This window comes from Rhinatrema bivittatum, chromosome 6 (assembly GCF_901001135.1).
Source record: "Rhinatrema bivittatum chromosome 6, aRhiBiv1.1, whole genome shotgun sequence".
In the NCBI taxonomy this organism is placed as follows: Eukaryota; Metazoa; Chordata; class Amphibia; order Gymnophiona; family Rhinatrematidae; genus Rhinatrema; species Rhinatrema bivittatum.
The window spans coordinates 359,630,187-359,774,365 of record NC_042620.1 but is presented as its reverse complement, the minus strand read 5'-3'; the positions used below and the strand labels follow the sequence as shown (position 1 = coordinate 359,774,365).

At 46.6% G+C, this 144,179-nt stretch overlaps 1 protein-coding gene across 1 annotated transcript; it reads left to right on the top strand.

The window, feature by feature from the left end:
* Positions 1-32,901: 32,901 nt before the first annotated feature.
* Positions 32,902-111,825, top strand: LOC115094623 (teneurin-1-like). The gene is made up of 6 exons (XM_029607877.1): positions 32,902-33,131; positions 72,307-72,603; positions 90,694-91,081; positions 96,654-97,874; positions 104,041-104,183; positions 110,823-111,825. Exons 1-6 carry the CDS (start codon positions 32,961-32,963, stop codon positions 111,579-111,581), a joined length of 2,979 nt encoding a protein of 992 aa, XP_029463737.1. The 5' UTR covers positions 32,902-32,960; the 3' UTR covers positions 111,582-111,825.
* The last annotated feature ends 32,354 nt before the right edge of the window (positions 111,826-144,179 follow it).

The window sequence follows — 144,179 nt, the reverse complement described above, 5'->3', positions numbered from 1 at the left end:
AGCGGGGAAAAAACAGTTGAGCATAAGAGGTCATAACCGTCTGTGACCGACAGGCGTAACACAATGAGTTCAATTTTCAGAAAATGCTCAGTGCTTCACTTAGGTCCTAAATATGAGTTCCTAAGTTTTTTCAGCAAAAAATACTTAAATATACAATGTACTCTCGCCCTAGCTTGATGCACTCTCTACCTGGGTGCTGTCAAGCTAGGGCAAGAGTACATTGTAGAAAGCTCATCTTTGTGGTCCTTTCCTCATTCCAAATCACATCAAATCTTCACTGTTCGTACATCTGACTGTGCATGTAAAACTACCCCCAAACCCTAAACCACCACAAAACCTCACCTCGAGTTACTAGTTCACCCTCCTACAGTGGTATAAATAGATGACAAATATGAATACCTTATAAAGAGTCTTTCTCTCTCTCTCTCTCTCTCTCTCTCTCTCTTTCTCTCTCTCTCTCTCTCTGATGAATGACCCTGTAAGTTAGGTGCCATGCTAAAAATCAGTATTCTGCCTACCTTTTATTCCCTGCTCTAACTCTGACCTCCCCTATTGCCGCTCACTTTCGCACCCTCGTTTGCCGCGCACGCAATTTGGTTCACATACCGCCCGATACAGTATTCAAATGAGACACAAATGCAAGCGGCGTCCAAAGCGCGTCCATGAAGCGGTAGGCATGTGCAATCCATTTTACTATATAGGGCGGTATACAGCACCTATACAGTATCCTGGGTGCGCTGGTACCTGTCATTTGAAATGTCATTTGAAATGTCATTCCACCAGGAAAGTGGATGATTCTCCTACAGACCCCGCTGCCTTGAGCGCCTGGCTGGACGTCTAAGCCAGAAATCCGAGGTCGCAGCTTGGACGTCCAGCCAGGAAGGCGCATGAACGCATGCCGTGACCTGGGACGTCCAGCCAGGCGCTCAGGTCGCGGCGTGCATTCATGCACCTTCCCGCTGCCTTGAGCGCCCGCCTGGATGTCCAAGTTGGGCGCTCAAGGCAGCGGGAAGGCGCATGAACGCACGCCGTGACCTCGGACATCCAGTGGGGCGCTCAGGTAGCGGTGAGGGGTGTGTAGGGATAGAGCCTAATACAGGAGCTCGTGCCCACTGCAAGTCAGTGGCGACAAGGAGCCCAGACCCACGAGAAGGCCAGAGGAGCCCCCGGAAACGGTGTCCGTTGTTCCCTACGGAACCGAAGTACTCTGACGTTAAGCGCAGTGGTGCAAGGTTGGGTTTCTTTTTTCCCCCCTTGTGCGAGAAGCATTTTTTTCTGTGGATTGGAGTAGGGGCCGTCTTGAGTCAGAACGACCCTACGGGAACATCTCACCCCTGCTCTTATTACTCCAGGAAATTCTCGTCGGCCGAACGGAATTACGCTATCGGTGATAAAGAACTTCTCGCCATCAAACTTGCCTTTGAAGAATGGCGACAGTGGCTGGAGGGAGCTCAGCACCGTATCACAGTTTACACGGACCATAAAAATCTGGTATACCTTCAACAGGCCCAACGTCTGAATCTTCGTCAGGCTCGATGGGCATTGTTCTTCACACGTTTTAATTTTCAACTCCAGTACCGCCCTGCTAACAAGAACATTAATGCAGACGCCTTGTCTCGATCCTTCTCGGCAGAAGATATGGAGGAACCCATCTAACACATTATTGACCCGGCCTGCATCAGCTTGGCTGCGACCTTCACAGTACCACCTGGAAAAACAGTGGTTCCCAAGAGACCACGAAACAAAGTGTTGGCCTGGGGACATGACTCATTGCTGGCAGGACACCCCAGACGAGCTCGGACTCAGGCACTACTACAGCAGCACTATTGGTGGCCGGGTATGTGCAAAGACATACAAGCTTATGTGGCCTCCTGTCCAACTTGTGCACAACATAAGATTCCTACAGGGAAAACACAAGGACTGTTGCAACCATTACCAGCCCCTTCGAAACCTTGGACACACATCTCCACAGATTTCATTGTGGAGTTGCCACCCTCGGAGGGCAACACCGTTATATGGGTAGTAGTGGATCGGTTATCTAAGATGGCCCACTTCATCCCACTACCCTCCCTCCCGTCTACTCCTTGTTTGGCCCAGCTGTTTATGCGCCATATCTTCAGATTTCACAGTCTTCCGCTACACATTGTTTCTGATCGGGGCCCTCAGTTTACAGCTCATTACTGGCGTAATCTCTGTAAAACATTTTGCATTGCTCTGGACTTTACCACCGCTTTTCACCCGCAAGCCAATGGACAGGCTGAACGCACAAACCATGGATTGAAACAGTTTTTACGATTATACGTCAATTCTTGTCAAGATGATTGGGCGACTCTTCTGTCTTGGGCTGAGTTTTCCAACAATTCTCACGCCTGTGTTTCTACGGGGGCTTCTTTTCAGATCGTCTTTGGCAGACAACCCAGACCCCCATTGCCATTGCCGTTAATGGTTCCTTCTCCGGCAGCTCAACTCACGGCAGCTCAAATAAAACAGCTATGGGTCCATACCCAACGATGCTTCGTAAAGCGGCCCTCTCGGCTAAGACCACTGCCGATAAGCGGCGTCAGCCCAGACCCCAATTCCGTCCGGGTGAGAAAGTGTGGTTGAGCACCCGACACATCCGCCTTCGAGTCCCCTCCATGAGATTGGCTCCTCGCTACATTGGGCCCTTTCCGGTGCTTCAACAATTGGGGCCGGTGACCTATCAGCTTCGACTACCAGTGACATTGCGAATACATAATTCCTTCCATGTGTCCCTCTTGAAACCAGTAGTCCTCATTTGGCCTTCTCGGAAACTTCCTGATGTGCCACAGCTTCGGGCTGAAGATGAGACCATTTACAGGGTACACGAAGTGCTGGACATTCAGAAAAAAGGCAAAATATGGGAGTATCTTTTATCATGGGAAGGATTTGGACCAGAGGAGAATTCTTGGGAACCTGCTAAGAATATATTGGATAAACAGTTGCTCACAGACTTTCATTCAAAACACCCTGGTAAACCCAAACCTTCTAGGGGGAGGCCTAAAGGAGGGGTACTGTTAGCGGCGTTGGCCGCGGCAGGCAGCAACCGGGACCTGGTGTCATGGCCGCCGGCCGCGGTCGGCCGCAATTGAAGCGAGGCCGATGTCCGCAGTAAATACTCACCCGGATTGTCGGCATGCTGAGGCTGCCTGCAGATGCAGGCAGCCTTCTTCCTCTTCTGTCCCCCGGACCGCTGCTAGGGCTGTCGGCAGCATGGCTCCGCGGCACTCTGGCTCCTCCTCCTCTGCCCCATAGGGCTGCGCGCGTGGCTGAAGAGAATTCTTAAAGGAGCCATGACAGGAAGTTTCATGGCTCCCCCTGAAGCTCCTCCCCTGGTTTCCTGTACTTAAGGCAAGGGCTGAGCATTCAGTCCTTGCCTTGGTATTGAGGTCTTGCTTGGTTCCTGTGTTCCTGGTATCCTGGTTCTTCGTCCCGCTTCTGCTCTGCCCTCCTTGCTGGTTTGATTCTTCTGGACTCCGACCCCTGGACTGGCTTTGGACCGCTCTCTGGACACCGACCCTTGGACTGGCTTTGGACCGCGCTCTGGACTTCGACCCCTGGACTGGCTGCGGACTGTGCTTTGGTCTCTGACTCCTGGACCGGCTTTTGGATTTTCTTCAAACTCCCTACAGAGACTACTTACGACCTGCTGGAGGCGCCAGCCGTCTGGAACCCACGACCTGCAGGAGGCGCCTGCATCCAGACCATCTTCTGTCTTCAGGGAGTCGCCTAAGTCCCGGCTGCCATGTCCCTACGGGCTCCTCCTGGGGGGCTCATGTGCTTCCAGGGTGAAATCCTATCTAGATCTGCAACAGGCTTCGCCATCTGATGGGAGGGGCCGACGAGGAGTTCTATCCTTGACGACAGTGCAGACTCTACCTCAGAACAAGGATCCACGCTCCAGGTCCTAACACTTTCAGTCTTCAGGTACCAAAGATGATTTTAATAATAGTGAGCAAATTACTAATAGCAGGTCTTCAATTCTATTTTTCTGTTCTTTCAGCACTCTGGAATGTATACCATCTGGTCCAGGTGATTTACTACTCTTTAGTTTGTCAATTTGCTTTATTACATCTTCTAGGTTCACTGAGATTTGTTTTAATTCTGCTGAATCATCATCTTTGAATATCATTTCTGGCATGGATATTTCTCTTATATCTTCATCAGTGAAAACCAAAGCAAAGAATTAATTTAGTCTCTCTGCAATGGCTTTGTATTCCCTAAGTACTCCTTTTACCCCTTGATCATCTAATAGTCCAACTGAATCCCTCGCAGGCTTTCTACTTTGAATGTACCTGAAAAAGGGTTTTATTTGTTTTTGCTTCCATGGTTCTACTCTGCTCTGTCTGCTCCAGTCTCAGCCTCGCCCCCTCCCCTCCTGTTTCCAGCACAATGCTTGGGAGGGGAGGGACTGGATTAGGAAGTATACCAGATCTCTCTTGCTTTGTGCTGTCTGCTGCAGCCTCATTCCCCTACTTCCTGTTTTTTGCAGGTTACTTGGGAGCAGCTGGAGAAGGAAGCAGAGGGCTTTTCTTTGCTGGGCAAAATTAGGTGTGTGGGCCAATTGAGTCGAAAGGAGGGAAGAGCACTGGGCTCATGGAGGGGGAAGTAGAGAGTGCTGGAGTTGGGCATGGGAATAGAATAGAGAGTGCTGGGAAAGATACATACATAGTTACAGAAAAAGTGTATGTATGTGTGTGTGTGTGTGTGTGTGTGTGTAAAAGAGAGTGTGTAGGACAGTGTTTTGAGCAGGCATGGAAAAGAGAAAGCTGATGCCCCTTCCTCACCCCCATTAATCCACACTGAATCTCAGAGTTCCCCTCCCTCACCCCCATTAATCCATACTGAATCTCAGGGTGACCACAACTCAGAAGTTCCCAGGTATGGTCACTCCCCCCATCCCTGCCCTTGTTGTACAGGTGCTATAAAGAATCAACAGAAATTTGATACACAAATTTCTGGATCATTTTCTATTCTGTTCATACGGTACTTGCATGCCATGGAAATGACACTTTCTGGGTATTCCCATAGTATTGGGCTTCTCGGCAGATCTGAGTATGTTCAGTCTAGCCTTCTCCAGCATTTTAGAGAAACTCTCGGCAAGGAAGGTTGGTCAGAGCAGAGTTTGCTATAACCAGTCCAGAGTGACTAGGGTTGCCAGCTGCCTGAGTTTGGACCAGATATCCCAGTTTTTAATGATGATGGGCAGTAGTATTGACCAGACACAGATTCTGGTTAGTGCAGGTGGGTCCTCTCCTCAGCAGCTGCCTGGCTAGAGATCAGAGCCAGCGCCTCTCAGCAGAGTGCTGTGCCCCTTCCCTATCTCCTTTCCTGTGCTGTCATTGGACACCATGAGGAGAGAAGGTGGAGCACAGCACAGCCCTCTGGTACAGCTCCCAGTGGCTTCGCCACCCTCTGGGTCCTACCCCACTCCCTCACTTTATGCTAGGCTGAGACCTGAGAGAGCTGCTGAAGCAAAAAGAGGGAAGGGAGAGATACCCATATGGGGGCATGGGAGGGGAGAGCCACAGAGAGGGCCTTGGAGGAAAAGACAAGCCCATGTGAGAGAAGAGACACAGAAGGGGCATGGAGAGAAGGAGGAGAGAAGGGGGGAACAGGGAAGGGAGGAAAGAGTCAGAAGAAGCAAAGAAAGAGGGAATAGAGAGATTGGAGATATGGGAGGGAGAGGGGATAGAGAAAGAGCAGGGCACTGGGGTGGAAATGGAAAGGGAGACAGGAGGGCACAGGGAGGGAGAAAAAGATGAGGGCATTGGAAGGAAAGGAGCTAGAGACAGGAGGGCAGCACAGGAGAGAGAGAGGAGAGAGAAAGAGGGAGCATACTAAGAGAAAGGTTGCACAAAGGAAACAGAGATAAAATGCTAGGAAGAGTTAAATGAAAGGGGGAGAAAGCCGGGCAAGTGAGGTGAGGGAGGAAATGGAAAGATGGCTGTCTTCAATCCCTGTGTAGCCTGGTCCTACACAGGAAAATAGGGGAACACTAGGGGCACTGCCTCACACTGGCCCAATGCAGAATCAAGTATAAGGTTGCTATGCTGATCCATAAATTTCTAGGTAATAACTCATCTCTTCTCAAGCATTAAAATCAGTCCGTTATGGAGATCACGTGACGCCGTGAAGGCAAGCGGATTTAGCTGGCCTTCGGGAGCTTCCCAGTAACCTGCTTCCAACCCCATCCGCAGCCTTAACCCGACCCCATCAACGGCTTTTGTCCGGGACCGAAGAGTGCTTACCTCGGCGGTTCCAAATTGCTAAAGATGTCGACGCGTACCACTAGAAAAGAAAAGGAAACAGTGAAAGACCGTTTGCGGCCTACTGACGGCGCGATGGAGGAGACGGGGGGACGACGGAATCACAGGTGCCGGCAAACTGGGCAGAGGTGCAAGCGGCCGTAGTGTCAGCGTTACAGCCAGAATTTCTTAAGCTCTCCGCTCAGCTGGCAGACCTTTCTTCCTCCGTGGCGGGATACGAGCTCCGTTTTAAAGAAGTCGAGCAACGGGTGTCTGATGTAGAAGATGGCCTCGGTGCCACGCGGTCTGCTGTGGAACAGATGAAGGAGGAGCTGGCACAGCACATGGAACGGCTGGAAGACCTTGAAAATACGTCTCACCGCTCGAACCTGCGGTTCATTGGCCTGCCAGAGTCGATAGAAGATAAAGACATGCCGCGATTTTTGGAGCGCTGGCTCACGAAAGAACTTTCCTTGAGTCAGGTAGGGGGGCCCTTACGCATCGAGAGGGCTCACCGCTTAGGGCAGAAACGGGCGCCATCAGAAAAACCGCGCGTTGTCATCGCAAAAATTTTAAATTTTATGCATAAGGCAGAAATTTTACAAGAGTTGCGACGCGGGACGGCATTGCGCTTTGAAGATGAGAAAATATTAGTCTTTCAAGACTTTTCATTGGCACTGTCAACGCGTCGCCGAGTTTTGGCGCCCCTCTGCACACAGCTCCATAATTTAGGCCAAAGGGCTGTTATAGTTTACCCGGCAAAGGTCCGAGTGGCTGCTCCGGCTGGCCCGAAGTGGTTCACCGACGTGGGGGAACTGCGAGACTACATTTCTAAACTACAGCCGCTGCCTGGAGGCTCCCCTGTCTCTACCAAGTGAAGGACATTGCTATCTTGAGGCTCGCATTACCTTTCCGGTCCCGGAGCTGACGGTAGCAGTGCAGCTATGGCAGAGCAGGGTTTGTTTCTTGCCGTTCAGGTGCTTGATGAGCCCACTTTTAGGGCAAACATCATGTTCTGTATACCAGTCACCGGCTGGGTTGTTAGAGGGCGACTGGTTTTGTTTTTTTTCCCTTCCAGTTCACGGTTTTGCATTTTTAGACGGGAGCCCCAGTTGAGGGGTCTGATTGTTCAGGCTCTGTTCAGTTTTCATCGTGGATTCAGCCCATCTTCGGCGCCCCGCGCTTCTATGGGGTTATCTGATTGCAATACTTTCGTGGGTTTTTTAAAAAAAATTTCTGTTCTCATAGGGTGATTTACCCTAATCTCACGGATGCAGTTTCTGATTTTGGCCTGATGACCCTTCAATATATGTGGTTCTGTGTATTTATCTACTACGTGAACTATTTTTTTTCTATGCAGGGTGATGAATCCCCATACCTTCACTCTGGAGGTTGTAATTTTGGTTTCAAGATATAACCCTCTATGTGGTTCTATACCCCCCGCAGTTGGGGTTTATTTGACTTCTTTTATTTCTCTCCTTAGGGCGAACCACGTCAACAATTTCAATATTGCAATCTGTTGTTTGGGGTCTGTACTCTTCCTAATAAGTGGCTGTATGCATAAATCATACTTGTTTTTTTTGGTCTCTCTTTCTCTTTTTCCAGGGGGACTTACCTCAATGATTCTACCTTGCAGTATATTTTTTGGGATTGATGTATAATTATATGTGGTTGAATGCATCTGCCTATGAAGTGACGTGTTTTGTTTTTTTTTTCTTTTCCTTCTTTGTTTCTCAAAGGGGGGGAGGGTTACGTTGAATAATAGATCATTGGTTGGCGGGGGGGGGTTGGGGGGAGTGCTGGGAGGTCTGGCGTTAAACGTGATCCGCTGGGAGGGGTTTTCTGTATGCTTCGTTCTCAGGGGGGGAGGGGAAGATGGGAACAAGGGGGGATGGGGGGACAGGGTGGGGGGTGGGGTCAGGGGGACGGGGGAATAGTGGGTTTAGTGATACTTGGATTCTGGTTGTGGGTAGGCGTGGGGGGGAGGGGATTTGAATTTCTATATCCACGAGTGGGTGGCCATTTTTGGTGGTGGAGCTGGTTTAAGCTGGGACGGCCGGCTCCACAGTCTCTAATGCTCGATACAGTGTTTCATCTGTTCTCACAGGACAAGCAGGATGGTTGTCCTCACAAATGGGTGACATCGAGGATGGAGCCCACCACGGAAAACTTCTGTCAAAGTTTAAACAGAACTTTGACTGGCCCCTACTGGGCATGCCCAGCAAGGCACTGACCCTGCAGCCAGCAGGGGTCTCCCTTCAGTCTTCTTTTTTCCGCGCAGCAGTTGCCACGCGGTGAAAGGAGCTCTCTAACCACGTTCCTGACAGGAATTTGGAAATTAATTTCCTAAGAAAATTTGCCCCTCAGGGGTCTCCCTTCGACAAATTTTTAGTCATCTTACGGAACCCGGTAAGTTTTTTGCCTTTTTCCATCAACTACCGTCGATTTTGGCCCTTGAGGCCTGTTGGCACTTACCGATCCCCAGCCTCAATTTTGGCTTCAGGCCATGGCAACGGGGTTCCGCCGTTGTCCGGATTGTACCCGGACTATGTCCATCACAGACCCCCACAGGGTTTGTGTAATGTGTTTGGGTAGTGAGCATGATGTCCTGACTTGCACCAAATGTGCCTTAATGACACCCAAGGGTCGCAAAGCCAGGATGGAGAAGATGGGGCTCCTCTTCCTTGCACCCACCCCAACGCCATCGATAGCATCGACGTCATCGGAACCGGCACCGTCGAAGTTGTACCATCATCGTCAACCCTCCGGTGACCGTCCGCCATCGATCGCTTCTCGGCCGTCGACTCCCGTCCCTTCCCCGGATGGGCGAGGGGATCGGAAGGAAAAGCACCGCCATCGACGGCACAAGTCTCGGCCTGTCGAGGATCCACAGCCATCGACCTCTGCTCAAGCCGAGCCACCGACAAAGAAGCCGCGAACAGACCGGACACCCTCCACGTCTCGTTCGCCGGCATCGAGGAAACCCTCACCCTCCCGGGTTGCGGGGGCCGTGATCCCACCGGTTACGGTGGTTCCTCCGGCCCTGCCTCAGCCTCCCTCTCCCGTCGAGCCGGGTATGGTTACCCCTGGTCTCCGGGCAGAACTGGACCGGCTGGTCCAGGAGGCCATCGAGAAAGCGATGAAGAATTTGCAACCTCCATCGGCACCGTCTCCGGCACCGGTACCAGTGCCGCCCCCGACACCGACACCGGCACCGGCTTCGCCACCGAGGAGGGAACCGACCACCGAGCCGTTGATACAAGCGCTAGCACCGCTACTGAGCCGCATGGAGGCGCTCATGACGGCCCTTCCATCGGTGATTCCAGTACCATCGACAACACCACCGTCTCCGACTGGATTTTCATCGGCAGGAGAAACACCGTTCCGGATTCCCCCTTCCGGGGTGGTTCCATCGGTGCCTTCTGGTATATCTCCACCGATATATCCTTCGGTTCCATCCATTCCACGTCAGGCACCGATTCCATCGGCAGCACCGAAGCCATCGATGCCATTTCTGGTTCCACCTACGGCACTGATTCCATCGATGCCTTCAGAGCCTCAGCCAGGTCCATCAGGGCTACAAGCCCCACTTGATCCCTACGATACCTGGGGTGATGATGATGATACATCTTCTGACACAGATTTGCCTTCGCCACCATCTCCTACAGAGAGTAGAAAAAGATCTCCTCCTGAGGATCTATCTTTCATTAATTTTGTGAAAGAGATGTCAGAAGTTGTACCCTTTCAACTACAATCTGAAGCTGATGACAGACACCAGATGATGGAACTCCTTCAATTTCTGGATGCTCCAAAAATCATCGCTTCCATCCCTATACACCAGGTGTTTTTGGATCTGCTCAAGAAAAACTGGGAATCTCCTTCATCAGTGTCCCCAGTTAACAAAAAAGCTGACTCCACCTACCTTGTCCAGTCAGCACCAGGTTTCCAAAAACCTCAACTGGATCATCGCTCTGTTGTGGTTGAGTCCGCGCAGAAGAAGGCCAAGCGTCTTAAGCCACACTCTTCTACCCCACCTACCAGGGACAACAAGTTCCTAGATAGTGTTGGACGGAAAGTCTATCATGGAGCTATGTTGATTTCACGCATAGCTTCATATCAACTTTACATGACTCAGTACAACAGAGCCATCCTTAAGCAGATGCAAGACTATGCTGACACGTTGCCAGACCAATACCAACCGCAGCTTCAAGCCCTTCTTCACAAGGGATTTGAGGCAGGGAAGCACGAGATTAGGACTGCCTACGACATATTCGATGCTTCCACAAAAGTTTCAGCCACAGCCATCTCAGCCAGACGTTGGGCTTGGTTAAAATCATCCAACCTTCGCCCAGAGGTTCAGGATCGTCTTGCTGATTTACCCTGCTTAGGCGATAATTTGTTTGGAGAGCAAATTCAGCAGATTGTGGCGGAGTTAAAAGACCACCATGAGACGTTGAAACAACTCTCATCTGTCCCACCTGAGCTGACCTCCAAGCAACCGCAAAAGAAAGACTCTAAGAAGTCATTCTTTCAACCACGCCGTTATTACCCTCCATCAGCCAGGCCTCGTCCAGCTCGATCCTCTACTAGGCCTCAGCCGCGTCAGCCTAGGAAACAAAGGCCTACTGTAGCCCCTCCTCCTGGGCCTGCGGCTGGCCTTTGACTCCCCTGTAGGGAACACATGCCAAACCCCTCTTCCGGACATCCCTGTAGGAGGTCGACTGTACCATTTTCTACAACCTTGGTTGCAGATCACCTCAGATCAGTGGGTGCTAACAATTATCGCACAGGGTTACCACCTCAACTTCATAACTCTTCCGGCAGACTCCCCGCCTCTTCAAGCGTGGAGTCTATCCACCCATTTGGCTCAATTACAACAGGAAGTATCCCTTCTTCTGCAATCAAATGCTATAGAACCCGTTCCTCCCTCTCAACGAGGCAAGGGATTCTATTCCAGATACTTCCTAATACCAAAGAAATCAGGGGGACTACGTCCCATTTTGGACCTTCGAGCCCTCAACAAATACCTTCAAAAAGAGAAGTTCAAAATGGTAACCCTAGGTGCGCTGCTCCCTCTGCTACAAAGAGGGGATTGGCTGTGCTCTCTCGACCTCAAGGACGCTTATACCCACATTGCGATCACACAATCCCATCGCAAATATCTGCGGTTTCTAGTAGGCCACGACCATTATCAATACCGTGTCCTACCTTTCGGTCTGGCTTCTGCCCCACGAGTCTTTACCAAATGTCTCGTAGTGGTAGCAGCATTCCTAAGGAAGGAAGGTGTCCACGTCTACCCCTACCTGGACGATTGGCTAATCAGGGCCTCCACCCAACAGACAGCTCAATCCTCCCTAAAATTGACAATTCAAACACTCCTTTCCTTAGGGTTTCTTGTCAATTACGAGAAATCTTGCTTAGTCCCGTCTCAAACCTTATCCTTCATTGGGGCAGACTTGGACACCTTACAGGCAAAGGCTTACCTTCCTCTTCAGAGGGTCCACACCCTAATGTCCCTGGCTCGCCAGCTCCAGTCTCAGAACACTGCCACGGCTCGCCAGTTCCTCATTCTCCTAGGGCACATGGCATCCTCGGTTCAAGTCACTCCCATGACCCGACTAGCCATGAGAGTAACACAATGGACTCTACGACACCAATGGATTCAAGCTTTTCAGCCTCTGTCCTCCATAGTCACAGTCACACAAGCGCTGCGCCTATCCTTAACCTGGTGGACGACTCAGGTCAACCTCCTTCAGGGCTTACCCTTTCTTCCACCGGATCCGCAAGTAATCCTAACTACCGACGCTTCTCACATCGGTTGGGGAGCCCATGTGAACGACTTTCAAACCCAAGGGTTATGGTCCAAAGAGGAAGCCGAACACCAGATCAATTTCCTGGAACTTCGAGCAATCCGCTATGCGCTCCGCACTTTCAAAGATCATCTCTTTCATCAGATAATCTTAATCCAGACGGACAACCAAGTGGCCATGTGGTACATAAACAAGCAGGGAGGCACAGGCTCCTTCCTTCTGTGTCAGGAAGCTGCGCATATCTGGGCGGAAGCCCTCTCCCACTCCATGTACCTCAGGGCCACTTACCTGCCGGGAGTAGACAATGTATTGGCAGACCAGCTGAGCCGAGTCTTCCAACCACACGAGTGGTCACTCGATCCTCTGGTAGCGACCTCTCTGTTTCTCAAGTGGGGTTCTCCCCGCATAGACCTCTTTGCGTCCCCTCAGAACCACAAAGTGGACGATTACTGCTCTCTCATTCGGAGCCAGCACTCTCGGCCGAGGGATGCATTCTCCCTCAAGTGGACAACCGGTCTGCTCTATGCATTCCCTCCACTCCCTCTTGTGTCAAAGACTCTCGTGAAGCTACGCCAGGACGGAGGAACCATGATCCTGATAGCACCTTACTGGCCACGCCAAGTATGGTTTCCAATACTCCAGGATCTCTCCATCCGCAGGCACATTCCTCTGGGAAAGGACCCGCATCTGCTCACTCAAAACGACGGATGCCTCCTCCATCCCAACCTCCAAGTCTTGTCCCTGACGGCATGGATGTTGAAAGGTTAGTCCTTCAGCCTTTCAACCTTTCAGATTCCGTTTCTCGGGTCCTGATAGCTTCACGAAAGCCTTCCACAAGAAAGTCTTACTCATACAAATGGAAAAGGTACACATCATGGTGCACTTCTCAGTCCCTTGATCCCCTTTCCTGTCCAATCTCCAAATTCTTGGACTATTTATGGCATCTCTCTGAATCAGGTCTTAAAACCTCTTCTATCAGAATGCATGTCAGTGCGGTAGCCGCCTTCCATAAGGGTATTGGGGGTAATCCTATTTCAGTACAACCCCTAGTAACACGCTTTCTTAAAGGCTTGCTCCATCTAAAGCCGCCCTTGCGTCCTCCGGCCCCATCCTGGGACCTTAACCTGGTTCTTGGTCGTCTTATGAAACCTCCTTTCGAACCTCTGCACTCCTGTGACTTGAAATATCTCACTTGGAAAGTGTTATTCCTTTTGGCTATTACTTCAGCTCGCAGGGTTAGTGAATTACAGGCCCTAGTTACCTATCCGCCTTACACTAAGCTCATGCAGGACCGCGCGGTACTCCGCACTCACCCTAAATTTTTACCTAAGGTAGTTTCTGAGTTTCATATCAATCAATCCATCATACTACCTATCTTTTTTCCCAGGCCCCACTCCAACTCTGGAGAGCAGGCCCTGCATACCCTGGACTGTAAACGAGCTCTAGCTTTTTACCTAGACCGTACAGTTTCCCATAGGAAGAGCACTCAATTATTCGTCTCTTTCCATCCTAATAAGTTGGGACAACCTGTGGGTAAGCAGGCTCTTTTTTCCTGGTTGGCGGACTGCATTTCTTTTTGCTATGAGCAAGCTGGCATTCCTTTTCAAGACCGTGTTAAAGCACACTCTGTGAGGGCCATGGCGACGTCAGTGGCACACCTTCGGTCGGTGCCGCTTCCTGACATCTGCAAAGCTGCAACCTGGAGTTCTCTCCATACCTTTGCAGCCCATTATTGTTTGGACAAGGCTGGAAGACAGGACTCCATCTTCGGCCAGTCTGTCTTGCGTAACCTTTTTCCAACCTGATGTACCAACACCCTTCCACCTACCCGGTTGGGTGCGGATGCCCATTCCCAAATTTCTCCTCACTTATTGTGCCTGCTGCACACCGTTGGGTACATTTGGTGCAAGTCGGGACATCCTCAGCTCGGTACTCACCCATTTGTGAGGACAACCATCCTGCTTGTCCTGTGAGAAAGCAAATGTTGCTTACCTGATGTAACAGGTGTTCTCACAGGACAGCAGGATGTTAGTCCTCACGAAACCCGCCCGCCTCCCCGCGGTGTTGGGTTCGTTTTATTCTTACTTTCTAGGCACTGCCTGTAGCTTTGAAAATCAGACTGAAGGGAGACCCCTGCTGGCTGCAGGGTCAGTGCCTTGCTGGGCATGCCCAGTAGGGGCCAGTCAAAGTTCTGTTTAAACTTTGACAGAAGTTTTCCGTGGTGGGCTCCATCCTCGATGTCACCCATTTGTGAGGACTAACATCCTGCTGTCCTGTGAGAACACCTGTTACATCAGGTAAGCAACATTTGCTTTCTTTATCCCGGAGAATGGGTAATCAGGGGCCCAAAATAATTTCCTGGAATATCTGTGGTATACACTCCCCAATCAAGAGGTCCAAAATTTTACAGGCGTTAAGACGTTAAGGCGTAAATCTGCTGATCTTGCGTTTCTCCAGGAAACACATTTAACAGATGGGGAACATGCCAAACTACGGCAAGGTTGGGTGGGAGAGGTGCACTTTGCCTCTGCTAGTTCCCGATCAGCGGGGGTGGCCATTTTGATCTGGAAAAACATCCCCATGCAGGTATCTAATGTGATTAAAGACCCTAATGGGAGGTATCTTATTCTAGAGGCGACTTTCTACCAAACTCCTACAGTGTTTTGCTGTGTTTATGCCCCTAATTCGCAGCAAACGGCCTTTTACCATACATTGCGCACAGTGGGGTAGATTTTCAAATAGCGCGAATTGGCCTACTTTTGCTGGCGCATCAGGCGCAAGCAAAAGTAAGCTGGATTTTAGTAGATACGCGCGGAGCCGCGCGTATCTGCTAAAAACCTGGATCGGCGCGCGCAAGGCTATTGATTTTGTATAGCCGGCGCGCGCCGAGCCGCGCAGCCTACCCCCGTTCCCTCCAAGGCCGCTCCGAAATCGGAGCGGCCTCGGAGGGAACTTCCTTTTGCCCTCCCCTCACCTTCCCCTCCCTTCCCCTACCTAACCCACCCACCCGGCCCTGTCTAAGCCCCCCCCTTACCTTTGTCGGGAGATTTACGCCTCCCTCCGGGAGGCGTAAATCCCCGCGCACCAGCGGGCCTCTTGCGAGCCGGGACGCAACCTGGGGGCGGGTACAGAGGGCGTGGCCACGCCCCCGGACCGCCCCGGGCCATAGCCACGCCCCCGTACCCGCCCCCAAAACTCTGCCGACACGCCCCCTAAACGCCGCGACGACCGGGCTCGCCCCCCGACACGCCCCCCTCGGAGAACCCCGGGACTTACGCGAGTCCCGGGGCTCTGCGCGCGCCGGTAGGCCTATGTAAAATAGGCTCACCGGCGAGCAGGGCTCTGAAAATCCGCCCCAGTGCTTCTTCCATTTTTTGATAGGAATTTAGTGGTGGGGGGGATTTTAATGCCTTGGGAGATCCGGCTTGGGATCGGATCTCATCGGGACCGCAATCCGGAACACCCAGCAAAGATCTCAAGATGTTGGAAAGCTCCTTACACTTGGTTGACTCGTGGAGGACACTACACCCTTTTGAAAAGGAGTTTTCTCACATTGCACGTGCCCATACGACGCAATCACATATTGATTACTTTTTTGTCAGTGTCTCATATTTTTCTCAGATTGCAGCGGCAGAGATTGGCGATGTTTTGATCTCTGATCATGCTCCGATTTGGTTAGAGCTGAGGGCTAACCCACTTACTCCACAGGTGAGACACTGGAGGTACCCATATTTTTTAGCAGAGGACACTGCCTTCCAAACATACCTTCGGGGCAGGTGGGAGGATTATGCAACTCTTAATGCGCAACATGTTGGCGACCCAGTATTATTCTGGAATGCCGCCAAAACGGTCCTCAGAGGGGATGTCATCTCTTATGTGGCGCACTGGAGGAAGTCCCTGGATAGCCGACTAGTCACGCTTACGGCCCAGCTTCAAAAGGTTAAACGAGTTTGGATAGCTAACCCCACAGCGCAACAGCGAGACCTGTTTGTTTCTCTACAGGCCACCATTAATTCGTTGTTGCACCAGAGGGCCACTAAGAGTGTTCTCTACTACCGCTTTAAACTTTATCAATACGGGAACAAGTCAGGCAGATTACTTGTGAATCTGGTAAAGTCGGTGGGGAAGTCGCGACATATCCCGGCCCTAAGGAAAGCTGGAGGTCCGATAGTTAACAACACTCCAGACATTCTCACCATATTTCAAGAATATTTTGCCACCCTCAATAAGGCAGGAGGCTGGAATAGAGACAAATGGGTTGACTTCTTATCCGAAATAGAGCTTCCCTCAATTACTTTAGCCCAACAGAGATGGCTAAATGAGCCGATTCAGCACAGTGAGGTCCGGGCTGCCATTCAGACTGCCAAAAAACTAAAAGCACCAGGACCCGATGGCTTCACTTCAGAGTTTTATGTCTGTTTGGTCGATCCACTTACGAAGTTACTTCCAGGGGTGTTTACTAAATTGATTGAGGACGGTTCGTTTCCCCTTCATGGTAACTTGGCTCATGTGACCTTAATTCCCAAACCGGGGAAGGATGTATTGGAGCCGGCGAGCTATAGACCTATTTCCCTCTTAAATGTCGATAGTAAACTGCTCGCAAAAATATTGGCGGATCGCCTGGGAACTTTACTGCCCATGTTGATTAAGCCCAGTCAGGTGGGCTTTGTTAAACGGCGTCATGCCCTGAGCAATATTAGATGGGTGACAGCGGCTATGGCGTTATGCAGGCGGACAGACATCCCCTTTTTAGTGGTGAGCCTAGACGCCGAAAAAGCCTTTGATAGGGTTGAGTGGGGGTTTTTGTTTCAGGTGTTGGCGGATATGGGCTTTCAAGGTTTTTTTCTCCAGGCTATCCAACTGCTTTATAATAACCCCCAAGTGCAGATCATTGTGAATGGGATGTTTTCGACCCCCTTCCCAATTGGGCGGGGCACGAGGCAGGGATGTCCACTGTCCCCTCTTTTATTCTTGCTTACTCTGGAAACTCTTCTGTTAGCATTGCAAGCCACTCCTACCATCCGAGGTGTGCAGTTCTACTCTCATCAGAAGAAGGAGATCTACAAATACGCAGCCTTCGCGGATGATGTTTTAGTTTTTCTTACCTCTCCCAGTTTTATTGGACCTATTTCACGGTTTCGGGGAATTCTCCGGGTTGAGTATAAATTGGGATAAGTCGGAGGCCCTGGGATTTCCCGCCACGCTGATTGAGAATTGGGAAGGGGCGTTCCCCCTACATTCGGCCAGGGATTCGTTCCGCTATTTAGGGGTTCTTCTCTCTACCGATTTATCCACTCTTTACTCCCTGAATATTACTCATTTACTTAATGTGACACGGGAAAAATTGACTATGTGGCGTGACCTTCCCCTTTCTTTGGGAGGGCGCATTAATTTATTTAAATTAATCATTCTGCCTAAGTGGCTTTATGTCCTTCAAAACTTTCCTTTTTTGCTCACCCGCAAAGATTTGGGGACATTTGATACGTTGCTCCGCGCATTTTTGTGGAAGGGAAAGAAATCCCGCATCCCGTTGAGTTGGCTGAAGCTGAAGTGGGGGTTGGGGGGATGGGTGTCCCTGACTTACTTCGGTACTCAGTAGCAGATAATCTTCGAGTTGTTCGGGATTGGATTTTGGGGACCTCCACCTCCATAGTTTTGTTAGCGGACCAAACCTTGGTAGCGCCCCTAGATCTCCATTTTGTGCTCATGTGCCCTAAACGACAATTGGCGCATACAGTTAGGCAAGACCCGCTTATAGCTCCCTTGATTTATGCCTGGCACGTAGTAACCAAGCAGCTGGGAATTCCTGCTTACTGTGCCTATTTAGCACCTATCATGGGCAATCCTGATTTTCTACCGGGGTCGCAAAGCCTAGGGTTTCGACATTGGGAAGTAGCTGGCATTACGTTAATGGGACATGTGCTGGAGGATACGGGGGAGCCCTTTTCTTTTGTGGACTTTCAGGAACGGTATGGGCTTTCGGGCACCCACTTGTTTGGGTTCCTGCAGGTTCGTCATTATTGGCGGGCGATCCCGACCATATACAAGTCCTTGCCACATTTTCACACTATTGAACAGTTTTTTTAAGTTGAGTAACACTCATGGACCCTCTTTGTCACAATTTTATCAGGGCCTTCTCAAAGGCTTAGCGGGGGAGGCTCAATCGGTTGCGGTGGGACGGTGGAATCGAGAAGGTATTTTGCAGGTTCCTCTGGGGGTTTTTAAGTCTAGTATGCGCACCCTAACTCGAGTTACGAGTACCATGTACTATCGAGAAATGCAACTGAAGTTGCTGTATAGGGCGTATATTACCCCGCAGGTGGCTCATCATGCCGGTTTAGTTCCCATGGCAGCCTGCCCCAGATGTCACTGTGCACAAGGTACGCTAACCCACGCTTTTTGGGAATGCCCGGTGATTCAGCGATTTTGGGGGAAAATAGTGGGCTACTTACAACAACTGCTGGGAGTTACTTTGTCTCTTTCACCCTACATGATACTGTTTGACTGTATCCCTTGCCCACCTATTAGAAGTCCAGGTCATCGATGGTTTCTGCGGAAGGCTTTCGCTGTGGGGAAAAAGCTGATCTTAATCGCCTGGAAGGACAGGGAGGGACCCTCCTTTTGGTCATGGAGGTCTCACCTCCACCGTATGATGCAGATGGAATCTATGGTATCTAAGGTCGCTCCTCCGAAGCAGCAGAAGTTTCTTCAGATTTGGCATGACTACATCCAAGCCTTACCTCATCGAGCACGCAGCCTGATTCTTAATTGCTGACCTAACTCTGAAGCTTCTAGACTACCTACTCGTGGATTTTTCAGACTCTATTTCGAAGTGTTGGACATTTTGATAGGATCACAGGGGGGGAGGGGGGGATGATTATTGGCATTGCTGTTTCTTGCATAACTTGGGGGGACATTGCAGAGTAATGTGTCCCTCCATTTAAGTTTTCAAAGCCTGTTTATTGCACCATCAAATTTTGCAATGAGAGGGGGGGGAGGGGGAGGGGGGTGGCGGGGGGGATATAACCGATAAGTGTAATTGAGTATCCAATATTATTTCATATGTTGGTTCAGGGGGCGCATTTGTTGGTGTACCCCTGTACATTTCATTGTTTGCTTGCTCTAGCTCAATAAAAATTGTTTATCACAAAAATCAGTCCATTATGGCCTGTTAGAAGTGCCCTTTCCTCGGTTTGCTCACTTACAGGTCAATTTTAAAAACGTTGCTCGCGCAAAAATGGCCACATACACGCAAGCAACGCAGATTTTCAAAAGCCACAAAGTACTCGCATATATATGATCGTATGATCATATGATCGTATAGATCTGTATTGACGTTTTACTCTGTTAACCGTCTTGATTTCTTTTTGAGGAAAGTCGGTATATAAAGATTTGTAAATAAATAAATAAATATATACCAGTGCACCTGTTAGAAGTAAAAAGGTAGAAAAGGGGCAGGGAATGAGCTGGATATGGGTGTTCTGGGGCGGAGTCAAGACTTACACGCATTAATCCAAATTTTATTTTTATTTATTTATTTATTTAAATATTTTATATGCCAACGGTCATTGGGAACATCTTATCGGTTTACATGAAACAAAAAACAGCGAACAAGCTTCACAGAAAACAAGGAACTGAAGTAACAAAATAAGGGCTAACATGGCACTGAGAAGGTGAAGAACTAAGTAATTTTATACATATAATAAACTAAGTAATTATATACAAAACTAAGTAATTATATACAAAACTAAGTAAATGTATACATATATTGATCTAAATCAGTGGTTCTCAACCTTTTTTTGGCCGGGACACACCTGACAGATGGTTCTCACATGCGTGACACACTGAACATGTGACCGTCTCAGGCCAAAATGTAAATATACATTCTGCATCCTCAGGAACCCCCTCGACCCCCAAAAATGGGTGCAGAGCAGAACTAGGGCATTACCCGTACAGCTCACCATACAAAAAAAGAAATTCTGGATCTGATGACATCTTAGTAAAAGCAAAACAAACTCTCTTTACTGGCAAGCACAATACCTCTCCTTATGTAAAGACAATAATTTACCACTACAAATATTTAACCAGGCCCTAAACACTAATACACCTCCTATTAGGAAAACATAGCAAGCCAAGCTGCTATAGATACCCACTTAGAAATAATTGTAAAACTATACTAATAAATGTTACAAAACAGCTGATGAACAGAATAACATCCAACAATTAAAAAACTCATAAAAATTATTAAAAATTGCCCAAATATCAATAAAATATTTCAAAACAGCAGACACATCACATAATACCCAATAATTAAAATGGCAGTCAATCAAGAAAAATGTAAAAAGCTGCCTTTACTTACCCTCTCCAGCAACTCCTACTCCTTTCCCTTGTAGGCCAATAGTGCTCACCAGAAGCAGCAGTGGCTGCTGAAGCTCTGTCCTCACAGTCCTCTTCCATAGGGCCCACTACCAGTCTCTGTCTCACACAGACCAGTCATCTCCCTGACCAGTCTTTGTCTCTCCCACACACCAGTCACCTCCCCGACCAATAGCTGTCTCTCCCACTCACACACACACACTCAACAGTCACCTCCCTGACCAGTCTCTGTCTCTCCCACACACACACACCAGTCACCTCCCTGACCAGGCTCTGTCTCTCACTCACACACACACACACACACACACACCAGTCACCTCCCTGACCAGTCTCTGTCTCTCTCACACACACTCACACATCAGTCACCTCCCTGACCAGTCTCGGTCTCTCTCTCACACACACTCACACATCAGTCACCTCCCTGACCAGTCTCTGTCTCTCTCACACACACACACACACATGCACCAGTCACCTCTCTGACAGTCTGTCTCACACACACACACACCAGTCACCTCCCTGACCAGTCTGTCTCTCTCTCTCTCACACACACACACACACTCACCAGTAACCTGCCTGACTAGTCTCTGTCTCTCTCACACACACTCACACACCAGTCACCTCTGTGACCAGTCTGTCTCTCTCTCACACACATTCACACACCAGTCACCTCTCTGACCAGTCTCTGTCTCACACACACACACACACCAGTCACCTCCCTGACCAGTCTCTGTCTCTCTCACACACACCAGTCACCTCCCTGACCAGTCTCTGTCACACACACACACACACCAGTCACCTCCCTGACCAATCTGTCTCTCTCACACACACACTCACACCAGTCACCTCCCTGACCAGTCTTTTGTCTCTCACACACAGACACCAGTCACCTCGCTGACCAGTCTCTGTCTCTCTCACATACACATACACACACACACGTCACCTCCCTGACCTGTCTCTGTCTCTCACAATCACACACACCAGTCACCTCCCTGACCAGTCTTTGTCTCTCTCACACAGACACCAGTCACTTCGGTGACCATTCTCTGTCTCACACACACACACACACAACCCCCAATCACCTCCCTGACCAGTTTCTGTCTCTCACACATATGCTCTGTCACTTACATACAAGCTCACACACACACACACACACACTGCCACTGATGCACCCACTGTACCACACACACAAAGCTGCCACTCATGCACCCAGGCATCCATTCTACCACACACACAAGCTCTCACTCATGCACCCAGGCACCTTTTCTACCACACACATACACACACACACACACACACACACAAGCTCTCACTCATGCACCCAGGCACCCTATCTACCACACACACACACACACACAAGCTCTCACTCATGCACCCAGGCAACCTTTCTACCACACACACACAAACACACACATAAGTTCTCACTCATGCACCCAGGCACTCATTCTACCACACACACACAAGCTGACATGGAGCCTCATCTCATTGTTTGGCCCAATAAGCCTGACCTCTGCTTCTCAGCCGCCTCTGGCCTGACCTCCGGCAGTGTGCAACGTCTCTCCAGCCACCTCCCGCGGTGCGCAGGTCTCCCCACTCTTCAGCCGCCAGCGGCAGCACACTGCGTCTCTTCATTCTTCGGCCCCACCGGTGGCGGCGCACAGGTCTCTCCACTCTTCAGCCGTCAATGACAGCGTGCAGCGTCTCTTCATTCTTCAGCCCCGCCGGCAGCAGCGGCAGGCATGTCTCTACTCTTCGGCCCCACCGGCAGCAGTGGCGTGCATGTCTCTCTACTCTTCGGCCCCGCCGGCGGTGACGCATAGGTCTATTTACTCTTCGGCCCTGCTGGCCTGGCCTCCAGCGGTGGCACACAGCGTCTCTCTGCTCTTTGGCCCCGCCCCTAGGGAGAAGGGAAGCACAAGCGGGGCAGTGGAACACCGGGAACTGAGACACACCTGCCGGTGCTTGGCGACACACCGATTGAGAACCGCTGATCTAAATCATTGAAAACAGATGGATCGAGTCATTGAGGGTAGCAACAAGGAGAAGATAGGTAGAGGGGTTGTTTAAAGGATGGATAAGGGGGAAATAGAATTGTAGGGCCAAGGAGGAAGTGTCAACTAAGCATACTTGAGGATATGTTTGGAGTTAAAATCAAGAAAATTCCGTGACAGGAAGATTATAGGTAATAGTATTTGGGGAAGGCCTAATTACAGAAATAGCGACTAAGGAGGGAGAGAGGTGATCGGGCAGATGGGAGACTGTAAGAAAAGGTTGTTCATGTGTAAGCCTGCTTAAAAAGCCAGGTCTTGAGATTCTGTTTGAATTTTTTTGGGCATGGTTCCTGGCGAAGAGTGGAGGGCATATTGGTCCATAGGAAAGGACCAGCTGTGGAGAGCGCACGGTCTTTGGTGGACATGAGTTTGGTAAGTTTAGGTGAAGGTGTGTGTAATGTAGCCAGATATTGTTTTCTGGTGGGTCTAGCAGGGGTGTGAAAAGTGAGGTACTCTTTGAACCAGTTCATATTTTGTTTGTGAAGAGATTTATGGATGAGCGTGAGAGTCTTGTATAGGATCCATGATGTGATTGGTAGCCAATGTAGATGTTTGAGAACAGGCGTAATATGGTCATTTCTGTGGGCATTAGTGAGGATCCGGGCGGCAGCATTTGGAGGGGTTGGGTAGCATTTTTGGGAAGGCCTAGGAGAATGGCGTTGCAGTAGTCAATTTTTGACAGTATGAAGGATTGGAGTATTGTCTGAAAATCATTGAGATGTAAAAGGGGTTTCAGTTTTTTTAACGTGTGGAGCTTGAGAACTAGTCTTTTAAGGTGGCGTTGATGAACTTTTTTAGGGTGAGATGGTTATCAAGGGTGACGCCGAGGCTACGTACATGTTGTGACACAGTGATGTCAGTAGGTAGATTATTAGGCAGGGGGAGGTTTAGGTTAACATTGTGGGGTGAGATATGTAAGAGCTCAGTTTTAGTAGTGTTGAGTGCCAGGAAGATGTTTGCGAGGAGGGTGCTGATTGCAGCGAGGGCAGTATCCCAGGTCTTAAAGGCTTCGCACAAAGGAGTGCATTTTAAAACATAGCGCGCGCGCGTACTTTTGTTTGCGCACCGCGCATATCTTATAAAATCCACGGTCAGCACGCGCAAGAGGGTGCACATTTGTGCAACTTGCGCGCGCCGAGCCTGGCATGCGCTCCCGTTCCCTCTGAGGCCGCTCCAAAATTGGAGCGGCCTCAGAGGGAACTTTCCTTCCACCTCCTCCCACCTTCCCCTCCCTTCCCCTACCTAACCCCCCCCCCCCCCCCCCGGCCCTATCTAATCCCCCCCCTACCTTTGTCGCAGAAGTCACGCCTGCTCGAAGCAGGTGTAACTTTGCTCACGCCGGGTCGGCTGCCGCGCGCCATGGACTAGATTTTAAAAGCGTTACACGCATAAGGTATGTGCGTAACCCTTTTAAAACCCCCCTGCACACGCCGAGCCTATTTTGCATAGGCTCGGCAGCGCGTGCAAGCCCCGGGACGCGCGTAAGTCCCAGGGCTTGCAAAAAGGGGTGGTCGGGGGCATGGCCAGGGGGCATGGTTTCCGATCAGGGGCGTGTTCGGAGGTGTGTGAGCAGTCCGGGGGCGTGGCCGAGTGCCCCGACACAGCGGCCTGTGTCGGGGCCTGCCGCGCCAGCGCGCGTAAGTTACTACTGCCCGGAGGCAGTAGTAACTTTTCTGATAAAGGTAGGGGGGGTCTAGATAGGACCAGGAGGGTGGGTTAGGTAGGGGAAGGGAGGGGAAGGTGCGGAGGGGTGGAAGGAAAGTTCTCTCCGAGGCCGCTCCAATTTTGGAGCGGCCTCGGAGGGAATGGGCAGCGCACGCAGGGCTCGGCGCGTGCAAGTTGCACAAAGTTGTGCGCGGCAACCCTGGATTTTATAAGATACGCGCGTAGCCGCGCGTATCTTATAAAATCCAGCATACTTTTGTTCGCGCCTGATGTGCGAACAAAAGTACGCGCGCGCGCTGTCTTTTAAAATGTAGCCCCATGTTCCGGTCCAGGGGCTGGTCCAGAGACCGCGGCATGCCCCCAGAACGCCCCGGGCCGAAACCATGCCTACGGCACCGCCCCCGTATGACGCGCCGACCACGTCACGCCCCTGACATGCCCACCCCAAGAAAGCCCCTGGACTTGCATGCGTCCCGGGGCTTTGCGCGCGCCGGAAGCCTATGCAATATAGGCTCGGCACACGCAGGGCCATTTTAGAAGGGTTACGCGCGTACCTTATGCGCGTAACCCTTTTAAAATCCGGCCCATAGTGTCCTTAACTGGAATAAGGATCTGTACGTCGTCCGCATATATGAAATGCGGAAGACCAAGATCAGAAAGGAGATGGCAGAGGGGAAGGAGATATATATTGAATAGGGTGGAAGATAATGAGGAGCCTTGTGGGACGCCTTGTGTTAGGTTAGTTGGTTTAGATTCACAGTTTCCAATTTTTACTCTGTATTGCCTGTCGTTAAGGTATGATTGGAACCAGCGAAGTGCGATGCCGGAGATGATGATTTCTTTAAGGCGTTCTATTAGAATGGTGTGGTTGACAGTGTCAAATGCAGCAGATATGTCAAGGAGGGCCAGGATGAATGATTGGCCTTTGTCTAGTCCTTTTACAATGTGGTCAGTGAAAGAAATGAGGAGGGTCTCATTGCTGTGGTGTTTTCAGAAACCATATTGTGAGAGGAAGAGTGTGTGATGTTCGTCTAAGTAGTCTGTGAGTTGGCGATTAATGTTTTTTTCTAGGATTTTAGTTAAAAAGGGAAGGTTGGATATGGGGCGAAAGTTGGCTGGATCGGCAGGGTCAAGGGTAGGTTTTTTTAGGATAGCTTGTTTACTATGGCTTGTTTAAGTTGGTTAAGGACTGTGCCCAGTGTGATGGATCTATTGATGATGTTGGAAATAGGTTTGGAGATGATGTTAGGGATGGTGAGGAGGGCTTTTGTGGGGATGGTGTCAGAGGGGTGCAATGAGGGTTTTTTGTTTTTTTTTAAGAATGAAACCCGCAACGTGCATATGCTAGATATCTGCGTAACTTTATTGCTGCTTGTTACAGCGGTTGCTACTCCTAATTGAGCTGGATGTCACTTGGATGCAGATACAGAGCTGCTCTCTAAATTGGGTGGAGGGGAATTAGGGCTGGACGGTACTGGAAGCCAATAGTAACAGGTGGGAGAGAGAAAAAGGGAAAAAAATGGATAAAGTGCGTAGCTTGCTGGGCAGACTTGATGGGCCGTTTGGTCTTCTTCTGCCGTCATTTCTATGTTTTTATGTTTCTATGTTTCATGATGAGGAGCAAGCCCGTAGATCTCAAGTTTTAGGGCTTATAGAACAGGATGAGGGGTCCTGGTCAACTGGGCAGCATGCAGGATGAAGAATCAGAGGGGTCTGAAAGACCTCATTATTAACTGGACAAACTGGTGGACTAATTGGAAAATTGGGAATGTCCCTCACGCGAGCATATTTTAAAATTTGCTGACACGTGCACGTAAAATGGTCCTGTTGGAGACATGCATGCACTAGCTGTGCTCAAGTAACCTCTTAAAATTAGGAGCATACGTACGCGCGGTTGGTGCATTTTAAAACATGCACTGGAGTTTACACACGATTAAAAATTCCAGTGTATCCTCACTCGCACACCAATATGTGCATGTATAGGCGTATAAGCGCTCTTTTTAAAATTGACCTCTTAGCTGAGATGCATGATAGAGCTTTTCTGTCACAGTATTTTGGTATACGCTTTCCAAACTATCGAGGGCTATGACTTGAACATGGTTTTCCAAGAAGATGTTTAAGAACTTTTTATTCACGCAGTCTTTTGATTCAAGCAATGAATATGCTCTTTTTTTTTTTTTTTATTTGCTGAAACAGTACACAGTGTTTTCATATCCCTGGGCTTGTAATGTAAGTATTTTGTATAGTAGTTGCATGTTCTTCATTAGAGTGATGCAGTTGCATCGTCGCAGTGCAGGTAGAACTTGGCTATGTTTATATTTTTGTTTTAGTGGTGCTGCATATTGATCACGGTATTCTATGGCGGCTTAGGATTTTTTATCACCTGGCATAGCAGATGCTGCTTGTATTTGTAACATTTAACTGAGGAATTATATGTGTTACGTTATGCCCCGCTTCAAATCAGGGATGAGTAGGGGAAATACATTTTTTAAATAAATAGTGGAGAAGGAGGGCTGGGAGGAAGATGGAAGAACAAGATAAGAGCTACAGGGGTGAAAGGTAATAAATAATAGATGAGCTGCAATAGAATATGAGAGTGAAGTTATAGATGGAAGAGAGAAAAGAGAGATGGGGAGAAGAAGCATGGAGTGGAATCACTGTCAACTGTAGGGGGCAGAGCTAGAAAAAGGAGGGGAGTTGATTCGCAATGGTCCTTTTTTTTTAACTTTATGTGCTGTCATTTGAGTGAGGGGAGTTATGCATAATGTAACTGTTGCTTCTCCACTCTTCTCTTCTCTTCCCTTCCTGTCCCCACCCCCTCCTCCCCAATTGCCACCAAACCTGTCTTCCTGAAATCTGGGCTGCCTGTGGAGGAGAGATTTGGAAGGTAGAGGGCTGGTGTGAAAGAGAGACAAACATGATGGATGTGCATGTGTACTTCAGAGAGGAGAGTGTGTGTTTGGGAGTGTGTATGGGTGCGTGAGAAGGAGACTGTGAGTTGCTAGGTGTGTGCTTGTATATGTATTAGAGAGACTTTAGCTGTTATAGAGAGAAAAACTGTGTGTGTGAGAGAGAGACTGTAGTTGACAGGGATGTGCTTTTGTTTAAAAACAAATGGTAATCCAAACTAAAAATGGTCATTTTTGTTTTGTTTAATTAAATCTGAAATGAAATGTCCCTGAACCCCCCCCCCCCCCCCCCCAAAACAAAAAAACAAACATTGATTTTTATATTTTGGAAAATAGTGTGTACTGTTTTGTGAAACACATTAAAATGAAAGTAAATGAAAACACCCCACATCCCCCCAAAAATGAAATTTGGGCCAAAAATGGCCTGAAAAACAATGAAACAAACCAAAAGGAACAGTTGAAATGTTTATGAGGATGGTTGAAATAGCAACATTTTATAAAACAGACGGTTTTATAAAATGAGAGGACTGTAGATTGACAACTGACAGCAGCCCCTCCATCCCGGTCTGCAGACACACACACACACACATACACACAGACAGGTTTGATGGGGTATGCAGTTACAGTCCATGGAGAATGTTGACCACCTTGAGAGCCAACTACTAACTGCAGAATTTTTTTTTCTTTGTTTGAAAATTGGATCCTTTTTGTTTTGTTTAGGGATGAGAGAACTTGCCAGCAAGTTTCTCCTCTCTGAAATTTATTGAGCATTCATGGGAATCAAAGATACACAAACAAGCAGAACTATGAATCCTTTCTACAGTCAACCATCTGGGATTCTTTTTGTCATAAGCACAGAATGGGAGAAAATACAATTGGTTTGAATATCATTGTAAACAAAGTGCTAATTAACATGCAATATGAACATAACATTTCAGAGGTGTACCCAATCATATACTCAGTATGCATACAAGTGGAAAATTGTCATTTGTTGATTTACCGAGCACGTATGTAATAAATATTGTTCTGTGTACGTAAGCATGTGACTAACTTTTTTTTTCATCAAAAATTCATGAGTTGTGAACTGCCCTTTCAAAAAATAATTCATTCCATAAAAATTAACATTTTGTTGAAAAGTGGTATTTTAACTTTTTAAGGGGGTCATTTATCAAGCTGCGATAGACATAACTTGCAGCAGTGACAGCACATGGTATTTTAAATACCACATGTTATTTCGCCCCTAATAATGCCAAAATGTTAATGAGTTGCTTTGCATGCAAACGCTTTGCAAATACATGCAAAGCAGCTCTTTACTAGGCAATTTCATGGATATAAAATGTTTGCTTGAAAAATCGCAAGCCGCGTTATTTTCATGAAAGTTCACAAACTTTCCCCAGGAGCAACGGGACACTAACGCACATGAGATAGGGGGCGCTAAAGACAACATACAAGTGGACTTTCTAAGTCACAGGTGCGGGGGGGGGGGGGGGGGGGGGCAGGTGTGACTGGGAATCATTCCTGCTTCCTAAACCAGCAGACAGATTAAGTGGTTGGGGGGTGGGATCCAGGGGAGGTTTGTTTGTTTCATTTTAAATAGATGAAACAAACCCACAAATGAAACAAGAAAAAAAGAAAATAATGAAAAGCAAAATGAAACAATAAAATGTTCAGTGCACACCCCTAATAGAAACCATACAACAAAGTTAACCTAAGCTTTTAAAAGTACCTTTTTAAAACAGTATATACGCAATTAAATACATTGGGAAAAGTAAATTCTAATACATCATGCAATCAGAAAAACAAAATAACATTGATAAACATGAGCAATAAAACAAACAAGTAAATCCTGTAAAAGTCAAATAGAGCTGTCAGCAACTGGCATTATTGAATATAAATCAAAGTCCTACCAAAGCAATAAGCGTAAATTAAAATTATAGTACCTTATAATTATAGTAGCCCAATAGTCAAACACCTGGCAGAACAACCAGGTTTTGGTATCTTGCATAAACTGTAGATAACATTTTTCTGTAAGCAAGAAGTACCACACTCTGGTGCAATCGCAGTAAATGCTCCATCTCACATCTTTTTCAGATGAATTTCAGTCTTTGCTGGAATACATAAGAAATCCTCCTAGTGGGAACATAACATGGGGCCAGGGATATAAGTAATGGATTGAATCTAAGGATACTGGGGAATCCTAAAACCATTTCTAATGTTGAAGGTTAGCATCAGGATTTTAAATTTGTCTTGAAATTCTATTGGGAGCCAATGTGGGGACGTGATCCCACGGGTTTAGTTCACCCTTTTATTTATTTCATTAGCAAGCTCCATAAACTTTGTGTTTGTGAGAAGTGTTTATCAAAATGCAGTCCTTCCATAAGGGTGAGGGCTCTTTTTCAGTCAGATAGTATAGTGATCCTGCAAGTGAACTTCTATTCAAAGTGCGGGTGACCAGTCCTCTGCGTAAAGCAGGTTATCTTGTGCTAGGATCAAGGAATAAGTCCATTCAATTTACAATGCTGTGATTCCAAAACAGGTCTGCTTTATTTACAAAGGAAGGTTTTTATAAATTGCTTTACACAGAGGCAATGAGTGGCACGGTTTTCAGTTCATATGTAGAGCAAATCAGATATTTAAAGTTTTAAATATCCAATAGAGATCATAAATTTCATATTTCCCTACAAACTTAAGGATTATTCAGCATGCTGCTGTTCCTAGCCTTCCAGAGGTGACAGATATCCATCATTGCTTTCCATGAAAGACTCATTTTTCATATAACTGTACCTTGGGATTCAGGTTTCACAATTCAATAGGCCAGTCATTGTTTATCTTACTCCAATGTCAGATAAGCTACTTAGAGTAAAGCTCTGCAGTATTAAAGCAAGCCACTTCTCCCCAGCTTTTCCAAGCAATAGAGCTCCAAATTACCACACACTCACACGCACGCACACATGCACATACACACGATGCTTTGTGTTCTAAGATTACCATATGGAAGAGTGTCACAATTCTTACCAACAGTCCCAGTTTTAGAGAAGTAGTGAAAATACTGATTTTAGTCTCCTGCAGAACCGAAGGAGCTCTGCAGTTGTACTTCATTCCTTCCAGGAGCTAAAGCTAGCTTCCTGGTCACTCATGCTGCTCTATGAGCTCAGAAGCTGCCACGCCAAGCTCGCCACTGCCCTTCACACAGTCCACACTCACTAAACACACTGGGGCAGATTTTCAAAGCCTACGCACGTAAATCCAGGTGGATTTACGCTCGTAGGGGGGGTTACGCGCGCCAAGCCTATTTTGCATAGGCCCGGTGACACGCGCAAGCCTCGGGACTCGTGTAAGTCCCGGGGCTTGAAAAAGTGGGCGGGGTGGGGTGGTCCAGGGGCGGGGCATGGGCGTGACCAGAGGCCCTCTCCACTGCCGCTGGGTCCAGGGATCACATGTTGGCACTCGGCCGGCAGGGGCAACTAACAAAATAAAGGTTGGGGGGGTTTAGGTAGGGCTGGGGAGCGAGTTAGGTAGGGGAAGGGAGGGGAAGGCGGGGGGGGGGGGGGGGGGGGCGAAGGAAAGTTCCCTCCGAGGCTGCTCCAATTTTTTTTTTTGCAAACGCATGCTGATTATACCATTAACAAACTCCACGTACTGTCTGATTGTGTTTTATCATTTTTCAGATTATCATTTTTCCCATTTCCAAAATTAACCTTACATTTCAGTCTGTGCTTCCACGCATCTTTTTAGATTGCTACAAATGTAACATCACCTTTGTGCCGGTCCCTGGGTACTTTTCCAATTTCCAATGAGCTTTTAAAACATGCCCTTTCCTCTAGTGAATATAAACAGTTATACTGCACAGAGGAATGTGAGTGTGCAGATATACAATCCATCTGCTTTTTGTGGAGACTCGCTCAACACATGGTTACAGAGGCCCTTATAAATCATAGAAACAGAGAAATGTGATGGCAGAAAAGGACCATGCAGCTTATCAAGTCTGCCCAGCCACACAGCTGATCAATTTTACCACCTCCACCACACCCTGTCTTAAAGGTTTTCCTAATTGTTCACTCTCTGTCTCCTCATTTAGAATTCCTGGTGCCTTATCAATTTATTGTTGTAATTCTCTTACAAAGGGGATTGAAAACAAGTTGTACAAATCAATTGCAAAATGTAAGCATGTCAATGGCAGACATAAGTTTTCAACTTATCAATTGTTTGAGAATTTTCTCTGCTAATATTTGGAATCAAGTCTGTTTACTACAAAGGTGAACTATCCTACTGATTCCTCAGAAGTAAACAAAAATTAGTTTATTTAAGTGAAATAATGCTTTTTAAAGCCTTATTTTATTAATAAACACAGAGTTTCATAATGACATCAAGGTTCAAGTATTTCCTGTTGCTAATGCCCTCACCAACTGCATTAGCTCCTCCCACAACTGCATTATCCTCCTGGCAGCTCCATCTCTTTCAGCCATTGTTCACTTTACTGGAATTCTCGCTTGCCAGGGTAAGTAACCTGCTGTTTTAGAAAACAATGTTAACTCATTTATTCATGTTGACAACACACTATGATGTGAGGCAGTTTTCTCTCTCCTTATTGATGCATATTTTATCAGTAGCCATGGCTCCCACAGATTAGTACCTCAAGATATTTAAGCCTCTGGCTCTAACTTTTTATCTTACCCCTTGCAGCTCTGAGTTCAAACACATGATAAGACTGCCTGAAAATACTGATTCTCTGTCCAGCATGATTCTTTACTTCTAATGAAAAATAAAGTTTGCTATTAAAATAGGCATGGGTGGATACGCACTGGGGGCACAGATATAGTCAACATATTTTCCTCATGTTCTGTATTCTTCTCTTCTTTTCTGTTGATATATCTATGAAACTACCAGTTAAGATTAGCTAACCTTTACACGAATCGCATTTGAGTTCCAATAATAGCAAGTCCTTTATCAGCAAAAAGCAGAAGGGCCTTCAAAGGCAATCCAAACATGGTGCAAGATATACAAGCAAAGGACAAAATAAAGTAAATGCTTTAAGGTAAATTTCAAAAGCCCGGTGCGCACATCAATCGGGGGATACGCAAATAATCGGGCTCATGCGCTCTGAGCAGATTTTAAGAACCGCCTGGATACGAGCATAAATGCCGCAGTGCCCACATCTCGGAAGCTTTCAAAAAGGGGCGGGACGTGAGCATTGTGAGGCGTGAATCCGAGATGTGAGCGTAAATAGTTATGCAATCCGTCGTGCGCCCCCTGCTGCACAACTTTACTTCTGCTTCGGATGACGTGAAGGTTAAAAATAAAGACAGGCAGATCTGCAGGATTTTTAGGGTCACGGATAACCGGAGACAGTGAAGGCTAGTAAAAGGGGTTTGAGGACCTGTCTCTTAAATGGGTGAACAGGGGATGAACTGGTAAAACTGAGAATAGTGTTGACGTGCGTCCCTTTTAAAATCCCCGAGTTACTCAGTAGAAGCGGCATTTACAAGCACATACACGAGCCCGCTCAAAGTTTGGCGCACCGATTTGAAAGTTACCATCCCTGTGAACATCAGGAAAATGGAAGACCTTCAAGAGCAACAAAGGGTCTTTGTACTAAGAAAACATCAAGAGCTAAACATAATGAAAGCTTGCACCTTTCTTTATACGTGAGAAGGCCTTCAGATTCTGAATAGCAAAAGTATAAATAAAATCAACTGTTTTCTCTACTCCTGTCTATGTGTGTGCTATGTGCAAGATAACCCTTTCACATAATATTTATTTTTCCTAAGGCTAGTGAGTTAAACTTTTCTGTTCTTTTGTCTGTTTGTTTGTTTGTTGGCAGAAAACACTCAGAGTATCTATCGTGTCAATCCGGATGGTTCTCTTCGGGTCACCTTTGCCAGCGGAATGGAGATCACGCTGAATACAGAGCCCCACATGCTGGCAGATGTCGCCAACCCCACCCTAGGAAAGTGCAACATCTCATTGCCTGGAGAACACAGCCCAAATCTGATTGAGTGGCGGCAGAGGAAAGAGCAGAGCAAAGGCAGTCTCTCGGCATTTGAAAGGCGTTTGAGGGTAGGGCTTTCTCTTGGCAAAGTACAGAACTGTCTGAGGAGTCTTTTCAAGTGAAATGCATTAACTTGCACAATATTTTTCTTCTAATAATTTTTCTAAATTCAGACAAGCAAATTACACTAATAAAACTGCATGCTTGGCAAGGAAAAAAAGTGCTGAAATGACTATGGTAAGAGGGAGTGTTTATAACTGAGCGTGTAGGGTTAAGTGAGTAAAAAGTACTTCCTTACTTTAACCCAAAAATTTTCAAAACAGACTTATGCACATTATTCTGCTTTGAAAATTAGGGCTGTGAATATTAAGACAGGCTTACCCGCATAATACTGATTTTCAGAAGTATGCATGTAAAAGATTTCCCCACCAAGATTCTGCATGTGAATATAAGCGTGTGAATTCTGCATGTACTTTTACACACAAAAAACCCCTTCGTGATTTTCAGAAGCCCACACATAAAACTAATAGGGTCATTTATCAAAATGCGCTATGGTGTTAATGCCCGTGATAACGCCATAACGCATGCGATAGTAATGGTATTGCATTACGCAAATTTTTCATAGGGGCGGGATTAGGGGGGGTGAATGAAAATGAATTAATGAAAATGATTAATGAAAATGAAGGGCATTTTTGCACAGTGCGATAGCGTAACGCACTCTGGAAATAACTACACCTTTTTTTCCTGGTGTTAATCTGTGCACAATGCCCGTAATGCAATTTGTAATAAAGATTGTAATTTGGGAGAGGGGGAGAGAGAGAGCAAGAGAGAGCACACCCCTGGGGAGGCCTTCACAGTAGTCAACTATTTATATCACTATAGGTGTTGCGATTCCGGTCACTGGGGCAGTGACCGGGCCCTTACCTCCTTCTGAGGCGCCGCGATTCGCCGGTCCCCGAGCCTCTCGAGCCGCGTGGCAGCGGCTGAAAACCGCTTCGGAGCGTGGCACTCCAAGGGGGCAGAGTCTTCGGCGGCGTCTCCACAAGGGAGACGCCGCCGAAGACTCTGCCCCCTTGGAGTGCCACGCGTGCGCGCGAGGACCTCCGTTTTATTGGTGCAGCCCCGGATGTCAGAATCCACCTCCTGATGACGTCAGACGCCAGTAAGGGGGATTTAAACCGAGCCCGGGGATTCTATCTTTGCCTAGCAACGAGGTCACTTTCTGAAGTGCTAGTTGCCTCCTGTCGGTTCCTGATTCCTGCCTGCCTGCCTTGTATTCTGCTTGCTTAATCGTTGGTTCCTGTTTGCCGCCTGCCTTGATTCCAGCTCGTGACTTTGACTTTGCCAGTTTGCCGCCTGCCCTGATTTCTGCCTGTGACTCCAACCCTGCTTGACTGCCGCCCGCCTCGACTCCGGTCCGTGACTCCGTCTCCGCTGCCAGCCTCCAGTCCTGACTCAGCTCCGTGACTTCACTTTGCCTGTTTGCAGCCAGTCCTGACTCCGGTTCACACTCTTCCTGGGTTCATCAGTACTTCGCCTAAGTCCCAGCGGTCCGGGTCCCTACGGGCTCCTCCTGGGGGGACCTCGGACTTCCAGGGTGAAGACGCCTAAGCCCTAGCGACCCGGGTTCCTACAGCTCCTCTGGAGGAATCACGGGTTTCCAGGTGAAGCTCGTCAGCCCAGTGTGTGTTCTGCCTCCCGGTCGTCCTTCCTGGCCGGCCGGCCCAAGGATCCACTTCCCGGATTGGATAGTCGTAACAATAGGAGGGCCAGCTAATAACTGGAGATGAGGTTTTGGTGGTGGTTTAGGGTTTTGGGGCCAGTTTTACATGCAGAGTGAGTCGTACAAATAGCACAGTACACCTCAGTGAAGATTTGGCGTTATTTGGAGTGAGGAAGGTCTCACAAAGGTGAGATTTCTACAATGTTCTCTCTTGATACATCAAGCTAGGGTAAGAGAACATTGTAGAAATCTCACCTTGGAATGAGACTTTCCTCACTCCAAATGACATCAAATCCTCACTGAGGTGTACTGTGCTATTCATACATCTCACTCTGCATGTAAAACTGGCCCCAAAACCCTAAACCACCACCGAAACCTCACCTCAAGTTATTAGCTGGCCCTCCTGCAGTGACAAAAGGTTGACTACTATGAAAGCTCTCTCTCTCTCACCAGCAAGAGGTACAAAAACGTTTCTTATTGCAGGTTGTAAAATTATAGCATTTTGATGAATCTAGGGGTCAGTTTTATGAGAGAAAGTCCTTTTGAAAATTCAGCCCTAAGTGTACAACTTGGCCAATGACTTGAAAATTAGAGCTCATATTTGTTATTTTTGGGTGTTCTTTTGGTTTGTTTTTTTTAGTTAAACTCTGGGATATGCTATTTTTAAGCACTCTGGGGAAGCAATTTTTTTTTTAATTAAATGCAGGGCTTGCAGTCCCATGTATACCACTGAAACATTTTCAAAAGGAAACTCCACATGGTGTTTCCCTTTGAAAATCCAGGCCATAGGAAAAACGGCAGGTATTTAGTCCCCACATATTTTTGCATCTGCTTTGAAGCAGGTGCAAATTTACACACAGAAAGTATGGATGTGTACTCTCCTTCCCCCAACCTTACATCACCTCTTTTTTGGCACAAGTACTTGTATTGAAGGGGAGGTGAGGAGGACAATTTTTTGTGAATAAACAACTGTTTATCCACATAAAAACCTATAAAAATTACTTTCCCTGTAACTTCATGATTGTACAAAACTTGCAACTGTTAGTTTAATTTAATTGCAAAGCTTTGCTCTAAGCAAAATTTTCTATATGATAATTAATGCAGAGTAATGTTTAATATTCTGTGCATCTTACTTTAGTTAATGTTTGCATTCATGAACAGGAGTAGATATAAAAATGACTGCAAACCAAAATTGTAAATTTAATTAACTTTGGATCAAAGACCTAACTTGATTGTGCTTTGATGAAATCAAATATCTTTTTGACATGAATAGTGCTAAAAGTGGCATCAGAGATGATGAACATGAAAAGTCTCAGGATAATTCTCTTTATCTACAGTTAATTTTTCTTATGTGATATCATGATGGGAAATAATATTGAAAATTAGGGATGTGAATCGTTTTTCAACGATTAAATCATTATAGAACACAATACAATAGAAATTCTAACGATTTATCGTTAAAAATCGTTAAATCGTGTTAGTGCGCACTAACGGGAGTTAGTGCGCACTAACAGAAAATGATACAAATTGACACTTTCCAGGTCAGTAAAGGTCAGTTAGGAATGAATATGTGTTCCTATTGGCTGGCTGCCCTCTTATCTATTGATGTTACCAAGGTTCCCACTGAGGTAATGGTTGGGGGGATGTGAAATGGAAACAGTTGGAAGCTTGACAAAAAAAGTAACGTGATGATCATCACTCATGTGACTAGAACTTGTTTGTTTATTATTTTTGTTATTTTTGTCAGGAAGCTCCCCCCTGTCTGTGAAGCCAGCCTCTCACTAGTAATGCAGGGAAGGAGCTGTCTCACCCTTCACCATCCTCCCCCCCCCCCCCCCTCACCCACGCACCATTCACTGGCTGGGACATGGGGAGGGGAGGAGTGAGGGTCAGGCAGCTCCCCCCTGTCTGTGAAGCCAGCCTCTCACTAGTAATGCAGGGAAGGAGCTGTTTCAGCCTCACCATCCTCCCCCCCCCCCTCACCCACACACCATTCACTGGCTGGGACATGGGGAGGGGAGGAGTTAGGGTCAGGAAGCTCCCCCCTGTCTGTGAAGCCAGCCTCTCACTAGTAATGCAGGGAAGGAGCTGTCTCACCCTTCACCATCCTCCCCCCCCCCCTCACCCACACGCCATTCACTGGCTGGGACATGGGGAGGGGAGGAGTGAGGGTCAGGCAGCTCCCTCCTGTCTGTGAAGCCAGCCTCTCACTAGTAATGCAGGGAAGGAGCTGTCTCACCCTTCACCATCCTCCTCCCCCCCTCACCCACACACCATTCACTGGCTGGGACATGGGGAGCGGAGGAGTGAGGGTCAGGCAGCTCCCCCCTGTCTGTGAAGCCAGCCTCTCACTAGAATGCAGGGAAGGAGCTGTTTCAGCCTCACCATCCTCCCCCCCCCCTCACCCACACACCATTCACTGGCTGGGACATGGGGAGGGGGAGGAGTGAGGGTCAGGAAGCTCCCCCCTGACTGTGAAGCCAGCCTCTCACTAGTAATGCAGGGAAGGAGCTGTCTCACCCTTCACCATCCTCCCCCCCCCCTCACCCACACACCATTCACTGGCTGGGACATGGGAAGGGGAGGAGTGAGGGTCAGGCAGCTCCCCCCTGTCTGTGAAGCCAGCCTCTCACTAGTAATGCAGGGAAGGAGCTGTTTCAGCCTCACCATCCTCCCCCCCCCCCCCCCTCACCCACACACCATTCACTGGCTGGGACATGGGGAGGGGAGGAGTGAGGGTCAGGAAGCTCCCCCCTGTCTGTGAAGCCAGCCTCTCACTAGTAATGCAAGGAAGGAGCTGTCTCACCCTTCACCATCCTCCCCCCCCTCACCCACACACCATTCACTGGCTGGGACATGGGGAGGGGAGGAGTGAGGGTCAGGCAGCTCCCCCCTGTCTGTGAAGCCAGCCTCTCACTAGTAATGCAGGGAAGGAGCTGTCTCACCCTTCACCATCCTCCCCCCCCCCCTCACCCACACACCATTCACTGGCTGGGACATGGGGAGGGGAGGAGTGAGGGTCAGGCAGCTCCCTCCTGTCTGTGAAGCCAGCCTCTCACTAGTAATGCAGGGAAGGAGCTGTCTCACCCTTCACCATCCTCCCCCCCCCCCCTCACCCACACACCATTCACTGGCTGGGACATGGGGAGGGGAGGAGTGAGGGTCAGGCAGCTCCCTCCTGTCTGTGAAGCCAGCCTCTCACTAGTAATGCAGGGAAGGAGCTGTCTCACCCTTCACCATCCTCCCCCCCCCCCCTCACCCACACACCATTCACTGGCTGGGACATGGGGAGGAGAGGAGTGAGGGTCAGGCAGCTCCCTCCTGTCTGTGAAGCCAGCCTCTCACTAGTAATGCAGGGAAGGAGCTGTCTCACCCTTCACCATCCTCCCCCCCTCACCCACACACCATTCACTGGCTGGGACATGGGGAGGGGAGGAGTGAGGGTCAGGCAGCTCCCTCCTGTCTGTGAATCCAGCCTCTCACTAGTAATGCAGGGAAGGAGCTGTCTCACCCTTCACCATCCTCCCCCCCTCACCCACACACCATTCACTGGCTGGGACATGGGGAGGGGAGGAGTGAGGGTCAGGCAGCTCCCTCCTGTCTGTGAAGCCAGCCTCTCACTAGTAATGCAGGGAAGGAGCTGTCTCACCCTTCACCATCCTCCCCCCCTCCCCCTCACCCACACACCATTCACTGGCTGGGACATGGGGAGGGGAGGAGTGAGGGTCAGGCAGCTCCCCCCTGTCTGTGAAGCCAGCCTCTCACTAGTAATGCAGGGAAGGAGCTGTTTCAGCCTCACCATCCTCCCCCCCCCCTCACCCACACACCATTCACTGGCTGGGACATGGGGAGGGGAGGAGTGAGGGTCAGGAAGCTCCCCCCTGTCTGTGAAGCCAGCCTCTCACTAGTAATGCAGGTGGGATAGGGCACTGCATGCAGGAAGATCACAACACCCCTGGTGTCAGGGTTAGGGCACTGTGTGCAGGAAGACCACAACACTCCTGGTATTAATAGGGATAGGGCACTGTGTGCAGGAAGATCACAACACCCCTGGTGTCAGGGTTAGGGCACTGTGTCCAGGAAGATCACAACACTCCTGGTATAGGATAGGGCACTGTGTGCAGGAAGATCACAACACCCCTGGTGTCAGGGTTAGGGCACTGTGTGCAGGAAGATCACAACACCCCTGGTGTCAGGGTTAGGGCACTGTGTCCAGGAAGATCACAACACTCCTGGTATAGGATAGGGCACTGTGTGCAGGAAGATCACAACACCCCTGGTGTCAGGGTTAGGGCACTGTGTGCAGGAAGATCACAACACCCCTGGTGTCAGGGTTAGGGCACTGTGTGCAGGAAGATCACAACACTCCTGGTATTAATAGGGATAGGGCACTGTGTGTACATGAAGATCACAACACCCCTGGTGCCAGGGTTAGGGCACTGTGTGCAGGAAGATCACAACACCCCTGGTATTAATAGGGATAGGGCACTGTGTGTACATGAAGATCACAACACCCCTGGTGCCAGGGTTAGGGCACTGTGTGCAGGAAGATCACAACACTCCTGGTATTAATAGGGATAGGGCACTGTGTGCAGGAAGATCACAACACCCCTGGTGCCAGGGTTAGGGCACTGTGTGCAGGAAGATCACAACACTCCTGGTATTAATAGGGATAGGGCACTGTGTGTACATGAAGATCACAACACCCCTGGTGCCAGGGTTAGGGCACTGTGTGCAGGAAGATCACAACACCCCTGGTATCAGGGTTAGGGCACAAGTTCTAGTCACATTGACGGATCACATTACTTTTTTTGTCAAGCTACCAACTGTTTCCATTTCCCATCTCCCATATACTGTCAGTGGGAACCTTGGTAACATGAATAAATAAGAGGGCAGCCAATAGGAATACATATTCATTCCTAAACTGACCTTAACTGACCTGAAAAGTGTCAAATTGTATCAATTTCTGTTAGTGCGCACTAACTCCTCTTAGTGCGCACTAATCGGAAAAAACGATTTTTAACGATTTTTCAACGAAATAATCGTGCCTAACACGATTTTCTTCTCCTGCCACACGATTTCAATCGTTAAGACGATATGGCACACGATTCACATCCCTATTGAAAATGGAATTGTCTATTCAAGTACAGAAGATGAATATTTATTTAACCAATATTACCTACAATATGCTTGTCCGCACTGCAAAATGTAGCACTTTTTGCATCCAGTCTGACATTCCCGAATGATCTACCAAAATCAATATGTGATCTGTTTCATTATTTTATATATTTAGCAAACTTTGGGCCTTATTTTCTAAACGTATCGCACGTGGTAAGGGACGTTTCGCACGCGAAATGTCCCTTTTCGCGTGCGATACCAAAATGGAGGCGGAGTTGGCCCCGGAAGAGGAGGAGTCAGGGCGTCACCGGGGCCAACTGCGCTTTTCGCATCCGAGTTCGCTCCCAATAGCTACACCTCCTATGGAGGCGCTATTGGGTGCGAAACCGGCAGCAATCGCACCGCGACGGTGCGATAGCTGCCGGCTAGCGCAGGCCCGCCCCCCGTTTTGTCCCCCCGCCCCTCATTCCCTAAAGTATCGCAGGCCTGCGATACTTTAGAAAATGAGGCCCTTTGTTACCCACTAATCAACAATAGTCCATAGCGGAGAACATAGTATAAAAAATGAACAGAGCACTAATCCAGAGCATATAAAATAAAACAAAACTGACGCACATATAATTAAAGCACCCATACATCTATTATATATTGAGGGCAACAATGAAACTGTGGAGAGCTTGTGTAACTGGTATCACTCTCCTGTCTTTTTCTGAGAGAGATTCAATCCTGACAGCCAGTTAGCCTCAGTTCTTTTAAAGACTGGGTACCAACTCTGCTGTATGTTTACAAAGCATTTAATTGAATGTCATCTGGAATGAAACAAGCACAGAGGGATAGCATAAAACGATCAGAGTTCAGGTGGCACCTTAGGGGGATACCACTGTATGCCCTTCAGCAGACTGCACAAAATGGAGGAGAGACTTTTCTATTGGTACTTATATATTTCACATAACTTTGCATAGCGTAAATCATTTCCAGTTCAGAGGTCAACACATCGGAACACAATTAACTCTAATCCAACATTATAATGATAAAAAGAGCTCTACAAATGCAGGGAATAACAATTCCATGTTGATCAGATTGGCCTCTCAGCATACAATAGACTGCATAAAATGGGGGAGAGACTTAGGGACCAGCACAAAGTGCAAGATTCCCTGAGTGCAGGACACTGTATTCTTTTATTTATTTATTTTTATTTAACATCTTTTCTATACCAACATTAAAATACACATCATATCGGTTTACAATGTAACGAAAGTTTGAAATTACATAGAACATGGGAGGGGAGAACCTGGAGAAAATATGAGAAAGAGAATAGGGGCTCTAGGGAGAGCCTGGAAAATTCAAGCAAAGGGAAAGGGGAAAGGGAAATAAACATATTTACAGACATTGATCGTGGTCATGAGTGGTGAACATATTTACATAATTACATCGGGGAGGGGGGGTGCGAGGGGTGGGTGGAGAGGTCGGCTAGTCTGTAGAGAAATTACCAATTTTGGTGAAACTGCTAAAACATTGGAACATTGATTAGCCGTTGGTACTTAATACCCATGGGCCTGCAAGTTCATCTTCAAAGGGCAAACTCCCCACAGAGCTTCCCTTTGGCAGTGCAGGCTGCGGAAGAAAGCAGGGAATTTTTGTACCTTGAAGCAGGTGCAAAGTTCATGAAATTTCAAAATGAAATCTCCTTCCCTGCCCTGTCCCTGCCCATTTTCCTCAGGGGTTCACAGTGTATGGGCAGGGGCTGGGCAATATTCAAACCACATTTTTTGATTATCGAATTCATAGAAACATAGGATACAATGGCAGATAAGGACCATTATTTATTTTATTTATTTTGATTTATATTCCACTTTTTGACACTACAAAGTGGATTGCATTCAGGTACTGTAGGTATTTCCCTATCCATAAGGCCCAGCTGGCTAGCCCAATTTGCTTTCCTGTTTATTTAATTCTGTTGTATAATTTTGATAAACCTTAGAGCACAATCAAAGTCTGGGATAAACCCTGTAGATTTTATTTACAGGAAGAGAGAAAAGGGTAATATCTCGTTCAGGAGCTCTGACAATTTAATTGATGCAAAAGTCATATCATAAAATTAGTCCAAAGGTTTACCGAGCTAACTTCGGAAATTAACCAGGTAAAGCTCCTATAGAAAACTTTCCCCCGCTGGACAGTTAAATTTGTCCACTAGGCAGATGAATGAAGAGAGGCTCTGGAGGCATTCCTGGAAGGAGGGGGTCAATTTAGCCCATCACTGCAGATTATGCCTGGCTAGGTTTTGGCAAATTTTCAGCTGCAAACTCATGTGACTTATTGGAAAACTCAGAAAAAATTGATCCCATTGTGACTGTTTCTTTACTGTAAAATATTATGGGCAAGAATTCATTTTTTAGTTCACTTCTTTCCTTAGCATGATAATTGTGTATGCAACTCCTGTACATGGAAATTCTCATTCACAACATACCAGTCATGCCCCTAAATCAGTGTGACGACCTCTGTCGGGCCCACTTTTCCTACCACAGTGCGTCATACATCATTACATCTGCGTTTCAAAAATACACATCTGTTCAGTGAAAAATAAAATTAAAAAACATACAGGTGAATTTTCAAAGGAGTTACATGTGTAAATGAGCATACTATTGGACCAATTTTAAAAATCCATTTGCACGTGTAAAGTGCACTTACACAGGTAAATCCTATGGACAATTCAATGGCATATGCTGTAACAATTTTCAAAAAGCCACTTACACTGGTAAAGTGCATTTAGATGTGTAAAACCCATATTTAAGATGTAAATTCTTTTTAAAATCAGGCCCTTAGTTTTTATATGGAGGGAGCCATGCAGTTTCTGAAAAAACGCGTCTCACCGCCTCAAAGGCGCACACATATTTTTCAGTACGTGCACATTTTTTCCCATGCAGAGAGCCGCATACTTTCTATATCTATTTTAGGAAAGGATAGGCACATATTTTGCATGCAAAATGTGCACAAATTTGCAGAGTTTAAGCACAGAGGTAGGGTGTTTTATTAAGTGTGTGTATACTCAGCCAATGAACTTACTTGTGCTCATACTTTTAATCACCAGATCACCTGCACTTTCACCAGCTCAACTAAGCCCACCAGCACTTCACCCTTATTCTCCACCATGTAACCCAGTCCTCCCATACAAAAGCTGCAGGCAAAAGACAAGTGCAATTTCAGTTCTTTGACTCAATTAATAGGCTTGAAGGTGTGTGTGTAAGTTTGGTAATGTGTGCTCTTATATCGCTTACAAAATACTAACTTGTGCATGAATTGCTAAACCCCACCCAAAAATGCCCCTACATAGCTCTTTTTTGTTTACATGTTCACATGTCACTACTAGTACATGCATATATCAGGCTTTTACATAATACTGCTTGTACCATACATGCCAATTACACGGATAAACTTTCAATTCTACATATAGAAACCTTTTAAAAATTAACTCCCTTAATGTGCTTTTTCTTGTTTTTTATCTTGTGTAGAAGTAAAAATGATAGGGGTAGATAACAGTCACAGAGCTTAGCTGCTGTATTCGTGGATCCTTAGGCTGAGACAGGGTTGATGCAACCTGGAGAGAGGAGCCCTGCAGCTCCTCACTGTCGGCAGGGTGACCTGGATGAAGCAGAGGCCCAGCTGGAGCTTCGCCTTTACCAGCCCCCGTTCCCATCAGGTTGAGCCTTTGGGTTCTGGGGCCGGCAGATCTTAGGTGGGAGCCTCTGCTGTTGGTGGAGAGATCCGTTGAGATAGCTGGGTTGCAGTAGGTGAAGGTCAAGCATATCCGGTGGAAGGCAGGAGTCAGTGGCAGGTGGAAATCAAGCGTATCCAGAGTCAGGTGGTGGTCAATACCAGGTATCCATCCGAAGAAAATGGTGGGACAGATAGGCAGGGTAGGAAGGCAAGGAGAAGAATAGGTGGGTAATGAGGGATACACTGAAGAACAGAAGACAAGGACGCTGGGCTGAAGAACTGAAGACAAGAACGCTGGATCAGGAGTCAGATGCTGGAGCAACACACACTACTACAGAGTAGAGAGACCTGTTGCTGAGGTAGTGTGGAAGAGAGCGAAGATCTTTTATAGGCCTGAGCCTGTGAGGTCATCAAAGGTCATCTTGGGGGATTTCCCTCTGCAGGCTCTTTAAATATCATAACATCAGGCTTCATGCATGCCCAGGGGAGGCCTGGCTGAGCGTCGGCATCCTGTCCCATGGAAGTGCGGCATCCTGCCGCGTGGGTGAAAGAGAGAGCTGGGGGGTGTCGGGAGGCGCCCGTGGACCACCAAACCTAACACGAGCACCGAGCCAATAACTTTCTTTCTTTCTCCCCTTCCTTTTCCTTAGTCCTATGACACCATAAATGTACTGTATTTAAAAAGATACATTCCTTCTAATATTTAAAAAAAAAAAAAAGAGCTCCAGTTGTAATTATTATTAGGCATAGTCTGCAAATTTTCAAAGATAAAGAAAAGAGGGGGAATTGTGTTTGAGAGAACTGTACACATTGAGGGCCATATTCAAAAGCATTTGGCTGAATAACTCAGAAAATATTCATCTAAATTCTACCGGATAATAAGTTAGAATTTAGCCGGATAACTTAGGGGTATACCAGGGGCATAACTGGGAAGAGTTGAATTAGCCAGTGAAACTGGCAATGGCGTGGGTGTGTACCCCTTTTAAAATCCCTAGTAGAAGTGGGATTTGCACACAAAGCGCCTATATAAAATTGGGCGCGTATGTGTGTGTGCAATTTGTAAAATAGCCGCGTCCCTGATCGCATGCCGGTGCACAAATGTCAATGTGCGCCTGCATGCCAGTTTGAAAGTTACCATCCCTGCTTATACATTTACTGCTTACTTAGTACAGGGACAAGCATGGGCTAAAATCTCCTTAAATTTATGGAACATCACTCATTTTTGAGTGGGGTTTACATATAGGGGGTATTTACATTTAATGGGTAATTTAAGACTGGCCACATAATTGAAAAGTTTACAAATAATTTTATCTACGGACTTTGCAGCAAATATCAACGTGAAAATACACTTTCTTGCCATCAATTTGACACTTTTGACATAAATTGCCATCATTTCTCTCTAGTTATTGAGCACTTATTTTTTATTATTGTTATGGTGAAATATAAATTTAGTGGACTCATCAGCTAATTTTCTGCACAATTTCCTTCCTGCCAACTGAAAATTTCTCAAACTTCTTCCAATTAACATTTGTTCAACTTTGTAATTAGCTCAGGTTGACCTACTTGTTTAATCTTGTGAAAACGATGGATGCTGTGCAAATTTGATTCCACGTATCCATCCTATTATTTAGCTTTTCTTTGAAAGAACTGTACTAGCTATTTTTTTTTCAAAATATAAGCCTTCCTGTTCTTTTTCTCTTTTTGCTTCTTTTTAACCTTTACCTCTTTATTTCATTGGGGTAGATTTTCAGAGCCCTGCTCGCCTAAATCCGCCCAAAACCGGGCGGATTTAGGCGAGCAGGGCCCTGCGCGCCGGGAAGCCTATTTTACATAGGCCTCCCGGCGCGCGCAGAGCCCCGGGACTCGCGTAAGTCCCGGGGTTCTCGGAGGGGGGCGTGTCGGGGGGCGGGCCCGGTCGTCGCGGCGTTCCGGGGGCGTGTCGGCAGCGTTTTGGGGGCGGGTACGGGGGCGTGGCTACGGCCCGGGGGCGTGGCCGCGCCCTCCGTACCCGCCCCCAGGTCGCGGCCCGGCGCGCAGCAGGCCCGCTGGCGCGCGGGGATTTACGTCTCCCTCCGGGAGGCGTAAATCCCCCGACAAAGGTAAGGGGGGGGTGTAGACAGGGCCGGGTGGGTGGGTTAGGTAGGAGAAGGGAGGGTAAGGTGAGGGGAGGGCAAAGGAAAGTTCCCTCCGAGGCCGCTCCGATTTCGGAGCGGCCTTGGAGGGAACGGGGGGAGGCAGCGCGGCTCGGCGCGCGCAGGCTATACAAAATCGATAGCCTTGCGCGCGCCGATCCAGGATTTTAGTGGATACGCGCGGCTCCGCGCGTATCTACTAAAATCCAGCGTACTTTTGCTTGAGTCTGATGCGCAAGCAAAAGTAGGCTGATCGCGCTTCTTTTAAAATCTACCCCATTATTTTTACCTTTAAAACTGTTGTGGTATATAAGAACATAAGAAATGCCATGCCGGCGTGACCTTAGGTTTTCCCCTATATTGTCCATCTAGAGAGGGGTTTTATATCCTTGGAGTTCACCCCTTGCTTTATCTCCACTTTTTTGTGGGTTAGTGGCTCAGAGGTATAAATTGCCCCTGGAGCACGCTCATAGCCAGAGGGTGAGGAGTTTGCGATGGTGATGGTTTTTCTTCCAACCCAGAGGACTTTCTGCAAACCAGGTAGATTGTACTCAAAGAAAGTTGGATGTATAAGTTTTGGAAGATTTTTGAAGTTTTTGGATTTGAACTAGTTATCTTGAAGGGCCGGGTTCTGGATCTTTTGCCTTTGTGATCAGTCTGCAGCATGGGTTGGAGAGTGTGGAGACTTGGAGGTTTTTCAGAGTCTGTTGGAGTTATCTATCTTTTTTTTTTAAGAACTGTTTTAAACAAGGGGTTTTATCATCCTTTTCAGCCCTTGTTCCATGCTGGAACTTGAGAGAGCTTATCCTACCCTCCAAGGGAAAGGAATTCTAGAGTTGGACACAGGTTCAGTTAGGAGAAGAACTTGGGATGCACCAGGAATAAAGAGACCATTATGTTTATTATTCTGATTTTCCTGATGTTATTTTTGATTTTCAACATTTTGGCCTGGATCTTAATTTTCAAACTTTAAGTAAACTTTTATTTGAACATCCTTCATGAGTCTGTAGTTTCTTACACGCCTCATCCCCTAGAAGACCTTCTCTACTGTGAGTATACTGACCAACTTGGGGAGGGAGGGGAGTTAAGGACAGAGACTGTATTACTCACCATAGTACCAGGGGCCCAGAAGGTTAATCCTCCTCCCCCCACTGGTGTGAGATATATTTGAGAGTGAGAGGGGTCCAGGACTTTGAGGAACAGCCTGGGGAACTGTGTGACCCCCTTATTGTAGTGCACCCCACCAAGGGGGAATTATACTGGGTCAAACCAAGATCCTTCAAGCCCCAGCATCCTGTCTCTGACAGTGACCCTGGGTCACAGGTACCTGGCAGATCCTTTAAGTAGATCTAATTACTATTATTCAATCCCAGTACCTTCAGTAAAGTATTTTAAAGTAGTATTCTCTTTCTCCTGTCATTTATTTTTTAAAACAATGGGGCCAATGCAATACTGTGCGCTAGCTGCTGCGCACAATAACAAATGATTGGACGCATGTTTTGGATGCACGTCTATAACCCCTGATCCAATACAGGGATTAGCGCATCCAAAATGTGAGTCCAAATCACCTCATAGCTAATATTTATTTTAAATCTTTTCTATACCGTCGTTTGGTGGGGACCGTCACATCGGTTTACATTAAGGCACAAAAAGTAATGATACTACAATTCGTCCGTTTACATAGGTGCCATAAGTTTCGGTAACATAGTTTGTGATCAATGTTCATTGTTAAATGGGATGAGTCATGTCCATGTCTCTCTATCTCAGTTTTAAATACAGAACTAACTTTATAATTGTAACTTGTCCTTTAGTGATGCTGCGCTATCTGTTTAAAATCTACACACTTAGTGATTCTGCAGTGTGTGTGTGGTTGTTTAATTATACATGCTTTGCCCATCCTTGGCTTCTATTCTCCCTTCTCTTTTTGAAAAACTTGTTTAAAGAGCCAGGTTTTTAAACTTTTTCTAAAGGTTTTACTGTCTTTGTAATCTTAAATCCAAGGGCATGGAGTTCCATAGGATGGGTCCTGCCAACGATAGCACCCTCTCTCTTACTTGTGTTGTTAGTCTTGCTGTGTTCTCTTTTACTTTTGCCAGTTAAAACTCGCAGCTGTGTTTTGCAAAACCTGCAGTGGTCTTAGTGAGGTGTATGGTAGACCTAGTAGAAGTGCATTACAATAATCAGTGCTTGCAAATATCAACGCTTGTAGTACTGATCGAAAGTTAGCAGTTGTTAGGAGTGGTTTAAGTCTTCTGAGGACCATGAGTTTTCATTCATTTTTTTGCGGTGGAAAATTTGAATTTTTTTTCTTTGGAGGTAAAAGAATGCCGCGGTCTTGTCGGGCTTGTGGAGCCATGCATGAGCGCTTGTCGAGGGAGAGCCTTTGCTCTAATTGTGTGTCTGGGGGAGAGGGAGCCTCCACAACTCTTGAGGGTTGTTTTAAGGGTCCAGTCAGTCTCCGGGGTTTTTCAGGGCTTGCAGTCTCCCTCTCTAGTCCTGTTCCCGCTGAGCGCAGGAATGGGCGCCATTTTAAATTCCCTCAAGTCTGCAAATTCGGCAGCCCTGTCAGCAGCGGGGGAGGGGATTCTCCCGCCATCTTTATCCCCTCAAACCCCGATGGGGTTACAGATGCTTCTTCCTCTGACTCTTTTCTTCAGATTTTGTACTGCTTCTCCATAGGGCTTTTAAGGCACGGAGAGCAGGGAAAAAGAGAGCGCTGGATAAATCTTTGCCATTGGATTCTCCGGCCGTGCCTAAGAAAAGGGCTAAGTCTCAGGTTGGACTTGAACCCTCTACGACTAAGCGTCCTTTGAGGTTAGTGTCTCCTCAGCCTGATTCTACTACCTCCTCCGATTCTGATAGCCCGGATGGTATGGATGAGCCTTCGCAGCCTCCGATGGGGGCTGATGGGGATCCAGACCAGTCACATTGGGTTCCCCAGGGTTCTCATGTTGTGGAAAGGGATGACCCGAAAGTTGTCCGTCTCTTCAGAAGGAAGAGTTAGCACCTTTCATTCCCGCTATTTTAAGGGAGTTGGGTATTGAGGCTCCCCATGAAGAATCTCGGCTTGGATCTTCAGACCCAGTATTGTTGGGTCTCCGTGGACCACCTTCCTCTTTTCCTTTTCATTTCTCAGGCACGGATTTGATTTTTAGAGAATGGGATACTCCAGATTTGGGTCTCAAAGTTGCAAAGGCTATGGATAAGCTATTCTCACAGGACAAGCAGGATGGTAATCCTCACATATGGGTAACATCATAGGATGGAGCCCAATCATGGAACACTTTTGTCAAAGTTTCTAGAACTTTGACTGGCACCTACTGGGCATGCCCAGCATGGCACTAAACCTGCAGCCAGCAGGGGTCCCCCTTCAGTCTTCTTTTTTCCGCGCAGCAGTAGCCACGCAGGTTAAGGAGCTCCACAGAGATTCCTGACAGGAATTTTCTTCACAGAATTACTGAAAACTTCATACCCCAGAGGGGTCCCTCCTTCGAATTTTTTGACTCTGTGGTACTCCGGTAAGTTTTTACCTATTTTTGGTCGATTCCCATCGAGTTTGGCCTTTGTGGCCTACTGGCCATCGACCATACCGTGGCTAAATTTTAAAAAGGCCATGGCATCGGGGTTCCGTCACTACCCGGACTGTACTCGCACCATGTCCATAACAAACACGCATAAAGTCTGTGTAATGTGTCTCGGGTGCGAGCATGATGTCCTGACTTGCACCAAATGTGCCTTAATGACACCAAAAGGTCGCAAGGCCAGAATGGAGAAAATTGAACTTCTCTTCTGTTCTCAAACTCCACGCCGTCTATTGCATTGACGTCGTCTGAACCGGCACCGTCCACTTCGAGCCAGTATTGACCACCGGCCAGTGACCGGCCGGCGTCGACGACTTCTTGGCCTTCGATTACCTCTACTCCCCCTCAGGACTGAGGGGATCATAGAGAAAAACATAGGCATCAACACCGCAAGTCTCGGACCATCGAGGTAGGAAAATCTTCGACCTCGCCATCGTCCGAGCTGCCATCGAAGAAACCCCGTCCAGAAAAGGCACCGACCCTTTCTGCGACCGGGTCACCGAGGCAACCCTCACCCGGACGGGTATCGGGAGCTGCGACTCCGCCTTTAATGGTGGTCCCTCTGGCTAGGCCTCTGCCTCCTTCTTCCCTTCCGGAGCCGGGGCTGCTTGCTCCAGGTCTCCATGAAGAATCACCTCAGACCAATGGATCCTTGCCATAATTTCTCAGGGTTATCACCTGAACTTTCTCTCCATACCACCAGACTCCCTACCTCTGCCAACGTGGAGAACATCCGACCACTCACTACTCCTGGAGCAGGAGGTCTCCCTCCTCCTCCAGTCCAGAGCAATAGAGCCAGTGCCCTACTCCCAACAAGGCCTAGGATTCTATTCCCAGTACTTTCTAATCCCCAAAAAATCAGGCGGCGTTCGTCCAATTCTGGACCTACGTGCCCTCAACAAGTACCTCCACTGAGAAATGTTCAAGATGGTAACTTTGGGTTCCCTCCTTCCTCTTCTGTAGAAAGGAGACTGGCTCTGCTCTCTCTATCTCCAAGACGCGTACACACACATTGCGATAGCTCCATCTCATCGCAGGTTCCTGAGATTTCTGGTAGGCCCCAAGCACTATCAGTACCAAGTGCTACCATTTGGCCTGGCATCTGCACCACAAGTCTTCACCAAGTGCCTCGTAGTAGTAGCAGCCTTCCTCAGGACTCAAGGTGTTCACGTCTACCCCTATTTAGACGATTTGTTGATCAGGGTTCCCACTCAGCAAGCTGCTCTGTCGTCCCTACGTCTTACTTTACACACTCTGATTTCGCTAGGATTTCTCGTCAACTACGTGAAATCCTGCTTAGTCCCATCTCAAACTTTATCATTCATAGGGGCAGACTTGGACACCTTGCAGGCAAAGGCATTTCTGCCTCGACAGCGAGCTCTCACCTCTCTCGCACACCAGCTACAGTCTCAGCACCGCACGACTGCACGCCACTTCCTCAGCCTGCTGGGACATATGGCGTCCTCATTACATGTTACCCCAATGGCCCACTTGGCCATGAGAGTCATGCAGTGGACTCTGAGGTCACAATTGACTCAGTCTGTCCAACCTCTATCGACCACTGTCCACATTACTGACTCACTTCGACAGATTCTAGCCTGGTGGCAAAATCAGATCAATCTCCTCCTACCCTGGAAGGCCTACCCTTCTAGGTTCCAGACCCTGAAATAATTCTCACCACCGATGCCTCCAACCTCGGCTGGGGAGCCCATGTCACCGATTTGCAGACACAAGGAACTTGGTCTCCAGAGGAAGCCAAACATCAAATCAATTTCCTGGAGCTGCGAGCAATCAGATATGCTCTCAGGGTCTTTCAGGGTCGCCTTTCCAGTCAGGTCATCCTGATTCAGACTGACAACCAAGTGGCCATGTGGTACATCAACAAACAGGGAGGGACAGGCTCCTACCTACTGTGTCAGGAAGCTGCGCAGATATGGGCGGATTCCCTCTCCTATTCGATGTACCTCAGGGCCACCTACTTGCCGGGAGTGGACAATGTGTTGGCGGACAAGCTGAGTCGCGCCTTTCAACCACACGAGTGGTCCCTCAACTCCACTGTAGCGGACTCAATATTCCAACATTGGGGTTACCCTCACATAGACCTCTTTGCGTTACCTCAGAACCGCAAAATAGAGAACTTTTGCTCTCTCACTCACAGCCAACACTCTCAGCCAAGAGATGCGTTCTCCCTCTCATGGGCAACCGGTCTCCTATATGCATTCCCTCCACTTCCACTTCTCTTGAAGACTCTCGTGAAGTTACGTCAGGACAAAGGATGCATGATCCTGATAGCACTTCACTGGCCTCGCCAAGTATGGTTTCCAATACTTCAGGATCTCTCCATTCGCAGGCACATTCTCTTGGGAACAGACCCGCTTCTGATCCCTCAGAACAACGGGTGCCTACGCCACCCCAATCTTCAAGCTTTGTCCCTGATGGCCTGGATGTTGAAAGGTTAATTCTTCAACCACTTAACCTTTCAAACCCAGTTTCCCATGTCCTGATTGCTTAAGAACATAAGAAATTGCCATGCTGGGTCAGACCAAGGGTCCATCAAGCCCAGCATCCTATTTCCAACAGAGGCAAAAACCAGGCCACAAGAACCTGGCAATTACCCAAACACTAAGAAGAACCCATGCTACTGATGCAATTAATAGCAGTGGCTATTCCCTAAGTATAATTGATTAATAGCTATTAATGGACTTCTCCTCCAAGAACTTATCCAAACCTTTTTTGAACCCAGCTACACTAACTGCACTAACCACATCCCCTGGCAACAAATTCCAGAGCTTTATTGTGCGTTGAGTGAAAAAGAATTTTCTCCGAATTAATGTGAAACTCCAATAGGGTGAGTGAGGAGTACTGCCCGGTCCTGCAGTACTTCTGCTTCACGGAAACCTTCCATGAGAAAGTCTCACCTCTACAAATGGAACAGGTTTAAGTCATGGTGTTCTTCTCAATCCCTTGATCCCTTTACCTGTTCCACCATGAAGTTTCTAGACTATCTCTGGCACTTGTCAGAATCAGGTCTAAAAACGTCCTCCATCAGAATGCATGTCAGTGCAGTACAGTGTCGGGGACATTCCTATTTCGATACAACCCCTCGTAACACGTTTTCTGAAAGGCTTGCTTCACCTCAAGCCACTGCGTCCTCCGGCCCCTTCTTGGGACCTCAATCTGGTTTTGGGTCGGCTCATGAAACCACCGTTCCAGCCTCTCCAATCCTGTGATCGTCGCTTTCTCATATGGAAAGTGATCTTTCTTTTGGCAATAACATCTGCTCGCAAAGTTAGTGAGTTACAGGCCCTAGTTACCTATCTACCTTACACTAAACTTCTGCAGGACCGGGCAGTACTCCGCACTCACCCTAAGTTCTTACCTAAGGTAGTATCGGAGTTTCACAATAATCAATCCATTATACTACCTACCTTTTTCCCAGGCCCCACTCCAATCCAGGAGAACAGGCTCTGCATACCCTTGATTGTAAACAGGCTCTAGCATTCTATCTAGACCGTACAGCTGCCCACAGGAAAAGCACGCAATTGTTTATCTCTTTCCATTCCATCAAATTGGGGCAGCCTGTGGATAAGCAGACTCTCTCCTCCTGGTTAGTGGACTGCATTTCCTTTTGTTATCAACAAGCAAGCATTCCACTTCAAGACCGTGTTAAAGCACACTCTGTGAGGGCCATGGCAACTTCAGTAGCACACCTACGATCGGTGCCGCTTCCTGACATTTGCAGGGCTGCTACCTGGAGTTCCCTCCATACCTTTACAGCGCATTATTGCTTAGACAAGGCCGGAAGACAAGATTCCATCTTCGGCCAGTCTGTCTTGCACAACCTTTTTACAACTTGATGTACCAACACCCTTCCGCCTGCCCATTAGGGTTCAGGATGCCCTCTACCAAATTCCACCCCAGTTCTTGTGCCTATTGCACATCTTGGGTACATTTGGTGCAACTGAACATGAAGTCGAAAAGAACTGTGAGAAATTAGCCGACTATTTCCAGGATAAGATATCTAAGATAATGGCTCGTTTTACATCGCCATATAGGCCAACAACCCTGCCACCTACAAGCTCCCAAAGTGATTCAACCAAACTCTCAAATTTTGAAACTTCTTCTGCTTCGGAGATCGAGGCTATACTAAAAAGAATCAAACCAGCCTTACACCCCACGGATATCATGCCAACTAAAACACTCCTGTCCATCCCTACAAGAATCGCCCCTGCAATATCAAACATCATTAACAAATCTATTACCGAAGGAGTCTTCCCCATGCAACTCAAACATGCCATAATAAAGCCTACCCTTAAAAAAGCTGATCTTGATCCATCTGAACCGGCCAACTTTCGACCTGTATCGAACCTCCCTTTATTATCAAAAGTACTAGAAAAAGTTATTAACAAACAACTAACTGACTTTCTAGAGGAAAATCAATTACTCTTTCCTTCCCAATACGGATTTAGGAAGAACCATAGCACTGAAACACTGCTTGTGTCCCTTTCAGACTCCATTCTAAAATCACTGGACACTGGTCACTCTTATATTCTTGCCCTACTTGATATCTCATCCGCATTTGACACAGTCAACCATTATACGCTCCTCTCCCTCCTATCTCAAATTGGCATCACCGGCACTGCCTTATCCTGGTTACAATCATTCCTAACAGATAGGTCTTACAGTGTCAAGATGAGACATCATACGTCTAAACCTAGAAATCTTTCACAAGGTGTACCTCAAGGATCCTCCCTTTCTTCAACTTTATTCAATGTATATCTATCGCCACTCTGTAAACTACTGAAGAAATTGGATCTCCATCATTTTATATATGCCGACGACGTCCAGATCATTATCCCGATCAAGGACTCCCTTACTAATGCCATAAAAAACTGGGAATCTGCACTTACCGAAATAAAAAATCTACTCATGGAAAACTTTCTCGCAATCAACACCAACAAGACGGAACTCCTCATAATAACACCACAAAAGAACACCTCATCAAACCCGCCTCAATCTCCTTCTTCAACTACAGATCAAATTAAACTGAAACATGTCCGCAGCCTTGGGGTCATGATTGATAATCATTTTACAATAAAAAATTTCATCTCGACCACAACTAAGAATGGCTTCTTCAAGCTACATACAATGAAAAGAATTAAACCATTATTACATCCTCAAGATTTCCGAACTGTATTACAAGCTACAATTCTACCGAAAATTGACTATTGTAATGCACTACTACTGGGTCTTCCAAAAAGCACAATTCAACCTCTACAGATGTTGCAGAATGCGGCTGCACGTCTAATTACGAATACAAGACGACATGAACATATTACTCCAGCACTCATGTTCCTACATTGGCTACCAGTATCCTACAGAATTACATTCAAAGTTCTTTCACTCATCCACAAATCAATTCACAACCAAGAGATGCAATGGTTTTCCGATCAGTTCACATTTCACACATCCAACAGACCTATAAGAAGTATTCACCAAGCAAAATTAGCTGTCCATCCTCAAAAACACATCAAACTCGTTTCTACCAGAGACCGCTCCTTCTCCATTGCTGGTATCAATATCTGGAACAACATGCCGCTGGACCTGCGTACTGAATCCTGTCACAAAACTTTCAAACAAAACCTTAAAACATGGCTGTTTGAACAAGCATTCACACTATGAATCTTTATCATACAACTAGTCCCTACCTCCTCTGTCCTTCTACCCTGTATTTCGACTATAATATGGCCTTAGTATTTACTTTTACAGTCAATCTGCTCCCGCGCAATACCTAAATATTATTAACTAATAGTTTTTTGTTAATGAAGTTAGCATTTATTATGTAAAGACCTCTCTGTTTAATCGTTTACTATGTTTGATCTGTTATATGTAAAGCTGGTTGCTAAGTTATTGTTTCACTGTAAACCGAGGTGATGTATTGCTATACGTACCTCGGTATAAAAGAACCCATAAATAAATAAATAAATAAATAAATAAATAAATAAAAGAAAGTATGCAAAGATTTTTACTAGACTCCCCAGTCCCCACTTACCCAGTCTGGTGGGAATCTACTGGCTTCAGCCTAAGCCCAAGCCAAAGCCTTGGTCTTATGGAGGCTGAAAGCACACAAGGCCAAGGCTTCAGCCTGAACTGAAGGCCAGGTCCTGATGCCGGGGCCTCGGCCCGGACCCAAGCCCGATGCTACAACCCGACCTGGAGGCCCAGTCCTGACGTTGGGGCTTAGGCTCAGACCCAGGCCCAGACTTCGGAGCCCAGGCCTCGGATCCTTTTCTTTGTCCTCTTCTTTCTTTGGCACTTCCAAGCCAAATGACACCATCTGCTGGGGTGAATGCATCGGAGTTAATTAACCTGGGTCAGGTTGCACGCTCAGCTATGCAAGGCCTTCAGGTCTGGTCGCAGCATTGGGCCTGGGTCTGGGCCGAGGCTCCAGCGTCAGGACCCGGCCTCTGTGTCTGCTTGCAGCATCAGGCCTGGGTCTGGGCCTTGGCCCTGGCTTCAGGACCCGTCATTTGGTGGATACCCAACAGATAAGGTAAGGTTTATTTTTTCTGTTAAATTTTTTGGGGGTCTTGGCAGAGGCCCCAGCATCAGCCTGTGCCTCTGTCGAGACCCTGACGTCGCGATCGGGCCTAGGCCATGGCCTCTGCTTTGGGCCTCGGCTTATGCCCTAGGTGAGGCCCCAGCTTCGAGTCAAATTTAGGCCCGAATCATTAGTTTAAAACGAAATGAATAAATAAGATTCATTTCATTCTGGGGGGGCCCCCGATTAATTTTGGGGCTCCCTGAATGAAACGAATTAGCCTTATTCATCACATTTTGCAGTTTGTTATAAGCAAATGCACATCCCTATTACTGTTGGTTTGGTTTTTTTCCTACCAGACACCACCATATCTGCATAGAAAGGTGGTAATCTGGGAGTGGAGTGTTTCAAAGTCATGTTTGTAAAATAGTGCTTGCCTCTTAATTGCATGTATCATTAGCCACATTAATGATCTGACATTCGAATACGATGCAAGCGGGACCCTTGTGTTTGAAAATCAGCTCATTTTCTGTCAGCTTAAAAGTGCATGTCTACTTTTGCTGTTAGGCACCCTACTGAAAATATACGCTGCTATAGCCAGATGTACCAAAGGGATTGTCCCCTTTTGTTTCTATGGGAACAATGCTTGGGCATATATGGCCCATCATTTTTTGTTCAGGTAAAGAGAAAGATAAAAATCAATTAACTTGTCCAAACTCCAAAAGTGTGTAACTCAAAGTGAAAATAGAAAATTGCAGATATTGGGGTAGATTTTCAAAGGGTTACGCACATAAGATACGTGCGTAACCCCCGAAAACCTACCCCTGCACGCACCGAGCCTATTTTGCAAAGGCTCGGCGGCGCGAGCAAGCCCCGGGACGAGCGTATGACCCAGGGTTTCGATAAAGGGGCGGGTCAGGGCGTGGCCGGGGTGTGGCGGCAGGCAGGTCATGGCTGCAGGCGTGGCGGTGGGCCGGGGGTGGTCCGGGGCATGGCGCACCGGCAGCTGGCCGGCGCGTGTAACTCGACGAACTAAGGTAGGGAGGGATTTAGGTAGGGCTGGGGGGTGGGTTAGATAGGGGAAGGGAGGGAAAGGTGGGAGGGACCAAAAAAAAGTTCCCTCCAAGATGCTCCGATTTCGGAGCGGCCTTGGAGAGAACGGGGAAAGCCATCGGGCCTCCCCTAGGGCTCGACGTGCGCAAGGTGCACAAGTATGCAACCCCTTGCGCACGCTGATCATGGATTTTATAACATGCGCGCAGCAGTCAGGTGGTGCGCACAAATGTACCCCGCACGCGTAACTTTTAAAATCGGCCCCCTTGTTTATAAGTTTGATAATGTCTTAGTTTGAATGTATTCACACCGTATTTTTAATTTGTTGTATTGTTATGAAATTATGTATGTTTTTATTATGTGCACCGCCTAGACGGATAAAATATTATCCCTTGGCGCGGTATATAAAAACTTTCAAATAAATAAATAAATAAATAAATATACTATAGGGTCTCAGGACTTACTCTGGTAATCTTGAACAGATCCACAGAATCCCAATTGTAGTGGACTTGTAACCAAATGTAATGCAGAAAAATTATTTAAAACAGAAGCATATCGCTTAAGATCAGACCCAGATTTAGGCATAGGCAACATAGGTAACTGCCTCCAGTGCCAAATTTGTATAAGTGGCAGAGCATTACTGCTGCTGCCAGTGACTAAGCCCTACATGTGGTATGTGGTGCTGCACCGCTACTTCTCTTCTCTTGCCATGTCAGCGCCGAAGGCAGAAGTACAGACAATGATCAGTGCAGGGCCTTCACACTGATGGACTCTGCGGCACCCCACCCTTTGTACAAGTTTCTCTGGTAACGGGAAGCTCATGTGAGAGGTGGAGACGAAGCATGACAGGTGCAAAAGGGCTTTGGAAGGCCACGCACTGATTTTTCTTCATTGTCTGTACTGCTGTCACTGGAGCCAGAGCCATGACTGAAAGGTGAAGGGGGCAGCCGAGAAGAGGATTTTGGCAGGAGCCATTGTACCCTCCTCCTCTACCCTCGTAGAGAGGAGGGAGAGGATAACTCTCCTTTTCCTCCCCCCACTTTGCCTATGACCCTGCTTAAGATCTATAACAGATTATCCCCAACACAAGTTGTATTTTGCGGATAGCTGATTCAAGAGGGTAATGAACATAGCAGAGAAGTCAGCCTTCAGACATCATTTTCAGTGCCTGCTGTGTATTCCAGGCCTTTATTACAAGGGATCAATTCTCTTTTAAAGTTGTAGTAACAAAATTCATAGTTGTGGAATTACATAAGGAACAGTTGTTACAATTTTTCATTTTTTTTTTAGCTTATACATGAAACTTTCATTCTTGTTCATACCCCAAATCAGTCCAGACAAGTGGGTTTTGCATCTCTACCAGCAGATGGAAGCAGAGAATAAAAACTTTTCAGGCACTGCTACATAACCGAGAGTTGTGTAGTGCCTGGAGTCCCTCGGTATTTCTCTGTCTCCAGCAGATGGTAAAGGTGCAAACCTGCAGTCTTGGGTTTAGAGAATAAAATAAAATAAATAGAGGAGAAAAAAAGGTAGCATGAAGGATTTCGTGGAGGCTCCCTGAGGTGTTAGGTTTCTTTGTGGGCCATCCCTCAGAGTAGGGTGAGCATGGGCTTGGAGATCCCTGAGTTAGCGCGGCTCTTAGCATCCAGATGGGGTGACAGCCAGGGATCCTGGTTCCCTTGCTCCTCCTGAGGCCTTCTCTTCCCCAGCTGGCAGCCAGAAGCAGGGAAGCATTTATTTGCTGGGCTTCTTTGTTTGCACTATCACTTTAAAAAAAAAAAAGTGTGCAGAGCAGACCTGTTTGTGTGGCTGTTGCCAAGCAGCAAGGCCAGAATCAAGAGTCAGAGAGGGAGCCAACAGCTCAACAGCCACACTGGGGCTCGAGAACAGAGTCGAGGGGGTGTTTGTATGCTGGTGGGAAGGCTCCTTGATTGCAGTACGCAACAATTTGACAGGCTGACCATGACATGCAGAAGTGATGGCTCCACTCATGGACCATGGGAAAGTTTGTCAGGCCTGTGGATTGAGGCGATCATACCTCGTGCAGCCTCGTTGTGCACTGCCTGTATCTCCAGAACCTCCGCATAGACTGCAGGCAGCAAGTGCTCCACCTGATCGATAGGAACCATTCCAGAGGCCTCGGGGGGGGCCTTAGGGGGCGGTGGCCATGTTGCCTACACATTGTGGAAGGTGGCCAGTGGCAAGAGAAACCATGGATTCCCCTCCACCACTGTCTCCAATGTGCCAGAGCACTGTGGAGGACCGGGAAGATGTGGGGGAGCCTCACGAGGATGCTGTGGATGAGGGTTCCAGTGATTCAGAGGAATTCCACAGATTTTGTACTGCTGCTCCATAAGGCCTATCTAGCAAAACAGGGAATAAACACGCTTCTACCCAGAAGTCCCAATGCTCAACAAAGAAGCTTAGAGCATCAACACAGGCACTGTAAGAGGGTCTTCTTCGTATTCTAGAGCTTGGATGGCCCTTGGGTGGTGAGCAGACCTCTGAGGATTTGGATGACACAGTCTATAGGAGGGTCCGGAGGATGACCCTGGAGATGATCCTGGTGATGATCCTGGGGATTCACCTGTGGCTGGAGTGCCTGAATGGATAGGGGATTGCAGATCCTGAGGAGCTTCATGTTGTGGAAGGGGACAACCCTAGGGTGTTTAGATTATTCTGTAAAGAGGAGTTGCATCCACTCATTCCCCATGTGTTCGACATGCTGGGGATCAAGGTCATACAAGAATAATCTGACAATGAGGGGGTGGATCCTGACTTAGATGGGCTTCATGGGCCACTAAAGACTTTCCCTTTACCGAAGAAGGTAAAGAAGTTGGTTGTCCAGGAGTGGGATGCTCCTGAAGCATGTCTTAAGGTGACCAGGGCTATGGCTGGAAGAGACCTTGGAGCTTGTGAAGCTTCCAAAGGTAGATGCAGCAGTGTCTATAGTGACAAAGAGGACAACCATCCCTGTGGCAGGATCTGCTGCATTAAGGATGCCCAGGACTGAAAGTTGGAGATTCAGTTAAAGAGGATATTGGAGGTCTTGGCCTTGAGCTTTTGGACGACGATCTGTGGTAACCTGATGTAGAGGGTCTGTTTGCACTGGATGCAGAAGGCACCAGAGAAGGAGCCTGGTGCTACCATCAATTCCAAGCAGGCAGCCCAGTTGGGTGGCTTATGTGGCAGATGCACTGTATGACATGGTCAGAATGTTAGCTAGGAACATGGTTTCTGCGGTGGCAATATGGAGACTACTGTGTTTACATAATTGGTTGGTGGATGTGTAATCTCCCTTTTAAAGGGAAACTGTTATTCAGAAAAGATCTGGAGCAGTTAATGAAGCATTTGGGAGAATCACAAGGGAATAAGTTGCCTGAGGATAAGAAGGTGGGCAAGAAGACTTTCCTGCGGCATTCTTGCTTTCAAGATATGCGAAGATTTCACTGCAACAGGAGTTTTTCGGCTTCGATGCAGAAACAAGGCTCGGGAAGACAGCAGTCCTTTTGGGGGATGTGTAGAACTTCTCAGGACAGTTCCAGCCAGGAACTAAGTCTAAGAGGAAGTAAGACCTCTCAATGCCTTCAAAGCCATCGGGGGGAGACTAGTCCTCTTATATGAGAAGTGGACCAAGGACATGTCAGATCACTGGGTGCTGTCAAAAGGGTGCATCAAATGGTGCTGTCAAAGAAGCCTATGTGGAGTCCCATTGCACTTCCCATGTTAAGTGAGAAGCAGTTTAGGATACGTTGCACTGGCAGTGGCGTCTAGACACTATTGACCCAGTTTCCCCAGAGGAACAAGGGAGAGGAAGGTACTTGATGTACTTCATGATTCCCAAGAAGGAAGGCACTTTTCAGCCCATTATCTGCAGAAGATCATTATGGTGCTGCAGGTCCATGTTTTTGAATGGAGATGCTGTAGACTGTGATAGCAGTGATTCACAAAGGGGAGTTTTTGGTGTCATCAGATTTGATAGAGGCCTATCCGCACATCCCGACATGTTCTTACCATCAGACGTTTCTGTAGTTCATGGTGCTAGGAGAGCATTTTCAGTTTCAAGTTCTGCCCTTCAAGTTGGTGACAGTGCCATGGCTTTCACAAAAGTGATGGTGGTGGCGGCAGTGCTCAGGAAGGAAGGGATTCTAGTTCACCCATACTTGGATGACTGGCTCATCCAGGCAAAGTCGGAATTGGAATGTTACCCTTGGGCAGTGTTCTGGTGTTGTGAACACCACCTTCTGGAGTGACTCCAGGTGGAGAGAGAAAGGGATGGCTGGAAAGTCTCTGATGATGGTGATAGTGGAGCAGAGAACTGGCTGGGAAAGGGTCCAAGTCCAGGCTGGGTCTAGGCAGACGGCAGGCAAACAGCGTCAAGGTCCAGGCTGGGTCGGGGCTGGCGGCAGGCAAACAGTGTCAAAGTCCAGGCTGGGTCAGGGCAGGCGGCAGGCAAGCAGAGTCAGAGTCCAGGTAGGGTCAAGGCAACTAGTAGCAAGGTAGAGAGCCCAAAGGTCACACACACACACACACGGCAAGGCAGAGGGCCCAAAGGCCACACACACACGGCAGGGCAGAGGCCCGAAAGCCACACACACACGGCAGGGCAGAGGGCCCGAAGGCCACACACACACACGGCAGGGCAGAGGCCCAAAGGCCACACACACACGGCAGGGCAGAAGGCCCAAAGACCACACACAGCACGGCAGGACAGAGGGCCCGAAGGCCACACACACACACGGCAGGGCAGAAGGCCTGAAGGCCATACACACACGGCAGGGCAGAAGGCCCGAAGGCCACACACACACGGCAGGACAGAGGGCCCAAAGGCCACACACACACGGCAGGGCAGAAGGCCCGAAGGCCACACACACACGGCAGGACAGAGGGCCCGAAGGCCACACACACACGGCAGGGCAGAGGGCCCGAAGGCCACACACTCACAGCAAGGCAGAGACAAGGCCAAAAAGCCCGAAGGCCACACGCATGGCAAGGCAAGGCAGGGCAGAAGGCCCGAAGGCCACACACACAGCAAGGCAAAGCAGAAGGCCCAAAGGCCACACGCCCAGCAAGGCAAGACAGAAGGCCCAAAGGCCACACGCACAGCAAGGCAAGGCCGAAGGCCACACACAGCAAGGCTAGGGCAGGAAGCCCAAGAGAGCTCGATGCCGAAGCACCGAAGGAACTGCCAGGCAGGGTTATAAAGGGAAGTCCAGAACATAGAGTAAACAAGGAAGATGGACTGGGCCAGTCAGGAGAGCCTGCTCTTGAAGGACCCCTGGTGGTGAGGCGGTTGCACAGCAGCCATAGCCGTAACATGGAATGTCATCACTCTATTCAACAGAGTTATTGTAGTCTCTGGGCTGGGTGGTGAACCTGGCAAAGAGCCATCTGGAGATGTCCCAGTCATTGAAATATCTGGGGGCACAGTTCGATACCCAAATAGGCAAGGTGTTCCTTACCTCAGACAGGTCTGCAAAGTTGCAGTCTCAGGTGCTTTGTCTGCTGCATCTTGCCAAAGGATCTGGGATTATTTGCAGGTTATGGGTTCTATGGCATCTACGCTGGAGTTAGTTCCATGAGCATTTGCTCACATGTGGCCTCTACAGAGGGCACTTTTGTCCCATTGGAATCTGCTGTTGGAGGAGTTTCAGCTTCCTTGCCACTTCAGGGGGGTTCCAGGACCAGTCTCTTGTGGTGACTTTTGTATCCCAATTTGGAGAGGAGTGGAGCTGGAGATTCTGGACTTGGTGGAAGTGACCACGGATGCCAGCCTCAAAGGTTGGGGAGCTATGTGTCAAGAATAGGCAGCCTAAGGTCTATGGTCAGTAGTGGAGGTGTTCTGGTCGATCAATCATTTGGAAACTAGGGCAGTGCGCAGGGCATTAGTTGCCTTCTTTCCGCAGATTCAAGGGCGAACAGTATGAGGTATCTCCGACAATGCAATGACAGTGGTGTATATCAATTGTCAGGGCAAGATGAAGAGTCATCTGGTATCTCAGGAGGCACAAGAACTTTTTATTTGGGCGGAGAAGCAGCTAGCAGGCTTAGTAGCATCTCACATGGCCAAAGTGGACAATGTTCAGGTGGTTTATCTCAGCAGGCAGCAACTGGATCCGGGGGAGTGGGCGTTGTGTATAGAGGCCTTTGCCCTCATTCAGGCCAGGTGGGGCAGACCCCAGTTGGATCTCAAGGCATCGCGAGATAATACCCAGGCGGAGCAATCCTTCAGCTGTAGGAGAAAGGTCAGTTCAGAGGGAATCGATGCCCTGGTGCAACCTTGGTCGACAAAGCTTCTACTGTATGTGCTTCCCCCGTGGCCTCTTGTAGGATGTGTGTTGCATCGCATAGAGAAAAATCCAGAAGTAATTCTCATAGCTGATTTGCAGATCTGGTTCATCTTGCGATAGACGGTCCCATATAATTGGCTCATCTAAAGGGGTTGTTGCATCAGGGACCTATCTTTTCAGAGCGAGCTTGGATTTTGAGAAGTGGCGCTTATGTTTGAAACAGTACTCGGAGCAGGTAATTGCTCCTTTGCTTTAGGCTAGGAAGACAGCCACTTCTCTGGCTTATATCTGATTGTGGAGAGTTTTTGAGTTGTGGTGTATTGAGGGAACTACCAGCCAACCTGTTTCCAGAGATCTCAATGCCCTAGACAGCACATACTCTTCTATTACCTTCCTTAATGAACAGGGTTTATCCACAAACAAAACTTTATGTACCATTACTAGGATGTTAAACTGATATCTTAATTTAATTGGAAAGCAATGCAATTCTTTCATTGCAGAGGTAATATGTTCCCTATTACCAACAGAGTCTTTCCTGCTGCATGTTGCAAAACTTCCATTGTTACACAGGTGCAGTCATTCCTTATCAGATATTATCTGTATTCGTATTTTGCTATATGTTTATTTTCAGGCTCACAACAGAAATTTGGTGTCCATAGATTTTGACCATGTAACCAGAACAGGAAAAATCTGCGATGCATGTTATTCCTCATTACATTGAAATCGTCGGCTCAGTGTGCTGCAGCAGTCAAAAAAGCAAACAGAATGTTAGGAATTATTAGGAAGGGAATGGTGAATAAAGCGTAAAATGTCATTATACCTCTGTATCGCTACCTGGTGAGACCGCGCTTTGAGTACTATGCACAGTTCTGGTCACCGCATCTCAAAAAAGATATAGTTGCACTGGAGAAGGTACAGAGAAGGGCGACCAAAATGATAAAAGGGATGGAACAGCTCCCCTATGAGGAAAGGCTAAAGAGGTTAGGGCTGTTCAGCTTGGAGAAGAGACAGCTGAGGGGGGATATGATAGAGGTGTTTAAAATCATGAGAGGTCTAGAACGGGTAGGTGTTAATTGGTTATTTACACTTTCATTTATTAGAAGGACTAGGGGCACTCCATGAAGTTAGCAAGTAGCACATTTAAGACTAATCGGAGAAAATTCTTTTTCACTCAATGCACAATTAAGCTCTGGAATTTGTTACCAGAGGATGTGGTTAGTGCAGTTAGTGTAGCTGGATTTAAAAAAGGTTTGGATAAGTTCTTGGAGGAGAAGTCCATTACCTGCTATTAATCTAGTAGACTTAGAAAATGGCCACTGCTATAATTAGCATCAGTAGCGTGGGATATACTTAGTTTTTGGATACTTGCCAGGTTCTTATGGCCTGGATTGGCCACTGTTGGAAACAGGATGCTGGGCTTGATGGACCCTTGATCTGACCCAGTATGGCAATTTCTTATGTTCTTATGATACCTTGCCATTGTCAGCAATATGTCCCTTCCAGTTGTCTGGGGGGCATTGTGTCACCAGTGAGGTGATACTTGTCAAACTGGTGAGGCCTCTCAGGGGCTGGTCCACTCTCACCATCCTGGCAGCAAAACCAGCAACATTTGATTTCATTGTTGGGCATTTTTTTTCCCCGGAAAACAGTGAACGAGCACAGCAAGGCATTTGTCTACAGTATCTCCTACTGCAGTTATTGGTTGGAAAAACACACCCATCTATTTTGCTACCTTCCATATCTCACATCATCATAATGATATTTAGAGAACACAAAATCAATGGAGGCTCATTTAATATTGCAATTCTCCACTCATTACAGATCTAATCTCCGACCTTCATTTGACTTTTCATGGCAGGTCAGAGCAGATAAGACCTTTAAGAAATCACTTGACTCTCAAAGCAGTATTGTGGAAAACAATTTTTATAATTTTGCAGTTAAGCAGATAACATGCCAAGTGCATTTTATACAGGAAGATAAAGAGCACAATAGTAAAATTTTGCTCCATGCTTACCTTAACAGGTGCTGGTAGTAGAATCCCTTGTTTCAATGTGCACTTCATTTACAAAGAAATGTCTCTTTCAGTGATAAATATAGCCTACTAGATATATATACTAACAACTGCAGTTAAGCTGGAAATCACTTTAAACTAGGCCTCGCTAAGTGTAATTAGAACATAAATTGCAATAGTTATAGCAGTCTGCAGAAGGACGTAGATGTTTTACAGCTATTGTAAATAAAGAGCATTAAAGTTAGAGATATGTAGTTATAAAACAACAAGACAGATATTTTTTCAGCATAAACACCTGTTTCTGGTATATTTCAAATACTTGCATGTATGACAAATGTAGCCCTCTATCTCTGACAGTTTGCAAATCACATATTGGTTGGATCAGAATGTGTGATTCAGAATAACCATATATAAAAAAAAAAAATGGAAGGACAAAGACAGTACCCCCCACCCTGTGGATAAACGCAGTGGTAGAGTAACGCTACTGCCAGGAGAGAGACTGGCGAGAACATGGACATCAGTCAAGAACTCCTCAGTTCTAAGTTCAGTTCTGCCACTGATCTTGTAAGTCTGTGGGCAAGTCACTTTACTTTCATTTGTCACATTACACAGGGCCACACTGAAATAAGTAAACCTGTAAAACATCAATGAAAAGTTGTCAAAGGTGAAAACGAATAGAATTGTTTGTGGTCACGAGCATACTCCTGGGCCAGCCCCTCCTCTCCCACTGAGTCCCCACTGCTACCACGCCATAGGCCCTCTCCATCCACACATTTCTGGACATCCTTTGCCACCTTATTCTTTGGGCCTTCCATCTCTACGTGCCTTTTGCCTTGTCACCTTTCCTTGGGTCTTTCCGTCACTTATTGCTATTGGTCCACTCCATCTTCCTTTTTTACCCCCACAGCTCCAGTGGCTTCTGTCTCTTAAAGAGATTTCTGGCAAAGTGGTATCTCTGGCTAAGTGCAAACCACAGGACTGAAGCAGCCTTGCTCCGCCCAGCTCTTCATGTTCGGACCTGCCCCAGGAGCAAAGCTTCTCAGTGCTTGTCATCTGAGCCAGGGAAGTCAGCATGGCCAGCAGCAGGCTGAGGGGATCAGCACTGTAAGGCACAGCAAGTGCACACGTTGCCAGTCTCCATAGCTGTTCCTCCTCCCCTCAACGCTCACTTCCTGTTTAGAAAGGAAGTGCATGAAAGAGGTGAAGGAACAGCATTTGCAGGGACTAGAAAGCATGTTCCCTCCCTGTGTCTCTGCACTGCCAACTTGCTGACCCCCTCTGTCTGCTGTTGGTTGCTCTAACCTCCACAGCTTAGGCTGTGGTGTAGACTATAGTATAGCCCAGCAGGAAATTTCCTGAATTGTCCTAAAGTTGTAGTCCATCCTTGTATTAAGGTCCTGAGTATCTCCACTGTTTTCTTACTCTTCATATGAGCATGCACCATTTTGTCCCTACTGTAGCCTGCAATCTGACAACTGGCGGCCACTTTATTTACATCCATTTTTGTAGTACTGGTGGCATTCTTTGCAAAGCTATCATATTATTCACAAATTGTTTGCTTTAATTTAATACCTCAGTTATATCTGTATGACAACAGCAAATATCCAATGGCATCTACATATAAACCTGAGTTGTAAATTTTCATTGAGAAGAATGTTTTCAAAAGCATTTTCAGCCTAGTGGTTAGAGCAGTGGGCTATGAACCAGGAGACCAGGGTTCAGGCCCTACTGTTGCGCCTTGTGACCTTGGGTAAGTCATTTTACCCTCCATTGCCTCAGGTAAAAACTTAGATTATAAGCCCTCTGGGGATAGGGAAATACCTACAGTACCTGAATGTAATCCGCTTTGAAGCACTGAAAAAAAGTGTAAAAAGCAGAATATAAATCTAAATAAATAAATGTTGATGAGGCAGTTTCTTCTTACATTTACTACACTATGCTCTGCTCTGCTTTGAATACTCTTGTTCCATCCCTACCCCATCCTGTAAGGTGTGCCGGACTCCAACCTTGGCTCACCTTTAGAGTTTGCTTTCTGTATTCCTGTGCCTGCTCTGCAGAGCTTCTCTGGCTAAAGTCCCATTCCCATGCTGACTTCATACTTTATTGGGTTTGATAAATCACCTTTCAGTAAAATAAATCAAAGCAATGTACAACTTAAAAGAAAAAAAACCTGCCTTTGTCCTTCTTTACACACATCCAAAACATTGCTAAAATGTGTCATTTCTTCCACTGTAATATTGCTAAAAATCCATCCCTTTCTTTCTGAGCATGCTACCAAAGTGCTCAGTCACTCATCACCCTCTGCATAGACTACTGCAATTTGCTCTTAGCGGGCCTCCCACTGAGCCATCTTTCTGGACTGCAGTGTGTTCAAAAATTCAGCTGCACAACTAATCTTTCTTCTACATTGTAATGACCATGTAACCCTCTTCTCAAGTTGCTCCACTGACTCCCTGTTCACCTCCACATACAATTCGAGCTTCTCTTACTTGCCAATAAATGTATTCAGTCTGCAGCCTATCTTCTCTTCTCTCTCCCTATATCCTTCCTCATGAACTCTGTTCATCGAGCAAGTTGCTCTTATTTGTGCCCTTTTCCTCCAGTGGCAACTCCCAACACCATGCTTTCTACCCTGCTGTGCCACAGGCCTGGAATAGAATTCCTGATTTGGTGTATCATGCCCCTTTCTAGCCATATTCAAATGCAGTTTAAAAACTCACATTTTTCAGTCTTCTTTTAAATCCTAAACACTTCTCTACAATAAAATATACTTCCCATAGACTCTTGTATCTCATGTATGTTTGTCTTGACTAGATTATGAGTCCATGGAGCAGGGGCTTTCTCTCTCTCTCTCGTTTATTTTTATTTATTTATTTAAAAGGATTTCTATACCACTTAGTCGGTGGATTCAAGGCGGTTTACATAAAAACATTCACATTAATTAAAAACTAACAATAATAAAAACATAAAAGAAGATAAGAATCTAGTACCATCTAAAAAACATAACAGAAAATTAAATTTAAAATAGTTAAATGTCTGACTGGAATGCCAGCTTAAAGTAGTGGCATTCTCCTATGTGACTCCCATGTTGTGGAGCGCTCCATAGAAGCACACCAGCAACAGAGAAAGCAGACTCCCCAGTTGTGGCCAGGCATGCTTGTTCCAGTGAAGGCACACTTACGATTGGCTTGATCGTAGTGATCTAGATGGTACTTACATTTTTAGCAAAGCACTGATCCATGGTTATTCCAGGTTCTCAAGCAATTTGATGATGATGGTGGCAACTTTGTATTGCACACATCCGCTGATTGGGAGCCAATGTAGATTGTATAAGGCTGGAGTAATATGTTGCCTCTTGTTTAGGCCTAATAAATGGGGTTATTTTCTAAAGGCTTATCGCACGCGAAAAGGTCCAACTACTCACAGATGTAGTAGGCAGCGATGACTTCCAGGCAGAAGTGAATTCCGAAGAAGTCCGGGAACGAGGGCCCTCGAGAAGTGAGTTCCAGACTGCAAGCTACAAAGTAAGAGAGAGAGCGAGGACCCCGAGGAGTGGGTACCCCTGGTAAGTCCAAGAAGGCAGAGTAGCATAGATAGAACGAATCCTTATCCTTATCCTTGCTAACTCGAGTTGTTAGCAATTCAGAGACCTTTAAATATCTGAAGCGGATGACGTTATCTCAGGGGGACGCCCCTGAGGTTCACGCTACTTCTGGTACTTGAGGCGGGGCCGCGCTGTGCGCGCGCACCCCTAGGCATCAGGTCAACATGGCAGCGTCGGGCCGGTCCGGGGACGCCGGACGAGGATGGCCGAAAGACACCACGGCAGCCAGCCTTCCATCAACCCCGGAGGGAGTCGCCAATGCGGTAAGATGGGCTGAGTGGAGACGTCGGGCAGCGACGGTCGCAACAGTACCCCCCTTCAAAGGGCGATCTCCTCTTCGGGTATCAGATTTAGGTTTGAAGGATGCGCCTGATGAAACTGACGAAGCATCTCTTTGTCCAAGTTATTGGTCTGAGGCTCCCAAGAGTGTTCTCCGGGGCCGAAACCTTCCCACTTTAGAAGGTATTCAAAAGTCTTGCCTTTTATGAACATCCTGAATCTCTTCGACTTTGTATTCTAAGTCATCTTCTGCATTGATGACAGGTGGATCTTGAGTCTTGGAAGAAATTTCGCTGAGTATGTTATTGTAGATGTCAGCAGCGATGGATGAGCTGCTGGGGATGTCACTGAGATCTTCAGTGGAATTGGCGAAGTTGGGGAACGCCCAAAGCCCACTTCAAGTTGTAACACAATAGTGGATCTTCTAATTTGATGAGGGGACTCCTCAGGTCTTTCACTAGACATCTGAGAATGAAGTTGCCTCCTGCCCCTGAGTCCACCAGGGCAGTAGTCTGAACCGTGATCGGTCCAGTAGGTCAAAGAGACTGGGAGAGAGAGCAGAGGAGAATTCACGGTAGGGCCTAAGAACAGTCCTCCTGCAGGACTTAGGCCCGTCCGTTTCCCGGACGAATGGAGCATGTAGAAACATTATGGCTGGGTTGACCACAGTACATGCAAAGGCCGCGCTTCTTCCGAAATCTTCTATTGTTTGAAGTCAAGCATCCATGACCAAGTTGCATAGGTTCATCTGTATCAGCAGCAGGGATTACTGGAACCATCTGAGGTGTAGAGACCGCACTGGCCTGTTTCAACCCGGGTAACACCCTAGGTCGGAGTTCCTTCACATTGTACCAGAGCCGGTGATCAATCCTAGTGGCCAAGGCTACTAATTCATCCAGCGAGTCAGGTGTTTGGCGAGCAGCCAGCTCGTCCTTTAAACGGTTTTCCAGACCTCTTCAAAAGAGAGTCTTGAAAGATTTGGGGTCCCAGCGAAGTTCTGCTGCAAGAGTTTTGAACTCTATGGAGAATTCAGCCAATGATCTGTTGCCTTGCTTCAAATCCACTAAAGCAGAACCAGCTACAGTAGTTCGAGCAGGGTCATCAAAAACGGATTTAAACAAGTCCATAAATCCTTCTATGTCCTGCAAAATAGAGTCCTTGCGTTCCCACAAGGTGGATACCCAAGACAGGGCCCTACCATCCAGGTAAGAAAGGATGTAGGTATCGGAGAGAGCTGTAGGAAATAGAGACGGCTGTAAGGCAAAGTGCATGCAGCACGAGTTCAAAAAGCCCCGGGTCTTCTGGATTTCTCCAGAAAAGCGTATTGGAGCCGCCAGTGGTACAGCAGTCTTCAAAGTTACCTCTGGTAACTGACCTTCTTGGTTGGAGGCTGTGCCTTGAACCTTCTGTGTGTAGCTGATGAAATGCTGCAGTAAGTTTCTCCAAGGCGTCTTGCTGCTCCACAATGCACTGGGCCAGGCCCGGTATGGCCTGCAAGGCATTGAGTTGTGCCAGATCCATGGAGTTAGCAATCTGTTATTATTTAGGAGAGTTGTGGGTGGATCCTTGGTCCGGTGGCAGATGACCACGCCCCCAGGGGAAGATCCCGAGCGGGACCACCGGTCAGGCTCAGAGTTAGGAGACAGACACACACTAGTTCTTTTATTAGATAGTATACTGAAACACCAGAGGTGGCAGTAGTGAGCTGGAATGCCCAGCTGGGCTGTAGTCCCTCAGATACTGGAACAGCGATCCCTGGAGGCTAAGCTGTAGAGAAACTTAAATATAGTGAGTAGGCAGGGTATGCAGAGTTCATGGACAGAACCTGATGGTAACACTCACACAATGTCTCATAGAAGCCCAGGAGCTGGAATGAAGTAGGCCCTCGAGGAGCGAGTACCTGGTTCCAGGGAAAGCTCTGAGAGAGCGATGGTAACTCACAGATGTAGTAGGCAGTGATGACTTCCAGGCAGAAGTGAATTCTGAAGAAGTCCGGGAACGAGGGCCCTCGAGGAGCGAGTACCGGTTCCAGACTGCAACCTACAAAGTAAGAGAGAGAGCGAGGCCCCCAAGGAGCGGGTACCCCTGGTAAGTCCGAGAAGGCAGAGTAGTGTAGATAGAAGAATCGTTATCTGTATCCTTACCCTTGCTAACTTGAGTTGTTAGCAATTCAGAGACGTTTAAATATCTGAAGCGGATGACGTCATCTCAGGGGGACGCCCCTGAGGTTCGCACCACTTCTGGTACTTGAGGCGGGGCCGCGCACACACCCCTAGGCATCAGGTAAACATGGCGAATTGCAGCGTTGGGCTGGTCCGGGGATGCCGGACGAGGATGGCCGAAAGATTCCGCGGCAGCCAGCCTTCCATCAACCCCGGAGGGAGTCGCCAATGCGGTAAGGTGGGCGGAGTGGAGACATCAGGCAGCGATGGTCACAACACCTAGTTAATCAAGTTAATCAAGTTAACCAAGTTATTAAAGCACACATATATCCACAATTGCTTTTCGAGGAGAATACTGAAGAGCTGAGCTTCCTGCACGCGTATATTTAGGCTGACGTCAGCTTTGAAATCTGACTCCGTCTCCCATCTACTATCAGGAGTACACTATACCCATTGTCCTGAGTCCATCTGTCTACACTAAGGAAAACGAAATTATCAGGTAAGTAATTTCTCCAATATACTTACAATAATTGAAACACATATTAAGCAAAAATATAACAGTAAAACCCAGTTACAGAAATGCATTCTTAAAATACAATGCTTTTAATTGCTTTCTAAAAACCTTAACCTGTGATTCCCTGCATAGCTCTATTGGCAAGACATTCCACAACATGGGAGCCACATAGGAGAATGCCAGTGAATGAGTTATTTGTAGCCTATAATTCCTTATTGAGGGAACTACCAGCCAACCTGACTCCAGAGATCTCAATGCCTTAGTCGGCACATACTCTTCTATTACCTTCCTTAATGAACAGGGTTTATTCACAAACCAAAGTTTATGTACCATTACTAGGATTTTAAACTGACATCTTAATTTGATTGGAAAGCAATGCAATTCTTTCATTGCAGAGGTAATATGCTCTCTGTTACCTATTCCCAACAGAGTCTTTCCTGCTGCATGTTGCAAAACTTCCATTGTTACCCAGGTGCAGTCTTTCCTTATCAGATAATATTTTGCTATATGTTTATTTTCAGGCTCACAACAGAAACTTGTTGTCCATCGATTTTGACCATGTAACGAGAACAGGAAAAATCTACGATGATCACCGAAAATTCACGCTTCGAATCTTCTATGACCAGATTGGACGTCCAATACAGTGGTCACCCAGCAGCAAATACAATGAAGTTAATGTCACTTATTCACATTCAGGACTAGTGACCTACATTCAAAGAGGAACCTGGACTGAGAAAATGGAATATGACCAGAGTGGGAAGATAATATCCAGAACCTGGGCAGATAGTAAAATATGGAGCTATACATACTCAGAGAAGGTAAATTGGTGAATATATATTTCATGGTTCTACAAAAGAGAATAAAAAATTAGCTTGGTAAAAAATTAGGACTCAATTCAACAGCATCCTGACTGACATATATTCAAATAATATGTGTGGCTAAGTAGGAGGAGCCGGCTGTTTTGAAAACATCACTTGATGAAATAAACATCAGAACAAATAGATCTTAATGAATTTGTTTAACTGCTAATTTTACATTGTCTACATTATTTTGCTAGTACTGCTGCTTTAAAGGGACTCTGTTAGGGTTTAAAAATGAGATTTTGAATGTCAGAGGTCAATCTTGATCTCCCAGTGGCAGCTGGTCGAATGCTGATTTGGGGAGAAATCCAGGGGCGTGTTCAAGTTTCATATCTGCCAGTCTATCCATGTGAACATGAATAAGTCATGTTGTTTCCTTGTGCTCTTGAAAGCTCAGAGTGCAGTTGTAGCCTAGTGGTCAGAGCAATGGGCCCTAAAGCAGGTAAACCAGGGCTCAATTCCCACTCAGGAATTACTAAAGGCAAATTACCTTTCTCTCTGGCAATAATAAATGTAGTGAATAGCCTTTGCACAATCCAGTGGGAGCACAGAGATGATCATCTTGCTGGTGGCTGGAAAGAATCAGTAAGTACTGCTTGGAAAAATTATTGGGGTATGTTATTTAGTGTGTGTTATTTTAAATAGGTATGTAGAAAGGCAGGCAACAAACAGAAATGTGTATGTTTTTGTTTTAAATAGGTAGAAAGTCAGGCAGCAAACAGAAATTTGTGTATTTTTGTTTTAAATAGGTAGTCAGAAAGGCAGGCAACAAACAGAGGTTTGTGTGTTTGTATTTCCCATCTCTCCCACCCACCCCTAGCTCATCCTTTAATTTATAGTCAGGTGTCACTTTCACACTTAAAAAAAAAAAAAAATCAGCCTCTTAACTTAAACTCAGAAATCCCCCATACCTTATCAAGAATTGATCATTCCCTTGTAGGTCACTACCAGATATATAGTGAATACACTAATAATTTTAAAGGACCCTAATTGTGCGCAATCCTACATCCATAGCAACCTAAAACTTAACAAATTTAAGATGAAGACAGCAGTCCAGCAGCAAGAGGGAGGCCTCCCAGTCTTTTGCATTGAGTGTCACATGTATGATTTTTTACCCACAGATGAGAAATTGTATATGTGCATCCAATGCAAAGAGCTCCTGTTTCTCAGAGAATGAGTCCAATCTCTGGAAGCTAGAATGGAAGACCTGGAGGAGCTCAGGCAGACAGAGAGAAGTATATAGATGAGACCTTCAGGGACATAGTAGCCAAGTCCCAAGTCCAGTCTGGCAGTTCTAGTGCTGCCTCGGAGGAGTAAGTTCTCATGATTGGAGATCATCAACCTTTTGCAGCAGGAAATGATCCTGTAGCAAAGACCTGCTCTCCAGGTGGTGCATTGTCCTTTTGCACCAAGGATGAGTCTCCCAGGGTTACTGCCAAGGAGGGAAGGGTTAGGTACACCGTCATAGTTGGTGATTCGATTATTAGGAATGTAGACAGCTGGGTGGCTGGTGGCATGAGGATCGCCTGGTAACATGCCTACCTGGTGCAAAGGTGGCAGACTCTCGCGTCACCTAGATAGGAGTTTAGACAATGCTGGGGAGGAGCCAGCTGTCATGGTACATATGGGCACCAATGACATAGGAACATGTGGGGGGCAGGTTCTGGAAACCAAATTTGGGATCTTAGGTAGAAATCTGAAATCCAGAACCTCCAGGGTAGCATTCTCTGAAATGCTCCCTGTTCCACGTGCAGGTCCCCAGAGGCAGGCAGAGCTCCGGAGTCTCAATCCATGGACAAGATGATGGTGCAAGGAAAAGGGATTCAGTTTTGTAAGGGACTGGGGAGTCTTTTTCGGGCAGGGGGAGTCTTTTCTAAAGGGATGGGCTCCACCTTAACTGGGGTGGAACCAGGCTGCTGACACTAATCTTTCAAAAGGAGATAGAGCAACTTTTAAACAACTAGAACAAATGGGAAAGCCAACAGTCGCTCAGCAGCGCATGGTTTGGAGGGAAGTGTCTTCAAAGGATACTAATGAAGCATTAGAATTAGGGCATCCCGACAAAGAGGTTCCAATAATTAGAAAAATAGTCCAAGTGCCTGTAACTAAAAACTCACTTGAGCTAAAAAATTCCAATTTATCCCTGTCAACTGAAAAGCAGAATGTAAATACAAACAAAAAACACACTTTGAAATGTTTGTATGCTAATGCCAGAAGTCTAAGAAGTAAGATGGGAGAATTAGAGTGTATAGCAGTGAATGATGACATAGACTTAATTGGCATCTCAGAGACATGGTGAAAAGAAGATAACCAATGGGATAGTGCTATACCAGGGTACAAATTATATCGCAATGACAGAGAGAAACATCTTGGTGGCGGAGTGGCACTTTATGCCCAGGATGCCACAGAGTCCAACAAGATAAAGATCCAGCATGAGACTAAATGAATAATTGAATCTGTATGGGTAGAAATCCTTTGTGTGTTGGGGAAGAGAATAGTGATAGGAGTATACTATCATCCACAGGGCCAAAATGGTGAGACAGACGTTGAAATGCTAAGAGAAATTAGGAAAGCTAACTAAACTGGTACTGCAGTAATAATGGTAGATTTCTATTACCCCGATATTGACTTGGTAAGTGAAAAATCAGGGCATGCTAAAGAGATACATTTCCTGGATGGAATAAAAGACAGTTTTATGGAGCAATTGGTACAGGAATCAACAAGAGAGGGAGCAATTTTAGATCTAATTCTTAGTAGAACGCAGGATTTGGTAGAGAGGTGTAACGGTAGTGGGGCCACTTGGCAATAGTGATCATAATATGATCAAATTTGAATTAATGACTGGAAGGGGGACAGTAAGTAAATCCACAGCTCTAGCACTAAACTTTCAAAAGGGAACCTTTGAGAAAATGAGAAAAATAGAAAAAAAATGAAAGGTGCAGTTACAAAGGTAAAAAGTGTGCAACAGGCGTGGTCATTATTAAAAAAATACCATCCCAGAAGCACAGACCAGATGTATTCCATGCATTAAGAAAGGTGGAAGGAAGCAAAACGAGTATCAGCATGGTTAAAAAGTGAGGTGAAAGAGGCTATTTTAGCCAAAAGATCTTCATTCAAAAATTGGAAGAAGGATCCATCAGAAGAAAATAGGATAAAGCATAAGCATTGGCAAGTTAAATGTCAGACATTGATAAAGACAGACTAAGAGAGAGTTTGAAAAGAAGTTGGCCATAGAGGCAAAAACTCACAATAACAACTTTTTTAGATATATCCAAAGCAGAAAGCCTGCAAGGGAGTCAGTTGGACATTTGGATGATCAAGGCGTTAAAGGGGCATTTAGAGAAGATATGGCCATCACAGAAAGATTAAGCAATTTCTTTTCTTTGGTGATTACTGAAGAGGATGTTGGAGAGATACCCGTTCCGGAGAAGGTTTTCATGGGTGATGATTCAGATCAACTGAACCAAATCACGGTGAACCTGGACGATGTGGTAGGCCTGATTGACAAACTGAGGAGTAGTAAAACACTTGGACTGGATGGTATACACCCCAGGGCTCTGAAAGAACTAAAATATGAAATTTCAGACCTATTTCAAATAATTTGTAACCTATCATTAAAATCATCCAATGTACCTGAAGACTGGAAGATGGCCAATGTAGCCCCTATATTTAAAAAGGGATCCAAGGGTGATCCAGGAAATTATTGACCAGTGAGCCTGACTTCAGTACCGGGATAAATCATGGAAACTGTTATAAAGTATAAAATCACAAAACATTTAGACATAGTTTGATGGGACACAGCCAACATGGATTTACCCAAGGGAAATCTTGCCTCACAAATCTCCTACATTTTTTTGAAAGGCTGAATAAACATGTGGACAAAGGTGAACCAGTAGATGTGGTGTATTAGAATTTTCAGAAGGCGTTTGACAAAGTCCCACATGCGAAGCTTCTAAGAAAATTAAAAAGTCATGGGATAGGAGGCAATGTCCTTTTGTGTATTGCAAGTTGGTTAAAAGACAGGAAACGGAGAATAGGATTAAACTGTCAGATTTCACAGTGGAAAAAGAAAAACAGTGGAGTGCTTCAGATCTGTACTTTGACCAGTGATTTTTAATATATTTATAAATGATCTGGAAAGGGGTATGACGAGTGAGGTGATCAAATTTGCGGATGACACTAAATTATGCAGAGTAGTTAAATCTCAAGAGGATTGTGATGGATTGCAGGAAGACTTTGCAAGACTGGAAGATTGGGCTTCCAGATGGCAGATGAAATTTAATGTGGACAAGTGCAAAATGATGCATATAGGGAAAAATAACCCTTGCTGTAGTTACAAAATGTTAGGTTCTATCTTAGGAGTTACCACCCAGGAAAGAGATCTAGCATCATAGTGGATAATACATTGAAACTGTCAGCTCAGTGTGCTGTGGTGATCAAAAAAGCAAGTAGAATGTTAGGAATTATTAGGAAGGGAATGGCAAATAAAATTATGTCATAATGCCTCTGTATCGCTCCACGGTGAGACTGTGCCTTGAATACTTTGTGCAGTTCTGGTCTCCGCATCTTAAAAAGGACATAGCTGCACTAGAGAAAGTGCAGAGAAGGGCAACCAAAATGATAAGGGGCATGGAACGGCTGCCTATGAGAAAAGGCTAGGGCTTTTCAGTTTGGAGAAGAGACGATTGAGGGGGGTTATGATAGAAGTCTACAAAATCATGATAGGACTTGAATAAGTTAATGTAAATCGGTTGTTTACTCTCTCAGATAATAGAAGCACCAAGGGGAACTCCATGAAGTTAGCAAGTAGCTCATTTAAAACAAATCAAAGAAAATTCTTTTTCACTCAGCTCATAGTTAATCTCTGGAATTCGTCGCCAGAGGATGTAGTTACAGCAGTTAGTGTAACTGGGTTTAAAAAAGGTTTCGATAAGTTCCTAAAGGAAAAATTCATAAACTGCTATTATGGTAATTGATAAGCAATAGTAGCTTGTGTTCCTGAACATACGCAGATCAGTCCATAAAAGTGAGATGTCTATCCCTACCAGCAGGTGGAGTCAGAGAACAATTAGAACTTTGGGCACTGCTAGATAACGAGAGTGCCACCTGCAGTCACTCAGTATATCTCTGACTCCAGCGGGTGGCACAGATGCACACCTGCAGTCTTTAGTTATATTTTTTATTTAGTTAATTTGAATTTAATTTTTGGGTTTACGGTTGCTTCATAAGAACATAAGAAATTGCCATGCTGGGTCAGACCAAGGGTCCATCAAGCCCAGCATCCTGTTTCCAACAGAGGCCAAACCAGGCCACAAGAGCCTGGCAATTATCCAAACACTAAGAAGATCCCATACTACTGATGCAATTAATAGCAGTGGCTATTCCCTAAGTAAACTTGATTAATAGCCATTAATGGACTTCTCCTCCAAGAACTTATCCAAACCTTTTTTGAACCCAGCTACACTAACTGCACTAACCACATCCTCTGGCAACAAATTCCAGAGCTTTATTGTGCGTTGAGTGAAAAAGAATTTTCTCCGATTAGTCTTAAATGTGCTACTTGCTAACTTCATGGAATGCCCCCTAGTCCTTCTATTATTCAAAAGTGTAAATAACCGAGTCACATCTACTCGTTCAAGACCTCTCATGACCTTAAAGACCTCTATTATATCCCCCCTCAGCCGTCTCTTCTCCAAGCTGAACAGCCCTAACCTCTTCAGCCTTTCTTCATAGGGGAGCTGTTCCATCCCCTTTATCATGTTGGTTGCCCTTCTCTGTACCTTCTCCATTGCAACTATATCCTTTTTGAGATGCAGTGACCAGAACTGTACACAGTATTCAAGGTGTGGTCTCACCATGGAGTGATATAGAGGCATTATGACATTTTCCATTTTATTAACCATTCCCTTCCTAATAATTCCTAACATTCTGTTTGCTTTTTTGACTGCTGCAGCACACTGAGCCAATGATTTTAACGTATTATCCACTATGATGCCTAGATCTTTTTCCTGGGTGGTAGCTCCTAATATGGAACCTAACATCGTGTAACTACAGCAAGGGTTATTTTTCCCTATATGCAACACCTTGCACTTGTCCACATTAAACTTCATCTGCCATTTGGATGCCCAATCTTCCAGTCTTGCAAGGTCCTCCTGTAATGTATCACGGTCTGCTTGTGATTTAACTACTCTGAATAATTTTGTATCATCCGAAAATTTGATAACCTCACTCGTCGTATTCCTTTCCAGATCATTTATATATATATTTAAAAGCACCGGTCCAAGTACAGATCCCTGAGGCACTCCACTGTTTACCCTTTTCCACTGAGAAAATTGACCATTTAATCCTACTCTCTGTTTCCTGTCTTTTAATCAGTTTGTAATCCACGAAAGGACATCGCCTCCTATCCCATGACTTTTTAGTTTTCGTAGAAGCCTCTCATGAGGGACTTTGTCAAACGCCTTCTGAAAATCCAAATACACTACATCTACCGGTTCACCTTTATCCACATGTTTATTAACCCCTTCAAAAAAAATAAAGCAGATTTGTTAGGCAAGACTTCCCTTGGGTAAATCCGTGTTGACTGTGTTCCATTAAATCATGTCTTTCTATATGCTCTACGATTTTGATCTTGAGAATAGTTTCCACTATTTTTCCCGGCACTGATAGGGAGGATCAAACCCCCGCCAAGTTGATCCTCCCTATCATTGTGATATAATTTGTACCCTGATATTGCACTGTCCCATTGTTCATCCTCCTTCCACCCAGTTTCTGTGATGCCAATTATGTCAATCTCATCATTTGCTGCTGAGAGAGAGAGAGAGAGAGAGAGAGAGAGAGAGAGAGAGAGAGAGAGAGAGAGAGAGAGAGAGAGAGAGAGAGAGAGAGAGAGAGAGAGAGAGCACCTTACTATAGTGCCTATGCCTTAGACAGGTATTTTAATCCCTATGGGAGGGCCACCTACTAACTCGGGGTGGGGATTAGGTATGAGCGTCGGGGGTTGGGGGCCACTTTCACATTCCACATGAGACCTACGGAAAGAACAGTGGTCTCTAGTGAAGATTTGCTGGCCGTCGGAGTGAGGAAACTCACTCCAAGAGGAGATTTGGGCAACGTTCTCTCCACCTAGCTTGCTGGACACTCTACCTGGGCAACAACAAGCTAGGTGGAGAGAATGTAGCCCAAATCTCCTCTTGGAGTGAGATAGTAGGTGGCCCTCCCATAGGGATTAAAATACCTGTCTAGGGCATAGGCACTATAGTAAGGTTCTCTCTCTCTCTCTCTCTCTCTCTCTCTCTCTCTCTCTCTCTCTCTCGGAACTATCGTGGACCGCAATAACCCTTTACTGGCCCAGTCCGTAACGCAAATTTGAGGGTTGTAGTTAGCAGCCGCGCTAACACTGTGGCTGTTTCGCCGCACACGATAAACTGGTTCCCGCTTTACATATGCTCCGCCCCCTGAATACCAAATTACTAATTTGCATTCGCAAATCGCGTTAACCTGCTTGGAAAATGAGGCCCTAAATCTCCCATCTTACTTCTTAGAATTGGCATACAGACATTTCAAAGTGTGTTTTTTATTTGTTTGTTTTAACAACCTGCTTTTCAGTTGTTTGGGATAATTCGGAAATCATTAGCTTTGGTGATTTTTTACATATAGGCATATGGACTATGTTTGCTTTTAATTGAACCTCTCTGTTGGGATGCCCTAACTCTCCTGTTTCATTAGTATCCTTCAAGGGTACATTTCTCAGAACCATACACTGCTGAGTGACTGTCGGCTTTCCCCCTTGTTCTAGTTTAAAAGCTGCTCTATCTCCTTTTTGAAAGTTAGTGCCAGCAGCTTGGTTCCACTCTGGTTAAGGTGGAGCCCATCCTTTCGGAAAAGTCTCCCCTTTCCCCAAAAGTTTCCCCAGTTCCTTACAAAGCTGAATCCCTCTTCCCTGCACCATTGTCTCATCAACGCATTGAAACTCTGGAGCTCTGCCTGCCTCTGGGGACCTGCACGCGGAACAGAAAGCATTTCAGAGAATGCCACCCTGGAGGTTCTGGATTTTAGCTTCCTACTTAAAATCCTAAATTTGGCTTCCAGAACCTCTCTCCCACATTTTCCTATGTCGTTGGTGCCCACATGTACCACAACAGCCGGCTCTACCCCAGCACTGTCTATAATCCTATCTAGGTGACGCGTGAGGTCTGCCACCTTCGCACCAGGCAGGCAAGTTACCAGGCGGCCCTCACGTCCACCAGCCACCTCCACCAGCCACGTCCACCAGCCACCTCCATCTACATTTCTAATAATCAAATCACCAACTATGATAGCCGGCCTAACCCTTCCCTCCTGGGCAGTAGCCCTGGGAGACTTGTCCTCAGTGCAAGAGGACAATACATCACCTGGAGAGCAGGTCCTTGCTACAGGATCGCTTCCTGCTACACCAGGGTGATGTTCTCCTACTGAGACATTTCTGATCCAAGGCAGCAATAGGGCTGCCAGACTGGATTTGGGACTTGGCTACTATGTCCCTGAAGGTCTCATCAATGTACCTCTCTGTCTCCCTCAGCTCCTCCAAGTCTGCTACTCTAGCCTCTAGAGATCGGACTCGTTCCCTGAGAGCCAGGAGCACTTTGCACCGAGTGCACACATACAATCTCTCACTGGCGGGTAAAAAATCATACATGTGACACTCAATGAAAAAGACTGGAAAGCCCCCCTCTTGCTGCTGGACTGCTGCCTTCATCTTAGTTTTATTCAGTTCCTAGTTAAGTTTAGGATACTAAGGGAGTTGGAATGAGAGTAGTTTAAATATACAGGTGAATTTACTAATTAATCAGCTAGTGTCCTACAAGGGGATGATTAAACTTTCAATAAGGGCTGGTACAATAGAATGATTTAGATAAGACCCTGATTGATTTTTAATGAGAAAGTGTCTCGTGCCTAAAAATCAAGGGTTGAGTGGGTGGGAAAGACAGACACTAGAATTAACTATCTCTGGCTTGCTTATTACCTCAGACACACACAAACTCTAAAGAATATATCCCTTAATTTCACCTTTCACCAAACTTTTATAAGCCCAAAATTTTCTGAAAGCTATACTTACCAATCCTCTTTAACCACCATTAAATTAATCTTCACCCAGTTAATGGAAGGGTTTGAGATTCGGCACGCACTTCCGGTCCTCCTCTACTGCAAAGGGGGCAGGGCCTCTGGAAAATGGGGTTATGGCCGTCAATCCCATGGCGCTTGCGGTGACTTCTGGACTCCTCTCCCGGGGGATGCTGGGAGAAGTATGCAGATGAGCCTTCCGGTCCTCCTCTACTGCAAAGGGGGCAGGGCCTCTGGAAGCTGGGGCTATGGCCATCAATCCCTGGATCGCTTGCGGTGACTTCTGGACTCCTCTCACGGGGGATGTTGGGAGCAGTATGCAGATGAGCCTTCCAGTCCTCTTCTACTGCAAAGGGGGCGGGGCTTCTGGAAGCTGGGGCTATGGCCGTCAATCCCTGGATCGCTTGCGGTGACTTCTGGACTCCTCTCCCGGGGGATGCTGGGAGCAGTATGCAGATGAACCTAACACCTTCCTGAGGTGTTAGGCACCTTTGTGGGCCATCCCTCAGTAGAAGCCGGGAGTCCGGGGAATTGGATATTCCTGTCAGGGTTCCGCCCGCCACATTTCTGTGTCTGATGACCAGGGGCTCCTGGCTACTCACCACCGTCTCTGCTACAGCTGCTCCCTTGTCTCCTGCAACAGCTTTTCTCTGTTTCTTGGTAAAGTTTATTTTAAAAAAAAAAAGCTGTTTTCACTGCGGTTGACTGACAGTCTTCAGTGCTGAGATAAGAAGAGGTGCAGGAGGGACCGGGTCTTTTAAGGCCGGCCGGAGAAGCTGTCAGCAGTGTTCCCCTCAGCTCCCAGGGCTCCGAGTCGTTTTCTGAGGGCAAGGGTGAGTTTTTCTCCGTGTGCCTCGTTTACTCGCCGCTTCCCTGCTGGGGGCCTTGCGATTTCACTATAGAGGGGCTTCTTTCCCACGGCACAGCTGCCCACATTTTTTTTCTCCTCAGCCAGTAGTCTCTTAGCTCGCAGCACGAAAATTTTGTTTTTCTGATCCTGCCTGACTGAAATTTTCTCCGCATCGTGGCTCCGAGCGTTTCTTTTTTTTATCCGTGCCCTTTTCTATTTCACTTCAGATTATCGGCACGCTGCTGTGGATGGGACCGAAAACAGAATCGCAGGCCTGCTGCGCGTGTCGGTCTCGCGTCCAGGCGTTAGATGCAGCCTCCTTATGCACAGTGTGTTCCCCGGGGTTAGAGGGCTCTTCAGGGCTTCTTGCCTCCTCCCTTGGGGAGGGAATGTCTGTCTCGCCTTCGGCTTCGCAGAAAGAGGATTCTCCACCTGTTCTAGCCCTGGTAAGGGAAGACCTCACCGGGGGAACTGATGATATCACTCCAGCCAACTCTCCAGTGGAGGAGGGGGACCCGGAGGGTTTTCCCCCAGAATTTGTCCTCCTTATGCACCAGGCTTTCCTGGCAAGGAAACACTCAGCGGTAAAGCAGCCCAGACTCCTGTGGACCCACCTGTGAAAAGAGGTCGGGTTACGGACCCTTGTCAGTGCCTCCCTGATCAGGCACACCCCACAAGGGATTCTTCCTAGGGTACGCGAGATCCGATCCCAGGGTCTGGGGCGACGCCGGCTTCTGGGGTAGTAGGGGCGGCAGACCCGGATCCGCGGCTGGATCCGGTTGATGTGGATACTGATGATCCGGATGAGCTCGATGATCCTCCTGCGGAGGGGGATGACCCCAGCGTGGTACTTTTGTTCAAGCGGGATGAGTTAAGACCCCTTATTCCCCAGGTCCTTGAAGTTCTGGAACTTAAGGTTTCTCAAGAAGAGTCTGACAATGAGGGCGTCATTCCAGTCCTCGACGGCATTAGGGGGTCCCACAACATCTTTTCCTCTGCCTAAGAAGGTTCGCAAACTAGTGACCCGGGAGTGGGAGACTCCGGATTCCAAGTGGACAGAGCAATGGCGAAACTGTACCCGCTATCGTCTGATGTTTTGGATTTACTGAAGATTCCGAAGGTGGACACCACTGTCTCGGCAGTCACGAAAAAGACCACTATCCTGGTTGCTGGGGCGACTGCCCTTAAGGATATGCAGGACCGCAAGCTGGAGATCCAGTTGAAGCAAGCATTTGAGGTTGCAGCGCTAAGCCTTCGGGCGGCGGTTTGCACTAGCCTCATGCAGAGGGCCTGTCTGTGTTGGGTCCAGGAGTCGGCTGCCGGGGCCGGTATGGGCGCCAGTGGGGTTCTGCAGTCCGCCCACCTAGAAGCAGGCATCGCTTATGTTGCAGATGCTTTGAATGATCTGGTGAGGACCTCGGCAAGAAGTATGGTGTCCTTGGTGTCAGTGCAGCATCTCCTCTGGCTGCAAAATTGGGTGGTGGATTTGTCCTCCAAGTCCCAGCTTTGTAATCTCCCCTTTAAGGGCAAGCTCCTGTTTGGGGAGGATCTGGATCAGCTGGTAAAGCTGCTTGCCAAATCCAAGGGCAATCGGTTGCCAGAAGATAAAAGATCTTCTAAGAAAGTCTTCCCTCCTCGAGCTAGGTTTTGGGACTCTTGCCGCTTCAGAGCGGATAGATACTCCGCACCTCCTGCTTCTAAACCTGCTTTGGGGCACCAGTAGTCCTTTCGAAGGGGTTGCCGGCCTGGAAGAGATTCGGGACATCTTGGTGCAGGAGGTAATAAAAAGCTCCAATGAAGCCACGAGCACCCACTCCATCGTCGAAGCTGTCGGAGGCAGATTATCCAACTTTTACACGGAATGGGCAAGAATTACATCAGACCGCTGGGTCTTAGAAGTGATCAAAGAAGGGTATGCATTGGAGTTCTCGCGCCCGGTCCAGGAGGTTCTTGTGGAGTCCCGAGTGACCTCAAGTGTAAAGCAAGAGGCGGTCCGGGTGACTCTACAACGACTTCTCGAGCTCAAAGCTATTGTCCCAGTTCCGGAGGCTCAACAGGGACGAGGTCGATACTCCGTGTACTTTGTGGTCCCCAAGGAGGGCACGTTTTGGTCCATCCTCAATCTGCAGAAGGTGAACCATTGCCTTCGGGTTCCTCGCTTTCGTATGGAAACCCTGAGGACAGTGATGGCTGCGGTTTGAAAAGGGGAATTTCTTGCTTCTCTGGACCTCACGGAGGCATATTTACACATTCCAATCCGGCTAAATCACCAGAGGTTTCTGCGGTTCAAGGTCTTGGGATGACACTTCCAATTTTGAGCCCTCCCATTTGGTCTCGCAACAGCTCGTCGCACGTTCACCAAGGTGATGGTGGTGGTGGCGGCCTTCCTTTGTCAGGAGGTCCACCCGTACCTGGACGACTGGTTGATTCGCGTGAAGTCTCGGGAGGACTGCGAGAGCTCAGTGCACATGGTGATTTTCACATTGCAATCCCTAGGTTGGGTAATCAATGTGCAGAAGAGTCACTTGGAACCCACTCAGAAGTTGATTTATCTCAGAGCACAATTCGATACCTTGCTGGGCAAAGTGTTTCTAGTGGCGGACCAAATAGGGAAGTTGCAGGAACAAATACATTCCCTTCTTTGAAGGAACAATCCCACAGTGTGGCATCATCTTCAGGCCTGGGCTCCATGGCTTCAAACTTGGACTTGGTTCCTTGGGCGTTTGCTCACTTAAGACCTTTACAGCGTGCACTTTTGTCTTGCTAGAGCCCGGTGTCGGAGTAATTCCATCTACCAATGCCTCTACTTCTGGAATCCAGAGCCAGTCTGTCATAGTGGCTGTCACTGAACAATCTGGAATGGGGGGTGAATTTGGACACTCCGAATTGGCTGTTAATCTCCATCGATGCCAGCCTCTCAGGTTGGGGGGTGGCGTGTACAGACAGGTCTGCCCAAGGGCTCTGGTCAACGATGAAAAGATCCTGGTTCATAAACCGGCTCAAGAACAAGGCTATACGTCTGGCCCTGCGGGCGTTTCTTCCCTGGATCCAGGGCAGAATGGTGCGAGTCTTCTCAGACAATGTGACAACGGTGGCGTATATCAATCAGCAAGGCAGGACTCGAAGTCCCGCTGTAGCACTGGAGGCACGTCTTCTGTTCATCTGGGCGGAGCGCCATCTCGAGGGCTTTGCCACATCCCATGTCATGGGAGTAGAGAATGTGCAAGCCGATTATCTCAGCCGTCAGCAACTAGACCCAGGAGAATGGGAACTATCTCTCGAGGCGTGGAATCTCATTTGCGCCAGATGGGAACTCCTCAGCTGGATCTGATGGCAACGCAGGCGAATGCAAAAACAGTTCGTTTTTTCAGCCGTCGCTGAGAACAGGGCTCGGTGGGCATAGATGCTCTCGTGTGTCCTTGGCCCACAGGGATTCTTCTGTATGCCTTCCCGCCCTGGCCCCTCATAGCTCAGCTTCTCTGTTGCATAGAGCAGCACCCGGGAAGGGTGATTCTGGTGGCGCCAGAGTGGCCACATCGTCCGTGGTTCGCGGATCTGGTATGCTTGGCTCTAGAGGGTCCACTTCAGCTGGCTCATCTAATGCATCTGCTCTGTCAGGGGCCCATATTTTTGGATCGGGAGGATCGCTTCTCTCTCACGGCTTGGCTTTTGAGAGGCGATGTTTACACTTGAGAGGTTATTCAGAACAAGTCATTTCCACCCTCCTACAGTCGAGACGTCCAGTCACCTCTATGGCCTATATCAGAGTTTGGAAGCTTTTTGAGACATGGTGTCATCAGCGTTCCTGCGACCGTTTAGCGGTGCATGTTCCTCGGGTGCTTGACTTTCTGCAACAGGGCCTCGCTAAGGGCTTGGTGTTCAATTCCCTTCGTGTACAAGTTGCAGCTCTAGGTGCCTTGCGGGGAAACTTTGACGGCTGTTCGCTAGCAGCGCATCTGGATATTGCTCGGTTTCTTAAGGGGGTCAAACATTTGCGCCCTCCCATCCGTTCAGTGTGTCCGGATTGGAGTTTGAATTTAGTCCTGCGAGTTCTATGTGGCGCTCCTTTCAAGCCTCTTCGTGGAGTTTCCCTGAAAGATCTGACTTTGAAAACGGTGTTTTTGGTGGCCATTTGCTCGGCTCGTTGGATCTCAGAGTTGCAGGTGCTGTCTTGTCGGGATTCTTTTCTTTGGATTTACGATGATCGGGTATCGTTACATACAGTTCCGTCCTTTGTCCCTAAAGTGGTTTCAGCCTTTCACGTCAATCAAACTGTGGAGCTTCCGGGTTTCCCTAACAGAGACCTTCAACTTTTGGATGTGCGGCGCGCCTTATTGCATTATCTGGAGGTTACCAATGACTTCAGATGTTCTGATCATTTGTTCGTTCTCTTTGGTGGCCCAAAGAAGGGGGACAAAGCGTCAAAAGTGACTATATCTCGCTGGATTAAGGAAGCCATTTGTGCGGCATACATAGCCCAAGAGCGTCAGGTGCCTTTGGGTCTCAGAGCTCATTCCACTAGGGCTACTTCCTGGGCAGAGTGTCATTTACTGTCGCCTCAGGAGATCTGTAGGGCGGCCGTGTGGTCGTCTATTCACACTTTTACGAAACATTACCAATTGGACGTTAAGGCTTCTGATGAACCGTCCTTCGGGGAGAGTGTGCTTCATGCAGGTCTTTCGGGTTCCCGCCCAGTGTAGGGTGGCTTGGGTACATCCCACTTTTCTGGACTGATCTGGGTATGTTCAGGAAATGAAAATTGGTTCTTACCTGTTAATTTTCGTTCCTGTAATACCACAGATCAGTCCAGTGGCCCACCCCTTTCTTCAGGTACTGAAAGACTGTCTTGTTCAGAACCTGCTTAAGTTTTTTATTGTTGAAGCTCCTTTTTTGCAGACATGATTCATGGAGCAGTTTTTAGCAGTTGTTCAGTCTGGTTTTTGCCAGCGTCAAAGTGCTAGTCCGGAAATTTGGTTGGGTGCTACCCTTCATTATTTAGTTCTGTTAGCATAGGCTTGGGTACAAGTCAATACTGAGTGACTGCAGGTGGCACTCTCGTTATGTAGCAGTGCCCAAATTTCTAATTGTTCTCTGACTCTACCTGCTGGTAGGGATACACAATCCACTTTTCTGGACTGATCTGTGGTATTACAGGAACGAAAATTAGCAGGTAAGAACCAATTTTCATATCAATCTAATGTTTGGGTACTTGCCAGGTACTTGTGGCTTGGATTGGTCACTATTGGAAACAGAATACTGGGCTTGATGGACCCTTGGGCTGACCCAGTATGGCATTTCTTATGTTCTTATGTAACGAAACCCAGTTTTCCTGATCAGCAAATTACAAAATAAAAATTTATGCTAAACCCCCTTTCTTGTAACTTTGTGGTTGCTTTAGAATCTTTCTAAGGTAAAAGTGTTTTAGAGTCACTGTGAAATACATTAATATGCCTCTGGGGGAAAAAAAAGCACCAATCTTGGCACGCAACTTTAAATGAAAGAATTTTAATTAAATATTACCTTAGTACTAAGTTGGTTCAAAAACTTTCATAAGGGTGATAATGAAAGTTCATTTCAACTGAAACTGGGTACTAGTTAATGCTAATTACTATCCTCCACTTTCATGATGAAATCCTGGCTTGCTACTTTTTTTTAAATAGTGATTCTTGATGTCTCATAGTCTACTAGTAATCTCCATGAGCAATGGGCAAAAATGTTGCCTTTTCTCCTTTTCATATATGTTTTAATGAAATGTAGTGTTGTCAAAATGTTAGGGGTTCAACCTAGAAAGGTCAATATTCAAATGCATTTATCCAAGCATTTATACAGAGTTTTGACTATCATTGGCACTTATCTGGATACATTTTATCCAGATAAATCATTATCTGACAAGTGAGAGGCATTTTAGCTTTCCAGGGCAGAGTTGAATTTTGCTAACTCAAGACATGGGCAAGAGCTGGTTAAGTAGCGATGGAAATTTAAAAAAAAAAAGCGAGTGGATCTACCGGCCCAATCACCCATCCAGTGAACAAATGATGGCCCTTTGCAGCTGATCCCGTCTCTCCTTAGCTCTCCCAAAATAGTTCAAAACATTGCAGGCCTGTAGGCCCAAAGAGCATCCCTACCCCCAACCGGAAGCCCACCTTCTAACCCAACCAAAACCCTCCTGCACCACCTGGAATTCCCCAATCCCTTTACCATAACCGGGAGCTCGAAACAATCATCCAACTCCCAGCTCATCCAGCGTTGCTTTAACTGCAATGTAATGCCTGTTAAGAATGCCAGCGGGCCTGCTCGGTTTGTTTTTCTTTTTTTAATTTCCATTGCTACTTAACCAGCTGTATTCTTTTAACATAGGTTAAAGTTATCCATGTACACGTACCCTGACAAGTTTGAAACCTAACTGGTGATATTCATGCATAGCCAGTTAGGTTTCAAAGTTACCCAGATAAATTTATTCAAAGATATTCAGCTGGACGTTTATCCCACCGAATATCACTCATTACTTATCTGGCTAACTGTAACTGGATAAGATATCCGTTTTACGTTCTTTTGAAAATTGACCTCAGAATATTTAACATTGGTTTATAGCTGTGAGGCAGCAGCTAAGATCGCATCATCCTAATAAGGAATTCCAGCCCTGGAATGCCACCAGCAGTTCTGGTTTCCAGGGTATCCACAATGAATATATATGGAGTAGATTTGCATGCACTGCCTCCATTGTAATACAAATATATTCTGAAAACCAGGCCCATTTGTGGCATTCCAGTTCCAGAGTTGTCTACCCTTCAGGGAGACTGTTCAGCCACTACTCAGTCTTGGTTGTATAACAGTGATGTTGTACCACAATTGTTCGCAAATGACAGTCTCGCCTAATGCACACCAAGAGTCCCTCTAAGGCTGTTCTGTTTTTCTTCAGCTGAATTGTAAATCAGTAGACTCATAACATTTTTAAAAATGAATCTCATTAAAAATACATCTTTGCTTTAGGGATTTGAAGATCTGTAAAAAAAAAAAAAAAAGACAGAACTTTGCTCACGCTGCATAAAATTGCATAAAGTAGGTTAGAAATATGTGTATGTCACTAATTCAGAATTTGTATTCTCAAGGTTTAAACCTCAAATGGTAAGACAAACAAATGACTTCTGTTACAAAAAGCTGTAAAGGTGTCAGGTAATGCTTGCTCTCAGGAATAAAGCAGTGAATTTTGTGGTTAGTATGTTTTTTTAAGTGATTTTGCCCCCATTAGGCATTTGTATGATGTGCATTAGAGGAAAAGAAAATACTTTTCTAAGACTTCAATAATTTATTTTTTCACTGTGAATTTCCCCAGCCTGTGATGTGAGGCAACTCAAAAATTGTGGAGTTTGATAGGATAAATTACCTAAAATTGTGATGTGATAGCACAGAAAATATCTTTGGGCAAAACTACTCACGTGTGGTCTGAATATGGCATTACTGCTTTCCTCACTATGGGCCAAATTTTAAAAGGTGCACGCGGGCGTAGATTTGTTCGCGCAACCCGGTGCGAACAAATCTACGCCCGATTTTATAACATGGGCGCGCAAGCGGCCTCGGAGGGAAGTTTCCTTCTGCCTCCTCCCACCTTCCCCTACCTAACCCACCCCCCAGTCCTGCCTAGAACCCCCCCCCCCCTTACCTGTGTCGGGTAAGTTGCGCCTGCCTTCTGGCAGGCGTAGCTTACGCGCACCAGCCGACGGCCGGCCCGCGATCCCGGGTACAGCAGCAAATGGCCGCTATGCCTGGAGGCTCCGACCATGCCCCGCCCCACCCTGCCCCCACCCTGCCCCTTTTTGCAAGCCCCGGAACATACGCGCGTCCCGGGGCTTGCTCGGCGCGCGCGGGGCAGATTTTCTTGGGTTACGCGTGTATATTACGCGCGTAGCCTTTGAAAATCTGCCCCTATAGCTTTTTACATTTCATATGCAGTCTTAAATATATATCCTTACGTAAATCAAATGAAAATTTTCAGAAAACAATTGAAATCATTCTGTTTTACACTTTTTAAAATTATATATATATTAGTCTCTTTAATATAAAAAAAGCAATTACTTAGTGCCATTGTTTTCTTTTAGTCAGTGAATCTTCTCTTGGACAGCCAGCGTCGCTACATTTTTGAATACGACCACTCAGACTACCTGTCCTCAGTCACCATGCCCAACATGATGCGCCATGGCTTGCAAACAATGCTCTCGGTGGGCTATTATCGCAACATCTACAGTCCCCCAGACAGCGGGTCCTCTTTCATCCAGGATTTCAGTGAAGACGGGCGCCTGCTGCAAACGCTTTATCTTGGAACAGGGCGCAGGGTCCTTTACAAATACACCAAACAGTCGCGATTGTCGGAGATCCTGTATGACACTACTCAAGTGACATTTACCTATGAAGAATCTTCTGGAGTTATCAAAACAATACACTTAATGCATGATGGATTTGTATGTACCATCAGATACAGGCAAACAGGTTTGTTACAAATATGCATAGGATGCAGATCGTTAATCTTCCCAAATATGTCTTTATATATTTCCTTTATATTGTACAGCAATAAAATGAATCTTTATAATTCAGACATTTTGCACTGATGATATGTAATCATATACCTATGCCTTATGAACTGCAAAAAGGCCACTTGACTAATCAGGTTGATCATTCCATAGTGGGAAAACAAAAAAAGCTGAAATGCTTGGCTGAAGCAGAGTAGACCCAGGAACAACATTAGGAAGGATTTCTTCAGAGAATGAGTTGTAGATACATTTATTTATATTTATTTATTTATTTTTAATTTTTATATACCGGAATTCCTGTATGCAATACAAATCAATCCGGTTTACATGTAACAAAAAGGTTGCCCTGGTCTGGGAGGTTAGACCGGGGTTTTTTACATAGAACATTGAACAATAACAATCAACCAATGAACATTAACATTAACATTATTACAAGGAACAATGAGAGTATCAATAATATTTAACAAATAATAAATAACCTTGTTCGTGTTTTGAATGGTATGTGTGTGTTCCCCTTTTTACAATGGACTTTAGTAGCGTATATCGACTGCAGTAAACGGTTATATAATATGTCCTCTATTAAATGACTGTTAAATAGGCATTGCGACTAAGCAAGTACATGTAAGAAATTACGTGTAAGAAATTAAGTGTCAAGCAATTCGTGACACCCTACAATGGTTGGATCTGAAAGTCAGGAGGAGGTGCTTATTTACACTCTGGGAATTGGAATGCTTGCCTGAAGAGCCAGGTTTTTAACCTTTTTTTGAATTCTGGTAGATTGGGTTCGAGTCGTAGGTCTGGTGGGAGCGCATTCCATTGGTGTGGTCCTGCAGTGGAGAGAGCTCTTTTTCTTAGTGTTGATTTGGCAGGAGCTGCGACTAATGTGCCTTTGTAGGCGTTTCTGATGGGTCTAGAAGATAAGTGTGGCCGAAGTTGAATTTGTAGAGATATAGGTGCGTCGTTATGGATTGCTTTGTGAATGATGGTTAAGGTTTTATAAAGGATTCTCTGTTTAATGGGTAGCCAGTGGAGGTTGCTCAAGATGGGGGTAATATGGTTTCTTCTGTTAGTGTTAGTTAGGATTCTGGCTGCGGCATTTTGTACCATCTGTAGGGGTTTGATGCTGTTAGAGGGGAGGCCAAGTAAGATTGAGTTGCAGTAATCAAGTTTCGAAAAAATAATGGATTGAAGAACGAGGCGAAAGTCATTGAAGTGAAGGAGTGGCTTTAGTTTCTTTAGGACCTGTAGTTTAAAGAAGCAATCCCTGGTGGTTGTGTTAATGAATTTTTTTAGGTTAAGTTGGTTATCAAGCCATGCTCCTAGATTCCTGACGTCTGCAGAGAGCTCCATGTTTTGTGCCAGGCTGGGTACGTGGGTGTTTGGTTTGTGGGAAATCAGTAGCAACTCTGTTTTGCTGGAGTTTAGAATCAGGTTCAGGCTGGAGAGTAGATGTTTAATTGGTTGAAGACAATTCTCCCAGTAGTCGAAGGTTTTTTGAATTGATTCTGTGATGGGGATGATGATCTGGATGTCATCTGCATAGAGGTAATGAGTAAGCTTGAGTTGTGATAGGAGATGGCAGAGTGGGAGGAGGTAAATGTTGAACAGGGTGGGAGAGAGGGATGAACCTTGTGGTACACCTTGGTCTGATAGGATGGGGTCAGATTCCTTGTTGTTAATTCTGACCTTGTAAAACCTGTTTGATAGGAACGATTTGAACCAACTGAGAGCTGTGCCTTTGATTCCTATGTTTGATAATTGTTCTAGTAGTTGTGAGTGATTTACCGTGTCGAACGCTGATGATAGGTCTAACAGGACCAGTAAGAATGACTATTTTTTCTCCAGGTTCAAAAGTAAATTATCAGTGAGAGAAAGCAAAAGGGACTCTGTGCTTAGTGATTTCCGAAAACCGTATTGTGCAGGGGAAAGAATGTTGTGCTCCTCGAGATATTCGGAAAGTTGTTTATTTACGGCTTTTTCCATGAGTTTGGAGATCAGGGGCAGGTTTGCAATGGGTCTGAAGTTGGCTGGGTCCGTGGGTGATGCAGTTGGTTTTTTCAGTAGGGGTTTGAGGATTGCAAGTTTTAGTTGATTAGGAACTGTGCCCATGGCTAGAGAGGTATTGATGATTTCCGCAATAGGTTTTGCGACGGTGCTAGGGATGGCGGTGAGCAGATTAGTAGGGAGTGGGTCCGAGGGATGTGAAGATGGTTTAATTTTTTTAAGTAGATTTTCGATCTCCATGGCTGATGTGGGCTCGAATGTCTCTAGACTAGAATTCAGCGTGGGTAGGTATGTGCTGTGAGGTGTTGGAAGGGTTTGATGGGTTGTAAGTGAGCTAGTAAGGTTTGAGATTTTTGTCTTGAAGTAAGTGGCTAATTCGTTGGCTTTGCTGAGTGCTAGTTGGTCTGGAATGGAAGGTGGCGTTGGTTTGGTGAGGGATGAAATGTAAGAGAATAAAGCTTTAGAGTCGAAGATGAAGTTATGAATTCTTTTTGCATAGAAGTCCTTTTTTGTTTTGTGTATGGCGTTTCTGTAGGTGTTGAGGGTGGCTTTGTAGTCCAGTCTGGATTTGGGTGAGGGGTTGTTTCTCCAGCTTTGTTCTTTGTTTCGTAGTTTTTGTTTTAGGGCTTTGAGTTCCGGGGTGAACCACGGTTTTCTGTTGTCTCTTGCCGGTTGGATTGTTTTTGAGGAGGTTGGGCAGAGCTGGTCCGCTATTTTGTTCGTGAGTTTGATCCATGAAGAGGTGGCTGTGTTGGCGTCTGAGAGGTCTATTTGTTTGAGATCTTTAGAGCATTGTTCGGTGAGTAACTCCAGTGAGCATGGTTTCCTGAAATGAATGATGGTTTTGGAGATGTTTGTAGGTGGTGTGTTTTTCATTTTGAGGGTTGTGTCTATGATCTGGTGGTCTGACCAGGGGATTGGCGTGCAGGTGGGATTGGTATGGATGGACCAGCTCTCGTTGATAAAAATGAGGTCTAATGTATGACCTGCTTTGTGAGTGGGCCCGTTGATTATTTGTGAGAATCCAAGGTGACTGAGGGAGGTGAGGAAGGTTTCGCAGTTAGTGGATTGAGGGATGGAGTCCACGTGAATGTTGAAGTCTCCCAATATGATGGTTGGTTTGTCTGAATTTAAGTGTTTGGCTATCATCTCTATTAGAGGGGAGGGGTTAGCCTCTAGAGTTCCTGGTGTGGCGTAGATGAGGAATATTTGTAGATGTTGAGATTTGAATATGGAGCATTCTAGTTTTGAAGTGGAGTATGATAGTTGTAGGGTTATGCCCAATTGTTTTTTTGCAGCAAGTAGAATTCCTCCTCCTTTCTTTTTCGGTCTAGGTATTGAGAAAAGGTCGAAGGATTGTGTTGGAAGTTGGTTTATTAATGATATGTCAGTGGGTTTTAACCAGGTTTCTGTTATTGCACATATGTCAGGGTTGTTGTCAATAAGGTAATCATTGAGAAGGTGCATTTTTTTGGAAAGTGACTGTGCATTGAATAAGGTTAAAGTGAATAATGAGAGGCCTAGAAGTTGTGTAATGGGAGATGTCATGATGTTGATGAGTCTTTGTTGTCTGGGTGTCTGAATGGGGTCTGGTGGAGAGTTATTTCTGGGTTTTCTTTTGAGTATGGGGATGGAGTAGCTGTGTATCATTGTATGTTGATTTGCTAGGGTTATGAATAGGGTACGTCTGTAACTGGGTACGTACCCGGTCGCCGGATAACACTGGGTACGTTCAGAGTCTGCTAGGATGGATGCTGGAACTGCTGGAGTGGATGCTGGTACTGCTGGAGTGGATGCTGGAACTGCTGGAGTGGATGCTGGAACTGCTGGAGTGGATGCTGGAATTGCTGGAGTGGATGCTGTGAGGGCTGGATTGAATTCTGATTTGTTTTTGATGGATGGATTTTTGTTTTTGATGGATGGATGGATTACATGAAGTAATCTTGCGATGTAGCTTTTAGTATAGGTGGTGGGAGTAAGAAACCATATCAGAATTCAAGACAGCAAGGAGCTAGCACAGAAGACTCTTAGTGATGGAGAAGTGACGGTAAAGCCACAGATAAAGTAAGGCCTGCAGTGTTACAGTTGGAAAAGAGAGTGGGCAGACTAAATAGAAGCTGTGGTCCTCATCTGCCATCATATTCTTCATATTTTATAATAATTTAAATCAGCCCCCATAATATATTTATTTTGCTAATGGTTAGCATAGAAAACTATTTTTTTTGCAGATCGCATCCTTTTCAAAAGTTCCAAGCAGATGAGTCATTGTCAAATATGTGGGTCACACTATGGTGGAATATACTGATACCAAAATACACAAAAATCCACACAAGTCTTGCAAAAAGCAACAAAAGTGAAGATTTGGGATAAATGTTTTCAATGTAATTTAAAAAATAGTTCATGTGTTTGGAAATACATATAATAAAAAGTTTTAAAAGGATATCTATTATCATATACTATCCATGTCCCATTCTTCAACACATGGATGCATGGGGACAATAGTAATCATAAACTTGTTAGAACCAAAAACACTACTATTTTGTTACACATGGTAAGAGGCCCTCTATTAAATCATTCCTACTTTAAATTTTGTGTTTCGCATGGATCAAATGAATAGAACTTACTAATGGTTGTTTTTAACATAGTGGGGCGGATTTTCAGAGCCCTGCTCGCCTAAATCCGCCCAAAACCGGGCGGATTTAGGCGAGCAGGACCCTGCGCGCCGGTAAGCCTATTTTACATAGGCCTACCGGCGCACGCAGAGCCCCGGGACTCGCGTAAGTCCCGGGGTTTTCGGAGGGGGCGTGTTGGGGGGGCATGTCGGGGGCGGGCCCGAACCGCGTGGCGTTTTCGGGGCGTGTCGGGAGCGTTCCGGGAGCGGGCCCGGGGGTGTGGCTGCGGCCCGGGGGCGTGGCCGCGCCCTCCGGACCCGCCCCCAGGTCGCGTCCCGGCGCGCAGGAGGCCCGCTAACGCGCAGGGATTTACGCCTCCCAGAGGGAGGCGTAAATCCCCCGACAAAGGCAAGGGGGGGCTTAGACAGGGCCGGGTGGGTGGGTTAGGTAGGGGAAGGTGAGGGGAGGGCAAAAGGAAGTTCCCTCCGATGCCGCTCCAATTTCGGAGCGGCCTCGGAGGGAACGGGGGTAGGCTGCGCGGCTCGGCGCGCGCCGGCTATACAAAATCGATAGCCTTGCGCGCGCCGATCCAGGTTTTTAGCAGATACGCGCGGCTCCGCGCGTATCTACTAAAATCCAGCGTACTTTTGTTTGCGCCTGGAGCGCAAACAAAAGTAGGCCTATTCGCGGAGTATGAAAATCCGCCCCAGTGTGAATACTTTTATATAGTGCAATGAGTAACATAGTCTAGAACCAATGATAAAATCAGTAAATTATACTAATTAAAAATCATCAGTAGCATTCACAAATTAGATTTGGGTCTGCATTTATATTTGTTTTAATGACTGTTTTTCTTTCATTGAATTACATACTGTGTTAAATTCATAGCTGTATTATTTTATTTTTTATAATTAGGTCCTCTGGTTGGTCGTCAGATTTTCAGATTTAGTGAAGAAGGACTTGTAAATGCCCGGTTTGACTACAGTTACAACAACTTCCGAGTCACCAGTATGCAGGCAATGATAAACGAAACTCCCCTTCCTATAGACCTGTATCGGTATGTTGATGTCTCTGGAAGGACTGAACAGTTTGGAAAGTTCAGTGTCATCAATTATGATTTAAATCAGGTTATAACCACTTCTATGATGAAGCATACTAAGATTTTCAGTTCCAATGGTCAAGTCATTGAAGTACAGTATGAAATTTTGAAAGCCATTGCTTATTGGATGACCATTCAGTATGATACTATGGGTCGCATGGTAGTTTGTGACATAAGGGTAGGTGTTGATGCAAATATAACAAGGTATTTCTATGAATATGATGCTGATGGGCAGCTTCAGACTGTCTCCGTTAATGAGAAACCCCAGTGGCGTTATAGTTATGACCTAAATGGAAATATCAACTTGCTTAGTCATGGAAACAGTGCACGTCTTACACCTCTAAGGTATGACCTTGGAGACCGCATCACTAGACTGGGAGAAATTCAGTATAAAATGGATGAAGATGGCTTCCTCAGGCAACGAGGCAATGACATTTTTGAGTACAACTCCAATGGTTTGCTAAATAAGGCTTACAATAAGGTTTCTGGTTGGAATGTACATTACCGCTATGATGGACTTGGGCGACGAGTTGCAAGCAAGTCAAACCTTGGATTACACTTGCAGTTTTTCTATGCTGACCTTGCTAACCCAATTAGAGTTACTCACCTATACAATCATTCCAGCTCTGAGATAACATCCCTGTATTATGATCTTCAAGGTCATCTGATTGCTATGGAATTAAGCAGCGGAGAAGAATATTATGTTGCATGTGACAATACAGGAACTCCATTAGCTGTGTTTAGCAGCCGTGGGCAAGTAATAAAAGAAATTCTGTATACACCATATGGAGATATCTATCTGGACACTAATACAGATTTCCAAGTTATCGTTGGTTTTTATGGAGGTCTGTACGATTCTCTAACTAAATTAGTGCATCTCGGTCAAAGGGATTATGATGTTGTTGCAGGTCGCTGGGCCACACCCAATCATCAAATATGGAATAAATTAAACACCAGCCCCAAGCCATTTAATTTGTATTCATTTGAAAACAACTACCCAGTTGGCAAGATTCAAGATGTTGCTCAGTACACTACAGGTAAATATGAGAATATGTTGGCTAATACTGAAGAGAGCATTCAATTGTTTATTTTATTTTTTACCTCCATCTCTCCTGTACCATTGATTTGTGTATGTATTTTTCCACAAAGCACTGGAAAGTCATATGAGTATATCTACTGTATTTATCACAGGTCCTTTCATATTTTTAGAAGTTGAGAGTTATATGATAATACCCATAGGGTTAGATATTCAGAGTTAGCAGGATATGTACCTCAGCCGGATAAGTTGCAAGGCATATTCAGCGGCATGGCTGTGCTACGATTATCCGCGTAGAAACCACTACTTGGCTGGATAAGTTGTATCCGTCTAAGTTTAGATCTGCTATTGAGCGAGACTAACTTAGACGGACAACTTATCCGGCTTAGCCTTAATATCGCGACTTAGATAAGTTATCCTGCTAAGTAGCGCCTCCCTGATCCGCCCACTGTCTATCCACTATCTGCCTGACTAAGAGCTAGCTGAATAAGTGAGTTATCTGGCTATCTAGTGGCCGTTGAATATAAACAGATATTCAGCAGCCCGCTAGATAGCTGGATAAAACCTACTTATTGGTTATCTAATGCTAAATGCACTTTGAATATTGGCCTCGTAAAGTATATGTAAGATTTCTGACTTCTAAGCTTTCTATTACTTTGTACAATCTAGAGCAAAAATAGCACATTTCAAAACAAACAGCTCAATTGTATAAGCACTGTAGTATTTAACTTCTACGTTACATGTTAAAATTGCTCTATAATACAAATTATCCCAATAGAGTGATTTCTTGCATATTATTATGATATGATACCTACAAACTTGAACACTGCTGTACTTATATGAATAGTTAGTCAAGTATTCCAATTTTGTGAAGATGATAGTTATTTATTTATTTATTTATTTTTAATTTTTATATACCGGAATTCCTGTATACAATACAAATCAGTCCGGTTTACATTAAACAATAAGATACCCTGGATGGGATGTTCCACCCTGGGCTTATTACAAGAAACATAGAACCATAATAGTTAACAATTGATATTAAACAGAGCGTGTGTTCAACTTTTTACAAAGAACTTTAGTAGCAACAACCGGGCTACAAAACATTATACCAGAATATAATATTATACCAGAATATAATGAAAGGATCTGAGAGTCAGGAGGAGGAGCTTAGTTACACTCTGGTAATTGGAAAGCCTGCCTAAAGAGCCAGGTTTTTAACCTTTTCTTGAACTCTGGTAGACTGGGTTCGAGGCGTAGGTCTGGTGGGAGATCATTCCATTGATGGGGTCCCGCAGATGAGAGTACTCTTTTTCTTAGTGTTGATTTAACTGGAGCTGCGACTAGTGTGCCTTTGTAGGCATTTCTGATGGGTCTGGAGGATAAATGTGGACGAAGTGGAGTTAGTATATGATATTTATGATAGTTGTTACGCTTGGGCTCCGGTCAGGAGGCGTGAACACCACCCAGCAGGGTGGCTCCAGGTGGAGAGAGACAGGAAGCTAGAAACAGTGTCTGGTTCCAGGCTGGGTCAAGGCAGGCAGCAATAAGCAGTGTCTAGTTCAGGCTGGGTCAGAGCAGGCGGCAAGGAGCAGAGTCTAAGTTCAGGCTGGGTCAGGGCAGGCGGCAATGAGCAGAGTCTAAGTTCAGGCTGGGTCAGGGCAGGCGGCAATGAGCAGAGTCTAAGTTCAGGCTGGGTCAGGGCAGGCGGCAATGAGCAGAGTCTAAGTTCAGGCTGGGTCAGGGCACAGTAAGCAGGGCAAGGCAGGTCAGAAGGCCCGTAGGCCACACACACAGAGAAGGCCCGTAGGCCACACACCATAAGCGGGGCAAGGCAGGTCAGAAGGCCCGTAGGCCACACACACACAGAAGGCCCGTAGGCCACACACCATAAGCGGGGCAAGGCAGGTCAGAAGGCCCGTAGGCTCCACACACACAGACAGAAGGCCCGTAGGCCACACACCATAAGCAGAGCAGGGCAGGTCAGAAGGCCCGTAGGCCACACACACACAGAAGGCCCGTAGGCCACACACCATAAGCGGGGCAAGGCAGGTCAGAAGGCCCGTAGGCTCCACACACACAGACAGAAGGCCCGTAGGCCACACACCATAAGCAGAGCAGGGCAGGTCAGAAGGCCCGTAGGCCACACACACACACAGAAGGCCCGTAGGCCACACACCGTAAGCAGAGCAAGCAGGTCAGAAGGCCCGTAGGCCAGGTGAGAACAACGAGGAAGGAGGCCCGAAGGCCGCGCAGGGCAAGGCAAGGAAAGGCCCGAAGGCCGCGCAAGGCTAGAGCAGGGAGCCCAGGTGAGCTCGATGCCGAAGCACCGAGGCAACTGTCAGGCAGGGTTATAAGGACACACCCAGAGCACAGAGTGGACAGATAAGATGGACTGGGCCTGTCCGGAAAGCCAGCACTAGAGGGACCCCTGGTGGTGAGGCGGTTGCACTGCAGCCAAAACTGTAACAGTACCCCCTCCTCAAGGCCTCCCCCTCCTCCTGGGTCCCATCTTAGCAGGGGGTACTCAAAGATGAGATCTGGCCCCTCCGAGGGCAACAACAGCTGGAGCCATTCAACAGGCTCAGATGGCTGAGTTAGAAAGTCTGTTAGTGGTACCGGTTTGAGCCCCTCCGGGGGTGGCAGCAGGACCGGTTTAGCAGGCTCTTCTCGGGGTAGTGCAGCAGGTTTGGGCCCCTCTCGGGATGAAACAGCAGGCTGGAACACCTCTCCGGGCGTTGTGGCAGGATCGGACCCCTCTCGGGGCGATGCAGCAGGCTTGGCCCCCTCCTGGGGCGATGCAGCAGGCTTGGAACCCTCTTGGGGCGATGCAGCAGGCTTGGCCCCCTCTTGGGGCGATGTAGCAGGCTTGGCCCCCTCCTGGGGCGATGCAGCAGGCTTGGCCCCCTCCTGGGGCGATGCAGCAGGCTTGGCCCCCTCCTGGGGCGATGCAGCAGGCTTGGCCCCCTCTTGGGGCGATGCAGCAGGCTTGGCCCCCTCTTGGGGTGATGCAGCAGGCTTGGCCCCCTCTTGGGGTGATGCAGCAGGCTTGGCCCCCTCTTGGGGTGATGCAGCAGGCTTGGCCCCCTCTTGGGGCGATGCAGCAGGCTTGGCCTCCTCTTGGGGTGATGCAGCAGGCTTGGCCCCTCCTGGGGCGATGCAGCAGGCTTGGCCCCCTCTTGGGGCGATGCAGCAGGCTTGGCCCCCTCCTGGGGCGATGCAGCAGGCTTGGCCCCCTCTTGGGGTGAGGCAGCAGGCTTGGCCCCCTCTTGGGGCGAGGCAGCAGGCTTGGCCCCCTCTTGGGGCGATGCAGCAGGCTTGGCCCCCTCTTGGGGCGACGCAGCAGGCTTGGCCCCCTCTTGGGGCGACGCAGCAGGCTTGGCCCCCTCTTGGGGCGACGCAGCAGGCTTGGCCCCCTCTTGGGGCGACGCAGCAGGCTTGGCCCCCTCTTGGGGCGATGCAGCAGGCTTGGCCCCCTCCTGGGGTGATGCAGCAGGCTTGGCCCCCTCTTGGGGCGATGCAGCAGGCTTGGCCCCCTCTTGGGGCGATGCAGCAGGCTTGGCCCCCTCTTGGGGTGATGTAGCAGGCTTGGCCCCCTCTTGGGGCGATGTAGCAGGCTTGGCCCCTTCCTGGGGTGATGCAGCAGGCTTGGCCCCCTCTTGGGGCGATGTAGCAGGCTTGGCCCCCTCCTGGGGTGATGCAACAGGCTCAGATGGCAGAGCAGCAAGGTTTGAAGCAGTGCACATAGAAGACTCAAGTAGCACTGCTGTGGGCTTGATACCTCGAGCCACACTCTGAGGCTCCTTATTTTGTTTCTGGAGGAGCAGTTTAGAGAAGGCACAGGCAGTTCTAGGACGTCTAGGGAATGTGCTCGTTAGTGTCTCAACAGCAGCTGTGGGCAGCAGAGCCCTGCTAGAGTTAATCAACTCTCTCCGTTTGAGAGAAACCTGTTCCTGAGGCTCTAGCACTGGTGTCACAGAAGCCTTCTTGGCCAGGTAAGTCCTGGGTTTTTCTATCCACAAACTGCCAGCAAAAATGTCTGTTTTAGTTGAGCCAGAAACAGAATACTGGTTAGGAGAGCTGATAGCTTTTTTTAATGGCACAGCTGGTCCTAGAGCAGAACACCGGGGGCAGGGTCTGCCTGGTGGTAACAAACACGGAAGACAGGAGCATTTCCACCACCCTGGTTTAGGAGCCAGACAGTTCAAACATTCCTGATAGACAGAGACATTTTTCTTGTTGCAATTATTGCATGACCAGTGTTCCTGACCAACAAGTTCACAGGCTAGACAGTTCTGATAGCTTGGATAATTCAAAGTTTGACAGGAATTGCAGGTATAAAACTTTAAAGAAGGAGGCATCTTGAATTAGTGAAAAAGTTGACTCACCGGCAGGACACAGACCATCTCTTCCCCTGGAAATTTGATGGCTTCGGCATACTGTTACGCTTGGGCTCCGGTCAGGAGGCGTGAACACCACCCAGCAGGGTGGCTCCAGGTGGAGAGAGACAGGAAGCTAGAAACAGTGTCTGATTCCAGGCTGGGTCAAGGCAGGCAGCAATAAGCAGTGTCTAGTTCAGGCTGGGTCAGAGCAGGCAGCAAGGAGCAGAGTCTAAGTTCAGGCTGGGTCAGGGCAGGCGGCAATGAGCAGAATCTAAGTTCAGGCTGGGTCAGGGCAGGCAGCAATGCAAGGAGTCTAAGTTCAGGCTGGGTCAGGGCAGGCGGCAATGAGCAGAGTCTAAGTTCAGGCTGGGTCAGGGCACAGTAAGCAGGGCAAGGCAGGTCAGAAGGCCCGTAGGCCACACACACACAGAAGGCCCGTAGGCCACACACCATAAGCGGGGCAAGGCAATTCAGAAGGCCCGTAGGCCACACACACACAGACAGAAGGCCCGTAGGCCACACACCATAAGCAGAGCAGGGCAGGTCAGAAGGCCCGTAGGCCACACACACACAGAAGGCCCGTAGGCCACACACCATAAGCGGGGCAAGGCAGGTCAGAAGGCCCGTAGGCTCCACACACACAGACAGAAGGCCCGTAGGCCACACACCATAAGCAGAGCAGGGCAGGTCAGAAGGCCCGTAGGCCACACACACACAGAAGGCCCGTAGGCCACACACCATAAGTGGGGCAAGGCAGGTCAGAAGGCCCGTAGGCTCCACACACACAGACAGAAGGCCCGTAGGCCACACACCATAAGCAGAGCAGGGCAGGTCAGAAGGCCCGTAGGCCACACACACACAGAAGGCCCGTAGGCCACACACCATAAGCGGGGCAAGGCAGGTCAGAAGGCCCGTAGGCTCCACACACACAGACAGAAGGCCCGTAGGCCACACACCATAAGCAGAGCAGGGCAGGTCAGAAGGCCCGTAGGCCACACACACACAGAAGGCCCGTAGGCCACACACCATAAGCGGGGCAAGGCAGGTCAGAAGGCCCGTAGGCTCCACACACACAGACAGAAGGCCCGTAGGCCACACACCATAAGCAGAGCAGGGCAGGTCAGAAGGCCCGTAGGCCACACACACACAGAAGGCCCGTAGGCCACACACCGTAAGCAGAGCAAGCAGGTCAGAAGGCCCGTAGGCCAGGTGAGAACAACGAGGAAGGAGGCCCGAAGGCCGCGCAGGGCAAGGCAAGGAAAGGCCCGAAGGCCGCGCAAGGCTAGAGCAGGGAGCCCAGGTGAGCTCGATGCCAAAGCACCGAGGCAACTGTCAGGCAGGGTTATAAGGACACACCCAGAGCACAGAGTGGACAGATAAGATGGACTGGGCCTGTCCGGAAAGCCAGCACTAGAGGGACCCCTGGTGGTGAGGCGGTTGCACTGCAGCCAAAACTGTAACAATAGTCTCATAAAGAAATTATAATATGCATATGTATCTGTTGAAAATACACATAATTTGCTGCATTAATCATACAACCAATAGCTTGCATGTGTCTCCTCCTTACAGAACTAGAGAAGCTTTACATGAAAGGAGGGCATCCAAATAACTAATGCTTTTGTTAGTACATATAAAATTATTTAGCAAGTTGAGATTATCACAATGTGAACAACTAAGATTGGGGAATTTTTACCTATTCATGTCTACTGTATTCATCATATATCTGTAACCACTACAGAGTTAAAATTTGCAACCATTTTTGTAATTGTTATTTTTGCTTTATAGACATTGGAAGTTGGCTGGAGCTATTTGGTTTTCAACTACATAATGCACTTCCTGGATTTCCTAAACCAGAGACAGAAACATTTGAATCAACATATGAACTTCTAAAGCTACAAACGAAAACCCAAGAGTGGGATCCTGGAAAGGTTGGTTACTGGTACAGTACTATCGGACAACATTAACAAATACTTTCTGTAATGGTGTTTTACTTTATTAAAAAAAAAAACACATTTATTCATACTAGGGCATTTAGAAAAATTAAAAACTAAAAATGATTGAAAAGTGGAAGCAGAATGCATTTTATTATACTGGCACTGTGGATTTTCAGTTATTTCACCCCTTAAGTTAAAAATTACATTTAGTTGCTCTGAAACAAGTAGAGCTAGAACGCTCTGTAAATGGCGAGAGGTTTTGTTAAACTACCAAGATTAAAAAATAAAGACAGAATGATATTCAGAGAACAAGATTGGATGTATAAAAGAAATAGTGTATGTATTTGGTGAAGGTTTGAGGCAGAAAGCCAAATTGTTTTCAACAGCCTGAGTTTAATTGTCCTTAAAGATCAGCCTGGAGTATCTTATTATTCAGTGCTTAAAATACTAAATAAGATGTTTTAGAATGTACCAGAACATTTTTGCCGCCTATTATTGGCACACCTGTGTGATCACCATTGGTTAGTCAGATTCTTCCATCTCCCTGTAGGGTTCTACTGTTATCAGTTGCTTTACTGTGTAAGCTGCTGAAGGAAACTTCTTTACATTTTTTTTTTTTAATGAATGTAATGGTTAAGTTTTTGCATCATTGTAGGAAAGAGGCTAGTCTTAATCTGGCTTCCCTGGGCCACAAATAAAAAAAACAAAAAAGAAATTAGAATATTGCTCTGCAAGTTCTTGGGGACCTTGTGAAAAAGCAATATAAACGCAAGACGACAACTTTGCTGCTATCCAACTCTTACACCAGGGCTATTTGCGGATGAACCCTGAAACAACATTAGATCCTGCTCTCAAAACGTATGCTTACTTTTAGCAAAGACAGAAGAACATATTAGTTTTAGAAAAATCCAGAGGCCGAGAATTCTTATTGTAATCTTAATATAATAAGAAAAACTATTTGGGTTTTATGTTAAAATAACCTGGGTGGGAAAATTTTAAACAGGGCAGACTAGATTGTTATTCTAATTAGATTGCAAAATGTACTGAGTAGTAGAGATGTGAATCGTGTCCTCGATAGTCTTAACGATCGATTTCGGCTGGGAGGGGGAGGGAATCGTATTGTTGCCGTTTGGGTGTTTAAAATATCGTGAAAATCGTTAAAATCGTGAGCCGGCACACTAAAACCCCCTAAAACCCACCCCCGACCCTTTAAATTAAATCCCCCACCCCAAATGCCTTAATACTTCATCAACTTTGGGAGGGAAGTACTTACTTGCCCTAAACCAATGGCAGGAAAACCGGCACACTAAAACCCCCTAAAACCCACCCCGACCCTTTAAATTAAATCCCCCACCCTCCCGAACCCCCCCCCCCCCCCCAATGCCTTAAATTACCTGGGGGTCCAGCGGCGGTCCGGAACGGGCTCCTGCAATTGAATTGTGTTGTCTTCAGCCGGCGCCATTTTGCAAAATGGCGGCCGCAAAATGGCGGCGGCCATAGACCAACACGATTCGACTGCAGGAGGTCGTTCCGGACCCCCGCTGGACTTTTGGCAAGTCTTGTGGGGGTCAGGAGGCCCCCCCAAGCTGGCCAAAAGTCCCTGGGGGTCCAGCGGGGGTCCGGGAGCGATCTCCTGCCGCGAATCGTTTTCCGTACGGAAAATGGCGCCGGCAGGAGATCGACTGCAGGAGGTCGTTCAGCGGCGGTCCAGAACCTTTGGTCTGACCCAGCATGGCAAATCTGTCATGTTCTGGAAATCAGAGCTAGCTACCTAACTTTCTGGCTGCCCCAAGCCCATCCAGAGTTTGGTCAGCTAAATGCAGCTAAATTTAGTAGTGATGATGATGATGTCCAATTTTCAAAGACTTTGATCTAGCCAGTGAAGACCTTATCTAGCTGGCTGAATCCCGTTAAATAATAACCCCTATGTTTAAGTCAGCTAACCTTTTGAAATATTTTTTTAATAGATCACCTTCCACCCTCACATGCTTTGATAGACTTCTGATAAAATTAGAAGGTAGCAACTTGATCTTTCCCTGCTTGATATGTCAGCTTGCCTTGTCCTTAAATTAATGGTCAGGTCTGATTGTCAGTATCTTTGAGATGCTTGGCATGGGCTCATCCAGTGCTGTTCACTTGTGAATATACTAAAAGTGAATCCATCACATAAGACTGAAAACATTACTTGAATAATTCATGCATCAGTTTTTGCTCCTCCTTCTCCAGTTTACTTAAACATATGTATTCTCAGGGTCTGAGCTTTCTTTTATTGTCAGAATGTAATAGTGTTTTCATTTCCATGAATTTACTTTTCTGTTTATCCATTAAGATGTTTTCTCTTTTTTTATTGTTATTTCTAAGGTTTTTTTTATTCATTAAATCATGAATGATTGCTATATATGAGGCTCACATGGTTTATAAATATGTGAAGTGTGATAGATTTTGTTTTGGGGTTTTTGTAATTGAAATGGACAAATGGAAGAAGCATTCCACAATGGCAACAAAGCTGATTTTGTATATAAGGGTGTTTCAAGTGCCATTTATTAAAATACTAGCTATAGTGCTTATTTAAATAGCCAGACAGAGAGAGAGAGAGAGAGAGAATAATGAGGCCCGCACCATTTAGTAAAACTGACAGGCCAAACAGCCCCCAGGTATGTGGGTATTCTGAATAATTTTAACTTCCTGCTCCATTCAGCTGATCTGAGTGACATTCTTCCAATGGGTATTCAATCAAACAGCAAGTCAGAATACACAAAGAGTCTTGCCTTGTCGGCGCTCACTTCTCCTTCAAACGCCTCGTTACCTAGTTATTTCTCAGCTAACTGCATTCTCAGCTGCCAGATTTTCCAAAGTAACTCTGTTACAGCAATGATATATGACATGTGGCCAGAAGGCTACATGGGAATCGTTTTCCTGGGTGTGCATCACAAGAGAATACAATACTGAAGTTGCCTTCTTAAGATTTTTTTTTTTTAATGCAGCAGTTTCTTGATGTTGTGCTGTGCTGGACTATTATTAGAAACATAGAAGCCTATTTATTAAGCTGCGTTAACAGCAAGCATTAGCTCAGGTTAATTCCCATGGTATTCAGTAAGCTGTAGCAATAAGCATTGCTGTTTAGTGAATTCCAAGGTAGGTTGTTCCAGTGGCTGGGACAGCGTGGATGTTACCAGTGGTGGTAGTGTTCTTGTGTTCCCACCACCCACTCCACCCCCTCCCAATCTCTAGATCCCCAGTAATACCAAAAGGGACATTTGGAGCCCTAACTTACAAACATCTCTCCAAGCACCAAATGCACCTCACAAAAAATGAAGCCCCTGGGCGCTCCCTCTCCTCGGCATCCTGCCCAACAACAAGCATAAACAACAACAAGCCACATCTTCCCCTCCCGGGTGTGTAGTGCTGCCTCATCCAGGCAGCCTCTCTTCCAGATCCTTCATCCACATCTGCAGGAGCCCAAGCCCCCCCAAGTGGTAATGCAGCAGAAGGAGCAATCCACCATTACACTCACAATCCAGAACTGTTCCAGCTAACCCAAGGCTCCCCTTTGCCCTGCACGTGATGAGATTTCCATCCTGCGAAAAGCACAAGGGGCGATCGTATGACACTGAAGGGGGCCAAACTCAAAAGTCACATGAGAAAATTATTTTTCACTGAGAGGGTGTTGGACACCTGGGACAGACTTCCATTAGTAGTTATAAGAGCTTAAACAGTAGCACAGTATCAAATGTGCTTGAGAAAAGCGGAAAGGGACCGTGGCGGTGGACAGAGGTAGACCTAGAACTTTGGCCGCACAGAAGGTAACTACAAATGAGCAGATTATGAAGGACCAAATGGTCCTTTTCTTCCAGTATCATCTATGGTTCTGTGATGGAACAATACACAGTCAAAACAGATGGGGAAAAAAAGTACACCTGCTATTTGCAAATAGAACCAGTAATACATTTTTAATTAACACTTCTAACAGCAAGTAGGAAGAAAAGTTAACAATGGCCACCAGCAACCAACTATTATATTTCTGAAAATGCAATGCCTTCTCTAGGTGTAGCATTAGTTTACTGATTATTTATTTTTTCCCCTTCAGTTTCTCAAGTCTGCTTTTGTGAGATTTTGGCAAATCAATGCTTACTGCAGGCAGCACGAATGACTGTGTTAAATTTCAAACAGCAGGGTCCTAACTACATTTGAACTTCGCAAAACACTTAAGCAAATCTAATGATTAGAAAGCACTGCAAAGGTGCAAGCACTGCTTGTCACTGTTGTCCATATCCCGCCAATTGCCTTTCTTATTCTCCAGGTAGAGACTATGTGCTGACAGCATACAGGGTCTTTATTTTTAAAACCACACTGCTAAGGATATTGCCTTTTTGCCTTATGCACATGGGCAATGGCGGCTATAATAATTGCTGCCACTCAATCAAACTAGGTTGTTTTTCACCCCTTTAGAGGTAGCACTTTGCATGGTCTTCAAAATACCAACTTGTCTTTTCCTTGACTCTCTTCCACTATTCATATTTTAGGTTTTCTTCATGTATTATTCCGTTTCTTTTATTTTTCTCCTATTTCCTCTTTGTTTTTTAGAAATGAAAGGTATTTGCCATTAAGCACGAGGTCAATTTTCAGTTGCTTCCACTGCATGTGTCATATAGTAGATGTGATACTAACTCACTTATTATTTTGGCAACAGCACAGCACTTCCCCAATTTTCTTGAATTGGCAGGTAATGTTCAGTTAAAACAGCAGGAAGAGTTTTCTAAATCTCCATCCACATATTTCTTCTCATGAGTGAATTGGAAGCTAGAAATAACGTCTTAAAGAATTTGAACCAAGCTTCTCTTGCTTGCAAACAGGCCGATACAGTAAAGCGCGGCCGTGGTTACCCTGTTTCTAACCCACTTTCTACCCACAATTTGGCCGTGTAAGACTAACCCGCGATTCACTATACGTTTTTACCAATCTTTATCGCTTCTTTAAATCGACGCGTATCCCTTTATGCCCGCGGCATGTATATGATATGTAAACGATCAGATTAGCTGTTCGCTCCCATACAGTAATGTGCGGCCCGATTATCACCTTTTTAACCAACTGTTTTGCCGCGTCTTTAACCCGCTAATTTACCCTGACCCTGGCGTTAGAGGGATGTGACAGCAATAGGCAGACTCCAGTCAAATAAGTGGGTGGGTTGGAGCAAGCGAGTAGCATGGTGTGGCCTGGTTCTCCTATGCTCGGGCATCGGGGATTACCAGTCCTCTCTCCCCTCCTCCCGAAGCAAGGCGCAGGGCGAAAATCGACTCGACATGTTATTAAAGCAAATAGAAATTGTAACAAAAGTAAACTTACTGCATGCTTCCAGCAGCCCCAGTCCTCTCTCCCCTCCTCCCGAGGCACCCACCGTGGCTCCCCTGCCTCCCGGGGGCAGGAGAGCCGTGGTGGGTGCCTCGGGAGGAGGGGAGATGCATGAACGCACGTCCAATTTGGGCGCTCAAGCAGCGAAGGCGCATGAGCGCACGCCGTGACCTCGGACGTCCATCCGGGTGCTCAGGTCATGGCGTGCGCTCATGAGCCTTCGCTGCTTGAGCGCCCAAATTGGACGTGCGTTCATGCACCTTCGCCGGCGGGGCTGCTGGAAGCCGCTTTCACCGCCGGCTGCCCCCGGGAGGCAGGGGAGCCGTGGTGGGCGCCTCGGGAGGAGGGGAGAGAGGACTGGGGCTGCTGGAAGCATGCAGTAAGTTTACTTTTGTTACAATTTCTATTTGCTTTAATAATATGTCGAGTCAATTTTCGCCCTGCGCCTTGCTTTGGGAGGGGGGAAGAGAGGACTGGCAATCTCCGATGCCCGAGCATAGGAGAACCATCCACTTCCTGGTACCTGTCATTTCAATGACAGGTACCAGCGCACCCAGGATACTGTATAGGCGCTGTATAGCGCTCTATACAGTAAAATGGATTGTGCTTCATGGACACGCTTTGGACGTTCTTTGGACACGGCTTGCATTTGCATGCCATTTAAATACTGTATCGAGCGGTATGTGATCCGAACTGTGTGCGCGGCAAACGAGCGGGCGCCCGGCACTGCCGCATTTTTTGTTACGCGCCCTTACTGTATCGGCCTGTAAATAGGTTCAGAAGGCCTGCAAGTCAGGTTGCTTTGCTTTATTTTAAAACAGTGCATTTTATGCCCATGGATTTAGTTTTGTATAACTTTTGGAAGGGAAATAATACCACAGGAAAAAAAATTGAACAAGCAAAATGACCAATCCAAAAATCAGTGTAAGAATCTTGCCCTAAAAGATAAATTAAGGATTGGGCTGTCATAAATTTGGCTTGTTCTTTTTCTTGTGTAAAATATTTAAAATGTTTTGATACAATAGTTCTGTTGATTTAAGTTTCATACTGATTTTTTTGCTTCAATTTTTCTATATATCAACAGACTATAAATATACATACAATAGATATTTCTGTCAACAGAGATTTTTCCCTGATGTGGCTCTAGCCCTATTGTTCCATTTGTACTTCCCTAAATATTTCTGTTACATTCAAACCTCTATAGAGATCAGCTGAAGCTTTCTGTTATAAAATCAATCATAAATGAAATAGTGCCACACTCAAAGCATGTTGTGTGTTTTTCAGACTGTTCTTGGAATCCAGTGCGAGCTACAGAAACAACTCAGAAACTTTATTTCCTTGGATCAACTCCCTATGACTCCCAAGTATACCAATGGAAGGTGTAGCGAAGGACGAAGCCAGCCTAGGTTTGCAGCCATACCCTCATTCTTTGGAAAAGGCATAAAATTTGCCATTAAGGATGGTTTAGTGACAGCTGATGTTATAGGAGTAGCTAATGAAGACAGCAGGCGTATCGCTGCCATCCTTAACCATGCCCATTACTTGGAGAGCCTTCACTTTACCATAGAGGGACGCGACACTCATTACTTCATCAAGCTGGGCTCCCTGGAAGAAGACTTGGCTTTAATTGGCAACACCGGAGGAGGACGCATTTTGGAAAATGGTGTCAACATCACTGTTTCCCAGATGACCTCTGTGGTGAACGGGAGGACTAGAAGGTTTGCAGATATACAGCTTCAGCATGGCGCCTTGTGCTTTAATGTTCGCTATGGGACGACCGTGGAGGAGGAGAAGAATCATGTCTTGGAAACAGCCAGGCAAAGAGCTGTGGCTCAGGCTTGGACTAAGGAACAGAGGCGACTGCAGGAAGGGGAAGAGGGCATCAGGGCATGGACAGAGGGGGAAAAGCATCAGCTGTTAAGCACTGGAAAGGTGCAAGGCTATGACGGATATTTCGTTGTATCTGTGGAGCAGTATCTAGAACTCTCTGACAGTGCCAACAATATTTACTTTATGAGACAGAGCGAAATAGGCAGGAGGTAACAAACAAATATCCCCTGCCTTTGCATCACCAAAGACTGCCTGTTTTTAAACATAAAATGGTTTATTGTATTGATTTTCTAGATCAGAACTCTGTATATGTAAATATAGAAAAAAATCACATATCCAACTGCCTTTAATTGTGACAAAAGATGGTATTTTAATATTGTTTGTTTAAACACTTTAGGAAATGACCATGGAGCTTTTTTCTTTTAAGCTCTTGTGCAGCAGTATTCAAAATTTTCACAAGCGCAATTCAAATGATTGGCTACAAAATCACTACTGTCTTTAAAAACGTACTCAAGTGGGACCTTTTCGTTTTTCATTTAATAGAGGTAATGTGCCAGAAACCTAGGAACGCTTGCAGCGTGTGACAGGGATTAAATGTGCACCTTTATTTATTTAGCCATTCTACATTGCTAGCTGTACACATTTTTGGCTCCATTCGCTTACACAGGGGTTGACCTTTAAGTGTGGATAAGCAAGTACATGCTGAGGAAAATTTTCAAAGACCATATAGCTGGGCAAATTGGCCCAGTGTTAAAAATTGCCTTCTTCAGATGCAGTTGAAAAGTAGGTGGTGGGATTCACAATGCACATACTTTCACCTGTACTGAAAAGGGGAAAGAACATATGGGTGTACTTCGGGGGGGGGGGGGGGGGGGGGCAGAGGAAAATAGCGAGCATGTGCATATTTTCAAAAGCACCTGCTCTATTTCTTGCTTCTCTCCCTACCTGGGCCGCTAGCTTGAAAGAGCAGGCGCAGCGTAAGCGGGCAGGTTTTTATCACGCGCACTGTAAGCAGGTTTCCAAAGGGAAAGTATCCTCGCTGTTTCCCTTTCAAAATCTGGGTAAAGGATGCACACTAAAGCCCCCTTCATAGTTTAACTATTGCCCCAGTTACACGTAGAAGTCAAGTCTCATATTCTCCACGTTCTTAGCTTGTAATCACCAGATTTCAAGGGTATATGGGGGTTCTTTCTTTCACAGGGAGGGAACAAAACAGCAAATTTTGCACATTGGGAGTTAGTGAGGAGCTTGATGTTTGCTCCTTTTGTTGATATATATAGCACCTAGTAGTAATATTGCCAATATATTTTCTTTGACGGAGCATGGTTTACCTTTGCACAGTCAATGTGGGCTTAGATAATCATATAAGGTCTTTCATGATCAACATATGATGCAACTTGGTGTCCAGCCAAGTGAACTCTCTTCCTCTCCCTAAGCAACGCAGTAAGATTCCGATGCATGTGGGTGTATCTTACATTGAAGAGAAATCCCTTGGCGCAGTCAGTACCGCTCCCTTCCATGTGACAGATCCACGTTTATTCCCAACCCCAGCTTCCATTCCTCAGGGCAGCCAGGACCAGAGATGCCCCAGAGACAGCGCTCAAAGCCTTTCAGTGAGGGAGGGCATGCCGGTCATTCCACAACTTTGACACCTACTATCCAGTCCTGACGAGAGAGCCATGGTCTGCAGACCCTGACCATCGGTTGTTGCTATGATGTGTGTGGGCCAGAAAAGGACGCAGGGGGTGGGGAGGGGTGCAGTTGGGGGCTTAAGATAAGGGTAAAGCCCAAGTAGTTATGAATGAAGTCTGAGGGTGGGTTACCATATCCCCATTAGAGGTTATTTACAACTGACCCAGGGGATCTGTAAAAATGGCTGTGTTAAAAAAAAACAAAACAAATAAAAAGAAGAAAAGGTTCTCTGTTATTATCAGGGACCTTGTTTTTGTGCAGCAGCTGAACAACAATGATGTCAGTATGTCTGCTTGTTGAACAAGGAGGACATACTGACACAAGTGACTGTTAGGGATGTTTGGGGATTTTTCTTTCAGTTTTGGTTTGTTTTATTTTTGGATCATTCTTGTTCATTTTTTCCATTTTTTTCTTCTTTTTATTTTTTCTGGGGGGGTTGCATTTTTCTTCTTTTCAGCAAATATGGTGCACTCATTTTTTAAATAAATGAATCAAAAAATGTGGGATATTTTTAGGGGGGATCATGCATTCGTTTAGGGATAAAATGAACTGAAAGAAAAATGCCCAATTCAGTTTGGATTCCCAATCATTTTAAATTGAATGCACATTCCTGGCAGCAGAAAGAATACATAAAAACATAGAAATAATGGCAGAAAAGGACCAAATGGTCCATCTAGTTTGCCCAACAAGCTTCTTAAGGTAGTAACTGCCACTCTGTGCAGGTTACCCCCATGTTTCTCTTAAAGTCGTAACTGCCGCTCCATGCAGTTATCCCCAAGCCTTATGATAACCCACAAAAATTGCAGCTAGCAACATTTTTTACTGGGTGATGAGCTTTCTTGAAACTTCAGACAGTGCTGCTTGACTTGCTTTGATTATGGACTTGGCCATAGAAGCAGTCCTGTGCTTTTTCCCTTATGTCTGTGTATCAGTATCCCGATTGTAAAGGTTGGGGCCCTCAGTTGTCATCTGAATCCAATTCCTCTATTCCCCCCTGCCGTCTAAGCGGGGAGCAATGTTATGGTTGTATTAAAAGCATCAAGGCCTATTGGTTAATGGTAATAATCTCCATGCTTTCTGCTAAGGATAGTAATTGCTGTACCAGCAAGTTACCCCTCTGCATTCTTTTCTCATTTCTATTCTTTACCTTTAGAGATCCACAGTGTTTATCCCATGCCCCTTTGAATTCTTTGACTGTTTTCATCTTCACCACCTCCTCCAGAAGGACATTCTAGGCGTCCACTACCCTCTCCATGAAGAAATATTTCCTGATGTTGGGTCTGCATTGTCCCCCTTGCAGTTTCATTTTGTGACCCCTAGTTCTATTGTTATCTTTCCAATGGAAAAAGTTTGAAGTTCATGATTCATTAAAACATTTAAGGTATCTGAAGGTCTCTTCCAAGATATACAGATTCAGATCCTTCAGTCTCTCCTCATAGCTCTTCCTATACAGACCCCACATCATTGTGTTCATCCTTCTCTGTACCGCCTCCATTCTGTCTCTATCCTTTTTGAGATACGGTCTTCAGAACTCTAGATGAGGCCTCACTAAGGACCTGCACAAGGGTATCATCACCTTTTTCTTATTGGTTATTCCTCTCTCTATGCAGCCCAGCATTCTTCTGGCTTTAACTATCTCCTTATCACATTGCGTTGCCTTCTTCAGCTCACCAAACACTATTATTGTGGGAGAATGAGGGTGTGTGTATGTGAAACAGAGTTAAGGAGTGTGTGGTGGAGAGAGAGAGAGAGAGTTTGGGTGAGTATGGGTATAAGAGTGGGCATGCATGGGTGAGAATGCCTGTGGGAGAGAAAGAGGGAGTATGGGTGGATGTGTGTGTGAGAGAGAGATAGAGAGAGTTGATGGGTGAATATGTGGTAGAGGAAGAGATAGCGTGTGCATGTGTGTGAAATAGAGTGTTTATATGTGTAGGGGTGCACATGTGTGTGAGAGAGAGAGTGCCAGAAAGTGTAGGTGAGTGTGTGGGAAGGAGACAGTATGTGTCTGTGTGGGGGAAAGAGAGAGTGCATGGGTGTGGAAGACAGAGAGTGGATTGGTGTATGTGGGAGAGAGAGAGAGAGAGAGAGTATTAGAATTTGTGGACCAAACGATAATAGTCATACTACCACAGGTGGATTTCCCACAGAAGCCCAAGATGTTACCAGCTGATACGACTGGGCGGTTACTTGGAGTAGAGGTAGACCAACGAACAGGCAATGGATGGTCAGGATAGGTGGCAGGCAGCAAGTCCGGAGAACTGGCCAATGGTCGGGTGGATGGCGGGCAGCAAGTTCAGAAAAAGGCCAATAGTCAGGGTGGGCAGCAGGCAGAAAGTCCAGTGAACAGGCGAAGAGTCAGGACCAAGTGGAAACCCAGGAAAGTCCAAATCCAGGCAGAAGTCAAGGAAGAAGAACAATCCACACAGGCAAGGAGAGAGGACAGACAAATGGAAACAGAACAGGGAACCAAGGGAAGAAGAGCAAGACAAGGAAGCATGGCACACAGGAGGACAACTACAGGAGCAACCAGCACTGAACAGCATGCTCAGGAGACCTGTTGCTGAGGCAAGGAGTAATGGGAGGGACAACCCTTTAAGGGGCAGCTGCCGCTGACAGTTCTTGTGGCTGAGGAAGCGCGCATAAGCACAGGTCAGTGGCATACTCTGCCTGATATGCAGGCAGGAAGGAGCTGCTGCTGCTGCTGACAGCGGCGGCATTTCGGGACAACAGAGGGAGCATCGGAGCCCGGTAAGTTTGAGGCAGGGTGCACTCTAACAGTACCTCCCCCACAAGGTTCCCTTCTCTGTCTCCTGGGTCAGGGTTTTATAGGAAAACTTTGGTGAAATTCGTGGATAAGTTGAGGGACTTGAATATGGCTGGCAGGTTCCCAAGAATTCTCCTTAGGACCAGGACCATAACTTTCTCGGAAATGAGGTATTGCAGTTTTTTTCTTACTTTCTTAGGGGCGGATTTTCAGAGCCCTGCTCGCGTAAATCCGCCCAAAACCGGACGGATTTACGCGAGCAGGGCCCTGCGCGCCGGTAAGCCTATTTTACATAGGCCTACCGGCGCGCGCAGAGCCCCGGGACTCGCGTAAGTCCCGGGGTTTTCGGAGGGGGCGTGTCGGGGGGCGTGTCGGGGGGCGGGCCCGAACCGCGCGGCGTTTTCGGGGCGTGTCGGGAGCGTTCCGGGGGCGGGCCCGGGGGCGTGGCTACGGCCCGGGGCAGCCCGGGGGCGTGGCCGCGCCCTCCGGACCCGCCCCCAGGTCGTGTCCCGGCGCGCAGGAGGCCCGCTGACGCGCGGGGATTTACGCCTCCCTCTGGGAGGCGTAAATCCCCCGACAAAGGTAAGGGGGGGGTTTAGACAGGGCCGGGCGGGTGGGTTAGGTAGGGGAAGGGAGGGGAAGGTGAGAGGAGGGCAAAGGAAAGTTCCCTCCGAGGCCGCTCCGATTTCGGAGCGGCCTTGGAGGGAACGGGGGTAGGCTGCGCGGCTCGGCGCACGCCGGCTATACAAAATCCATAGCCTTGCGCGCGCCGATCCAGGTTTTTAGCAGATACGCGCGGCTCCGCGCGTATCTACTAAAATCCAGCGTACTTTTGTTTGCGCCTGGAGCGCAAACAAAAGTAGGCTATTCGCGCTCCTTTTAAAATCCGCCCCTTAATGTCTAGAATCTCCACCACCTCATATTGTGTGACTTCTTCGAGAATCGAAGGCCATGGCGGCCATCTAGATGGCCAAGATAGAATAGCAGGTTTGAGGCGTGCCACATAAAATATGTCATGCATTTGAAGTGTGGGTGGTACTTTAAGTTTTTAAGACCCTTTTCCTATCTGTCGAGCTATTCAAAAAGGTCCTACAAACCGCGGAATGAATTTCAGTGAAGGCATCCATAATTTGAGGTTGCGGGTACTTAACCATATGAGTTCTCCTGGTCAGAGTTGTGGAGCTGGACGTCGTTTTTTATCAGCCTGATTTTTGGGTTGAGCAGCAGCCGTTCCAGGAGCTGTTGCGTGGTTTCCCAAAATTTGTATAGTTCTTGGCCAGTGATGCTGCTGGTGGCAGGACAGGTTGATGGCATGGCTACTTGCATGGGTATCTGAGGATGTTATCTAATACATGTTGGGCAAACAATGGGGCCAATTCCTGGGTAGAAGGTAATCCGGCCAGAGGAACGAAGTGGGCCATTTTCAAAAACTGGTCTACGATTATCCAAATAGTATTGTTTCCATCAGAAGGAGGAAGATCCCTGATAAAGTCAGTGGCCAGGTGAGTCCAGGGTTCCTCAGGTGCCGATAAGGGTTGAAGTAGACTCCAGGGTCAAGCCCAAGAGCTTTTATTGGCTGCACAGGTTGAGCATAATTCTGCATATCGTTTGGTGTCTTGTTCCCACTGATGCCACCAATAGTAATGGAAGAGGAGCTCCTTGGTGCATCAGAGCCCTGGGTGGCCAGTAATACGAGAGTCTTGAGCCCATTGGAGAACTCATTCTTGCAGACACTTGGGAACTACTGTCTTCCCCACGAGTACAGGCAAGGTGGTAGTGATTAAGATTCTGGCTGGGTCAATGACATGATGAGGAAGATCAATCGATTCGTCAGAATCAAAGCTTCTGAAAAAGACAGCAGGCTGCTGGTTCTTCTCTGCTGGACAAAAACATAGATTGAAGTCAAAACGTCTAAAAAATAAAGACCATCGGGCTTGTCGGGGATTCAGGCATTGAGCATAAGATAGGTATGCCAAATTTTTGTGATCAGTACAGATAGTCACTGGGTGTCTGGCTCCCTCCAAACGTTGGCACCATTCTTCCAGGGCTAATTTAATGGCAAGAAGTTCTTGATCTCTGATTGTATAATTCCTTTCAGTAGAAGAACATTTCTTAGAGAAATATGCACAGGTAACTAATGACCCATTGGTGTCTGGTTACAGAAGGACTGCCCCTACCCCTAAGGAGGATGAATGGTCAGGTGGGATCCAGGTGCCGCAAACAAGATTCCTTGGTGAATTCTTCTTATAATAGTTGAAAAGCTCGAATTGCTTCTTGGGTCCAGTTGCAGGCATCTGCATCCTTCCTGGTCAAAGCTGTGAGAGGGGCAACCAGTGAGGAGTATCCATGTATGAACTGGCAGGTAGAGGTTAGAGAATCCCAAAAATCATTGTAATGCCTTGAGACCCACCAGCTGCAGCCATTCTAGAATGGCCTTGAGGTTTTTTGGATCCATATGTAGACCTGCTCAAGAGATTATATATCCTAGAAAAGGCGGTTCCTCTTGGTGGAAGGAGCACTTCTCAAGCTTGGCATAAAGTTGGTGTTCTCGTAACCATAGCATGAACTTGATGCTGGTTCCATGACTTAAAAAAATGAGGATATCATCCAAGTACACCACAACATGTGAAAATATGAGGTCCCGAAATATTTTATTTATTTGCAGGTTTTTCTATACCGACATTCGTTTAGTAACATCATCGGTTTCCATTTAACATAAGAATAGCAATGGCGCTTTACATTTGAAAATATGAGATAAGGAGATTAATAAACAAACAAGTTAACACAAATAATTAAAGAACAATTGGATAATTAGGTAACCAAGATAAATAATAAATATTGTGAGATAAAATACAAGTTGAAATCCAGTGCAAAAAATAGTAGATATGAAAAGCAGCAGTGAGATCATTGAAAGTGTGAAGAGAAGTAGAGAGATCTGGAGGGCGACCAGGTAGATTGGCGCCTACTGTTTTATACGAGTGGGGGTGAATCAGGAGAATGCTTGTAAGAAGAGCCATGTTTTAAGTTTTTGTTTAAACTTTTTTGGACATGATTCCTGACGTAGGTCAGGGGGCATAGCATTCCAGGTTGTTGGCCCTGCAATGGACATGGCGCGTTCCTTGGTCGTATTGAGTATTGTGGATTTGTGAGGTGGCGTGTATAATGTAGCAGCATGCTGGGATCTGGGTGGTCTGGTGGGTTTGTGGAAGTGTAAAGCGTTGTTGAGCCAGTGCATGTTTTTGGTATGTAGGGTTTTGTGTATTATAGATAATGTTTTGAATTTTATTCGATCCGCAATGGGAAGCCAGTGTAATTCTGTGAGGATAGGTGTAATGTGTTCGGATCTGCGAGTGTTGGTGAGTATGCGTGCAGCTGCATTTTGCAGCATTTGAAATGGGAGAATGGTCGCTTTGGGGAGGCCAAGGAGGAGGGAGTTACAGTAGTCTACTTTTGTTAGGATTAGGGATTGTAGAATGGTACGGAAGTCACATTGATATATAAGGGGTTTTAGTTTCTTTACAGTGTGTAATTTAAAGTAACAGTCTTTTATCGTGTTATTAATAAGTTTCTTAAGATTTAGCTGGTTGTCAATGGTGACTCCGAGGTTTTTTACATATTGTGCTGGGATGATTGTGGTGGTGAGGACTGGGGGCGGTGTATCAAACGTGGTTTCGCTGGGGGGAGATAATCATGATTTCAGTTTTATCAGTATTGATGGCAAGGTTAATGCTCGTGAGGAGTGAGCTAATAGCTGTGAGGGCAGTGTCTCAGGTTTTAAGGGCATTATGTAGGGAGTCGGTGATGGGGATGATGACTTGCACATCATCCACATATAGCTTGAAACACTATGGGGGCATTACATAACCCAAAAGGCATAACTAAACACTCATAATTGCTGTCATGTGAATTGAAAACAGTTTTCCACTCGTCTTCTTGGATGCGAACCAAGTTGTAGACCCCCCCACCCCCCGCAAATACAATTTAGTAAAACTCCAAGCCCCTTTGAGTCAGTCAAAGAGCTCTGTGATCAGTGGCAGTTGGTATCAATTTTTCTTTGTAACAGCATTAAGCCTACGATTGTCGATACTGGCCACAGAGACCCATTCTTTTTTCCCACGAAGAACCTGGCTCACACCGGAGAAGAGGCTTGAAGGTGTAGTTGGGTCTTCCCCAAGTGAAAGCTCACAGGGAGTTAGATCTGCAGAGAGGAGCCCATAGGACTCAGGGTGGCCTCTCCCAATGATCCTAGGTCTAAGAGTTTCCCATTTTGAGGGGACAAGTTGCCGCTTAATGTTTGAGACCTGCATAGTTTAGGCACAGATTAAGCTGCCGATGTCGTTGATGTTCCTTGGGGGAGATCCTAAGACAATCCTAGGTTCCGAAGGTTTGGCCGCATGATTGGACGCTGGAAGTAGGGGGCTAGTTGGCCCGGACAACGGATTGAAGCCCTCTCCCAGGACTGCTCCCGAAACCACAGGTCCAAACGGATAGCAAGCTGGATCAAATCCTCCAGAGAGTCTGGTGGCGCCCGACTGGCTAGTTCATCTTTAATGGACTCAGATAGGCCTTGCTGAAAGACTGCCGTGAGGCTGTCCTCTCCCCATCATATCTTGGAAGCCAGAGTCCAAAATTGTACAGCATACTTTGAGGATAGGCTTGTGAACCCTTGTGCCGACGGAAGGATGGAATACCTTAGGAGGAAGATCCGTAGGTTCTCCCGTCGGGTGGCGAGGCAGGAACAGAGGACGTGACCAGCTGAGCCTCGGCACTGGAGACTGAGGCGACTGTGGAGGCAGACAAAGAGTCGTAACGTCAAAGGAAGGAAGTGTGTCTTCGCCACTGGAAGTCCGCGTTAACCCCAGGAGGAGCCCGTAGGGACCCGGACCGCTGGGATTTAGGTGGACCTTTGAGAGTTCAAGAAGTTCGGTGTAAGGGCTGACTGGAGCTTCACCCCTGGAAGCCCGCAGTCTCCCCGGGAGGAGCCCATAGGGACCTGGGCCGCTGGGACTTAGGCAGGCCCTTGGAGACGACGGTCAAGAAGGAGTCCGAGGTCAAGTGCCAGAGGGTCATCGCTTACCAGTCCGAGGTCACACACCGAGGGATCACCACTTGCCAGTCCAAAGTCACACACCAGAGAATCACTGCATGCCAATCTGAAGTCAATACCAGGAATCACCGCTAGCCGATCCGAAGTCACACCCCAGGACTCACCATTAGCCGATCCAAAGTCAGGAACCAGGAACACCAAGACGAAACAGGAACAAGGATCCAAAGCACAAGAACTCACCAAAGCAAGCAGACCTGACTAACCACGGAAGTTGCCAAGTCAAGGAATGAGCAGAGGAAGTCTCCTTTTATACTTCCTCTGCCCTGGCTCATAGGAAACAGATGAGTCTAGTTAAAGGGATCAGGTCCCTTTAAATCTGAGAAGGGGGCGCGGCCTCGCGCCTAAGGATGGCGGTGGCCATTTTTTATTTCCTCCGCGGAGGAAACACAGTTGGACGCTGCGAGGGAGGAGCAGGGACGGCTCCCCACCTGGCGACCAGCACCGGGGTCCATGTCGGAGCAAGGGACGTTGGATCCGGGGCTTCTCCCGGAACTCCCGAGGCAGGTCGCCGCCGTGGGCAAGGTAGGGGGCCGCGCCCGTGGTCGTCCACAGGCGCAGAACACAACAGTACCCCCCTCTTTAGGGTGCCTCCCCGGAGGCCTGGGCTTAGACGGGTGGTCTCTGTGGAATTGCTCAAGCAAGCCCCGGTCCAAGATATTGGCCAATGGCTCCCAGGTGTTTTCTTCGGGGCCGAACCCCTCCCACGCTAACAGGTACTCCCATTTCTTCCTATGCTTTCTCACATCCAAGACCTCCCAGACTTGATAGGTGAGGTCATCTTCAGAAGCAACAGGTTGGGGAGTCGGAGGCGTGCTGGAAGGCCATGATAACACCAGAGGCTTCAAGAGGAAAACATGGAACATGTTGTGTATCTTGAGAGAAGGTGGAAGACGAAGCTGATATGAAACGGCAGATGATAGGAAATGGCCCAATAAATCGCGGGGCCAGTCGCGCTGATGGCAGTTTCAGGCGGATGAACTGTGTGCTCAGCCATACCTTTTGGCCTGGCCTGAGAGGCGGGTATGGTCGTCTTTGCTGATCGGCATACCTTTTTGCCGCCTGACTGGCTTTGATCAGTGCGCGTTGTGTGGAGGTCCGCAGGCGGTGTAGCTCGTCTGCCGAGAGTTGAGCTACCAGGGACGTAACTGAAATGGGAACTGGCAGCAGCGGGCGTGGCTGCTTCCCATACACTATCTGGAATGGCGAGGACCCGGTAGCCGTGGAGAGATGAGAATTAAGAGCAAATTCTGCCCAGGGTAGCAGGCTAGCCCAGTCATCCTGTTTCTCGTTGAAGAAAATACGGAGGAACTGCTTTAAGGTCTGGTTCGTTCTCTCTGCAAGACCATTAGACTGTGGGTGGTAAGCCGACGTATAGTCTAAGGTATCGTCAAACTTTGGCAGAGGGCCCTCCAAAACCTGGCAGTAAATTGAGGCCCTCTATCTGAAAGGATGCTTCTTGGGAGGCCATGCAGCCTGAAGATGTGCTGGACGAACAGCTGGGCCAGCTGTGGTGCAGACGGCAATCCCGGGAGTGGCACAGAGTGTGCCATTTTACTAAACCGGTCGACAACCACCCATATAACTGTGTTGCCACTGGAGAGTGGCAGGTCGACCACAAAGTCAGTTGCCACATGGGTCCATGGTTCTGAAGGTGCTGGTAAGGGCTGAAGCAAGCCTGGAGTCGAACCAGGGATCCTTTTGTGGTGGGCACATTACTGGCAGGACTCTACGTACGCCCAGACATCTTTGTTGACTTTAGGCCACCAATAGTATCGGCGCAGAGTCTGTAAGGTTCGGGATTGTCCAGGGTGACCGGAACAGTGGGAATCGTGAGCCCATGCCAGGACTTGTTTCTGTAAGTGCGGCGGAACCAGAGTTTTCCCGGGAAGGATGGTCGTGGTAGCAGACAGGAGGATGTGGGATGGCTCAATAATGAACTGGGGTTCCTTCGAATTTTCTGTAGACTCAAAGACACGTGATAGAGTGTCGGCCTTGCTATTCTTCTCGGCGGGTATGTAGCAAAGGACAAAGTTGAACCTGGTGAAGAATAGGGCCCGACATGCCTGCCGTGGATTGAGTCGTTGTGCCCGATGCAGGTACTCCAGGTTTTTATGGTCTGTGTAGACCGTAAACTGGTGTTGTGCCCCCTCTAGCCAAGGGCGCCACTCTTCTAAGGCTACCTTTATAGCTAAGAGCTCCTTGTCGCCTATGGCGTAGTTCCGTTCTGCTGGAGAGAACTGACGTGAGAGGAAGGCACACGGACATAGTTTATGACTCTCTGGTTTGGCTCAGAACGGCGCCTACGCCTTCTGAGGACGCGTCCACCTCGATGACAAACGGCCGCTGCAGATCCGGATGCCAAAGGCACGGTTGTTGCAGGAATGCCTTCTTGAGGCGACGAAAGGTGGCCTCTGCTCCCGGAGGCCAATTCATGGGGTCCGCGCCTTTCTGGGTCAGGGCTGTCATCAGGGCAACGATGGACGCATAATGTGGTATGAATAATCGATAGTAGTTTGCGAAACCCAAAAACCTTTGGAGTGCCTTTAGTCCTGACAGCTGCGGCCATTCCCGAATGGCTTTCAGCTTCTGGGGGTCCATACGGAATCCCTCACTGGACACTATGTATCCCAGGAAGGGAAGGGACTCCTGCTCAAAAAGGCACTTTTCAAGCTTTGCATACAATTTATGTTCTCTGAGGCGCTGCAAAACTTGGACGATGTGCTGACGGTGAGCGGTCAGAGTATCTGAGAATATCAAAATGTCGTCCAAGTATACGACCACGCACTGATTCAGGAGATCGCGGAGTATCTCATTCATGGTGTTCTGGAACACCGCTGGAGCATTACAGAGCCCGAACGGCATCACTAAATACTCATAGTGGCCGTCTCGGGTATTGAAGGCCATCTTCCATTCGTCTCCCTCCTTGATACGGATCAAGTTGTAAGCCCCTCGGAGATCCAACTTGGAGAAGATCTTCGCACCCTGCAATCGGTCGAAGAGCTCGGAGATGAGGGGCAAGGGCTAACGGTCCTTGACCGTTATAGAATTCAGGCCCCGATAGTCAATGCAAGGGCGAAGACTTCCATCCTTCTTTGCGACAAAGAAGAACCCTGCCCCTGCTGTGGACTTTGATTCTGAATGAAACCTCTCTCTAGGTTTTCCTCGATGTACTCTTTCATGGCCTGCGTCTCGGCCAGCGAGAGGGCATAGGTGCGCCCTCGAGGAGGTTCAGTACCTGGGAGAAGATTGATAGCACAATCGAAGGATCGATGAGGTGGAAGTATCTCGGCCTGTTATTTTGAGAAAACATCCGTGTTCGAGGCATAGGAGGCCGGCAGGCCTGGAAGGCTGGTGAAGGCGATGGAGCATGAGACTGGAATCACAGACTTGAGGCAATTGCCGTGACAATTCGGCCCCCAGCGGGACAGCTGCAAGTTCTCCCAGTCAAACTGGGGACCGTGTTCCTGGAGCCAGGGATGTCCCAAGACAATAGGGTGGATAGAATGCTCCAGGACATGAAAAGCCATCTGTTCGCAATGAAGGAGCCCAACCCTCAGCTGGATGGATTCTGTGATATGAGTCACATGTCCCGGGAGGGGTTTCCCTTGAATCGAAGAGATGACCAGTGGAGCTGGAACACGGACTAGCGGAATCTTTAAGTGCTCTACCAAACCCTGCATAATAAAATTGCCACCGGCACCAGAGTCTACCAGGGCTAGCGTGTGGAATTCCCCCACTGCCGACGTTAGAGCCACTGGTAGCGTGAGTGGAGGTGCTGGGGAAGTTAGGCCCAGGAAGAGACCTCCTTCAGGTCCTAGGCCCGGGAGTTTTCCGGTCGTGCGAGGCAGGCGGCTATTCGATGGCCCGCTGCACCGCAATAAAAGCAAAGTCCTTCCTTCGTGCGCCGCCAGCGCTCTTGTGGAGAGACTCTCCCACGACCCCAACTCCATGGGCTCCTCGACGGGTGCGCGAAGGGCTTCGGATGCACTCTTGGAGGAAGACGAGGGCCTTCTCGCTGCCTTTACTTCTGGAATGCGAATCCGCATCCAACGATCCACTCGATTGGCCAATTCTATCATGCCATTGAGGTCATCTGGGAGTTCTTTCACTGCTAGCTCATTCTGAAGGCGCGAGGCTAGCCCTTCCAAGAAGATCCCGTGGAAGCAATCTTCTCTCCAATTCAGCTCTGCGGCCAGGGTGCAGAATTCTGTTGCGTATTCGGCCACTGTCCGAGTACCCTGTCGCAATCGGAGCAATTCTGAGACAGCAGTGGGTTTGCGGACGGGCTCATCAAAAATCTGCCAGAAAGCGGACAGAAACTGATTCAAGTTTCCAAACACAGGGTCTCTTCTCTCCTATAGATGAGAGGCCCAGATCAAGGGCTTTCCATCGAGCAGGGACATAATGTAGCTGGTTTTGACCAGGTCGCTGGGAAACTGCGCAGGCAGCAAGGAAAAACGGACCTGGCATTGGCTAAGGAATCCCCAACACAACTTCGCGTCTCTGGCGTATTGAGAGGGTGCCAGGAGTTGCGTGGGGATTATTTGCCCCAGATCACCCATGGAGGCCTGAACGGCGCCTTGCTGAGTAGGGTGGCCTCCTTGAGCCCCGGGCGGGGACGGCTGCGTAGGGTTCATGGGCCCTAACGCCTCGAGGCATTGGGTCAGGCCCTGCACAGCAGAGACCAGGGCATCCAGGGTCTGTTGCTGATCCTTCAGGCACTGGGCCAAGTCCATGGACTTGGCAATCGGTTATGCTCAGGCTTGTGAACCCCTGGGCCGACAGGAGGATGGAATACCTTAGGAGGAAGATCCGTAGGTTCTCCCGTCGGGTGGCAAGGCAGGAACAGAGGACGTGACCAGCTGACCCTCGGCACTGGAGACAGAGGCAACTGTGGAGGCAGACGAAGAGTCATAACATCGAAGGAAGGAAGTGTGTCTTCGCTACTAGAAGTCTGCGGTCCCCCCAGGAGGAGCCCATAGGGACCCGGACCGCTGGGACTTAGGTGGACCTTTGAGAGTTCAAGATGTTCGGTGCAAGGGCTGACTGGAACTTCACCCCTGGAAGCCCGCGGTCCCCCCGGGAGGAGCCCATAGGGACCCAGGCCGCTGGGACTTAGGTGGGCCCTTGGAGACGACGGTCAAGAAGGAGTCCGAGGTCAAGTGCCAGAGGGTCATCACTTACCAGTCCGAGGTCACACACCGAGGGATCACCACTTGCCAGTCCCAAGTCACACACCAGAGAATCACTGCTTGCCAATCCGAAGTCACACACCAGGAATCACCACTAGCCGATCCGAAGTCAGGAACCAGGAACACCAAGATGAAACAGGAACAAGGATCCAAAGCACAAGAACTCACTGAAGCAAGCAGACCTGACTAACCACGGAAGTTGCCAAGTCAAGGAATGAGCAGAGGAAGTCTCCTTTTATACTTCCTCTGCCCTGGCTCATAGGAAACAGGTGAGTCTAGTTAAAGGGATCATGTCCCTTTAAATCTGAGAAGGGGGCATGGCCTCACGCCTAAAGATGGTGGCGGCCATCTTGGATTTCCTCCATGGAGAAAACACCGCTGGACGCCACGAGGAAGGAGCAGGGGCGGCTCCCCACCTGGCGACCAGCACCGTGGTCCATGTCGGAGCGAGGGACGTTGGATCCGGGGCTTCTCCCAGAATTCCCGCGGTGGGTCGCTGCCGCGGGCATGGTAGGGGACCGCGCCCGTGGTCGTCCACAGGCGCAGAACACAACATACTCCCCAACAGAGCATGATCCTTGACAAATCTGTAACAAGTCAGAAGCTGCAGAAGTGGTATGTCCCGGTTCATCGAATACCCGACAAAAATCTTGAAGAAAACAATCCAAATCCTCCAATAGAGGATCCTGTCGTTCCCATAGAGGAGAGGCCCAGGCCAAGGCAGAACCTTCCAGGAGGGTTAGGATGAAGGTAACCTTTGTTTTGTCAATGGGGAACAGAGACACCTGGAGTGTAAAGTGCATACGGCACTGGTTAATAAAGCCTCTGCACTCTCGAGGATCTCCATTGAAGCATGGAGGAGGAGGTAAATGAAGCACAGGATTCACTGGGGGTGCAGGAAGTACTGATGCCGGTGCTGCTGCCGCAAGAGCATCCATACATGCTGCCAATTTCTCGAGTACCCCAGTTACCTGGTCCAGAATGCCTTTGTTGCTGGACCTGAGCTGCTAATCCAGGAACAGCTTCTAAAGCCATCAGATCCACCGGATCCATGGCCTCAGCAAACTGTTAAATTTTGTGGATGAAAAGATAGTAGCCACATTACCACAGGTGGATTTCCCACAGAAGCTCAAGATGTTAACAGCTGATACGTCTGGGCAGTTAACTAGAGGGAGGTAGACAGGTGAACAGGCAATGAATGGTCAGGACAGGGGCAGACAGCAAGTCCTGAGAACAGGCCAATGGTCAGGGTGGGTGGCAGACAGCAAGTCCAGAGGTCAATGGTCAGGGTGGGTGGCAGGCAGCAAGTCCAGAGAACAGGCCAATGATCAGGGCGGGCAGAGGGCAGAAAGTCTGGTAAACAGGCGAAGAGTCAGGACCAGGCGGAAATCCAAGAAAGTCCAAATCCAGGCAGATGTCCAAGTCCAGGCAGAAGTCAAGCAGAAATCCGAGTCCAGGCAGAAGTCAGGCAGAAGAACAATACGAGCAGGCAAGGAGGGAGGACAAACAAACAGAATAAGAATGGGGACCAAGGGAACAGGAGCAAGATGGGAACATGGCACACAGGAGCAGCCAGCACTGAACAGAATGCTCAGGAGACCTGTTGCTGACGCAAGGATTTACGGAAGGAATGGCCCTTTAAGGGGCAGCTGCCACTGATGTCAGTTCCTGTGACTGAGGAAGCGCACATAAGCGCGAGTCAGTGACGTATTCTGCCTGGTTACAGCGGCATTTTGGGACGACAGAGGGAGCGACGGAGCCTGGTAAGTTTATGGTGCAGTGTGCTCTAACAGTGAATATGTGTGTGGGACAGAGAGAGAAACTGCGTGTTGGTGTGTGTGTGGGGGAAAGAGAGAATGTGGGTAGGTGTATGGGAGAGAGAGCATGAGTGTGTGTGTGGAGAGAGGAAGTGTGTGTTGTATGTGTGGTTGAGACTGTGGGTGGGCTTCTGTGTGGGTTAGAGAGTGGGTGGGTGGTTGTATGTGCAGGAGAGAGAGAATTGGTGTATGCGTGTGTGTATGTGTGTGTGTGTGTGTGTATACACGCACTTCAGCAACAAGAATTCTTGGCCCATTTCAGTCTAAAATGTTGTCAGTTGGGTACTTTGTCTCTACGGGCAATAGACCATCTTGGATTTTAAGAATGCAAGCCGCCGCCTCACCCCATAATTTAGATAATAGGGTAATTAAACAAGTAGCATAAATCTTTTAAGAATGAAAGCTTCTTGAATTTTTCCCTTCAGAACTTATTCTTACAAAGGCATCACTACACAGATAAAATCAGAAAAAACAAATTTGGCTACAGCTGTGCTAGTGCTAGATAGCTCTTGCTCCTGATGTCAACCTTTCCACATTTGAGTTTGGGTAAAAAACTTTCTTCCATAAAGGTTGTTGTGGCCAATATAAAGTTATCATTGACAGCTTGTTCATTGATCCTTGATCCTTATTTCTACATCAGAAAAGACATCTCAGGTCCTTAGCAGGATATCCACAATGAATATGCATAAAATATATTTGTATACAATGGAGGCAGTGCGTGCAAATATACCTCGTACATATTCATTGTGGATATCTTGAAAATCAGACCCATTCCTGTTCTATATGTTCAAGTGCACTAACACGGCAACCACAATAGTATATTTCAAAGGCAAAACTGCTTTACCAATGCGGAATGTAATCCTTCTGCCTTCATTGAACAGGGTATGTCTGCTGCTGTATTTACTGCTGTAACAGCTGCCACTACTCGGTCTGAGGTTTCTACTATAATAAAACATACACCCACGCAAGAAAACCATGAAGTTAGAGTGGATGCCTGATCACAAGAATAACAATAGACTGAATGAGACACAGGTGATGGTAAGGAAAAAAAATTGTTAAAATGGAAAAGCAAAAAAGAAATGTATGTGAATCAGCTAAAGGTGAACAGGGTGCATTGCAATGTGCTGTTCCTGTGTCGTTTCAGCCTGAACAGCCTTTGTCAGAAGCAGAGAAGGGAAACAAGGTGTTCACTCAAAACTAGAGAAGAACGTAAGAGTGATTGCTCGAGCACTGATCCCCTGGAGTAAGAAAGTGAGACTGTATTCTTCCTGCTAGCATCCCACATCCATGTGATGCATTTATAACTTGAACACAAAGATATATGTTCATGTTCACAGGCAACAAAGTCATAGTCTGCTATTAGCCAGCAACTATCCTCTTCCTCTCTTCCTCTCTTCCATCTCCCCACCTTTCTGCCCTGCCAAATGTCCAGCAAGCGCAAAGATGAGCCTGCGAACCACTCATGATTCATCTGTAGCTCACATCAGTTGCTTTTGCTCAACTGACGGGGGGAGGGAAGGGGATTTGTGGGAGGAGGAAAAATGTAAATAGTATCATAGGGTTGCCAACCATCTGGTTTTGGACTGGAAAGTCTGTTCTTCTGTACATTTTGTATAAATGAAGTTGCCAAATGTCCCCAAGAAACCTACATTTTTCTCTGTCCCCAAAAGGATTGTGGTCAATCATTGTCACAAGGGGTAGAGGGCAGAGAGGAAACCTCCACTCTCAGGAGGAGCTATAGTGCAGAAGAGCCAAATCTGTGGTCCCAGCAGGGAAGGTGGGTGGGGAGATACTGCAGCCAGGGCTTTTGGGGGCATTGCACAGCCAGACACAGAAGGCTTTTCTCCCCCACCTACCCCTCTCCATAGCGCTATTTGTCTATTTATTTGAAATTGTTTGTATACCACCTTTACACTACCAATTGGTCAAAATGGTTTACAGTTAAAACATGCCTAAAAATGTTAGACGTGAAAACAAGGTAAAATTCTAAAAACAGGTGGTGTAGCTTGTGACTAGTTGTGACTGCATGTGATTAGGTTACTTGTGAAACATAAAGATTGAAAGCTTTAGAGAATAGATAGGTTTTTATATTTTCCTTGAAATCTTTAGAGTTGGAGATTCCCCCTCCCTTCCACCACCCCTCACCCTTATTTCTCTGGCCAGCCTCTCCAATGGGCCGATTCGGTAAAGTCCGCGGGAGAGCAGGCAAACGCCCGCTCTCCTGTGCATGCGATTCTGTATTTAAGTGAGGCCTGGCGGTAAAAACGGGCAAAAGGAGGCACTAGGAACATTAGCGCATCCCTAGAGCCTCCTTTTGGCTCGGAGCAACGGCTGTCAGCGGGTTTGACAGCCAACGCTCAATTTTGCCGGCGTCGGTTCTCGAGCCCGTTGACAGCCATGGGCTCAGAAACCGGACGCCGGCAAAATTGAGTGTCCGGTTTTCAACTCGACAGTCGCTGGCCGACTTCAAATTTTTTTTTATTTTTTTTTACTTTTGGAAAGTTTCGGGACCTCCGACTTAATATCGCTATGATATTAAGTCGGAGGGTGCACAGAAAAACAGTTTTTACTGCTTTTCTGTGCACTTTCCCGGTGCCCGACGAAATTAGCGCCGACCTTTGGGTAGGCGCTAATTTCTGAAAGTAAAATCTGCGGCTTGGCTACACATTTTTACTTTCTGTATCGCGCGGGAATACCTAATAGGGCCATCAACATGCATTTGCATGTTGCAGGCGCTATTAGGTTCGGCGGATTGGATGCGCGTTTTCGGCCCCTTACTGAATAAGGGGTAAGGGAAAACGCGTGTCCAGTGGCGGGTTAATAGTGCGCTCCATCGGAGCGCACTGTACTGTATTGGCCTGTTAGTCCCAGTGCTTGAGTCACACGCCTCTCACCACCCCACCCCACCCTACAGGAACCCAGCACTTAAAATCTGCTCCTCCTGCCAATGCGTCTCATTGCAATTCAACTCTGTGGAACTACACAGAGATATATACAACACCGCATGGTTTGAAGTGCAGAACAGTGAACTACATGAGAGGTGCCAGAAAAAGGACCACATGTAAAGGTACTGAGTCATGGGGGAGTGGGGATGGGGTAAGAGGGACCAGGGGAAATAGAGATGACCACTGGAATTGGATGAGGGGATGATCCAGGATTCAAGTTTGAGGGAGGAAAGAGGCCTGGGATTTGAGCTATTGAGAGGGATAGAGCATGGGCCTAACTACACATGCAAACCTATGGCGGACGAGAGCGGGAGGGAATGTTCACTCAAATTAAAAGCGAGAGAGGGGCTTGTAGGGCAGAGAGAGAGCCACCTGGACTGAACTGCTGAAGGACAAAGGATGGGGGGATGTAGAGAGAAGAGAGGGAAACATAGAGACAAGGGGGAAACGAAGGAAGGAGGGGAGTGCAGCAAAGGAAATGAGGGAGTAGAGACATAAACAATAGAGTGGGAGAGAGGATCGGGGGGAGGGGGAGCAGTGTGCAGGTGAATAAAGGTGTCTGGTTATGCTCTGTAGAAAAGATGGCCACCCTCCTTCAGCAGAGTTCAGCAGCCCTTTTACCTGTCCTGTTTATTTCTTGTTAACATTACCATAGGGAGATTTTGTTTGGTTGTTGTTATTAATTTGGGGGGGGGCTATTATATTTTGTTTGGTTGTTTTTTATTTTTGGGGGGCTTTTATGCAACATTCAGGATGTTGAAATGGTACAATCAGTTTCTGGGAAATTTCTCTAAACTAGTCAAGCTTCAAGTGATTGAGACGTGTAATTTCTTTTACAGCCTGCTGAAAATTTGAATACCACCGCACCAGCCAAAAAATGGGTGCTCAGTACCTTGAGCCTCTGATGCGCTTTTAATCAATGGAAAATTATTTAAAAATTGTATATAGAGAGTGCATTCATAAACGTGATGTATTTTATCACTGATCTAAGATGTCAATATTATAGTCTATTTTACTTATATTTTAAGCAATTATACTTTTTTGCAAGTCACTAACTGAGATGTGTCATTTTGAAATTGCTTTAAATATTGATGGTAAAGACACTATTGAAACTCTTAATAATAATTACCTTAAACCGTGCATTTCTAGTATGTAATACATATTTAGTTAGCTTGTGCCTTTCGTTTCTTAAAGTTATATTTGTATTATATGCAGGAAATGCACTATGTATTACTTACAGCTCTATTCTTAATTCTGACAAATATTACTAGCATCTATGCCAACACGTCATAGAGTCAAATATACAGAAATTTAATTCCTGTTTTGTTTGAAGGATTGGCGTTTTGCCAGCTAACAGGCAGGCAGAATTTAAAAAAAAAAAAACAACTCAATTTGATTAAGCTTCTAACAAGAGCTTGAAGAAGCAAAACAAAATTAAACTGTGCAAAACTACAAATGCTAGAAAAACAAGACCCTCTTTTCATTAATACCGGTTTCTAGGTTTCAGAGAAATAAGTGCTAGGTGCCATATTCAAATTAAAGTGATAGCAATGGTTAGTTTTAAATGTGCTGCTTATATAGGCTAATTGACTGAGAGCACAGGAGGCTAGAACTGTGCTGAAGTGCTAGTCATCAACCATGCGTGTATATAGATACATAGACATAGACATATTGTAAGTTTCCTAGTCAGCATTGTCCATTTAAATCCTCACATAGAGGAATAACTATAGGTGGAGAAAAAGCATATTTAAGCTTTCATACTTAATGCTGCAAGCTAGGCCAATTTTAAAGTACTTGGGCATTGAATTTTGCACCATAGTCCACTCAGACCCAGAAGCGAAAACCAAATTTTACATAACTTCAGAGCTACTTACTTACAGCCTTTTGGTGAAATCATTCTACTGCTATTATGGACAGAGCTCAAACATCGGCGTGATGCCAACAGTGCGGAAAGGTCTTAATACAACATGTCTCCTAGCAGATGCAGTAAGCAAGGCATGGCAATCATTGCTTTAGGCATTTTTAACTTGAAATGTAGTCTGTCTTCATGTTTAGAAAATGTAAAACATTTCAAATACATGCATCTTTTATATCCATAAAAGGGACCAGGAGAAATTAAATAGTATAGGTGATCCAATAGCACTACAATCATTTACAGCAAAAAGCCACCATCTTGAATTTCTTCCTGGTGTCCATTTTTGCACTTTCGCATGTCTGACTTAAATTATCAAAATTCATACTGTACACGATTCAGTTGTATGATGGAGCTACTGGCAATGTTTTCTTAAAAATAATTTTACCAGTTCTGAGAATGCCTCTTATTGCGTGCTTTGGCTATTTTTTTCTAAAAATATAAACCCAAAAGGAAAGTCAGTGCTACCTACATGAGCATAGAAACATTTTCAGAGTTAATAAACCTTTTTTTTTTTAAGATTTGAAACTATTATAAGTAATTTTTCTAGTGTGGCATGAGAAGTCTCACAGACTTAAATATATGCAAATGTTGGTTTAAGTGGATAAAGTGTCATACCCCAGGGACTGCTTTATCTAAATCATGGTATCTTTCCAGGTTTTGTGAAAAGAAGGTGGCATTAAATTTAAAATGCAATATTTTATTTTATAATCATCTGATAAATGCAACAATACACTCCAAGGTATTCATTATAGGATTTTTGTATACCTCTCATATATTGATGGCACTTGCAAAAATTCAGTCCTTTTAACCCCTTCTCTTTTTCTGAATCTAAAGAGAAAGATAAGTGGGTGTGTATCTATATACACACATACACTGTATATACACACAAACATATACAATAGGGAAGAAACTCCGATTTCTGTGATCAATCTACTAAATACAATCTAACTTACAGATTTCCCAAAAATATGCTATTTCTAGTGGTCTGCAGTATGTAAATACATGGATCTAAAGAGTTTAATTTGAAAGTTTTAAAGCACTCTTAACTGTATCCCATTATTAGTAGTTCAGTTTTGAATTAAAGATATATAAAAATATATATATATTATTTTTTTTTTTTAAAGGGATGGAATTTTATCCAAATCTACATGCAATCTTCATTTAACTTTACCAAATCAATTAGAAATACATTTCAAACATTTATTCAAATGCATTTATGAGGAAGTGAAATGAAGATTGTGCTATAATTATATTGCCATTTCATATAAGGTGCTGGAAACCTCTGGTGTGTCACGGGCAGCAACATGCATCAAAAGTCGATGGTAGTGCAGTCGGCTGTTTCAGGGTCAGTGCCGGAAGTAATTTTTTCTTGTGGGAGAAATTTTTTTGGCATGCTGGGTTATACAAGCTGCATTGACAAAAGAGTCATTGGATATCTTATGTCCACAAAGTGGATTGATCCATGGTTTCGCACAGCACCTTCGACAGCAGCATACTGCTTAATCCCGTGCCACATCATTGGTTCACTAGTGACTCCCAAGAAACAGTGCTCCTTACTGAACCATCCCTGCACTTCCTGCAGCACCAAAAGTTTTTATTGGAGATTTCCTATCCAAGTAATGGTCTATTTATCTTCTGAGATCTGATAGAGGTAGAACCTTTTGTTACATTTTTGCTACATATATTTTAAATATTTTCATCTTTCCATGGTAAAAGGTTCACTTATTCATGTTCCCCATACACTAAACCCATTTTGAAGTTTAAAACTTAACAAAACAAACTATTGTAGAATTAATTCTATTGAAATATAATGCCTTTTGGAGTCAAAGTACTATAGCAGAGGAGGCCAGTTCTGGTCCTCAAGAACCTCATACAGGCCTGATTTTTAGGATATCCACAATGAACATGTATGAGAGAAATTTGCATGCTCTGCTTCCATAGTATACAAACCTGTCTCATGCATATTCATTGTGGATGTCCTGAAAACCAGGTCTGTTTGTGGTTCCTGAGGACCAAAGTCAGCCACCCCTGTACACCAGTCTAGATTTTTCAAGAAAGCCTGCATGGCTGTTTGTTTAAAAAAAAAAATTGAAATGAATTCCAAAATATATGCCTGATTGGAAGAATTTGTTTTGGTGAATACACGTTTTGTAATTTATTTTCTAGGTAGTAATGCTTCTCTTCTACAACCATTTTCTGAGCACTGAAAATCACTTCTAAGCAGAAATTAATGCTAGCAGAGCTCAGCCTGCCGTGGGCTTCTCTTGGCAGTTCTCATGTTATTTGTTAGAGAAAATGTATTAGCTGTAGCACTGGACTTCAACATCTTGATAAATGTTAGTATGCCAGATTCTCTCTGTGACCACATTTGACTTGTATGGACCGGGCTCAAACACCTAAGGGACTGCTGTACCAAAGGGTTTTTCCCCAGTTAGTATCATTGGGAAAAATGCTTGGGACCTAGGCCTCAGAGTCTTAACAAAGTTCTGGTGAAGGTATCAGTAGAAGAGAAAGAGATGCATAAGGTGTATTTCAGAATAATAGTCCTTGTGGTTGCCTTCTTTTTTCTTGAGAAGTTGTTTACAGTGTATGCTGAGATCTTCACTTCTGTACATCGGCAGTGGCGCGGGGGGGGGGGGGGGGGGGTGTCCTAATCATGCAGAAAAATTGTGTTGCCATGGCCTGAGCCTTGTTGCTAGGAAACAATAGATTTCGATTTTGTATTCCTGCTCTAATTCCCGTGTTGAACAGTGACTGGATACTGTATAGGTTCATGTCATATGGCTGTAGTTAAATAATTATTTGTCGCATTTTGCTCTGGTTTTCAGACCAGAGGCATGCATTTTCTATGGGAGCATCACAACAACATGCTGTAAATAGTCAAAGTTAATATATTATGTGTCAATATTTGAAAGAGGAAGTACTTTGAATATTTCATTTTTAATAAAGTTGCAAATACAAATGCCTTGTGTTTTATTTAATTTGTGTGCAACACCACTCAAGTACCTTTGAGCAATTTTGTACAGCTCATTTGCTATGCTTTCCAATCAATCTTGACACAACTATCCTTTTAAAAAACAAAATAATCTTTAACGATGTTTTCTGGCAGTACATTGCAGAAATTAGATTATCAGTGAAAGGTAATAGATGGCTATTGTGCTAAATGAATATGTGTGCACAAGTTTGACTTGTGACTTCTGATACCTTATAGGTTTTTGATGACAGGCTCCACAGTAAAATGTTGTAATTATGTACATACAATTTCCAAGTAACTTCCGTGTGTGACAGCCCTTTAGGATTTCCACCATTTGGCCCTAGCTCTTTCCTTTTTTGGATAGGCAAGGTGGCAGTAGGGATAGGGAGGCACCATTCTTACAGCTCCTCCCTTGAGGTTGCTGGAATGACCAGCCCCTGGGATTATAATGCAGTTTACAGCAGTGTAACAGTGGGCAGTGCAATTTTGATTTAGAAGTTAGAGGAAGCAGGAGATTTTTTTTTTCCCTTGGTTGCTTTTGGGTCTATTTGGGGAGCAGGCAATTCAGTCCGGAATCCCTGAAGGGCTGAGGGGACTTTCACCTTTCCAGTTGTTCCCAGTCTGGCTGGGTGTTCTCTAAAGTATTTTTTGATTGTTTTTTTTTTGTTTTGTTCTGTTTTGCGAGACCCCTGGTTTTAGGCCTGGGAGAAGATTATGGGGAAGTATTTTTCCTAGCGGGAAAAGGACAGGGAAGAATCTGACCCCTCCATTCTTCAAACTCCTGGGTGGTGCTATGGCGGTGACCCACTGCAATAAATTATTGGATTTGGATTCAGTTAGAGCAGTTTGGCTTCGAGAAAATCTGGGAAGAAGGTGTTTGCTGCCTGCCCCAAAAGTTGGAGATATGGAGAGTTGTGGTGTTCCATGCTGGACTTTTCCTAAGAAAAATCCTGTTGATACATCTGAGGAGGAGAACTGTGAGTAAGACCAATTGAAACATTCAGAGAACCCCCATCAGAAGTCTTCACCATGGGAGAGAGAGAAAGAGATTGTGAGGAGACTGCAAAGACTGAGATTTTACATTTTTTCCCACTAGAATTTGGAAGAGGTTCTTTTTTCTATCCAAACAAGGATACCCCTGTCCATGTGGGAACCTTACCTTTCCAAGACCTGGAGGGTAAGAGTTTCCCTTGCCCTGGTATTGAGAAACCCTGCATAGATATAGAACAATGAGACCTGTAAATCCTTCGAGTAGTCAAGAACTGATGTGAACAGTGCCAACTATCCATGCAAGATCTTTTACAATAAAGATTATTTTGGACACTCAACTTGAGACTCCAAAGCATTTGCTGGTGCTCACATCCCTTAACAGTGAAAGAAAACTGATACCTCTCCCAGGTTTGAGACACAGATTCATCCCTGCTTCCCGGGGCCTTGAAGGAGAGCTTCGAAACATCCCCCTTCCCCCCACCCCTCTCATGGGGTCAGAGAACTGTGTGAGAGTGTGTGGAGTTTAAATATGATCTCAAGAACCCTATGTGCCTCTGCGCTTATGCCAACCACAAGCAGAGGCTACATATACATCTCAGAGTGTGCAATCTGCCCTGCGATTTGCCATTCAGATAAACACATGTTGTTATACAACACAGTACTGTCCATGCCATCTTCCTAACAAATGCATCTTAAATTGATATTTTTTAATCAGTAGCATAGATATATAATATAGGGGTAGATTTTCATTGGGGTACGCGTGTAAGATACGCGCGTACCCCCCGAAAACCTACCCCAAACCCCCCCTGCGCGTGCCGAGCCTATTTTGCATAGGCTCGGCGGCGCACGCAAGCCCCGGATGCGCGTAAGTCCCGGGGCTTGCATGGAGGGGCGTGTCGGGGGGCGTATCGGGGGCATACCGGGAGCGATGCGGCGTTTCGGGGGCGTATCCGGAGTGACGCGGCGTTTCGGGGGCATGTCCGGGGGCGTGGTTCCAGCCCGGGGGCGTTCCAGGGGCGTGACAGCGGCCCCTGGACCAGCCCCCAGACCGGAAAATGGGGGTAGATTTTCAAAGGGGTACCCCAAACCCTCCCGCGTGCGCCGAGCCTATTTTGCATAGGCTCGGCTGTGCGAGCAAGCCCCGGGACGTGTGTAAGTCCCGGGGCTTGCTTGGAGGGGCGTGTCGGGGGTGTGCTGGGAGTGATGTGGCATTTCGGGGGCGTGTCAGGAGTGACGCTGCGTTTCGGGGGCGTGGTTCAGGCCTGGGGGCATTCCGGGGGCGTGACAGCGGCCCCTGGACCAGCCCCCGAACCAGAACATGGAGCGCGGCAGCCGGCCCGGCGCGCATAAAGTTACGCCTGCTTCCAGCAGGCGTAACTTTCGGGATAGAGGTAAGGGAGGTTTAGATAGGGCCGGGGGGGTGGGTTAGGTAGGGGAAGGGAGGGGAAGGTGAGGGGAGGGCGAAGGAAAGTTCCCTCCGAGGCCGCTCCGATTTCGGATCTATTGAAATCTATTCGGATCTATTCGTATCTATTGAAATCCCGCGTACTCTTGTTCGCGCCTGGTGCACGAACAAAAGTACGCATGTGCGCAGATTTATAAAATCTGCCTCATAATGAACATTTGGAAACAGAAGAAAAGATTTGTGTCAGATGAGATTTAAAACTTTTTTTTTATTCTTTATATTCCACTTTTTGGGGCTTCAAAACAGATTACATTCAGGTACAGTAGTTATTTCTCTGTCCCCAGAGGGTTCACAATCTAAGGGCCTGATTCACCAAGGTATTTTCCTATATACAGAATGGGAGAAAAGCCTTAGGGGTAGATTTTAAAAGGGTACACCAGATTTTATAACTTTGTGCGCAGGCGTGTGGAAGTTATAGAATCAGGGGTCGGTGCACGCAAGGGGGTGCACAATTGCACCTGCTTAATGCACCCCTTGCGTGGGTGCATTAAGCAGGCTGCATTAAGACGGTACTTAGAAAATCAGGACATGATCAAAATCTCATTTTGACATAGAGTTAGTCTGCAATACTACACTTGTGTGAATGTGTAAAAAGAATCAGCAATTTCGAGGATTTCATTTTTTGTGTAAATAGAAAATTCCTTTAGGCCACATAGAATGTTATGAGAACACAACCCACGAATCTGTTTTGTTCATGCACTCACACACTAGATTTTTGAGCACATTGAAGTTGATATTCTGCACCACTTAGTTTCAACCGAGCCACTACTTATCTGGTTAACTGGTTATCCAGTTAGCCAGATGAGAAGGGCAGGACAGGGGTGTTCTGATGATGAGCTCCTTATCCAGCTAACTTAACCGGATAAGTACCAATTGTTAGCCAGATAAGTCTAGGACAGCTCTTTGGCTGTCCTATAGTTAGCCAGAGAAACTTATCCAACTTATTATAAGATAGCTGAGTATATTCAGCAGTGCAGCTATGTAGCTGAGAAGTTTATCCAGATAATTTGCTCAGCTGGATATCAGCTCAATATTGACATATCTAGCTCTGCTACCAATTTTGAATGATAAAGAAATCACTGTGTAAACAAAAATGCAAAACAGTTATTGATCCCCTATGGAATGCTATTTGGCTAGACTAACTTGCAGAAAAAAACTATTTAGATCTCCAAATTCATATTCACTCAAAAAATGCTCAGAATAATTTAACAGTGTTTTCTGTGCCTATTATGTTTACATTTAAAAATAATGTATTTTTGTTGTATGGAGAGCATTAATTTGCCCTGTTAAGTAGAGGCTTCTTATTTCAAATTGTCCCTAATATTACTAGAATTCATCTACATCAGATGCAAACTGGAATATACTAAGGGTCTGAATCTAGTATTCCTTCTACTTTATAACTACCGAGCTTCAAAAAATAAATGGAATGTATTCTTCATTGTTGTCCTTGTCTAGTGTTCTCATAGCCAGACCTTTAAGTGAAGATCTAATTGTCGACACTGGCAATTATCTCATAATAGCCACTACCCCAGAAGCTATCATTTAATGTGTACTTCAGTACACGCTACAGCCTAATAATATCCACTTAATAGAAGCAATTCAATAACTAGCACTACATTCCTTTATATATCAGCTTACAAAAGTCCTTTAGATCCATTTCGAGTGAGGTTGCATAAACAAAGGATTAATAACCTTTTAGTATTTTACTGTAATTGTTCTCAATGTGTTTGTGCATGCTAACTTTACCAGTTTTTTGTTATATCTTTTAAAGGCTTTGATAGATCTGTTTTATCCTATTTGTGTATGTTATTTTGTAAACCGTCAAGGGCTATTGCATAGGCGGCACCTAAATATGAATAATCTAAGACCTATCTGTGCAATTACTTTATGGATTAAAATGCATGGATGTCCACCTTCTGGCAAACCAATCCAAGGTGATGTTGTTAACGTGCCACGGTATATAAAAAAAAATCACAAAATAAATAAATAAAGGAGGCATCATTGGCGTGAACAAGTTTGAGAAATTGCAGACATTAAGCATTTGAGATTCACTCGGAGGAATGAAGGTGTAGGATAAACATGTTCTTGTTAAACAGGTTGTGCAGCTCAGCTTTCTGGCTCCCTGTCAGGAATACTGCGGTCTGATCAACCGCCTACATGCCAGGGACAGGGTGAGTCCGAATGGGCAGTAGCAACTGTTGATGCATAACATGGGGGGATAGTGATCAATCATTTCTCTCTCGCACGAACACTTGTTTACGGCACGGTATAAAAGAGCAGGACTTTCCAGTGTCCGGCAGGAGTAGGAGATATTGCCTCTATAGACGTATAGGGGTACATTTTCAAAAACAGCGCACGCGCGTACTTTTGTTCGCACACCACGCGTGAACAAAAGTACGCTGGATTTTATAAGATACGCGCGTAGCTGGAGGCAGGCGTAAATCTGCGCGCGCCAGCGGGCTGCTGGCGTGCCATCACCCAACCCGGGGGCTGGTCTGGAGGTCTCGACCACGCCCCCGGGCCGGCGTCATGCCCCTGACATGCCTCCCGCCTCGCCCTGAAATTCACAGCGCCCACCCGACACACCCCCGACATGCCCCCTTTGCAAAGCCCCGGGACTTACGCGCATCCTGGGGCTTGCGTGCGCCACCGAGCCTATGCAAAATAGGCTCGGCGCGCGCAGGGGCCTTTTAAGAGGGTTACGCGCATAACTTATTCGCATAACACTTTTAAAATCTGGCCCACAGAGTGCTGGACACTGAAAACCCCCTTCTCACCTTTGCTGACCTGACGACTCCTCGATACAAGGCTGATGACACGAAGGGTGCTGGATGGTATATGCAATCATGTGGTATGTAAATAACTTTCTGTAAATAACATATATTACCATGATGTCACATTAATAAATGATGTCATAGATATTGTGTCAGAGTACCTTACTCTCTCATTCCCAACAGAAGGTCTTAAATATCAAAATATCTGGGGCCCGTACCATACATATTAAAAGACAGGTTAGGTCTTTTGTGGACATGATAGCACATAGATGACTGTGAGAAACTTCAAGTGTTTTGTGGAAGCACTATGTTTTGTTTACACATTATTGTATACTATGAAAATCTTATAAATAAAACTTTTCTCACCCCCAACCTAACCCCATGGGTAAAAGTATGCACATTGTTAAACAGCACGCATACTTTTACCTATCCTGAAGGGGGGACAGTTTTCATAATATATTTTTAAATAGGTAAACATATATTTAATCATGTAAAAACCTTTCATATTTGCCATCCTCAAGTATGAGATATTCGTATATATTAATATTGTTTGTAAATACCCTTTTAATCCTGGATATCTTCATCTGGCCTCTTGTAAAACAAAGCGTATGGGAGGCTAAGCAGGTCTTGTGCCTGCTTGGCCAAGGTAATATGGTACACTCCACAATACAAGGTATTGGAGTGGAGAAGTAGCTTAGTGGTTAGAGCAGTGGGCTATGAATCAGGAGACCAAGGTTTGAGTCCTGCTGTTGTTCCTTGTGACCTTGGGCAAGTCACTTTACTTTCCAGTGCCTCAGGTACAAACTTTGGCCTGGATTTATCAAAATGTGATAGCAAAAGGGGTGTGTTTTATGCTAATATAAAATTTGCACTAATTACCTATGTGAAGAGCTAAGTTAGTGCAAATTGCAATAACATTTTCAGATTTTGCAATAAGTGCCAGACCTGTTGTATTTCCTGCATTCAACCACTGGGGGACCATTGTTAAGGGTCCCAGGGAGAGAGAGAGAGAGAGACTAGCCATAATGTCCTCTCCCTAGATAGGTATTTGTATCCCTATGGGAGGCTCACCTAGTAACTCGAGGTGAAGTTTAGGTATTAGTGTAGGAGGTTAGGGGCCATTTTGACATTCAACGTGAGACGTATGAACAGAACAGTGGTCTCTTGTGAAGATTTGATGACCTATGGAGTGAGGAAACTCACCCAAAGATGGACACTCTACCTGGGTAACATCAAGCTAGGTGGAGAGAACATTGCACAAATCTCATCTTTGGGTGAGTTTCCTCACTCCGTAGGTCATCAAATCTTCACAAGAGACCACTCACTGTTCTGTTCGTACGTCTCACGTTGAATGTCAAAATGGCCCCTAACCCCCTACACTACTACCTAAACCTCACCTCAAGTTACTAGGTGGGCCTCCCATAGGGATACAAATACCTATCTAGGGAGAGGACATTATGGCTAGTCAGTCTCTCTCTCTCTCTCTCTCTCTCTCTCTCCCCCCCTCCCTCTCCCTCCCACCTCCCCTCCCCTCCCAGATGGCTAGTGCTCCAGGAGCTTCAAATCTACTAAAACAGGCCTTTCAGGAGACATCACAAAATGCAATAAAACCATACCACCCTGTAACACAAGTTATCACATGGCTTAACGCTACTGAAAAAGGTGTAGTTAAAATGAGTGTTAAGTCTGTGCAATAGCACTTCACAGACTGGCAAACCCAGCCCACTCCCCTACCTCCTCCTCTTTTTCAAATTTGCATCACACCATACGATATGGTGCTATCACATGCGTTAAAGACGTTTTCACATGCAGTAACGGGACTTTTCGCATGCGAAAACACCTTAGCGCATTTTGATAAATGACCCCCTTAGATTGTAAGCCCTCTGGCGAAGTGACCTGGGGGCGCAGGTGTCTCACAGTGCAGATCCTGGTATGCCTAATGCCACTCCGCCCTCATCATCTACTATTCAGCATGGTGAGTCTTCAGACATGGACGTCCAGAGGGCGGGGACGAAGGATAGTCACGGTGAGTCTTCAGCGGGGGTAGGGAGGCAGGCAGCAGATCTGCCAGTGCAAGCGCTGTCTATGCCCAAGTCTCAGAAGTTGTCAGGGAGCAAGAAGAGAGAAAAATTGAAACATATACGGAAATGAGATCGAGCAAGCTCCTCCGAGTCTTCGTCCTCTTCTTCATCTTCTTCAGCCAGTCCTTCAACTGATTCCTCCTCAGCCAGCAAAGGTTCCAAGGTAGTTCAGAGAGATAGAGGTATGCCGGCGCTGGTGGCATTCTCGGAGCTGTAGGAAGACATTCCTCGTTCCCTCTGGAAGAAAATTCGTCATCGGAAATACATCGATATATTCCAGCTGTTGGAGGGTCGTCAGAGAAAGAGAAAAGAGAAGAAGGGAAGTATGGATCGCTTTCCCGGGACTCAGAAGAAGGTGTCACGGAACATCCACAACTGGATTTGTTCTTTTCTTTGCTTGGCAAGTGTGGTGGGTCATAAGGAACCGTCTCAATACGGGGCCTTGCTGGCTTATGCTGATGCTATTTTGGCGGCCAGCAAGGAGTACGAAGGTTGGTCATGGCTTAACTACGACGAACGCTTTCGGGATCGAATGGAGGAAAATGAATTCATGTCTTGGAGGACGTAAGACATGGGTTTGTGGCTGACCCAAATGGGCAGTAAGACATATGCTGGGCCAACCGGGGCCTCAGGAGGAGCTAATGTGCTTGCACGGCCCTTTCGCACAGGACCCATGTTCAGCAACGCAGGTAGAGTTAATTTGGCTGGCAGTGACCTGTGTTGGCGTTTTAACCATTCGTCGTCTCTGTTCTCAGACTGTATGTTTAGGCATGCCTGTGCCACTTGCGGAACGGGCCATCTAGCGTCCACGTGTGGGAAACAGTCTGTAGGGGGAGGGGTCAACAATCCCCTCGCAAAAGGGTCCAGTAAGTAACGTTTTTTCACGTGCGCCCACTCCTATTCAGCTAACGGCGATGCAGCCTTGGCTTCTGGGTTACCCTAAAAAGGAGGATGCTATGCTACTGTATAGGGGATTTGATGTGGGTTTCCATATTCCTTGTGTGGAGTCCATCCAGATGGGGGTGGTATCAATTGTTCTTCAGTTACAAAAATGATTCAGGTGGTGTCAATAAAATTACAAGTGGAAATTGAATT

Bases quoted from the DNA above. Each gene is read 5' to 3' on its own strand.
- LOC115094623 (XM_029607877.1), top strand. From the start codon at position 32,961: ATGGAGATCACGCTGAATACAGAGCCCCACATGCTGGCAGATGTCGCC. The intron at 91,082-96,653 runs GTTTGTTACAAA...TTTTATAATTAG, and splicing joins CATCAGATACAGGCAAACAG to GTCCTCTGGTTGGTCGTCAG. The intron at 97,875-104,040 runs GTAAATATGAGA...TTTGCTTTATAG, and splicing joins TGTTGCTCAGTACACTACAG to ACATTGGAAGTTGGCTGGAG.